General features: G+C 42.2%; 3 protein-coding genes across 3 annotated transcripts; 1 reads left to right on the top strand and 2 right to left on the bottom strand.

Annotated features, from left to right (window-relative positions):
- Positions 1-32,316: 32,316 nt before the first annotated feature.
- LOC118398747 (heparan sulfate glucosamine 3-O-sulfotransferase 5-like) lies at positions 32,317-119,612 on the top strand. Its single transcript, XM_035794403.2, has 3 exons — positions 32,317-32,894; positions 115,879-116,020; positions 116,222-119,612. Exons 2-3 carry the CDS (start codon positions 115,914-115,916, stop codon positions 117,153-117,155), a joined length of 1,041 nt encoding a protein of 346 aa, XP_035650296.1. The 5' UTR covers positions 32,317-32,894; positions 115,879-115,913; the 3' UTR covers positions 117,156-119,612.
- A 13,180-nt stretch (positions 119,613-132,792) lies between these two features.
- On the bottom strand, positions 132,793-136,192 carry LOC118398745 (myristoylated alanine-rich C-kinase substrate-like). The gene is made up of 2 exons (XM_035794402.2): positions 135,814-136,192; positions 132,793-134,648 (listed from the first exon to the last, which is right to left on the bottom strand). The coding sequence occupies exons 1-2, from the start codon at positions 135,907-135,909 to the stop codon at positions 133,959-133,961; spliced, it is 786 nt and encodes a 261-aa protein (XP_035650295.1). The 5' UTR covers positions 135,910-136,192; the 3' UTR covers positions 132,793-133,958.
- Positions 133,959-135,909, bottom strand: LOC127909064 (myristoylated alanine-rich C-kinase substrate-like). Its single transcript, XM_052468957.1, has 2 exons — positions 135,814-135,909; positions 133,959-134,648 (listed from the first exon to the last, which is right to left on the bottom strand). Exons 1-2 carry the CDS (start codon positions 135,907-135,909, stop codon positions 133,959-133,961), a joined length of 786 nt encoding a protein of 261 aa, XP_052324917.1.
- Positions 136,193-144,179: the final 7,987 nt, after the last annotated feature.

The following is a 144,179-nucleotide window of genomic DNA, read 5'->3' as shown; positions in this document are numbered from 1 at the left end:
AGTTAAAGTATTTCCTTTATAACATTTTTAATGACATCACAAAATTACAAACAAAATTCCCCAGGTTCTATGTTAGAAATATTGTTCCAGTATTGGCTTCAGAACATGTTAGAGTTTCGGTGGTAAAAGCCTCTTGAAACAAAGGTACATTCCTTTGGGGAATTTGGGGAGTAGAGGGCTGACCATAGAGGGCTGTTTATTCTCTATGGTGGTTGGGGCGTGACAATGACTTGGGTGGGTTATCTAGGTGATTTATGATTTATGTTGGCCTGGTATGGTCCCAATCAGAGGCAGCTGTTTATCATTGTCTCTGATTGGGGATCATATTTAGGGAGCCATTTCCCCATTGTGATTTGTGGGATCTTGACTATAGCATTATAGCATTATATTAGCATCACGTTTCGTTTGTTCGTTTTATTGCTTTTGTGCTTTGAGTTTTCTCTTCCTAATAAAAGAGATGGAAACATACCATGCTGCATCTTGGTCCAATCATTATGACGATCGTGACAGGGAGGGAGACCTGAATCTTCTCTCCTTGATTTACAACAGGGCGTGAGGTGTAAACCCCCACCAGTTCCCTCCTCCACCCCTCTGCGGGTGAGAGGGGGTCTGGTTGAAGTTATTCATTGCAAACCTGATCTGACCTATTTGGATCCTCACAGGACAGTCATGACAATGTCTAGGCTATGCTATGAAACCACTAACTATTGCAGAGACTTTTTTTTTTGCAGAGGCCGCAAGTGATGTGGTGAAAACAATGTGTGGGAAGGTGGAGGCACAGAAACTCACATCAGTACCTTTGTCAGATAACTGTTAACCTCTTTCTGCTATTTCTAGCAATCAAGAGGAAACTGACTGAATAACTCAAAAACTTCCCAACTTATTCTCTCCAAATGGACGTTAGCTGTGAGGGCCAAGATACCCATAAATGTACTTTTGTTCGCTATACATGTTTGGGGATGCTATTCACAAGGATATATTGCTCTGTCTCTCGATTCCCGAGCATGAAACAGCACAAGGGATGTTCAGTGTGCTCCGTGGCTAAATTGACGAAAAACAGATTCTATGGGAACGAATGGTGGGCTTTTTCACAGATAGGAGCTGCATATATGGCGGGACGGTGGGTAGGCCTCTGCACTTTAGTAATGAATGTCTCCCTATGCCATATGGACGCATTGTATGAAACACTAAGAGCAACCGGCAGTAAAAGAGCCGAGCACAGAACTCTGAGATATTCTGCAGCAGGTAATTTCGGCTGTAAACTACATCAAACCACATCCACTGTGCACGCCTGTTCACAAAACTACGTGGAGATATGAGATCAGAGCGTGAAAATATTTTATTTCATACCGAGGCTTGATGGGTATCGAGGGGGAAGATTTTTTGCATTGAGAGAGGAACTTCACAATGGATGTAAAACAAACCGACTTGGTTGACTTTCTGTGTAATGACAATAACATGTGTCTCCTTGTCTATGTAACAGCCATATTTTGGGAAACTGAATGCAGGCAAAACACAAAATCAATCAATCAAATGTATCTATAAAGCCCTTTTTACATCAGCCGATGTCACAAAGTGTTATACAGAAACCCAGCCTAAAACCCCAAACAGCAAGCAATGCAGCTGTAGAAGCACGGTGGCAGGTTCCTCCCTAGAAAGGCAGGAACCTAGGAAGAAACCTAGAGAGGAACCAGGCTCTGAGGGGTGGCCAGTCCTCTTCTGTCTGTGCCGGGTGGAGATTATAACAGTACATGGCCACGATGTTCAAATGTTACATGGGACAAGGTAGCACGTCTGATGATGAACAGGTCAGGGTTCCATAGCCACAGGCAGAACAGTTGAAACTGGAGCAGCAGCACAACCAGGTGGACTGGAGACAGCAAGAAGTCATCAGGCCAGGTAGTCCTGAGGCATGGTCCTAGGGCTCATGTTTTCAGAGAGAACTTACTTCCCAATCCTGTTGACTGTGATCCTGACTCAGTCGACATGCCGGTAAGTGAAATCGAACAGCTGATCGAGCTATCATGTGACAGAATGCATTCAGGTCACTACGGAGGAGTTTTGGTTTCTGACTTAAAGGGAATAACATGCCTCTGGACATCAATGTTGTGTTCAAAACCACGGTTTACTCGGAGCTGGGAATTCGGAAATCTCTGACTTCCTACTTTAGTGCGTTTACAACTAGCAACTCTGAAAAAAACAAGCTCTGACTGGGAAAAATCTTTTAAAACTGTCATACAACTCGGAATTTCAAACTTCTAGAGCTCCAACTTTCCGACCTGAAGGTCATTCACTCGTATTTTTCAGTGTTCCCAGTTGTCTTGAAAGCACCATAAAACTCATGGTACCCTTCGCCAGCTGTGTGAAGCTGAATTCAGTGCTCTTGTCTAAAACCAAAATATCGTTCCAGGTTGGATGTGACAGCAGAGATGAGGTGCTCACTGTTGACCACGCTCCCTGACTTTGAGAAGCTTCAATGAGACATGCATCAAGCACACCCATCTCATTAGTGGTGGTGAGATAAGATACATTACGTCTGACTAATTTGCTATTGACTGTCATAGCCCCAAATTAAAAGTATGTGATGGTGAGTTGAGAAGACCATCAGAAATACTGTGAGAATGTGTTTCAATTGCCTGCCATAGCCCCAAATAAAAAAGTCCATATTGACTGTTAAGAATTACATACTTTGCTTTCACATTGATGGGTTCCCGAGGATTTTCAGTTATCAAAATGAGGTTGTGGACCAAAAAAGTTTGGGAACCCCTTCCCTGTATGTTCAACCTCACCTGGGAAGTATTCTCTACTGCTGCTAAAAGGGTTTGACTGAGTTTGACCGAAATTAAACATTTAGTGACATGCCCTCTTTAAAATGTTTGGTTCCTAACCTTACTCCCTGAGCTTACTATATAATTCAGCATAAAGAAGTGGCATGCAGAGGGGAAAGAACTTGTTCTTTATAGTATTCTGTGTTGTCCTTGTTGTTGTTGAATCTCCCTGGCTCTTTCCTTCCACAGTACGTAGCACTTTTAAAGGTCTTAACAGCAGTGTCTGTTTGAACTCATTTCTGTGCTGGTGATTAAATGGACACACATGGCTAGCTGGGCCATGGTGAGGGGGAGGCCCATGGTTCACCTGGGCTGGATTAGGACCTGCTGAGCACAGCAAATATTGGAAATGTCAATCCATTTGATAATGTCACTAGGCCTCAAAGACCAGAGTCTGCACTAAAGGGAACATATGCTTCATGCTGCCCAAATGAGATTCAGCCCACCCCCCTCTTTCTATCCTCTCAGCCCACTTCAGGCTATCAGAGCGCAGGGTCTGAACAGGACTGAATGCCCATTCCCCCCATCCGTAGTCTAAGGGTTTAATAACCCAAAGAGGGACACGCAAATGACAGCGATAATATGTTAACAGATGGAGATGAGGAGAGGAGGCCTTCCATAGAAGCCATCCTCTCCATTTTCAAGAATCTCATTTATATCGACACAGCATGTCACTCCATCCTCATCAAAACCCACCTGCTACATTGCGGTCAGCTAGTCTCCCTGGAGTTCACCACAGGAGTCTGTGTAGCCAGACAACGCACAATGAACAATGTTTTATTTTCAGATATTATGTATTCTGTAAGTGTATGTTCGACACGTCGCCAGATGGCGAGACAACAGACAAACATGACAACAGTTTGTTTACAGAGGTTCTCTATCAAGGTGGACACTAAAAACCTGCAGGATGACACACTTCTAGAAAAGGGCCTATTCCAGGGTTGGGAAAGAGAGACGTACAGAGATGCTGACTGAAGCAACCTATAGAACAAATGGTTTTGTAATACTGGTTCGTGGTATGATTACATTTATGGACATAACGAAACAGGTTCTTAAAGAGCACCAATGTGTCTTTAAACAGCACCAATGTTAATGTAACCTATACCACCTCGTATTGAAATGGGGGGCAATCTATCATTTAGTGCGTGGCCTGGAAGAGCAGAGCAGGAATGTAAGCGAAGGTCTATTTTTTTCCTTATCCACTATAAATCCCAAATGGCACCCTATTCTATATATAGTGCATTATATGGAAAAGGGTGCAATTTGGGACACAGCCAGAGAAGGAAGCCCAGCTGTGGATAAATCACCTACAGCCGCTTTCATTTGTTCTGTGCACTGGGACATGGATGCTGTAATATACAAATGATCCGGTTTTCTTCTTCATTTTATCAGCATATAATAAATCTACATGACGTTTGGTGAAGAACTGTGCCTGTGAAGGGATGTGTTTATGATCCTGGACTAAAGTGGGGTTTGATTTACGTAAGAGCAACATTGCCTCCCGGTTCAACTGAATTTTTTACTCACTGTTGCAGAGGAAAAATAAATATTTTATTTGTGTCTTTACAAAGTCCAACATTATTGTGTAATATTCCCTTGGTGTTCACGAAGAAGGGAAAGGGGGGTGTCTGACGAGCTCCTGGGGTGTTTGTTTTACTGTTGTCATAAAAATGAATGTATACATTATGTGCAGAAAATAACTGGGATTTAATGAGCCATATCAATTTCTGTAGCACATGAATAATGAAGATAATGAACATATTCATCTCTCAAAATGTATGGACCAAAGGCATTCACAGATCACAGAAAAATATTGGCCATTTTTTTCATTGGTGCTGCTCATCTGCTCTCCTACAGAAAAAAAATGCAGATTGACGGAGGATGACTTTCCCTCAAGCTGATATCCCTGTTTCATTCATCACCTTATTACAGGCAATAACAGCATGACCAGATTGATGAAACAGAAGATAGAAGCTTAATTGATCATTCAGATGCATTTCCAACTGTACAGAACAAAATGAACTATACTTTATACATGTAGGCTATGTTGTAATTTCAAAATGGAGTCAAGACTCCTTGGCCCCACAATATGAGACTAGACCTCGGTACCTATTCTATGTATTGGTCTGCCAATCACTGAGAACAAGCTGATCACATCCATTAGAAAAAGCAGTACCCATACAACTCACACAGCATTTCTTACAGTTATCCTAAGTTGGAGGATGTCATATAATTCCAATCAGTCCCCTGGCCTATAAAAGCTCAGCCAGAAATCTAGCCTTCTCACCTTAGACACACAGAGGATTTGGAACCGTTTATAAGACACCTGTTTAAAAACGGTAACGACCATGATTTTAAAATGGTCACTGTGTTAAGTGTTCTCTTTTCTCTGTGGAAGAGAAGGGCCCTGTGCTGTTATTTTATTCCTCATGTATTTCCCATATTTGGACTCCTACCTATTCTATGTTTAAGGACAGGATGACTCTGTGGTCCTGACATCTCCTCAGGGATACTGCGTTAACCAGAGAGGTGACTCTAATGATAGGAGATTTCACCACCGAGACCTCTGCCTCCTCTGTCTGTTCTGCTCTGGCTGTGTATGCACACTCAGACGGTTGCCGGGAGAGATGGAGGTGCACGGTTACAGTCTCTGAGGAAGCCCCCCTCCCGCCGGTGGAGCCCAACCTCTCTCAGACACCTGATCTGAATCCAATCACGCCAGCCGTCTGTGTGTGCTCTCTACTAACTCTAGCTAGCCGCCCAGGAGACGGCTCCTTCTGTCCACATGCATCTCTAATGAAGATCCATTCTGGATATTGGATAGTGGATAAGCACCCTGGCCTCAATTCTCCACTTTGCCCTGCTCTTCCACCGAGAGAAGAGAATGCTTGACACAGTGGCCATTTTAAAATCATGGTCATTACTGTTTTTAAACAAGTCCTACTCTATAAATGGTTCCAAATCCTCTGTGTGTCTAAGATGAGAAGGCTAGATTGAGAAAGGTGGGGTTCCACCGGCGGGAGGGGGGCTTCCTCAGAGAGTAACCGTGCCCCTCCATCTCTCCCAGCAACCATCTGAGTGTGTATACACTGCCAGAGCAGAATGCACAGCGAAGACAGAAGTCTCGGTGGTGAGATCTCCTATCATTAGAGGATCCCTGAGGAGATGTCAGAACCAGAGTCATCCTGTCCTTAGAACATAGAATAGGCAAGTATAAAACAGCACAGGGAATTTAGTAGATATTATCGTCCTGCTCTGCAGTAATGATTTCATACATACAATACGTTCAGAGATTTTGGTCCAGTCATATACAGAATGCAATGGACACAAGGTCTTATACTTTGTGATTATTGACATTTTCTTTATTCATAGGCTAGTAGTTTGATTTCCTGAAATGCTTCAGCTTTGCTAGTGCTGTGCGTCTGTTTTAATGTATCTCCATAAAACCAAACAGGAATATAAGCAGTCTGCACAATGTCCAGAGAATCCTAATCCTGCAGCAGTCCAATTAGAAATCTACTTTTAAGGTAAATACCTTTTGGTTATTTTCCTTTGCCCTATGATTAATCCAACTTCCTGCAGATTGGACTCAATTAGCCTTTCCTGTTTTATCGTTATCATTGATTCTAGGGCCTCCCGAGTAACGCTGTGGTCTAAGGCACTGCATCGCAGTGCTGGGGGTGCCACTACAGACCCGGGTTCAATCCTGGGCTGTGTTGTGACTTGGAGACCCAAGAGGCAGTGCACAATTGGGTTAGGGGAGGGTTTGGCTTGCCGAGATGTCCTTGTCCCATCTTGATCTTGTGGTGGCCCAGGCGCATGCACGCTGACTGCGGTCGATAGTTGTGCAGTGTTTCCTCTGCCACTTTCCATTTTTGGGAACGTGCTTGTGTTTCCTTTTCCAGATGGGAATCTGTATTCCTTCACTGTGTGACACTTACAAACATAGCTTTCTCTCATTCCCTCTGTAAACTCTGTCATTCCAGTGGAACCTAGGAGATCAAACTGACTGACACATGGTCACTGTGGTGTTTTTAGAAGGGATACTCCGTGCTCACACATAGTGCCATTTCCATTAACCCCTTAAGAACTCTCACATCACTGTCAAAGCTGTCACAATAGATTCACATCATTTCTGAAGCCACATGATCATCATTCCTCACTTTAAACAGGAGCATACTTCCATGTATAACGGCTGTTTGAATTGAAATGGTGACATTCAGTTACGGCAATATTAATATACCTTTTATATTTAGAGGCAGAGCAAAGTATACCCTTGCAAAGTTCCCGTTGAGGATAATGAAAGTGACTGAGATGTCAGAGTTGGGGAGAGAAGAGTGGAGATGTGACAGCCAGGTCCAAGGGACTTCCTCCTCAAAAAAAATAACAGACAAGCATGGCAGTCTAGGGAAGACCAGAGGAGAAGAAATGTTTTCTTGAAAATGTATACTGTTCTATAATGTACCATCTTTTGTATTTGGAATATAATTTCTCTAAATTCAGGTACTTGTTTTTGATAATCATGGTGTCATAGTTATGGGCATATTACAATGAAAAGTTATATCTACTTTTCTATAATAAAAAAAAGAGCCTTGGCCTTCAGAAACTCAATGGTCCACTCTGTCTGCCAATAAAATCTCACATTATAATTTCTTAGCTAATCAGCATAAATAACTGATTTCCAATCATTATATCTGTTTTGGATAATGGTTAATAATATCTGCCTGCATTGGTTTATTAGCACTTTGGTTGATTGCCACATAGTTCCTCTCAATGAGTCATAATAATATTTAGACCAAAGTTTAAGACTCATCAGCAAGTTCCCTGGGAGAGGGTGCTTGTTAAGATTTACAGGCCATTTCCTGGTCCCATTTCCTTTAGTAGGTAATATGTGTCACTTTTTATAACATTGAGGAGTTGAAGTGTCGAGGTGAAATGTTAAGTGATGTTTCGGTGAAATGCAAAGGAAGGGAAGAGATTGGCTTAGCCTTAAGTGGATATTCCAACCCTCGCAGTCGTCGTCCTCGGATCATCAGGATCACAGCTCCTCGTCTTACTAGGACATAACACTTGGATGAGCATAATATTTGTCCTTGAGGTGTTTGGATGATGTACACATAGAATAACATCTAGAATCCCTAGGATCTCTAAGGATGTGCAGGTCAGAAAAGGCATGTACCGGTAACTTCAATACCATGGTATCTTGCTGGTTTACCATTTGTTCCCACTTGCCCTGTGTTGGTTTTTAATCTTGATTTGGTGATTTTCTTTGTATTGATTGGGATCCACGTGTGGTGAGATCTGAAGATCACTGTAGCTTATCAGTATCCTTTTTCTTTTTGCCATAAGAATAGGGAGCATATTAAAGGCCATTCATGTTAGCAGCAACGGCATCAAATCCTAATTTATAAATGGCCATAGCACACATCTACTACACATGGTGCAAGTTGGATGTTAATTATTTTTGATTGAAGCTGATAGCCTTGACGTTTTGATGAATGCACAATGGGGAACACTCTCTGTATTTTATTCTGCGTAATGATGCATTCTGACAATACTTAATGTGCGTGGGGTCATAAGATTCACTTGCAATTTTCTACCTAAATAATTACCATTTGGAAATTAATCATGCAACTTCCACTTCCACTGAGTGACAAAATTAAATCCATTAGTCTATTGTGCCATCACCTTGCAGGCCAGTGTGTGTGTGTGAATGTGAATACTAATGTCTCATCTTCAGCACTCTCCTTCCATTGATGTTTCAGTGTGTTGTTGTCTTCCTTAGAGGTACTATACTGTAATTCCACTGGTATGTGTGTTTTCTCAATGACATCATATACTTCAAATATACAGCACCAATGAAAAGTTTGGACACACCTCATTCCAGGGTTTTCCTTAATTTTGTACTATTTTCTACATTGTAGAATAATAGTGAAGACATCAAAAATAGGAAATAACACATATGGAATCATGTAGTAACCAAAGAAAGTGTTAAAAAAATCAAAATATATTTGAAATTCTTCAAAGTAGCCACCCTTTGCCTTGATGACAGCTTTGCACACTCTTGGCATTCTCTCAACCAGCTTCATGAGGTAGTCACCTGGAATGCATTTCCATTAACAGGTGTGCCTTGTTAAAGATTCATTTGTGGAAATGATTTCCTTCTTAACCTGTTGCGACGAGCAATCCCGTACCCGGGAGCGTAATTATAGCCTCAAGCTCATTACCATAACGCAACGTTAACTATTCATGAAAATCGCAAATTAAATGAAATAAATATATTGGCTCACAGGCTTATTAGCCTTTTGTTAACAACACTGTCACCTCAGATTTTCAAAAAATGCTTTTCAACCATAGCTACACAAGCATTTGTGTAAGAGTATTGATAGCTAGCATAGCATTAAGCCTAGCATTCAGCAGGCAACATTTTCACAAAAACAAGAAAAGCATTCAAATAAAATAATTTACCTTTGAAGAACTTTGGATGTTTTCAATGAGGAGACTCTCAGTTAGATAGCAAATGTTCAGTTTTTCCCAAAATATTATTTGTGTAGGAGAAATCGCTCCATTTTGTTCATCACGTTTGGCTAAGAAAAACCCCCAAAAATTCAGTCATTACAACGCAAACTTTTTTCCAAATTAACTCCATAATATCGACAGAAACAAACGTTGTTTAGAATCAATCCTCACGGTGTTTTTCACATATCTATTCGATGATAAGTCACTCGTGGCAGTTTGGTTTCTCCTCTGTTCAAAATGGAAAAATACACGCACCTGGAGATTACGCAATAGTTTCGACGGAGGACACCGAGCGGACACCTGGTAAATGTAGTCTCTTATGGTCAATTTTCCAATGATATGCCTACACATACGTCACAATGCTGCAAACACCTTGGGGAAACGACAGAAAGTGCAGGCTCATTCCTTGCGCATTCACAGCCATATAAGGAGACATTGGTTTCGCCTGTAGCATTAGTTCTGTGGCACTCACAGACAATATCTTTTCAGTTTTGGAAACGTCAGAGTGTTTTCTTTCCAAAGCTGTCAATTATATGCATAGTCGAGCATCTTTTCGTGACAAAATGTCTTGTTTAAAATGGGAACGTTTTTCATCCAAAAATGAAATACTGCCCCCAGAGGTTCAAGAGGTTAATGCGTTTGAGCCAAATAGTTGTGTTGTGACAAGGTAGGGGTGGTATACAGAAGATAGCCCTATTTGGTAAAAGACCAAATCCACATTATGCCAGGAACAGCTCAAATAAGAAAAGAGAAATGACAGTCCATCACTACTTTAAGACATAAAGTTCAGTCAATCCGGAAAATGTCAAGAACTTTGAAAGTTTCTTCAAGTGCAGTCGCAAAAACCATCAAGCGCTATGATGAAACTGGCTCTCATGAGGACCGCCACAGGAAAGGAAGACCCGGAGTTACCTCTGCTGCAGAGGATAAGTTCATTAGAGTTAACTGCACCTCAGAAATTGCAGCCCAAATAAATGCTTCACAGAGTTCAAGTAACAGAGACATCTCAACATCAACTGTTCAGAGGAGAATGCGTGAATTAGGCTTTCATGGTCGAATTGCTGCAAAGAAACCACTACTAAAGGACACCAATAAGAAGAAGAGACTTGCTTGGGCCAAGAAACATGAGCAATGGACATAAGACTGGTGGAAATCTGTCCTTGGGTCTGATTAGTGCAAATTTAAGATTTTTGGTTCCAACCGCTGTGTCTTTGTGAGACGCGGTGTAGGAGAACGGAGGATCTCCACGTGTGTTTTCTGGAATATTTTGAGGTTGCCTGAAGATTATGATCACTTGCATTTTGGTTGTTATGAGTTATTGTTTTTATCACCTGCCCATTGGGGCAACCACAGAGCTTGTGACTGCTTAGGCCACTTGCCCCGGGCCACATGGAAACCCTTGTTGTCAATCTCCAACATTTCAACATGTAGCTAGCTAGTGTTAGTGTTCAATTGCATTGTGTACGGGACACGTTGATTGGCGCCATGATAATGTTTTCTATGACACCACTCTCAGGTTGAGTTATTATTTCTTGGAGTTTTACAGTAAGATTAAACGTCGAGACTAGAAACTTAGTGGCAATTCAGCCATATGCTCTTCTCATTGGGAGTCAGCATTCACAGGTTCTTCCCTGAACTAACCTTTCCTCCTCAAAGCCAATTAAAAGCTGACATTTCTCTACCCCTTTGCTAATGAGAATGCACATAAACTCATAGAGATGGCTGATGATGAAGGTTAATTGGCCTAAAATTGGAGGAAATGTTGAAACAGGCAACACACCCAGGAAAATGAAAGTTACATTAACGCATTAATTAATGTGTTGATGTGTTCAAATCTGGGAATGCAACAACAGTATGTGGTGTTGAGGCTTTACACATGAACATTTTCAACACGTGTGTGCGTGTGTGTGCACTCGTGTATGTACATGTGTCATGTATGTCCGTCATCACCGGCCCTTAACTCATCTTTGTGGGGACTTTTCTACGCTGTGTGGAGTCATCAGATGAATTTATTGCGGCTGATCAAGGGCATCATTCAGGCTAATTGAACATCAAATCAGACATCCCACTCATTTGATTTATGGGGATGGCCAGTGCTATCTCTTTTTCATCTCTTTTTCATCTCACATGGGGAGCCTCTCACGTCCACGAACAAGAACTCTATGGACCTGAATGACTTTTATATTTTTATTTTTTATTTCACCTTTATTTAACCAGGTAGGCTAGTTGAGAACAAGTTCTCATTTGCAACTGCGACCTGGCCAAGATAAAGCATAGCAGTGTGAACAGACAACACAGAGTTACACATGGAGTAAACAATTAGCAAGTCAATAACACAGTAGAAAAAAATGGGCAGTCTATATACAATGTGTGCAAAAGGCATGAGGAGGTAGGCGAATAATACAATTTTGCAGATTAACACTGGAGTGATAAATGATCACTAAATGACTTACCCCTCCATCCATTACTTTATCATTTTAAAAGATGACCTGTTAAAATGTGGATATATTGTTTTAAAGATTTAATTGTGTCATTTCAGCCTGAGGCTGTTACTTTAAGTGTCTTCCAGAATTTGCCTGATAAATGACCTCTGAAGACATCCTAGCTCCCCAACAAGCTACCACATTCGCCAGTCTCAGAGTTAGATGTTCATCCATGTTTCTCAAACGTAAATTTTTCAAAATTGTTCCAAATTTCAGTGTTTTTAAGGTTAAGTTCAGGCATTAACTCAGAATTCTTACGGTTAGGCATTAACTCTGAATGGTTAAGATTTAGGGTTATCAAAAACAACTACAGTATCGCTAGAACATGCAAACTTTTGAACCAGAGGCAGATGCTTATGCCCATTCCCATCCACAAAACCCTACCAAAACCTAAACCTATTTGAAGGAAACAGGTGGCCGGTTTCCACATCATTTCCTGACGTCCTCAGACATGGATGGATGTCGAATACTGACTTGTATCACGGGTGACTTGTCTGAGCTCCCTGCTATCAGATTGACAAATGAGGGCACCATGAAAAATGGAGTGTACCTGCTTCTACACTCAGGTGTAGAAGGTGAAAAGACAGGCACAGGCCTTCTCTCTTATCATTAACACCTGTCATCAGTAGTTTCGTCTTGGATATTTCGACGGCACCTATGCATGTACTAAATGTACGTGTACCATTTGTCAAGTTTCTGATATTGGTTCTGTTCTTATGAAGGACATTGTGCTTTTTCTCTCTCACGTCCCCATCGGGTCAGTTAAAACAGAACATTGGCTATGACTGTTTGCACTCTCCTCCGGCCAGTGTTCTGAACATTTATTTATTTGCAGCAAGCTACACCACATCACCTCCAGCATCTAAAGCAGCCAGAGAGTCTACACATCCCCTAAAGGACCGGTCAAACAAGGTGTGAACTCAACCAAGTCTTTAAGATACCAATGCTTTGTCCTTGATACTATCAAATACGATTCAGTTTTATGCTTGTTTGAACTGTCCAGCCTAAAATGGAAAAGGATAAATTACCCATGTTGGAAGTGTTGGGAGGGAAGACCGACACAATGCTCCTGTTGTCATTTTTCACGAGGCCCACCAGGCTACACCAGAGTGGCTACTTGGTATACAAGGCCGCAGTAAAAGGAAATGGATCATGATTGTCACGCTCTGTCGCCTCACTACCAATTTCCTAAGCCGTATTTCTCTCTAATATTGTTAGGAGCCAATAACTCTTGAGGGACAAGTGACAGGGGGCGGCGGAACTTGAGGCACCAAACATGACAGCACACAATACTGAAACAACTCATGCCTGGAATTCATTTCTATCTTTAAATTCCCATCAGTTATATTCATATCGATTAGTGGTTCTCAATCCTGATACTGGGGACCCAAAGGGGTGCATGTTTTTAGTTTTGCCCTAGCTCTACACACCTGATTCAAATCACCAAAGCCTTTTGATGAGATGATCATTTGAATTAGCTGTGTAGTGCTAGCGCAAAAACAAAAATGTGTACCCGTTTGAGTCCACAGGACCAGGATTGAGAACCAGTGGATTAGAGTGACAATGCCGAAAAAACTGTGGTCATTGTCTTTACATAAGAGTACAACTCAAAGTGACAAGTTTAAATAAATAAAAAATGTATAAAAGAGACAAGTGCTCAAGGTCAATACTGGCATTCATTAGTGAACAGGTTTCTATAAGAATCATCATCATGATGTCAGGTAAGTGCCTAAATAAAGGAATACAAAGTATATTGAAAGCAGGTGCTTTCACAACAGGTGTGGTTCATATGTACTTTATGCTTTTGTCATACTCTTTTCATCTTTGACAACAGCGGATCAATTACAGTAGATATGAGGCTATGCTACCGACATCAACGAATAGCGGGATACGACGCAATCGCAACCACACATGACACATTCTCAGTATGCGAAGATAGAGTATGTGAATTTTCAAAAATAGAGTTTAAATGCCAGGATGTTATAGTCATTTCGGCTCTTCATCTAGTATAATTTAATGCACACTTTTCCACAATGCATTGGAAGAGGTGCGCTGCGAGTGATAGGCCCTAGTTCTCTTCAAGTAGCCAAACAACAAAACTAGGCTACTTAACTGGGAAGATCCAGAATAGTGAAGCTTCTGCTTTGGTGTTCAAATGTAGGCACAGATCTTTTGTATTTTTTTTGGTGGATTTCTGTTTTTTCATTGAAAAGTGTTTCTTATTCTCTTGGCCTTCGTCAGAGCTTTTAAACAAAATATTAAATCTTTTGATTTCTGAAAGTGTCGGCACCGGGGACTTGGGATGTGGCTGTGTTATTTACTGTATGTCTTGTTAATCAAGCCTTTTGATTTGAACATATGGATTGTTTGAGTTTAGGCTACCTATTCAATTATTTCATTTATGGATCAAGTCTTAGCAGTCATTCTGAACTCGTTCCTAATGATCAGGGGTTCAGTTTATTATGTTGCTGTCTAGCAATTCTGAATTTGCGATGCACCCAACTGTCCATATTTTTCAGTGCAATAGCCTTTTGATTTGAACACTAAAAAAATGTTGGAGTGTGTGCCAGGCTATTTCCTTTCATTTATACATGTTACAGCACTTTGGTTTCACTAATAAATATGTTGAAATGGAACCAAATGGTCAGTTTCTGTCTTCAGTCCTTTTAAAATAGGATATATGGGCCATAAGGTCCACTACAGTATAGGTCGAATGTGATCTTCCCTATAACCAACCTGAGTAGGCCTATAACTCCATTCCTGTTCTATTCAGAGTCTATGGAAATTAATCTAACAGGAAATTAGCTATTATCATGCTGTTTAATATGATGCATGTCAGTTGAATTTGGAAAAATCCCACCACACAAGGCCCTGTCCCACCTACTCAGCCAGTCAGGAGCCGCTCATGCATACCCCATACTTTTTACTAAACAGTACGTGCTAAATAGTATGCGTTGATTAGTACATTGTATGCAGTTTAAGTATGGGTATTCGGACACGGCCAGTGACTTTGAAAGAGGGGTCACAAAGGGACATATGAGGTTTGTGTGTGTGTGTGTGTGTGTATGTCACCATATCTCAATCCAATTGAAGACTTATGGGAGATTCTGGAGAGGAGCCTGAGTCAGCGTTTTCCACCACCATCGACAAAACACCAAATGATGGAATATCTCGTGAAAGAATGGCACATTGAAGCTGTTCTGGCAGCTCATGGTGACCCAACTCCCTATTAAGACTCTTTATGTTGGTGTTTCCTTTATTTTGGCAATTACCTGTATGTAGGATTTGTTTGGTCATAATGCTAATGAAATGTATCAACTGCACTCAACAGCCATTTTTACAATCTGAACAGGAGGTATACTTAGACTACTATCCTCTGGACACGGCTTAACATTCTAAGGAGGTGGAACTCTCATTGAAAATAGTTATAATATTTGTATAGGTTTTATAAGGTGTTTTATCATTCCATACTTTCAGAGAGTCTTTTATTATTTTTACCATGCATGAGCTCCTAAAACCTGTAAGTATGTGAACCGTGAGATCTTGGACCACACAAGCATGCGCTTGTTAACGCAATAGCTTCCTCGACTAGTGAAATCCTCTAAAGGTCCAATCATCTTTTAAGCTAATTCCCCTCCACCACCATGCATACGCTACTGAAATGAGATCAGATAACAGTCAGCCCACTTGAAAGATGGCTACATATAGATCGTCATATTAACTAGTGCTTGCATACCATTTCACCCGTTGAACATCAATGTCATGACTCAACTGAAACCCGATACATCCAGCCAATATGTTTCAATAGCATCAATCCATGTTACGACACCTAAATGTAATAATTAACCATGTCTAATTTGCTATCAAATGAACATGTGACACATATATTTAATTTAATGTAACTGATTTATTGACGACTTCGGAGACATTAAATTTAAATGATGCAAGTCGGCAAGTTGAAACGGCCTGCTGATTTGCAAATGGTATCCTGTTTTCTCTGGGGGCGTATCATGGTTCAAGTCTCTATTCCGGGGTTAATAGTTTAGTATCCAGCCTATTGCTCCACCAATGAACGAACTGTACGACGGCATTGGCCCAATGATTTACAGTGCATATCCTCTCTTTTCACCATTATTGCTCCTACGTCCTACCATATAAAGTCATGTTAACAGTCCTCCTGTATCACTTCAGAGGAAGTTTCAAACATAATATCAGCTACAGCACCATTGTACTTCCCAGAATGTGTTTGTCGACACAAGTTATTTTGCACTTGAACACTCAATGGCTGCACTACAGACTAGGAGTGCAGTATCAATAAATGCTCCTTGAAAGGGTATAGTTGTTATCCATATTCTAATTCAAATGGCATATGTTAATGCATTCATAAGCAACATAAAGCGGTCAGCAAAGGCTCTTCCTGTGTCAATTACAGTTTGAGATACTCTAAGCAGAAAGCAGCGTCGTTATATTTCGTTGCGAGGCATCATTCCTCAATGAAAGTAAACACGTGTCAGCACCTTCTCACAAACAGTTTTTTATCAACAAATGAGAAGTTGGTTGAAAGGAAATGAATGAGAAGTCATAAAAAATATAGGAGATGGCCAGAAAATGAAGGTAGTAGAAGGGGATGAGTTTGGAGAGGAAAGGGAAAGGGAATCTGTCACATCGGTACAAGGAGTCGGGAGACAGACGCAGAAATGCGTAATCGTTTTTCTATAACACCCAAAGAAGACCAAACAAACTCTATACAGGGTAGAAACCCAAACAAAAGAGCGAGGAGTTCCTCTAATAAATAACAGAAGCGCACAATGATTAACACACGGCACGAGACCCGTAATCATCTGCGCAATCCACAATGGCACGAATGCCAAAACACACAGCACACATACCAGCAGACATTCAAACAATAATCGACAGGACACTGGTAAACCAAGGACACACTTATACAAGTACTAATCACTGGGAATAGGGGCCAGGTGTGCGTAATGGAAGTTCAGGAGGGATCTGTGACAGACTCATTTGAAGTATGAGCACATTCTTCTAGTCTGGAAGCAGCAAAGCCCTCTAAGCTAAGGAGTGATGGGTTTCAGGGTTGCTGCGTGATGTGTGTTCCTCATGTAATCATAGAGGCAGTCATTCTCCCCACTGTCTGGTCCAGGGCAGGTGAGGACTGAACATCATTCCTATGTGTGAGCAGCTTGTCATTCCTGAGATCCCTCCTCTCCGGGTTTATCTGCTCCCAGACTATTGATTCACCACCAAACCCTAGCTCAGTAATAGAAACATAGGGTCATTCATCAAGATGTTGACTCAGGACAGGAGATGAAAACCACTGGCAAATTATCATGTCCCTCCTCTCATCCCCAATCAGTCAGAACTAGGGTCCATCCCTAAATATGCAGAGTTTCTACTCCAGCCCCAGCAGCAGCCCAAGGACAACAGCCAATCTCCAGCCTGATTCTCTCTACCTCTACCTGGCCATGTGAGGGATGACCCCAGGTGGCCCCAAATCAGTCCACATTAGTGCTCATCTGTCTTCATCACTCACTGGCAGAGGCCTTTGGGCTGAGGACTACATCTCGCCCACAAGACAAAAGAACCACACCATTAGTCTTGATTCCATTTCAGGTGCAATGGTGACTCAAAGTGTCCTGCCATGGCCAAGGACGGTGCCGCTTATACAGCCTTCTTTCTCCCAGAGGACCTCCTCTGAGGGATGGAGCCACTGGTCTGCCTTCAATCTCTCATCCTCATAGTCCACTCTACGGACGTTGGCTTGTCCATGATGAATGTGGCCTACCATTTGTCTTTATCCTATTAGAGGTGTGTGACACCAGGTGGACGGATCGAGCCTAAAGGAATACATTGAAATGCTACCTGTAGGAAAAAAGGTTTGAGCCATATAACCAGTTCATTGGGGTTTAATTAAGAGGTTGAACATAAGAGGTTTGAATGATGTGTTGATTTTGAAGGCCTAAAGTTATGCGTTGGAAACAACATATTTCAAGCCGATTGATTCATTAGTTAAGCAAATATCTGATTGCTCATTCCAGTGCAGACTGGGATGTAATAAGTCATTAAGACCTACAGCGCCTGAAGACCACTGTACTTTAGAGCCATCTTTTAATTTGTAACTGCTTTAACGCTTGGCTAACATTCATGTCCAAATAACGGTTTTAATTACACGATTAGGACAGATCTGCATTCCCTCAGGAAAAGAGCTGATCAGTCCCTTTTCTGGGAAGCTGTATACAGAGAGGCTTAAATCCATGTGATAACATAATGTAAATATGCTATGCAAATCTACATGAGATTTCCACATTTCCCCGTGGTCTCATTATGAAGACATGTTAATATGTATTCTAGTCCACTCTGGTAGCCTGATATTCTATGTTAGCAGCAGGAGGGGTAGGAGTGCAGACTCCATAGGGCTGTAATTAATGTACCAGTGCCTATACAGTACCTTAAAGGCAGATCTCAAATCAAATCAAAATGTATTTATCATATGCACCGAATACAACAGGGGCAGACCATACTGTGAAATGCTTAGTTACAAGCTCTTAACCAACAATGCAGTTCAAGAAATAGAGTTAAGAAAATATTGAATAAATAAACTAAAGTTAAAAAAATGTTTTTTATATATATAATAAAAATTAACACAATAAAATAACAATATTGAGGCTATATTCAGGGGGTACCGGTACCGGGTCAATGTGGGGGGTACAGGTTAGTCAAGGTAATTTGTACATGTAATAATCTCATGAATAAACCCATTTACATTACTTCATTACAAGCACAATGACAATAATAACAGAATTGCCGAGAACAAACTGGAAAAGGACAGCATTTTGGAACAATTGACCTTTAAATTGATTTTCCAATTGGAAACAACACAACTGGTTTGAGTAAGATTTAAGGTACAGTTCAAGTCGGAAGTTTACATACACTTAGGTCAGAGTCATTAAAACTCGTTCTTCAACCACTCTACAAATTTCTTATTAACAAATTATAATTTTGGCAAGTCGGTTAGGACACATACTTTGTGCATGACACAAGTAATTTTTCCAACAATTGTTTACAGACAGATTATTTCACTTATAATTCACTGCATCACAATTCCAGTGGGCCGAGGTTTACATACACTAAGTTAACTGTGCCTTTAAACAGCGTGTTCAAATTTTCATAAATGACCAGCATGGTCAAATAATAATAATCACAGTAGTTGTCGAGGGTGCCACTCAGGAGTAAATGTCAGTTGGCTTTTCATAGCCGATCATTATCTCTACCGCTCCTGCTGTCTCTAGAGAGTTGAGAACAGCAGGTCTGGGACAGGTAGCACGTCCGGTGAACAGGTCAGGGTTCAATAGCTGCAGGCAGAACAGTTGAAACTGGAGCAGCAGCACGGCCAGGTGGACTGGGGACAGCAAGGAGTCATCATGCCAGGTAGTCCTGAGGCATGGTCCTAGGGCTCAGGTCCTCCGAGAGAGAGAAAGAAAGAGAGAAAGAGAAAATTAGAGAGCTTACTTAAATTCACAAAGGACACCGGATAAGACAGGAGAGGTACTCGAGATATAACAAACTGACCCTAGCCCTCTGACACATAAACTACTGCAGCATAAATACTGGATACTGAGACAGAAGGGGTTAGGAGACACTTTGGACCCATCCGATGATACCCCCGGACAGGGCCAAACAGGAAGGATATAACCCCACCCACTTTGCCAAAGCACAGCCCCCACACCACTAGAGGGATATCTTCAACCACCAACCTACCATCCTGAGACAAGTATAGTATAGCCCACAAAGATCTCCGCCACGACACAACCCAAGGGGAGGCGCCAACCCAGACAGGAAGATCACATCAGTGACTCAACCCACTCAAGTGACGCACCCCTCTTAGGGATGGCATGAAAGAGCACCAGTAAGCCAGTGACTCAGCCCCTGTAATAGGGTTAGAGGCAGAGAATCCCATTGGAAAGAGGGGAACCGGCCAGGCAGAGACAGCAAGGGCGGTTCGTTGCTCCAGAGCCTTTCCGTTCACCTTCACACTCCTGAGCCAGACTACACTCAATCATATGACCCACTGAAGAGATGAGTCTTCAGTAAAGATCTAGGAGCACGAGGACAGATGAAGAGCCTCGGTCTGACGCCATTGAAAGGTAATTTACCACCTTCACAAGTGCCGTCTCAGTGCTATGATGGGGTCTAAAACCAGACTGAAGCATTTCGTATACATTGTTCGTCTTCAGGCAGGCAGTGAGTTTTTTTTTCATATTTTCTGGGTCAAGGTTTGGCTTTTTCAAGAGAGGCTTTATTACTGCCACTTTTAGTGAGTTTGGTACACATACGGTGGATAGAGAGCCGTTTATTATGTTCAACATAGGAGGGCCAAGCACAGGAAGCAGCTCTTTCAGTAGTTTAGTTGGAATAGGGTCCAGTATGCAGCTTGAAGGTTTCGAGGCCATGATTATTTTCATCAGTGTCAAGAGATTTTGTACTAAAACACTTGAGTGTCTCTCTTGATCCTAGGTCCTGGCAGAGTTGTGCAGACTCAGGACAACTGAGCTTTGAATGAATACACAGATTTAAAGAAGGGGTCCGTAATTTGCTTTCTAATGATCATGATCTTTTCCTCAAAGAAGTTAATGAATTTATTACTGCTGAAGTGAAAGCCATCCTCACTTGGGGAATGTTGCTATTTAGTTACCTTTGCTACAGTATCGAAAATAAATTTCAGATTGTTCTTATTTTCCTCAGTTAAGTTGTAAAAATAGGATGATCGAGCAGCAATGAGGGCTCTTCGACACTGCACTGTACTGTCTTTCCAAGCTAGTCATAAGACTTCCAGTTTGGTGTGGCGCCATTTCCGTTCCAATTTTCTGGAAGCTTGCTTCAGAGTTCGGGTATTTTCTGTATACCAGGGAGCTAGTTTCTTATGACAAATGTTTTTAGTTTTTAGGGGTGCAACTGCATCTAGGGTATTGCGCAATGTTAAATTGAGTTCCTCAGTTAGGTGGTTAACAAATGTTTGTCCTCTGACGTCCTTGGGTAGGCAGAGGGAGTCTGGAAGGGCATCAAGGAATCGTTGTGTTGTCTGAGAATTTATAGCATGACATGTGGTGCTCCTTGGTTGGGGTCTGAGCAGATTATTTGTTGCGATTGCAAACGTAATAAAATGGTGGTCCGATAGTCCAGGATTATGAGGAAAAACATTATACAACATTTATTCCTTGGGACAAAACTAGGTCCAGAGTATGACTGTGACAGTGAGTAGGTCTAGACACATGTTGGGTAAAACCCACTGAGTCGATGATGGCTCCGAAAGCCTTTTGGAGTGGGTCTGTGGACTTCTCCATGTGAATATTAAATTCACCAAAAATGTGAATATTATCTTCTATGACTACAAGGTCCGATAGGAATTCAGGGAACTCAGTGAAGAACGCTGTATATGGCCCAGGAGGCCTGTAAACAGTAGCTATAAAAAGTGATTGAGTAGGCTGCATAGATTTCATGACAAGATGCTCAAAAGATGAAAACGTCATATTTTTGGTTTGTTTGTAAATTGAAATTTGCTATTGTAAATGTTAGCAACACCTCCGCCTTTGCGGGATGCACGGGGGATATGGTCACTAATGTAACCAGGAGGTGAGGCCTCATTTAACACAGTAAATTCATCAGGCTTAAGCCATGTTTCAGTCAGGCCAATCACGTCAATATTATGATCAGTGATTAGTTCATTGACTATAAATGCCTTTGAAGTGAGGGATCTAACATTAAGTAGCCCTATTTTGAGATGTGAGGTATCACGATCTCTTTCAATAATGGCAGGAATGGAGGAGGTCTTTATCCTAGTGAGATTGCTAAGGCGAACACCTCCATGTTTAGTTTTGCCCAACCTAGGTCGAGGCACAGACACGGTCTTTATCAGGATAGATGAGCTGACTACACTGACTGTGCTAGTGGCAGACTCCACTAAGCTGGCAGGTTGGCTAACAATGGAATTTTGGAATTTGGAATTTTTACCAGGATTAAATGTCAGGAATTGTGAAAAACTGAGTTTAAATGTATTTGGCTAAGGTAAACGTCCGACTTCAACTGTAAATGGTTGAATTCATGAATCCATTTTTCAAGTTCTTCTTGTCCTAATAAAGACCAAAAGGGGACACATTTCCTGCACAAAGGGCCTTTCCAGTTGCTGCTCTTTTCCAATTAGATGAGAAGACAGAAAGGTTAATTTCATACTTGTTTATTCCACATCAGGACAAATTGATTTCACTCCTCAGATTGCTGAAATCCTCCAGTTTCCTCCACTCCAGGCTGAAATGAATCAGGGTAATGTTCCTTCTAAGTGAAAATAAAAGTAATTTTCAATGCTGTACTGGTCTAACTAATAATGAGGTATGAGTAAGGATAAGATGGGAAATTACTCAGCGAACATTGTCTTTATCACATGGAAAGACAAAATGGAGGGGCAACCAAGGAGGAAGTTTAGGGTGGATACCTTGAAATGTCTGACTTTCAACAGGATCCTGAAGAAAAGCATTAAAAAAAGCAATTGGACATTGATTTCTTGCTAATGCCATCGGAGAAAGAGGGAAGGAGGGGAAAAATCTTTGCAAAAAACTTTATGAGCCACTCATGCATGTTATTAAAATCGTTGAACTGAAATCCTCATTGAAAGATATGGGATATACTGTAGATAAGACCTAGGAAAGGAAACCACAACTTGCCAGAGACTATGAACTAATATACATCTTATCAATGCATTTATGGCAACCATAAATTTAAATGACAGGACACTAAAATCCCCACTAGTGATACGCAAATATCCCTGTAAGAGAATATTGAGCATCTCCAGTTCACTCATCAATTCCGTTAGCGCCAGTACTGTGTGCATGAGGATGTCTCTGCCTTCACAAACCATAGCTTGGCTTGTCCCTGTTCAGCAAAAAGTAATTAGTAGTAGTTAGTACAAGTTTGTGCTATCTATTTAACAATTGATCTTCAGCTCAACTCACATAACTTTTTGTCTAAGATCACAACGCCATTTGGGAAATCATCCTATAAGAATTACTCTGTGAAGAAAAAAATACCAACTGTTTTGTGTCTAGCGACCCATCACAGTTTGCCAGTGTTTCTGTTGGAATGGATTCTTGGGGCAATTAAGAGTTGGATCTTGTGGAACGTGGGAAGAATCAGCACGAGAGCATAATGACAAATAGTTCCATTTACATTTGAGTCATTCAGCAGACGCTCTTTTCCAGAGCGACTTACATCTAGAGTAGTGAGTGCATACATGTTCATACTGTTTTTCATGCATTTCTCATCTTCTCAGCAAACAGGCTTCAGCCCACATCTGCCAGCACATCACTGTCTGTGTTTTTTTTTCTCACTTATGTCTTTTAACCATTCAGATCAGCTCAGAAAAAGATCTGATGTGATTGGTCAAAAGACAAGAAAAAGGATTAGAATTGGGCTGACTGTCTAAAAATGGCCACTGAGGCACATCTCTGTACATCACAGAGTTCACAATGCATGACCAGTTTGAGGGCTGGTGGAATAGGATAGAAAGGAAACAACATGGAGAGGGGTTAGAGCTGTCCTTCATTTATACATGTTTTAGATACCATACATACAACTGATGTACAGTACGGTATGGTTGAGCCGTAATTAGTTAGGGCAGCATGTTGAATCTGTCCATTGTTTAAGATAGCAATTAATTGTGCAGCTCATTGTGCTTGCAAGCGGCAGTGTATAAAGACCAGGGACATACAGTACATACAGTATTTACAACAGTGTGTCGTTGTAGATTATTAAGGTACATCTATCACATGTATGGGGCAGAACATCAGTGCAATAAACCAATTCCACACCCCCTTAGGAGTTAAAGGGCCAATAGTGCGGTGTCGTGGTCTTGTTAAGAAGATAATCATTTATCTTGAGGGTTACTTTTGAATAGTAATGCTTTAAGGCAGTTTTGTGTTTGAATCAGATTTAAGTTTCCCTATGGCAATGATTACCCAGGGGGGCAACGCTATTGTTATATTTACAAGGTTAAAACAAATAACATAAATTGTGCACGGATGTTACGGCTCTCGTTGGTAGAATGACCGGACCAAGGTGCAGCGTGGTAGGCGTACATCGTCTTTTTTATTGATGACACCAAAAGCAAAATAACAACGACAAAAAATGAAAGCGCACAGTTCTGTAAGGCAAAGAAACTACACAGAAAACAAGATCACACAATCTAATGGTGGGAGAAAGTGCTGCCTATGTATGATCCCCAATCAGAGACAACGATAGTCAGCTACCTCTAATTGGGAACCACACGCGGCCAAAAACATAGAAAGAGAAAACATAGAATTTCCCACCCGAGTCACACCCTGACCTAACCAAACATAGAGAATAATAAGGATCTCTAAGGTCAGGGCGTGACAACGGAGGACTGAAATTAGACATCATGAGATGTGACTGTCGCTGCAGGTTATTGGAACCCCACATAAGAGTTCAGCTAATATTAAACATTATGCAAATAATTGAGATCTACTTTACAACTGGGTTAGTAGATTTGCTGACATTATATGGTGTGTTTAAAAAAAAAACAATACTAGGTCCAGCAGCTTGTCCACAGGGCAGGGCATAGATCAGATATAGAACATAATGGTTGTAGGTCACCAGTTTGAAGTTTCCCTAAACCACAGATCTAGAAAAAGCCTATTCTCAATCCTAAACATGACCATTAGAGTATATTAACATATCTGATCCTGTATTGTGGATAGGAGTAGCTTCTACCTTCTGTGGTTGTATTGGCCAGATAGTTGTGGTCTCTCAGAGCAGTGGTTCCAACTCCAGTCCTCCAGTACATCCAACAGTACACCTTTTTATTGTAGCTTTAGACAAGCACACCTGATTCAACATGTCAACTAATCATCAGGCCCTCAATTAGTTGAATCAGTTGAGTTTATCCACGGCCAAAACACAAATGCATGCTGTTGTGGGTACTGGAGGACTGGAGTTGGGAACCACTGTCTTAGACAAGCATATGGGAGTGAGGGCCCCTCTCCTCTCCTCACATGACTGAGATTAGAGCGGTGCCGGAGCGGTCAGTCAAAGTGATTGTCATGTGTGGGAGATCAATAGCCTGACAGGAGCTGGTGTAGAGAGATACAGAACTGACAGCTAGTCAGCTACACATGAATGCTTACAACCTGGTTGCCATTCTTTGTCTGTAGGTGTCTAAAAGATCTTGTCCTGGGGAATTTGACATGAAGCCTATGTGGATTTATATGCATGTGAGGAAGTCAATAAAGCTACAACCATAGTATTCACAACAAGTTGACATTTTACATCTGTTTTCAAGTGCAAGGAATAGACTTTTGAAATATTATCTGAAAAATCATGTTTTGTTATTTACTTTATTACAGTGCTTGTCAAATGTATCAATGAAAGGACAACTATGTCACACCGGAGTCCATATTGAATCATGATACATAGGCCATTCATTCTGAAGGGTATAACTACCTTGTTTCCTCCTTGAAATAAGAAGCACTCCTTTCTGGCACTTCAGATGATGGTCACACATGGAAATGGAGCACTTATTTGAAATAAACCTGATATTTCAGCGCCATGTACAGTGTGATTAGCCTCTTGATTCAAAATGCAATATTACCCCATTCACATAAGATCTCTCCATTTGAACGTCAAGTGAATTCAAAATGACTGGAGGTTGAGAGCCACTGAGTGAGAAGAGAGCACCACCCACAATTGGATTACTGTACCATTCTTTCAGAGTGATTACAGCAAAGGCGCAGGTTTATGTCCCAAATAGCACCCTGTCATGTAGTGCACTAGGAATAGGGTGCCATTTGGGACACGGACCGCATCTACACTGTGGCTTTCTTCATTCTGTTATAAAGGAAATTGCCAAGGACCTGAAGATATCTTACGACGCTGTGTACTACTCCCTTAACAGAACAGCGCAAACTGGCTCTAACCAGAATAGAAAGAGGAGTGGGAGGCCCCGGTGCACAAATAAGCAAGTGGATAAGTACATTAGAGTGTCTAGTTTGAGAAACAGACACCTCACAAGTCCTCAACTGACAACTTCATTAAATAGTACCCACATAACACCAGTCTCAACGCCAACAGTGAAGAGGCAACTCTGGGATACTGGCCTTCTAGGAGTTTTATGTCTTGGGGGTAGAAGCTGTTTTAGAAGCCTCTTGGACCTGTTTAGAAGCCTCTTGGACCTCTCTGAGGTAGCAGAGAGAACAGTCTATGACTAGGGTGGCTGGAGTCTTTGACAAATTTTAGGGCCTTCCTCTGACACAGCCTGGTTAAGAGGTCCTGGATGGCAGGACGCTTGGCCCCAGTGAGGAACTGGGTGGATCGCACCACCCTCTCTCTGTAAGTGCCTCGCGGTCGGAGGCCGAGCAGTTGCCATACCAGGCAGTGATGCAACCAGTCAGGATGCTCTCGATGGTGCAGCTGTAGAACCTTTTGAGGATCTGAGGACCCATGCCAAATCTTTTCAGTTTCCTGAAGGGAAATTGGTTTTGTCTTCATGACTGTCTTGGTGTGCATGGACCATGTAAGTTTGTTGGTGATGTGGACACCAATTAACTTGAAGCTCTCAACCTGGTCCACTGCAGCCCCGTCAATGAGAATGGGGGTGTACTATGTCCTCTTTTTCCTGTAGTCCACAATCATCTCCTTTGTCTTGATCACGTTGAGGGAGAGGTTGTTGTCCTGGCACCACATGGCCAGGTCTCTGACCTCCTCCCAATAGACTGTCTCGTCGTTGTCAGTGTTCAGGCCTACCACGGTTGTGTCATTGGAAAACTTAATGACGGTGTTGGAGTCGTGCCTGGCCGTGCAGTCATTAGTGAACAGGGAGTACAGGAGGGGACTGAGTACGCACCCCTGAGCGGCCCCTGTGTCGAGGATCAGCATGGTGGATGTGTTGTTATCTATCCTAACGACCTGGGGAAGGCCCATCAGGAAGTCCAGGGTCCAGTTGCAGAGGGAGGTGTTTAGTCCCAGAGTCCTTAGTTTATTGATGAGCTTTGAGGGCACTATGGTGTTGAATGCTGAGCTGCAGTCAGTGAGTAGCATTCTCACATAGGTGTTCCTTTTGTCCAGGTGGGAAAGGGCAGTGTGTAGTGCAATAGAGATTGCATCATCTGTGGATCTGTTGGGGAGGTATGCAAATTGGATTGGGTCTAGGGTTTCTGGGATAATGTTGTTGATGTGAGCCATGACCAGCCTTTCACAGCACTTCATGGCTACATACATGAGTGCTACAGGTCGGTAGTCATTTAGGCAGGTTACCTTGTTCTTGGGCACAGGCACTATGGCACTACTAAGGCACTACTAAGACACTTGCTAGTTGGTCAGCGCATGCTCGCAGTACACGTCCTGGTAATCTGTCTGGCCCTGCGGCCTTGTGAACATTGACCTGTTTAAAGGTCTTACTCACATCGGCTGCGGAGAGCGTGATCACACAGTCTTCCGGTACAGTTGGTGCTCTCATGCACTTTTCAGTGTTACTTGCCTCGAAGCGAGCATAGAAGTAGCTTGTCTGGTAGGCTTGTGTCACTGGGCAGCTCTCGGCTGTGATTCCTTTTGTAGTCTCCAATGGTTTGTAAGCCCCCCCACATCCGACAAGCATCGGAGCCGGTGTAGTATGATTCAATCTTAGTCCTGTATTGACGCTTTGCCTGTTTGATAGTGCGTAGAGTCCCACTCCTTGAAAGCGGCAGCTTAGTGCGGATGTTGCCTGTAATCCATGGCTTCTGGTTGGGGCTTGTACTTGGTCACTGTGGGGACAATGTTGTTGATGCACTTATTGATGAAGCCAATGACTGGTGTGGTGTACTCCTCAATGCCATCGGAGGAATCACAAAACATATTCCAGTCTGTGCCTGCAAAACAGTCCTGTAGCTTAGCAGGCAAAGGGTGGCTATTTGAAGAATCTCAAATATTGTCACGCCTTGGTCTTAGTATTTTGTGTTTTCGTTATTTATTTGGTCAGGCCAGGGTGTGATATGGGTTTATTTTGTTGTGTTTCGTATTGGGGTTTTAGTAGGCATTGGGATTGCGGCTGAGTAGGGGTGTCTAGCATAGGCTTGGCTGCCAGAGGCGGTTCTCAATCAGAGTCAGGTGATTCTCGTTGTCTCTGATTGGGAACCATATTTAGGTAGCCTAGGTTTCACTGTGTGTTTTGTGGGTGAATGTTCCTGTCTCTGTGTTTGTTTTCACTAGATAGGCTGTATAGGTTTTCGCGTTCCGTTTGTTGTTTTGTTACTTAGTTATTTTCATGTATCATTCTATTTTCATTAAAGAACATTAGTAACCACCACGCCGCATTTTGGTCCGACTCTCTTTCTACAGACGAACGCCGTTACAGAATCACCCACCACACCCGGACCGAGTGGCGTGGTAACAGGCAACAGCGAAAAGAGGAACGGACAAGGGAGGATGAATTGTTCGGAGAAGGACCCTGGGATCAGCCTGGAGAATATCGCCGCCCTAAAGAAGAACTGGAGGCGGCGAGAGCTGAGAGGCGCTGGTATGAGGAGAAGCAACAGCGGCAGCAGGAGCAACAATATCGGGACTACACTACTTGGGAGGAAATAGACAGGTGGGCGGTCGACCCAGGGAGAGTGCCGGAGCCCGCCTGGGATTCGCTGGAGCAGTGCGAAGAGGGTTATAGGAGAATGGAGTTGGAGAGACAAGCACGACGGCGCAGAAGAAAGCCCGAGAGTCAGCCCCAAAAATGTATTGGGGGGGGGGCTCAGGGAGAGTGTGGCAAAGTCAGGGTTCAGACCTGAGCCAACTCCCCCTGTTTATCGTGAGGAGCAGCGATCACAGGACAACTGGACATGGGAGGAGATATTGGACGGAAAAGGACCCTGGGCACAGCCTGGTGAATATCAACGCCCCAAAGAAGAACTGGAGGCGGCGAAAGCGGAGAGGCGCTGGTATGAAGAGGCAGCACTGCGACGCGGATGGAAGCCTGAGAGTCAGCCCCAAAAATGTATTGGGGGGGCTCACAGGGAGTATGGCTACGCCAGGTAGGAGACCTGCGCAAACTTCCTGTGCTTACCGGGGGACTAAAGAGACCGGGCAGGCACCGTGTTATGCTATGGAGCGCACGCTGTCTCCAGTGCGGGTGCATAGCCCGGTGCGGTACATACCAGCTCTTCGTATTGGCCGGGCTAGAGTGGGCTTCGAGCCAGGCAAGGTTGGGCAGGCTCGGTGCTCAAGAGCTCCAGTGCGCCTGCACGGTCCGGTCTATCCAGTGCCACCTCCACACACCAGTCCTCTGGTGGCAGCTCCCCGCACCAGGCTTCCTGTGCGTGTCCTCGGTCCAGTACCACCAGTTCCAGCACCACGCACCAGGCCTTCAGTGCGCCTCGCATGTTTAGCGCAGCCAGAGCTTTCCTCCTCTCCTGTGCTGCCAGAGTCTCCCGCCTGTTTAGCGCAGCCAGCGCTTTCCTCTTCTCCTGTGCTGCCGGAGTCTCCCGCCTGTTTAGCGCAGCCAGAGCTTTCCTCCTCTCCTGCGCTGCCGGAGACTCCCGCATGTTCAGCGCTGCCAGAGCCTTCCTCTTCTACAGCGCTGCTGAAGTCTCCTGCCTGTTCAGCGCAGCCAGAGCTGCCAGCCTGCATGGAGCAGCCTGAGCTGCCAGCCTGCATGGAGCAGCCTGAGCTGTCAGCCTGCATGGAGCAGCCAGAGCTGCCAGTCTGCATAGAGCTGCTAGTCTGCATGGAGCAGCCTGAGCTGTCAGTCTGCATGGAGCAGCCAGAGCTGCCAGTCTGCATGGAGCAGCCAGAGCTGCCAGTCTGCATAGAGCTGCCAGTCTGCATAGAGCAGCCAGAGCTGCCAGTCTGCATGGAGCAGCCAGAGCAGCTAGATCCGCCAGTCAGCCAGGATCCGCCAGTCAGTCAGGATCCACCAGTCAGCCATGATCTTCCAGATCTGCCAGTCAGCCAGACTCTTCCAGATCTGCTAGTCAACCAGACTCTTCCAGATCTGCCAGTCAACCAGACTCTTCCAGATCTGCTAGTCAACCAGACTCTTCCAGATCTGCCAGTCAACCAGACTCTTCCAGATCTGCCAGTCAACCAGACTCGTCCAGATCCGCCAGCCAGCCAGGATCTGCCGGAGCCAACTACCTGCCTGAGCTTCCTCTCAGTGCTGAGCTTCCTCTCAGTGCTGAGCTTCCTCTCAGTGCTGAGCTTCCCCTCAGTCCCGAGCTTCCCCTCAGTCCCGAACTTCCCCTCAGTCCCGAGCTGCCCCTCAGTCCAGTGGGGTCCTTGGTGAGGGTTATTAGGCCTAGGTCGGCGGCGAGGGTCGCCAATCAAAAGACGCGGGACAGGGGGACTAAGACTTGGTTGGAGTGGGGACCACGTCCCGAGCCGGAGCCGCCACCGTGGACAGACGCCCACCCGGACCCTCCCCTATGGGTTTAGGTGTGCGTCCGGGAGTCCACACCTTGGGGGTTCTGTCACGCCTTGGTCTTAGTATTTTGTGTTTTCGTTATTTATTTGGTCAGGCCAGGGTGTGACATGGGTTTATTTTGGTGTGTTTCGTATTGGGGTTTCAGTAGGCATTGGGATTGCGGCTGAGTAGGGGTGTCTAGCATAGGCTTGGCTGCCTGAGGCGGTTCTCAATCAGAGTCAGGTGATTCTCGTTGTCTTTGATTGGGAACCATATTTAGGTAGCCTAGGTTTCACTGTGTGTTTTGTGGGTGATTGTTCCTTTCTCTGTGTTTGTTTTCACTAGATAGGCTGTATAGGTTTTCACGTTCCGTTTGTTGTTTTGTTACTTAGTTATTTTCATGTATCATTCTATTTTCATTAAAGAACATTAGTAACCACCACGCCGCATTTTGGTCCGACTCTCTTTCTACAGACGAACGCCATTACAAATATAAAATATATTTTGATTTGTTTAACACTTTCTTGGTTACTACATGATTCCATATATGTTATTTCATAGTTTTGATGTCTTCACTATTATTCTACAATGTAGAAAATAGTACAAATAAAGAAAAACCCTTGAATGAGTAGATGTTCTAAGATTTTTGACCGGTAGTGTACAGTAGGCACACGGTAAGGGTTTAAAAATGTACATTTCTACAATTATCAACTTTTAATGTAGTGGGAGATACTGTATAATCCATGTGAAGTACGTTTTGGAGTTGTGTTTTTCTTAGCTAGGTTTACACCTGTTGTATACTGTGCACGTGATAAATAAACATTGATTTGATTTGGTTCTGTTAATGTGACAGGAGCGATCTTGTTAATATATTGGTATAATAATCATACATGCAATCATTAAAGCTTCAATCTAATATCACTAATGGCCAATATGGTAATTGTGGACCATTAAATGTCTTAACCTTCACATAATGTCTCTTTAGTGAATTTATGACCAGGTTTTGTTTTATTGCTTTTCACACATTCTTCTCCAACTTTTGGTCATTTCTATAATTGCATTTTATTTTATGTGATGCATTAGTGAACGGAGCAAACATTCAACATCTATTAAAAGGAATAACGTGTTTTTTTATGTGCAGATAAGTGCTGTGTGGTTAGTAAAAGTTGGAACAGGTAAATAAGGTTTTTTCACCTCTGCAATGAAAACGACACATTCTGCTCTCCAAAACAATTACGAAGGTTAACTACTGTACCTAAATATTGAGCAACAGCACCTGCATAAGCTTTATTAGTTACATTTGAATATGCAGGAATGTATATTCATTTATTGATGTAAAAAAATTGGTACCAACTCACTAGTACATATCCCATTGTTCCACTTGCAGCACAGGAAAAGACCAGCCAAGTTGTCTTACGCTTGACAGATTCAATCTGCTCTGGGATGACTGAATCATTTAAAAATCTAACATATGACCATCTGGCAGCTGTGAATGCTACACATCCAGACTAGTTCTTCAAATAGCTTTTGTGACCAAACTAGCCTAGTGACTGAGAAGCCTCGTTATCGATATTATATACAACTGTGTTAGGAGGTTGATCATCTTCTAATGTACTAATTGATATTTGTGGCACTGCTTCCAAAGTTATGCTTTGGATGCATCTTTATCAAATACCGACTTCAGTGCCAAATCATCTCGGGCATTGTCAGTAGAGCTGATGATATGGGTTATCTGCTAATTGTCCTATTATATAATGTCATGACAGTGGCAAGCATGAAGCTCCTGGAAAGTCTTTAAAATAGTAAGTGGTACTATTGGTTTTATGGATATTTAAGGACTTCTCCTTGTCAATAACACACACAATTTGCCCTGGTTATGAATTATTTACATTCTACATAGCTGAGGATTTTTATATAAAGGACCACATGTGTTTTTATGGTAGGCTAATTTGATTCACATTTGAACATGGATGTTGCAATAGCCTACTTCACAAGAAACCTATTGCACTAGCTCCGACCATCACCTTTCTTGTCTGAGCTGAACTGCATGTCTTTTCCGCATCCACCTTTCTTCTCCAAGAAACACGCCCAAACTCTCAACATCAGTCGTCCGTCAGAAGTCTGCTGCTACTGGTCGAGGTCTGTGGTGGGGGCGATCCTATTGTATTTGGAACTCAAAAGCTTGAACGCGCATATTCCAACAGCACAGTATTTGTTCAAGGTCCCCTAAAACCAGAGAGAACAGGAGTGGACGTACTTTAATGCAGATCTAACATTTCCGCGGGACAGCTCTGAGATTCACCAACACCATTAATATCCCACTAATTTAGCAGATTTACACCTGTCTTCTTATCGCCAAGACTGGTGACAGTCTGGAACCATCGAGATGATTGTTTAGAATACTTTGAGAGAATATGAAAACAGCCGACCGGAACATTTGCTAGACGACTCGCTCCGGGACAACTCTTCCGGCAGTGTGTGTTGGTGCTTGAGACGGAGAAGCACCTGCTCTAGCCTGCGGGAAGTTGATTATGTGTAGGCGCTTTCTGACCTCTACTGCGTCCGTTTTTGTGCATTTCGCTGCTGAGAGGATAGCCGTGTCCCGAGGAGGATGCCGAACAGGTACAGTAACATTTTGCAATGTCGGTACATTTCACAATGTCGGTACAGCGCTGGGTCCTGACTAGGCTGTTTTCTACCGACTAATTCGTCACTAAGGCATTTAGACAGGTAACTAGAAGGAAGCATAGGCTGTATTGACATATTTTACGTTTTCATCCCAAAGTAACTTAGGTTCATAGAAATAATAGGCCTTTGCATTTTCCTCCATAATTCCACCTGTCAGGGCAGAGCTCAAATTGACCTTCTAGACATCATTATTTTTGCCCATGATTTAATAATATAATATGGATAAACAAACAAACAAAGGTTTTCTTTTTGTCGGCCTTTCAGTTCACAGTTAAACTAACTTCTGTATTGGACACAAAGTATACTATATCTCCATCTAATAACCATGCAATAACCTCCATAATTTCAAACATATTTCCACTAAATTCATTTGTAACACTTTATCACCTGTTTATAGTTGATGTATTATAAACATGCACAGCCTCTACAGTATGTGTTTATGCTGTTATTTGCTGTAAATTGCTTTATGAATTCTTATAGCATATTTTAGTATATACCGTACTATGGGAGTGATAGAGATCACTAAATGCATTACACAGGCAGTTCATAAAAATTGTTGATGATAAAACAAAACATCATATAGAGATAGCTTTTGAGATACATTCACTTACAGATTGCTTTTTAGGATGTACTATAATACACTATGTGAAGAAAAGTATGTTGACACCCCTTAAAATGAGTGGATTTCAGCCACACCCATTGCTGACAGGTGTATAAAATCGAGCACACAGCCATGCAATCTCCATAGACAAACATTACCAGTAGAGTGGCCTAACTGAAGCGCTCATTGACTTTCAATGTGGCACCGTCATAGGATACAAGTCAGTTCATCAAATTTCTGCCCTGCTAAAGCTGCCCCGGTGAACTGTAAATGCTGTCATTGTGAAGTGGAAACATCTAGGAGCAACAACAGCTCAGCCGCGAAGTGGTAAGCTACACAAGCTCACAGAACGGGACTGTGCAGCGCGGAAAAATCACCTGTCTTCCGTTGCAACATTCACTACTGAGTTCCAAACTGACTCTGGAAGCAAAGTCAGCACAATAACTGTTTCGTCGGGAACTTCATGAAATGAGAGAGCCCGACCTCAATCCCATCGAACGCCCTTGGGATGAATTGGAATGCCAACTGCGAGCCAGGCCTAATCGCCCAACATCAGTGCCTGAACTCACTAATGCTCTTGTGGCTGAATGGAAGCATGTCCCCGCAGCAATGTTCCAACATCTAGTGAGTGGAAAGCCTTCCCAGAAGAGTGGAGGCTGTTATAGCGGCAAAGGGGGGACCAAATCCATATTGATGCCCATGATTTTCGAGTGAGATGTTCGAAGAACAGGTGTCCACATACTTTTGGTCATGTACTGTATTTTCTTAGACCTGTTCTCAAAGTTTTCACTTTCATCCAGCAAATTAAAATCAATAGAACCTGATTACTCTGATGTGCAAATAGAGCTCCCATGTCAGACATTTTCAGATCTTAAAACAGGTCTGGGCTTCTAGTGATTGGGTAGGTAGATTGAAGAGGGTCTTTGCTATATAAACACAAGAGTTAGTGTATTTTAATGTATCATTCACAGGTTTACTCTTGAGGTTTCTCTGTGTTCTCTTTTGAAGGATGGAGACCAAGGCATTATTTAGACAGGAAAGTGCTGGTTGTATTGCACCATACGTTTGCTATGTGCTATCCAGTCATATTTTTCCTATGCCAATGAAATTCATGAGTTTTAAGTGATACCAGACCAACCAACACAATGCAAACACATACATACATACATACATACATACATACATACATACAAACAACATACACACACACACACACACACACACACACACACACACACACACACACACACACACACACACACACACACACACACACACACACACACACACACACACACACACACACACACACACACACACACACACACACACACAGACACAGACATTATTATCTATCCTGGTGCCTAGTCACTTTGCCCTGCCTTCATGTACTGTAAATATCTGTTACCGGTACTCACTGTATATACTATAGCTCCATTCTTGTGTATTTTATTTTATTCCTCCTGCGTTAGTATTTTATTTTTTATCTTTAAACTCTGCATTGTTGGGAAGGGATCGTAAGCAAGCATTTCACAGTAAAGTGTACACAAGTTGTAAGCTGCGCATGTGACAAATACAATTGGATTTGATGTGTAACAATACCACCAAATAATGGATAACATCAACAGATTCTCTCAACAGATTCTCTCTCTCTCTCTCTCTCTCTCTCTCTCTCTCTCTCTCTCTCTCTCTCTCTCTCTCTCTCTCTCTCTCTCTCTCTCTGTGTCTCTCTGTGTCTCTCTCTCTCTCTGTGTCTCTCTGTCTCTCTCTCTCTCTCTCTCTCTCTCTCTCTGTGTCTCTCTGTGTCTCTCTGTGTCTCTCTCTCTCTCTCTCTCTCTCTCTCTCTCTCTCTCTCTCGCTCTCTGTCTGTCTCTCAGCCTCCACTCTCTTTCATTTCCTATGTGCAGGCTCTTTGTTCTGTGTGTTAGTTTTTATCTTTTTGTGTCTTTCCGCTCATTTCTTGTGGTGATTTAGTTTCATTACTGTCTACAGATGCTTTTTGCAGTGTAGATTGGGCTGTCATCATTATTCTGCATTTATAATAGGTATTTTGCAATTAGTTAAGTGTCCAACCTCATCTATAACAGTCTGTGTAAACAAAGACATAAACCACACAGACCAATACTGAATAATGTGCAATGGCAGAATGAACCACGTTAGTATCTACACATTGCAGTACCATGTTATTGGATGTTCAACATGGGTAAACAGACAACGGCATAACTACCTTAAGCCACCTGCCTCTGTGTTCTCCAGCTCAGTCTTGAACATGGGTGCACCTTAGCCACGCTCATGGTCCTAAACAATATCATAGCCGCCATTGATAAAAGACAGTGTAGCCGTCTTCATCGACCTGGCCAAGGCTTTCGACTCTGTCAATCACCGCATTCTTATTGGCAGACTCAATAGGCTTGGCTTCTAAAATGACTGCCTCGCCTGGTTCACCAACTACTTCTCAGATAGAGTTCAGTGTGTCAAATCGGAGGACCTATTGTCCGGACCGGTGGCAGTTTATATGGGGGTGCCACAGGGTTCAATTCTCGGGCCGCCTCTTTTCTCTGTATATATCAATGATGTCGCTCTTGTTGCTGGTGATTCTCTGATCCACCTCTACGCAGACGACACCATTCTGTATACTTCTGGCCCTTCTTTGGACACTGTGCTAACAAACCTCTTAAAGAGCTTCAACGCCATACAACACTGCTAGTAAAACTAAGTGCATGTTCTTCACCCAATCGCTGCCCGCACCCTCTCGCCCAACTAGCATCACTACTCCGGACGGTTCTGACTTAGAATATGTGGACAACAACAAATACCTAGGTGTCTGGTTAGACTGCAAACTCTCCTTCCAGACTCACATTAAGCATCTCTAATTCAAAATTACATCTAGAATCTGCTTCCTATTTCACAACAACGCCTCCTTCGCTAATACCGCCAAACATACCCTCATAAAACTGACTATCCTACCGATTCTTGACTTTGGCAATGTCATTTACAAAATAGCCCCCAACACTCTACTCAGCAAACTGGGTGTAGTCTATCACAGTGCCATCCGTTGTATCACCACAGCCTCATATACTACCCACCACTGCGATCTGTATGCTCTCGTTGGATGGCCCTCACTGCAAATCCGTTGCCAAACCCACTGGCTCCAGGTCATCTATAAGTCTTTGCTAGGTAAAGCCCCACCTTATCTCAGCTCACTGGTCACCATAGCAACACCCACCCATAGCACGCAATCCAGCAGGTATATTGCACTGGTCATCCCCAAAGCCAACACTTACTTTGGCCGCCTTTCCTTCAAGTTCTCTGCTGCCAATGACTGGAACAAAATGCAAAAATCACTGAAGCTGGAGTCTTATATCTCCCTCTCTAACTTGAAGCATCAGCTGTCAGAGCAGCTTACCGATCTCTGTATCTATACACAGCCAATCTGTAAATAGCACACCCGACTACCTCATCCCCATATTATTACTTACCCTCTTGCTCTTTTGCAACCCAGTATCTTTACTTGCACATCATCATCTGCACATCAATCACTCCAGTATTAATGCTAAATTGTAATTATTTTCACCTCTAGGGCCTATTTATTTCCTACCTCCCTACTCTTCTACATTTTCACACACTTTACATAGTTTTTTCTATAAAAAAATGGTGTTATTGATTGTACGTTTGTTCATGTGTAACTCTGTGTTGTGTTTTTTGTCGCACTGCTTTGCTTTATCTTGGCCAGGTCGCAGTTGTAAATGAGAACTTGTTCTCAACTGGCCTACCTGGTTAAATAAAGGTGAAATAAATCAAATTAAAATAAAACATGGGCACCAGTAGACTTCACTAGAGAGCTTGATATCCTTCTCCATCTCAGCAGAAACTGTAAGTAAAGGATGGATCTCATGAAAGGAGTGTCTTTCCCCTCTCCACTCACCTTCCACCCCACATAGGCAACAGTACACCACAGGGATGAACTAAGGGCTGCTGAATTGTCAAAAGCCTAATTTGAGATAATAAATGGCATAATGGCAAACAGTGGGAGGCAGCCAGGGCACCATATTGTTGTATTGATCTTAATGATTCCCAATGGGTAGGGCTGCAGCAGGGTTCCCAGGCAGGAAGCTGAAAGCTGAATACAGACCAGTCTCTGTTGACCGTCTGGAGGTAAAAAAATTAGGTGTCCTGCTACTGGCTGATGAAACAACAGGCCTGGCTGGAGAGCTTGCCAAGCACTGTAAAACTCCCAGGAAAGAAATATATATATAAATAAATAAAATATATATATATATATATATATATATATATATATATATATATATATATATATATAGAGAGAGAGAGAGAGAGAGAGAGAGAGAGAGAGAGAGAGAGAGAGAGAGAGAGAGAGAGAGACCTGTCACTCAGAGTTTACAGTGTCCTTTATGGTGAATACATTTTATCCATCTTTCAAAACACAAGCAAGTTACATTTTATTCACGTTTGGGAGCAGAAGCACTAATTTAATGTATTTAGTATACAAGATAAACCATTAAAAACATACACAGTGGAAGCATGCCCTTATGAAGCAGTGTCATCATTTCTGATCCATAATAATCCAATGTGTTTGCAGAACAACAACTGAGATGAATTGCTTGCTTGCCATGAATGCAATTAGAGAAAGAGAAGAGATGGGCAAAGGTGTTAAAAGCTGCTGCATATCCTGTAAGAAATGTGTCAGTCCTCTGTGCTGACACCCCTATCTAAGTCATCTACCTGTGGCTGGTGAGTTATAGCTAAGGTGACTGCGATCATTATTCACAGACCGATCTGCTCTTCCCTTGCATTCTGTTCCTCTTGGGTCTGATCAAGTGTGCTCTGTTATACCTCCCAGTAATGATTTGTGGAGGTCTGGCTGTGTAACGTCTGAAGGACAGCGGTGCGTACTAGCACCTTCCAAAACAATATCACAATCCACATCCTTTGGGCATATGGGTTTCATTCTCAGGATTCATCTGAAGCAATTTAGACGCCCTGGGTTTACCATTGGAATCCTTACATTAGAGTTTGTGCTTCTGATTCTCCTTGTCTTCTTTCCAATTGAGCTTCTCTTTCAAACACACATTTTTATTTCACATATGATATAAGCATGGTTTAATTAGAAATACAAAAATGCATGCCATAGTATTGGTGATATGTTGAGTGGCTTTTGCTACAGGTTTTCGAATCAGTCGCAGGGTAGATCAGGAATTGTATCTTTTTTCGTTTGTGTTTGGATGAACACTGAAAGTGATAGCTCTCCCTCTGCGGTGCTTGTGGTTTTAAAGCCGTTGAATGAAAACGCAGGGAATTACCCCTATCATGGATCCATATTTACTACCAGTGCTCTGTACTGTGTGTAAATGAGTTTGGAATGCATAAATAATGACGACGACTCCTTCTGTGAGTGATGCCTACGACCTCGCTCCCTCTCGTGTTCCTCACCGTCCCTGTTGCAAGCTCTCGCTGTTCATTACTTAACGTACCCCACCCAGTCTCTGTTGTAGGCTAAGCCATGATAGCGCACCTGTAGCAGGGCTTCTATTAGGAATAGTGAGTGACCTGAGTGGAGGAATGTGTGTACTGTTCTGCACTGTATGTTCAGTCCCATGGAAGACTCAATGCAGAAAGCTGCAGAGAGAAGGTCAACATTCCTAATAACAGGCATAATCTCCTCTATGCTTGTCAGTCATGCATCAGTGTGTCTCTGTCCAGCTCTTTCCACAGCTTTCAATCATATGACACAAGTGATTGACTGTTGACTGACCATATTGGCCACTGGCTGAATACAAACACAAGATCAGATCATTCAAGATCGTTCAAATGTTATACATAAAGTGTCTCTTATAAGATGTAGTTTTAAATGAATGTTTAATTCTGGCATAGATCTGGCAACACAAAAAAAGATTCTGGGGAAGATATTAAAATCTCCCCTTCCCCCTTCAAAGCTTCATAAAGTCTCACGCTTGTGAATCAATTGATAAACATCAAGTTTTATCTGATCTGCCTTCCTGTCCGGCTGTGTCCATTCTCTCCGGCTGTGTCCATTCTCTCCGGCTGTGTCCATTCTCTCCGGCTGTGTCCATTCTCTCCGGCTGTGTCCATTCTCTCCGGCTGTGTCCATTCTCTCCGGCTGTGTCCATTCTCTCCGGCTGTGTCCATTCTCTCCGGCTGTGTCCATTCTCTCTGGCTGAGTATCATTCTCCAGCCTGACCTCTCTGTTGACAAGAATGATGAGAGCAATATTTGTTTGTTGTCTGACTGCAGAGCACTCACTCATCACTTCACAGACAGACAGAGGTTGTGGTGTTTTTTTTCCTTCTCCTCTGTGGCGTGTCAAGTTGCGTCAGGGTTCAGCGTTTTCTTGTTTTCTTTTTGCATTCGTGCGTCGCTGCAGAAGTCTTGACCGTAAACAATATACACTGTTGAAGCTCGGTTGACTAATGGTATACATAACTAAATGAAAGTCAGGTTCATCAATTTCACAGAAAGCACCTTCCTGGCCCCCATGTCTGCCAGGAATGAGGGGGAAAAGGACAGAGAGAGAGAGAAGGGACCTAATTTCTCTTCTTCAATTCACTCTGCTGAGAACAAGATATGAAAACTAATATATTATGTAATGTCACCTTACAAGTGGCATCACAAAAAATACCACCAAGTCATATGTCTGGTTTAGTGTTTACTACAGTATATAGACTTGAGATTATTTTTGGTGATTTATGCTAGTGAAATAACATCCCATTCTTGGCGAAGATGATTTGATATTTCATAGGACGTCTAGACAAGTCTGTCAGTTTTTTTTATGCAGTGATAGAGTACTCTCCTAACTTGGGCCACACAGGAGCACAGAGTTACGGGGATACAGATTTGATCTGTCTGACAGTAGAATGCAACACAAAGTGATAGAGAAGCGTGATTCATTTTGAGCTGCTATTCACCGCTATCAATTACACGTTTTATAGGGAGGTGCTCTCAGAGTTGCCATGGCAACCCCGTGTCTTTGGGAGAGCTATGCATCCCCTGTAGGGCTTGTGGATGGAGTGCTACAAGTTTTACTGCCCTGTATCATTTTAAAGATTCAAAGTCTTCAGCGTCCAGGGACAGAAACAATAAGCATGAATACTTAGCAGTGTTTTGCAGAGCGAGCATAGTGTGTACCGTGGACCTAGTTTCTCCACTGGGTTCTTTCGGCTTAGCTAGGATTGCTGAGGCTATTTCTTGCAAAAAGATTGGCTTTGACAATTTTGTGCCGAGGCAAGAGTCTTTCAGAGGCAGTCATACAACGGCATCGGTTCCAAGCCCCGGAGTATGTTGGGTTTAATATTTCCACTTTTCAACAGGAAATTGCCTGCGATAGGACAGTTAGACAAGCCTCTTAGATGGATCCAGGCAAATGAAAATGGATGGGTTGACAACTTGATTCAAGTCAAATAGTATTGAGATACAAATTCCGTACACAGTCTACTCTGATTTAACCCTCAACCCTGAGTTTGCATCCACAGACTGAAACATCTAGGAATCTGCCATCTTGGACATACTGCTACTGGCGGCCAGGAGAGGTGAACCTGAAACATACAGAGATGAATGGAGAGACAGGGACATGGAGTCTGGAGTGCTTGATGTCAGTCAGATCTGGCTGAGCCACTGGAGAGTGATGCTGATGAGGAGTAATCTAACCGGCCCTCGGACAGAGAAAAATCTCTCTCTCTCTCTCTCTCTCTCTCTCTCTCTCTCTCTAGTCTACCCACTTTGAGTTATGGGCGGCATTTATCTGATGGAGTGCTTAGTTGCTGTTTGAGCCTTGTTTTCAAGTCCTTTTTTCACTTACGTTGTATCGATCTCTGTTGCCAGAGTGTTAATGATGAGTCATACTAATAAATGGGATGACCCACACCGTATTCAATTACCTCCCTTTCTTATAGAGATGGCCCCTTGTAATTGAGGTCTAAGCAGATGCACTTAGAAAAGAAGAACAGCAGGCAAAACACAATTACCCAGATAGCCTTCACACTGATACCAGTAGAGAAGAAATATGGAGCAGAGCAGATCTAAGGTTGTGTAAGTTTATAGTTCTCATTTTTTATTGTTTTTTCTCACTAAAAGAGATGAATGATTTGGTGAAACTAGTGAAATAAAATATTGGTGTGAAACTGACAGGATAATAATTTATTGGAATTAATAGGGAAGCACATGCTTTTTTAATTCTTACGGTGTGGTATTTTCCCCAAGTTGACTGTACTGTAGGTTGCGTTGGGAATGTGCAGTCACAGTTGTAGATGTAATGCCGAGGGCCTCCGGTCAGGCTAAGGGTTTATATACATGAATAATTGAATGTAACGAGGCTGTGTAGGACAGAACTGTGTAACCACAAGGCAAAGTGCTTCTGTTCAACCCGTCATCACTCGAGACATCTTTTGACTTCATGTAGGCCACATGGAATGTGAAGAGTCTTAAAGTTCTATGTTGAATTCTACTGACTTGCTGTATATTTTTAGAGAGGAGGAGGAAGAGGAGGAAGAGGAAAAGGGCTATGGGATATTCTTGTCAGTACTGGCCACCCTGTCTGGGTGTGTTATAAGCAGTGGAACTGGGGGGGAGCTGGAGGCTGCGTGACTTTCATCTAATAGCAAGCTGAATAATTCAAGAGAACCAACCAAGGAAGGTTTTAGGTAGAAATGGTCTGCATGTCTCCTGGGCACGTCTGACTTCTCATAGGAAACCAGTTAGGACACTCTGCTGCCCATTTAAACTATGTTCTGAGAAAGAAGTTGACCCAGGACTACTTTGATTCATGTGAACATGTTTTCCTAATGCATAAGAACGTTGATCACTTAAACCATGACAAAACCTTCATGTTTGATCTCCAGTGCTTATGTGGATCAACGATTACATTTGATTGATTTGTGTTTTGCTTGCAGGCAGCATAACAAACACGAGGATCAAGTTTACAAGGTTTCAGAATATCAGTCTACCAGCTCCTCTAAAATGGATTCATTTCATAGCCAGTTTACTCCCTGAATCTCTGAGAGGGCAGACTCCTCTCCTCATAACTTTATTATATTCTCAGGACAGTCTTGTGTCTGATTGCGTATTCAGGTCACCCTGTTGCAGCCCGAGGGGCGTTAATAAGAGACATGTCAGAGGCCAGAAAGGCTGTGAAACTGGAAAGTTTCTGCTGTCAAAACAGCAAAATCCCATTAATATTCAATTGGTCTCACATAGCAGAGCTAGGAGGCTACAGCATTCCTTTAGTCATCAATTAGCCCACGGAGTAGGGCACATAGGCTGAGTGACACCCAGTGCTCGCCCACGTCAAAGCCCTAAAATAGTCAGTCAGAACACCAGCATTGTCCTTTAGTTTGGCGGCCCTGACTCCAGTGCTACCCTACCACCAATAATAATTAGAGAACAATAAGAGAATGATGCTGTTGAGGACACTGTTTTGAATAGACAATGCAATCTGTTGCATGCATTTGAATAAGATATTCAACATTGGGTTAATGCAATAGACTGCAGGCCCTTTCTTAAGGCCGACGGGTGAAGGAAGAACTGCTAGATCATCTGAACTACAACTCTTACTGGCATCTGATTAACTATGTTAGAACAACTATGTTCTAACTATGTTATGGAGCATAATGGTTTAGCATAGACTAAACAAGTATCCTAGATTTTAGTGACGTGTTTGTAGAAGGTCAGGTCGTTCCACCAATTCAGAGCCTTTTGTTTAAAGAATGAAAAATAACCGATCCTCAAGACTAATGACTTGTTACTTCTGTGAACTGTCATTATCCTCCCCCCTCATGAGGGACAGAAATGAGAAAATATCTTAAAGATATGTGGGTTTTTGGTAATGGACTTACAAGGCAAAAGTTACTGCTTCTTACAGAAGGTAAATAATTGATCCAAAACTAAATATGTGTTGATATTAGTTGTCAGGGGTTTTTACGTCGGTGTTATTGTGTGTTGATGTACACAGTGTACAAAACATTAAGAATCCCTTCCACAAGGTGAAGAAAGCTTTCCACAGGGATCCTGGCCTATGTTGACTCCAATGCTTCTCACAGTTGTGTTGAGTAGACTGGAGGTCCTTTGGGTGGTGGACCATACACACGGAAACTGTTGAGCGTGAAAAACTCAGCAGCGTTGCAGTTCTTGACATAAACCGGTGCGCCTGGCACCTACTACCATACCCCATTCAAAGGCACTTCAATATTTTGTGTTGCCCATTCAAAATGGCACACATACACAATCCATGTCTCAATTGTCTCAAGGCTTAAAAATCCTTCTTTAACCTGTCTCCTCCCCTTAATCTACACTGATTGAAGTGGATTAAACAAGTGACATCAATAAGGGATCATAGCGTTCACCTGCATTCATCTGGTTTGTCTATGCCATGGAAACAGCAGATGTTCCTAATGTTTTGTACACTTAGTGTATTTCTGATACCTTTTAAGGCTTTTTCTGGTAGATGTTTTCTAAGATCCCTTTTCTATCTGTTTATCCAGAAAGCAAAGCCTTTACTTATGCCTAATTTGTAAGATGGAAAATGGTTGAAAATGTATATACTGTATGCCTTAATTTCCCCAAAATATGGACTCTTACTGTAACTTTCATTTGACACCCAATTTGATATGCTCCTATGAACTTCCCATGTTGGTGCTCAAGGGTCCTTTTTGATGGAAATGCCTTGCTACAGCAAACAATATTACTATCATAAGATCATTACCCTCAAGCAGAACTATCAGGGACCTCGACTTAAAGTACTCTGACACTGTTGGCTTTTTGAAATATTAAAATCATCCTGAAAGCAAAAACTGTCACTTTAGCTTAGAAACTCATGTTCTCACTCGGCCAAACGTAAAGTTTTGTGTCTGAACCCTCTCCAGGACTGAGACTGCCCTTGCCAGTTAAATAAAGGTTAAATAAAAAATGTAAATTAAAACAAGACTCACCTAATGCGTTTCAATGTCAGATTCCACAATTACAAATACTCCCCTTCCCTCTACTTTTTGGAGCATGTGCTCAAGTATTAATGTGCAGGGTTGTTTCATGACTAGCTTTATTTTTTGTATTTTTTGTTGTTGTTGTGTCTCCTAATAAAGTGTAAATAACCACACTCAAATGCAGTATTCAATTTGGGAATATTAGTGTGTAACATTTTCTGAAACTGTTCCAGTGCACCTCTTGCACTCCTCTGCTCTCTCAGATGCACACACAATCCATCATTACATTTTTTGTCATGGATAGAATGAGGTGCAAGTGGAGCTTGGCACAAGTCAAGGTACAGTACATCCTCCGGGATGTAACCTACAGGCTTTTATCCTCTCAGAGCTGCAGCCTTGCCTGCTGCATAACAGCCTCTTAAGCTTACTGAAAATAATTCAGCTTTTAGTCATTTTTGTTCCGAAATCTCTGTGTTTATACATTGTAAGCATGTTCCATGGTTGTATCCAGTCTCTCTCTCTCTCTCTCTCTCTCTCTCTCTCTCTCTCTCTCTCTCTCTCTCTCTCTCTCTCTCAAATGGCGTTTTCCTGAGCTGTGTAATATCTCAGAGGTCTCAATTGTAAGTGTTGATGGTCTTTTAGTCTTCAAATCGGTTCTGTTGACTTTCTGTTTCTCAGTTTACTCCACAACACTGCATCAGCCATCCAGTTTGGCCCTTTCAGCTGCATACAATTGTGTTTTTACACAACATCACATTTGCTGGGTTGTCTTTTAAATTTGCTGTACTAATTATATTATATGCAGAAATCTGAACTAATGCTTATGTACCAAAACACTGTAACCAACACAATAATGTTCCTACAGTAGAAGAAAAGTACACTGTTCCAGCTTTAGGTTCATTCAATTGCTTCACTACTTACCCTAGACTCTGCTACTTACACATGCAGTGTTGAGTTCATATGAACACAATACATGCATGAACTGGGATGTATTATTCATTCTCCCATGTTTCTCTCTGTGTTTTGGATGACATGGTAGGTGGTGGGGGGTAAAAGCTGACGCAGCAGAAAAAAAGGCCTTGAGAATAACAGTTTGCGTTGAGCACCGGAGCTGATGACCTCAGGGTCAACAAATGCATTTGCAGGTCATAGGTGCTCTCCATCTCCGACAGCCACTTCCATTAAGCAGCGGACAGCTGAGCGTCTTCCAAGATTAGGTGCAGCCTCTGCATCGCAAGGTGCAATGGAGATGAGGAGGATGGAGGGTGGGAGTAAGGGAGGGGGGTATGGATACGGACCTGGGGGAGATGGACTAGGGGGTTGCAGCGAGCGAGGTCATCCATTCTGGAGCTCTAGCTACTGTCTAGGTCAGTAGATGTACATATATACACTACCGGTCAAAAGTTTTAGAACACCTACTCATTCATGGATTTTTCTTTATTTGTACTATTTTCCTACATTGTAGAATAATAGTGAAGACATCAAAACTATGAAATAACACATATGGAATCATGTAGTAACCAAAAAAAGTGTTATAAAAATAAAAATGTTTTTTATTTGAGATTCTTCAAATAGCCATCCTTTGCCTTGATGACAGCTTTGCACACACTTTTACAATATAGAAAATAGTAAAAATAAGAGTGAGTAGATGTGATTTAGTGGTTCTCTCTAAATCAATACGCATGACTAATCCAGCTCCAGAACCAGCCGTTGAGCCAGCTGGCTAATCTTTTGAATACGGTGTAGTTAAAAAAAACCCAGCAATAACAGATAACATTAGCTAGTTAGATAGATAATGTCAGCATGCTAGCTAGCTACACTGACAGCTGTCAGTGCCTTATTTGTTGATGTTTATCAACTCCACGTGGAAATTCCCCAAACCCAATTTGTGAATATGTATCAGTAGCCTTCGTCATTCTTTAGAGGTGAAACCTAAACATGCATTTTCTCTATAGGACAGGAAATTGCATCTAAATAGTGGTGGCAACTTCCTCTGGGGTGTTCCTTTAAATACTATTGAATAAATATATTTACATTTAAGTGTTAGACATCGACAGCTAATGTGTTGGAACCATTACCAATGCAACCAGTGGCATAGACAGACCACAGAACTATAATGCGATTATATTTCTATGGGACAGACCTCCCTCCTAGACTGTGTAGGGCAGGCTACAGTATCCTCAGCCCCAGGGCTTCGTAGTACAGGATCTATAGATGAGAGCAGAGCAGGGCTGAGTGAAGGAGTCTGCAGGGTTGCTGTCCATGGTGCTGATTCAGCCCAAAGAGCAGGGAAAGCTATCACTCAGACTCAACTATGAACACTTTTACTAGAGTGAAGATACATATTTGCTTTTGGTCTGAATAATTCCATGACTGCGAGTCTGCGAGTGAATAGATCTGTGTAACAATTATCCCTCATGCTTGTCATTTTACAGATATTAGGTGTATTTATTAAATTCAAATATGTCCCTGAGCAGTTCCCAAGTAGTGCATAAGCAGTGCTACTCATTTGTGCAAATAGATTTATTTATTTCCAAGGTATGCCGTTGTTCTTATCAGTAAAACGGTGCATCATAGTATTGGTTCAGCAGAATTAAATTCAATAGACGTGGTTCTGTGTCTAAATGGATTTGCTGCTCTGTGATTTGTGGGATCGGTAGTGTCCCTTTAACACAATTTCACGGAACAATAGATTATTGATAACAAGCCATGAATATAATGGCCGGCTGTTGCGTGCGTGGTCAGTGAGGACGGAAGTGTCATACGTTGGGGAAGATTGATGCAGGCCACGCTGTGTGGGGTCAAACACATTTCCAGAGCTGTGGCTAGGAAGCCATGGCCAAGGTAAAACTCTACATCTACATACTATATGTGTAATATATCCTGTCAAACAGTTCTGCACTATGAGCCCAATGCAAGGGGGAAAAGTTGTAAATAAACCCATTGCGATGCGATATGCATTACACAGCTCTGTCTAGACATGATAAAGCCATGACAAGTTTAGAAATTATATTATTGTACAGTATCTGCAACTCAAAGAAAATAGATGACTATCAACAGTCGGGTTATGAGGCAGAGTTTATATGAGCTCTAATCATTGGAATGCATGTTTATACCCACTGTAAATAAACCATGGTAACAGTGGCCATGGTTAGACGAGCCTCTGTAAAAACCGCAGAATCCTATTAAAAAATATATTAAAGTGGCCATGTTTTATGAAGTCAACTCCACTCAATATTATTTCCAAGGTTCATAGCTTAGCATTGGGACTTGGGAGAGAGCAACTGACAGGATCTTATTACACACGATGTATCAATGGACAATAACAATCCATAGATCTCAGGGCCCTCCACATTGAAGTCCATGTCTCTTGTATTCCATTTTACCGGAAAAAGTATTCATATTGATGTCATCGGTTCCTATCAACAACCTCTCATGTGATAGCTGAAGAGTTATGTCTCTCTGTTGAGCATTGACAGGTCACTGTGCTGCTGTGCCTCAGAGAAACTATGTTCCAGCCATCACAATAACAACTGAAATAGAGCCGTCCGCACTTCTACAGTTCTAACCCACCTGAGCTTTCATTTTCTGCTGGGTTTCTTAACTAGTGATGCATCACAGCACACAGCATGCACAGAAAGGGCTGCTTCGTGGGAATAGCTGTTGCCTTGGCTGTTACATGACTTTTGGCTGAGTGTGTGATTTAATTTACTCTGTGGCCCCAGCTGATGCACTCTTCATTATTTGTCAACACAGCAGACCATGACTTATTAATGATTTCTTCATGGTTTATTAATCTCACAGTCAAGACACTTCACTGGGGACTTCTTTGGGGTAAAATTCCCTTTCTCTCCTCCCACTGACAAAACAATTTCATGCTGAAAGAAGTTTAAAAAGAACAGTTGTTTTTGCTTTACTCACAACACCTGAGTCACTGTACTCAACACTGTGTAAGGAAAACGATACTCCTGGGAACTTGATCATCACACGGGACTGGATTACTGCTTGTGTGCACTTTGCCTTGCGGCCATCTTGGAGCAGATTGTCCATGTTATTGCAGAGCTGTGTGTGCGGTATCAATCAGGCTTGCTTACCCTTAACCATTCATCCTTCAGCCTGTAGATGCCATTTAGAGGCCCTCCTGGTCAATGATTTCAGCAATCTACAATTATCACAGTTATAATTTAACATCTACAATTATCATCTACAATTATCACTCAACAGTGAGTGGCGGCCATGCCAAATGGAGCCACAGTTGGCCAGAAGAAGAAGCAGTAGTGTGGCTCCGCTCCCCGGCCACCTCAGATCAGGAAGCACTGCCATCAAGAAGGCTCTGCTTATTTTATGCATGGCTCCTTTCCTCTACCCTGTCTGCATTATGGATGTGACTTGCTCTTGGAGCACATGGCAGCCTTGGAGTGAGACTATAAATTTCCTTTAGAGGGGGTTCTCTCTACCCTCTACAGTCTACACCGAGCACTGAGGTCTGAGAGACAAATGTTCTTTTCCTGATTCTGTTTACTAGGTGGGCTCGGAGCCAGCGAAGCCAAGTTTACCACTGTGCTTGTTACTTTGCCTGTATCTATGTCTAGACCAACTCCAACTGTGTGATGTTCATGCAAAAAAAGCAGAAACATTTTAGAGAAATGTTCAGAATGACTCATTGTAAAACTAGATATTAAATCAGTGATCAAATAGTTCTCTGAGCAATTGTGTTAGTATAAAATAAAATAATTTCCCAAATTTCTTTTGCATTCAATATAGATCAGTATTTGTATTATTTATTTTCTATATCATTTTTTGCTCATCTTTATCAAGGGTGCCAATCATTTTGGACATATATGTGTGGAATTGTCATGGGTCTAGTTATACAATGACAACCCAGAGACTCTTCTGGTGTTTTTGCGCTTAGAGACAAATAAGATAACTCATCAGTTGGGAATGACTTCATGTTGCTACATCTCAGCTCAAGTGATCAAAGTGGAGAGGAAACAAGCTAATTGGATCTCCTCAGGGAAATCAGGCAGGAAGACAGATCTTGCTTGAAATGTAGTTCAAAACACTGAAAAGACAGTCGAAATATATACAGTACAGTGCAATATTATTTATGTCATTTCAAATCACGTACACAGAGATTAGCATATGTTAAAACAGGCGCAGCGAAATGCTTGTGTTTCTAGCACCAGCAGTGCAGTAAATGTCTAACAGTACAATACTAACACACAACTAATTTCTAAATATGAACAAAAAAGAAAAAGAACGGCGAATGTCGGAGTCCGGAATATAAATATGTGGTGTGTATAGACAGTATGGACAGTATATAAGTATGAAAATGTATGTATAACAGTCGGAAGTTCACATACACTTAGGTTGGAGTCATTAAAACTTGTTTTTCAACCACTCCACAAATGTCTTGTTAACAAACTATAGTTTTGGCAAGTTGGTTAGGACATCTACTTTGTGTAGGACACCAGTAATTTTCCCAACAATAGTTTACAGACAGATTATTTCACGTATAATTCACTGTATTACAATTCCAGTGGGTCAGAAGTTTACATACACTAAGTTGACTGTGCCTTTAAACAGCTTGGAAAAATCCAGAAAATAATGTCATGGCATTAGGAGCTTCTGATAGGCTAATTAACATAATTTGAGTCAATTGGAGGTGTATATGTGGATGTATTTCAAGGCCTACCTTCAAACTCAGTGCCTCTTTGCTTGACATCATGGGAAAACCAAAATAAATCAGCTAAGACCTCAGTAAAAAAAAATATAGACCTCCACAACTCTTGTTCATCCTTGGGAGCAATTTCCAAACGTCTGAAGGTACCACGTTCATCTGTACAAACAATAGTACTCAATTATAAACACCATGGGACCACGCAGCCGTCATACCGCTCAGAAAGGAGACAGGTTCTGTCTCCTAGAGATGAAAGTACTTTGGTGTGAAAAGTGCAAATCAATCCCAGAACAACAGCGAAGGACCTTGTGAAGGTGCTGGAGGAAACAGATACAAAAGTATCTATGACGTCAGTAAAACGAGTCCTATATCGACATAAGCGGAAAGGCCGCTCAGCAAGGAAGAAGCCACTGCTCCAAAACCGCCGTATAAAAGCCAGACTACGGTTTGCAACTGCACATGCGGACAAAGATCGTACTTTTTGGAGAAATGTCATCTGGTCTGAAAATTAGAACTGTTTGGCCATAATGACCATTTTTATGTTTGGAGGAAAAATGGGGAGGCTTGTAAGCTGAAGAACACCATCCCTACTGTGAAGCACAGGTTGGCAGCATCATGTTGTGGGGGTGCTTTGCTGCAGGAGGGACTGGTGCACTTCACAAAATAGATGGCATCATGAGGCCGGAACATTATGTGGATATATTGAAGCAACATCTCAAGATATCAGTTAGGAAGTTATGGGTCTTCCAAATTGACAATGACCCCAAGCATACTTCCAAAGTTGGGGCAAAATGGCTTAAGGACAACAAAATCAAGGTATTGGAGTGGACATCACAAAGCCCTGACCTCAATCCCATAGAAAATGTGTGGGCAGAACTGAAAAATCGTGTGCGAGTAAGGAGGCCTACAAACCTGACTCAGTTACACCAGCTCTGTCAGGAGGAATGGGCCAAAATTCACCCAACTTATTGTGGGAAGCTTGTGGAAGGCTACCAGAAACGTTTGACTCAAGTTAAACAATTTAATGGCAATGCTACCGAATACTAATTGAGTGTATGCAAACTTCTGACACACTGGGAGTGTGAAAGAAATCAAATATGAAAAAAAACATGTCTCTACTATTCGTCTGACATTTCACATTCTTAAAATAAAGTGGTGATCCCAACTGACCTAAGATGGGGAATTTTTACTAAAAAATCAGATCAAATCAAATCAAATCAAATTGTATTTGTCACATACACATGGTTAGCAGATGTTAATGCGAGTGTAGCGAAATGCTTGTGCTTCTAGTTCCGACAATGCAGTGATAACCAACAAGTAATCTAACTAACAATTCCAAAACTACTGTCTTATACACAGTGTAAGGGGATAAGGAATATGTACATAAGGATATATGAATGAGTGATGGTACAGAGCAGCATACAGTAGATGGTATCGAGTACAGTATATACATATGAGATGAGTATGTAGACAAAGTAAACAAAGTGGCATAGTTAAAGTGGCTAGTGATACATGTATTACATAAGGATGCAGTCGATGATGTAGAGTACAGTATATACGTATGCATATGAGATGAATAATGTAGGGTAAGTAACATTATATAAGGTAGCATTGTTTAAAGTGGCTAGTGATATATTTACATCATTTCCCATCAATTCCCATTATTAAAGTGGCTGGAGTTGGGTCATTGTCAATGACAGTGTGTTGGCAGCAGCCACTCAATGTTAGTGGTGGCTGTTTAACAGTCTGATGGCCTTGAGATAGAAGCTGTTTTTCAGTCTCTCTGTCCCAGCTTTGATGCACCTGTACTGACCTCGCCTTCTGGATGATAGCGGGGTGAACAGGCAGTGGTTCGGGTGGTTGATGTCCTTGATGATCTTTATGGCCTTCCTGTAACATCGGGTGGTGTAGGTGTCCTGGAGGGCAGGTAGTTTGCCCCCGGTGATGCGTTGTGCAGACCTCACTACCCTCTGGAGAGCCTTACGGTTGAGGGCGGAGCAGTTGCCGTACCAGGCGGTGATAAAGCCCGCCAGGATGCTCTCGATTGTGCATCTGTAGAAGTTTGTGAGTGCTTTTGGTGACAAGCCGAATTTCTTCAGCCTCCTGAGGTTGAAGAGGCGCTGCTGCGCCTTCTTCACGATGCTGTCAGTGTGAGTGGACCAATTCAGTTTGTCTGTGATGTGTATGCCGAGGAACTTAAAACTTGCTACCCTCTCCACTACTGTTCCATCGATGTGGATAGGGGGTGTTCCCTCTGCTGTTTCCTGAAGTCCACAATCATCTCCTTAGTTTTGTTGACGTTGAGTGTGAGGTTATTTTCCTGACACCACACTCCGAGGGCCCTCACCTCCTCCCTGTAGGCCGTCTCGTCGTTGTTGGTAATCAAGCCTACCACTGTTGTGTCGTCCGCAAACTTGATGATTGAGTTGGAGGCGTGCGTGGCCACGCAGTCGTGGGTGAACAGGGAGTACAGGAGAGGGCTCAGAACGCACCCTTGTGGGGCCCCCGTGTTGAGGATCAGCGGGGAGGAGATGTTGTTGCCTACCCTCACCACCTGGGGGCGGCCCGTCAGGGTCGGAAGAAGGATTAAATGTCAGGAATTGTGAAAAACAGAGTTTAAATGTAGTTGTCTGAGGTATATGTAAACTTCCGACTTCATATGTAAACTTCCGACTTCAACTGTACATATAAAGTGAGTAATCAATTAGCTTAATTTCTCAGAAATCAAATTACATTTCAACAAAATAATGTTGCAGGGATGCTAATCTTACATGCATGAAACGATTTCAGAGCAATAAACATTATGTAAATATTATTTAAGTGAACAGTGTTCAATGACTCATTTACATTATGGCAATTCATCTTATCATACACTACTTGACCAAAAGTATGTGGACACCTACTCGTCGAACATCTCATTCCAAAATCATGGGCATTAATATGGAGTTGGTCGGTCTCCCCTTTGCTGATATAACAGCCTCCACTAGAGGTCAACTGATTATGATTTTTCAACGCCGATACCGATTCCGATTATTGGAGGATGAAAAAAAGCCGATACCGAATAATCGGACGATTTTTGAAATGTATTTGTAATAATGACAATTACAACAATACTGAATGAACACGTATTATAACTTAATATAATACATCAATGAAATCAATTTAGCCTCAAATAAATAATGAAACATGTTCAATTTGGTTTAAATAATGCAAAAACAAAGTGTTGGAGAAGAAAGTGAAATTGCAATATGTGCCATATAAGAAAGCTAACGTTTAAGTTCCTTGCTCAGAACATGAGAACATATGAAAGCTGGTGGTTCCTTTTAACATGAGTCTTCAATATTCCCAGGTAAGAAGTTTTAGGTTGTAGTTATTATAGGAATTATAGGACAATTTCTCTCTATACGATTTGTACTTCATATACGTTTGACTATTGGATGTTCTTATAGGCACTTTAGTATTGCCAGTGTAACAGTATAGCTTCCATCCCTCTCCTCGCCGCTACCTGGGCTCGAACCAGGAACACTTCGACAACAGCCACCCTCGAAGCAGCGTTACCCATGCAGAGCAAGGGGAACAACTACTCCAAGTCTCAGAGTGAAAGACGTTTGAAACGCTATTAGCACGCATCCCGCTAACTAGCTAGCCATTTCACATCGGTCACACCAGCCTAATCTCGGGAGTTGATAGGCTTTAAGTCATAAACAGCTCAATGCTTGAAGCATTACGAAGAGCTGCTGGCAAAACGCACGAAAGTGCTGTTTGAATGAATGCTTACGAGCCTGCTGGTGGTGCCTACCATCGCTCAGTCAGACTGCTCTATCAAATCATAGACTTAATTATAACATAATAGCACACAGAAATACTAGTCTTAGGTCATTAATATGGTCGAATCCGGAAACTATAATTTCGAAAACAAAACGTTTATTCTTTCAGTGAAATACGGAACTGTTCAGTATTTTATCTAACGGGTGGCATCCCTAAGTCTAAATATTCCTGTTACATTGCACAACCTTTAATGTTATGTCATAATTACGTAAAATTCTGGCAAATTAGTTCGCAATGAGCCAGGCGGCCCAAACTGTTGCATATACCCTGACTCTGCGTGTAATGAACGCAAGAGAAGTGACACAATTTCACCTGGTTAATATTGCCTGCTAACCTGGATTTATTTTAGCTAAATATGCAGGTTTAAAATTATATACTTCTGTGTATTGATTTTAAGAAAGTGCAGGACACGCTAGATAAACTAGTAATATCATCAACCATGTGACCATAACTAGTGATTATGATTGATTGATTGTTTTTTATAAGATAAGTTTAATGCTAGCTAGCAACTTACCTTGGCTTCTTACTGCATTTGCTTAACAGGCAGACTCCTCGTGAGGCAGGTGGTCAGAGCGTTGGACTAGTTAACCGTAAGGTTGCAAGATTGAATCCCTGAGCTGACAAGGTAAAAATCTGTCGTTCTGCCCATGAACAAGGCAGTTAACCCACTGTTCCTAGGCCGTCATTGAAATTAAGAATGTGTTTTTAACTGACTTGCCTAGTTAAATAAATGTATAAAAGAAAAACATTTAACTGACAAAATCGGCGTCCCAAAAATATTTCAGATTGTTATGAAAACTTGAAATCGGCCCTAATTAATCGGCCATTCCGAATAATCGGTCGACCCCTAGCCTCCACTCTTCTGGGAAGGCTTTCCACTACATTTTGGAACATTGCTGCTGGGACTTCCTTCCATTCAGCCACACGTGCATTAGTGAGGTTGGGCACTGATGATGGGCGATTAGGTCTGGCTCAAAGTCGGCATTCAAATTCATCCCAAAGGTGTTCGATGGGGTTGAGGTCAGGGCTCTGTACAGGCCAGTCAAGTTCTTCCACACCAATCTCGTCAAACCATTTCTCTATGGACTTCGGTTTGTGCACAGGGGCATTGTCATTCTGGAAAGGGAAAGGGCCTTCCCCAAACTTGCCTCAAAGTTGGAAGCACATAATTGTCAAGAATGTCATGTATGCTGTAGCTTTAAGATTTCCCTTCACTGGACCTAAGGGGCCCAGCCCGAACCATGAAGCATCCGACCATTTCATGAAGCTTCCGACTAACAGTTTTTGTGCTGACATTGCTTCCAGAGGGCAGTTTGGACCTCGGTAGTGAGTGTTGCAACCGAGGACAGACGATTTTTACACGCTACACGCTTCAGCACTCGGCTGTCCCGTTCTGTGAGCTTGTGTGGCCTACCACTTTGCGGCTGAGCCATTGTTGCTTTTAAACATTTCCACTTCACAATAACAGCACTTACAGTTGACCTGAGAACTTTACCAGGACAGAAATTTGACGAACTGACTTGTTGGAAAGGTGGCAACCTATGACGGTGCCATATTGAAAGACACTGAGCTCTTCAGTAAGGCCATTCTACTGCAAATGTTTGTCTATTTTTTTTTAAATAATTGAATTGAATTTTTCAAATTTAACTAGAGAAGTCAGTTAAGAACAAATTCTTATTTACAATGACGGCCTATTCCGGCCAAATCCGGACAACGCTGGGCCAATTGTCCGCCGCCCTGTGGGGCTCCCAATCAAGGCCAGATGTGATACAGCCTGGATTCAACCAGGCACTACAGTGATGCCTCTTGCACTGAGATGCAGTGCCTTAGGCCGCTGCACCAGCATATGGAGATTGCATGGCTGTGTGCTCGATTTTGTACACCTGTCAGCAACGGGTGTGGCTGAAATAGCCGAATCAACTAATTTGAAGGGGTGTCGACATACTTTTGTATATATAGTGTATCATGCAACTCATGTAATGAAGCATCCAATAAAACTTCATTTTTAATAATTTCTCAAAATGCAATTTCCCTGAAACCATTCTAAACACCGCACCTGAGGCAAGCGGCATGCCAGTGACACTGATGGACTGGTTTGTGGTTAGGCTAGCTTTAACTAACAATAAATGGCACTTAAGTTTGACACTTTCTATAGACTGTAAGAGCAAAATTGGTTAAACGTCTTCAGGGTAGTGTACTATTTAGGAGAGGGGAGGATTGCTCAGGAGTTTCTTTTAATAATAATATATTATTTTGGGGGTTTTGTTCAATCTGATTGGGTGGGCCTGGCAGAGCCTGCTCGCTGCTGAGCCATAACTCTATTTTCTGGCTGGTAATAGTTGACTGGCACATGCAGTCTGTCTGAACTGGGTAATTACGTGGGCAGAGAAAACTACATTATCTCTCATGAACACCTGCAGGCAGCCGCTTTAAAAGCTTCCACGTCTGCCATGGGAAAGAAGAAGAAAAAGAAGTGCTGGTACTTACTTACCATCTAGCTTGCTGTGTGCCCTCGCCCCTCTGTGGAGTTACTCCCGCACTCTTGTATCTTCTCAGAGGCTGCACCTTCTCTATTGTGTCTATTGTGGGTAAACATTGGATTTGTGCCGTTGGTTTGTGTTGTGATGGTACATAACATTTGGATAATGTGCAGGGCTCGACACTTGCCCCGCTTGCCCGGGAAAAAAATTCCTGTCCTCTGTCGAGTTGATATAGCACTCTTGTATCTTCTCAGAGGCTGCTCCTTCTCTATTGTGGGTAAACATTGGATTTATGCTGTTGTGTTGTGATGGTGCATAAAGTTTGGATGATGTGCAATGCTTGACACTAATGCTTGTCCGCTTTCCCGGGGCCAGTTAAAACATTTTTTCTCACAACAAGAATATAGATTTCAGTTGTCCGAACGTACAAGTAGAAAATAAATCACAATATCAAACAAATACTCCAATCAGAATTGGATCAGAGAGGCCAACATGGGAATAATATTAAAATCTATTTTTCATAAATACAATGGCCTACATGTCAAATTGTAGGTGACATACATATTGGCTACAGCCTCATGTCCAAACCGATGCTGAAAAGAGGGTGGCGCCAGAAAATGTTGCCAGGAGTTAATGAGACTTTTAATTACATAAATATAGCCTAGGCTAAACGGCAGTCGTGTTTGACTAATATAATGAAGGATAATTAACATCTAAAGGCTTGATTCTGTCAACATACTCGAGGCACGGTTTATTCAGATCAAATGGTCACAAGACCAGTGAGTGAAGGACAGTGCCTGCCCTGTTGCCCACTGCATATCACTTATCTTGAATCTGAGTGGAGGTGGTCAGCATTTTTTTTACTATTTATGAAGCAGTGTATCTTTCTAACTATATGTAGAACATGTATATTTAGTCAAAGTTCCAGCTGAAATGCATCCAAAATGACTTCTTTTTTTAGAAGATTTAGAGTGTTTTCTATTCAATAATAATTATTATATGCATATATTAGCAATTTTGGACAGATTTTTTTTCAGTTTACTATGGGCACGCAATTCATCCTAAGGGGGCAGTATTGTCCCGAGCCTTAACTGGTTCCATAAACTTCATTGTTTAAAACCTGGACGTTTTATGTAATTTTATGAAGCATGTCTTACTTTGTTTCAAATTAGCTTAGTCCAGACAAAATACCACCATAGAAATGTTGAAGGAATTATTTTATAAACTCTTCATATGCCATTGAAACCAACATTTTCTCATGTTCTATTGGTTTACAAATCAACGTTATTTTATTGTCCAGCAACCAAGGGCATAATCCAACAGTGGCGAACAGTGCATATTGAACCTAGGTCTTCAGTTGGGGAAAACATTCCAATATAGCATATCAATTTTTTTTAAATCGAGAAATTAACAGAAACAGAGAATCACTTAATGCGCCCAACATTATATTGTGTAGGCCGACGGTAAGAAAGGCTAACCTGCTCCCCTCCTCTCTGCCTAACTTCCCTCACAGTCCCCTTAGTTCCCCCACAATCCCCCAGCTATCCATCTCAGCACATCGGATTCAGCCAATCAGCATGCCCAAATGCACATCTGGACTCTTCCCCCTCCTGCCCCAGGTCAGAGTGTTATAGTCCTCGGAAGAAGACATCGTTTTTGGCTGATGAACAAGTTGACGGTGTTTACTAGAAAGATTGTGCTTGCATCTAAGAAAGGGAGATGTGGGGCCTACAGTAAGGGATTTTAGGCTGCTAAACGATGCTTAGTTATTAATAGTACTTGTATTGTATTGTAATAGTACTATGTTATCTTGCAGCTAAGGTTTGTGAATATTTCAGATTGTGTATGTTGTTTTATTGTCTAAGTTGCAAGCATTGCCTTAATTGCATGAGTATTTGACAGTAGATGTTATTGTATAGAGATTGTTATTTGTATACACTGTATGCGTAGCGGTATTCTGAGCTTTCATGGTTCTTGCTACTGTTATGACATGGTGAGTTCTAGAACCTGCCAGAAGTCTCGGAAACATCTAAGCTCCCGCATGCACGATAAGATTTAAGACTCTGTGGCACCAGACACAGATCAGATAATATCTCCACCAGGCTGGCGCGAGAGGGCAATACATCTAGCCTATCAGAGTAATTAGTTTCTCTCGCAGAGATTTGTATATACTTACACTACATGACCAAAGGTATGTGGACACCTACTCATCGAACACCTCGTTCCCCCTTTGCTGCTATAACAGCCTCCTCTCTTCTGGGAAGGCTTTCCACTAATTGTCGGAACATTGCTGTGGGGACTTTCTTCCATTCAGAATCGTCTAGAATGTCATTGTATGCTGTAGCATTAAGGTTTCTCTTCACTGGACCTAAGGGGACTAGCCCGAACCATGAACAACAGCCTCAGACCATTATTCTTCCTCCACCAAACTTTACAGTTGCCACAATGCATTGGGGTAGGTAGCGTTCTCCTGGTCTCTGCCAAACCCAGATTAGTTTGTTGGACTGCCAGATGGTGAAGCATGATTCATCACTACAAAGAACGCATTTCCACTGCTCCAGAGTCCAATGGCGGCAAGCTTTACATCAATTCCAGCCGACACTTGGCATTGCGCATGGTGATTTCAGGCTTGTGTGTGGCTGCTCGACCATGAAAACGCATTTCATGAAGCTTCCCGACTAACAGTTATTGTGCTGACGTTGCTTCCAGAGGCTGTTTGGAACTCGGTAGTGAGTGTTGCAGACTATTTTTACGCGCTACGCGCTTCAGAACTCGGCGGTCCCGTTCTGTGAGCTTGTGTGGCCTACCTCTTCTTGGCTGAGCCGTTGTTGCTCTTAGAAATGTCTATTTTACAATAACAGCACATACAGTTGACCGGGGCAGCTCTAGCATGGCAGACATTTGACGAATTGACTTGTTGGAAAGGTGGCAATCTATGACATTGGCACGTTGAAAGTCACTGAGCTTTTCAGTAAGGCCATTCTACTGCCAATGTTTGTCTATGGAGATTGTATTGCTGTGTGCTCGATTTTATATACCTGTCAGCAACAGGTGTGGCTGAAATAGCCAAATCTACAAATTTAAAGGGGAGCCCACATGCTGTTGGTGATGTCGTGTATTTTGATGTGTGTATGTGTGTAACGGTCGTTGGTGGAAGAAGGTGAGGACCAAAGCGCATGGTGGTTCGTGTTCATCATTATTTAAATAGAACTGAACGCTAAATACAAAGTAACAAAAATAACAACCGAAACAGCTCCGTCAGGTGCAAAACACAAAACAGAAAGCAACTACCCACAAAACCCATGTGGGCAAGAGCTACCTAACTATGGTCAATCAGAGGCAATGATAGAGAGCTGTCCCTGATTGAGAACCATACCTGGCCAAAAACAAAGAAATACAAAAACTTAGAAAAAGGAACATAGAATGCCCAACCTAGTCACACCCTGGCCTAACCAAAATAGAGAATAAAAGCCTCTCTATGGCCAGGGCGTGACAGTACCCCCTCCCAAAGGTGCGGACTCCGGCCGCAAAACCTGACTCTAAAGGGGAGGGACCGGATGGGCCTTCCTTACGGCGGTGGCTCGGGTGCGGGACGTGGACCCCGCTCCACCTCAGGCTTGGCCCACTTAGGTGTCGCCTCTGGAATGGGGACCCTCGCAGCGGGCCCCGGGCTGAAGACGCTCGTAGATGGCGCCACTGGACTGAGGGGTGCCTCTGGACTGAGGGGCGCCTCTGGACCAAGGGGCTGCGATTCTGGCAGCTCCGGAGTGAAGGACGACTCTGGCAGCTCCGGAGTGAAGGGCGACTCTGGCAGCTCCGGACTGACGGGCGGATCTGGCGCCTCTGGACAGGAGGGCGGCCCTGGCAGCTCCGGACAGGAGGGCGACTCTGGCAGCTCCGGACAGGAGGGCGGCTCTGGAAGCTCTGGACAGGAGGGCGGCTCTGGCGGCTCCAGACAGGAGGGCGGCTCTGGCGGCTCCGGACAGGAGGGCGGCTCCGGACAGGAGAGCGGCTGTGGCGGCTCCGGACTGACGGGCGGCTCTGGTGGTTCCGGACAGGAGGAAGACTCTGGAGGGTCTGGACTGGAGGGAGACTCTGAAAGGAGAAGACGCAGAGACAGCCTGGTGCGTGGGGCTGCCACAAGGGAGAGGCCTGGTGCATAGAGGAGGCACCGGATAAACCGGGCTGTGGGGGAGCACTGGAGCTCTGGTGCGCAGCTTTGGCACCACTCCTCCAGGCTGAATGCCCACTTTAGCCCGGCCCCTCCAGAGTGCAGGCACAGGTCGAACCGGGCTGTGGGGGAGCACTGGAGATCTGGTGCTTACCCCTCGCCCATCTCCATTAGGCTCAATGCCCACTTTCGCTCGGCACGGGTGGAGCACAGGCATAGGGCGAACAGCACCCTCCCAGCGCCCCAGAGACACGGTACGCAGAGCCGGCGCAGGATACCCTGGGCCGAAACGGCTCACCGGAGACCAAACACGCTGGGCTGGCACAACCCACCCTGGCTGGATGCCTACTCTCACATGGCACTTGCGGGGGGCTGGCCTATAGCGCTCCGGGCTATGAGCTCGCTCCGGGCTATGAGCACGCTTCACTGTATAACACGGTGCCTGACCAGTACTACGCTGCTTCCGGTAAGCACGGGGAGTTGGCTCAGGTCTATCGCCTGACTCCGCCAATCTCCCCGTGTGCCCCCCTCCAAAAGGGCTGCCTCTCATGCCTGTTGCGCTGCCTTACCTCATATCACCGCCGCTCAGCTTTAGCTGCCTCCAGTTCTTCTTTGGGGCAACGGTATTCCCCAGCCTGTGCCCAGGGTCCCTTGCCGTCCAATATCTCCACCCAAGTCCAGGAGTCCTGAACCCTCTGTGTTTTGGAGTGGGTCTGTGGACTTTTTCATGTGAATATTGAAGTCACCCCAAAAAAATATACTATCTGCCATGACTACAAGGTCCGATCGGAATTCAGAGAACTCAGTGAGGAACTCTGTATACGGCCCAGGAGGCCTATACACATTAGCTTTGCAAAGTGATTGAGTAGGCTGTAAATGTTACCAACACCTTCGCCTTTGAGGGATGCACAGCTCAGAAGATGAAAGCAGTCATTTTTCCCCCATTTTTTTCTGTTGTATATTTTATAGCAAAGTACATGCTCCTGAATGTTCATGACAATAAACAGATGTGTGGAATGGGTCTCTTCGATAGGAGACTCTCGAACAGCTCATCCAACTTATTCTCGAGTGACTGGACAGTTGCCAATAGAACGGAGGTGAGCGCTTCTACACCTGCTGCTTTTTGGTAGCCCATGATCAAAGGAATAGGGTTCAGTATGTACATTGGAACAGCTGAGATGGAGTTGAAGTCTTAATCGAGGTTAGTAACTGTCAATCTGATGTCCACTAATGCTTGGTGGTCACGTGATAATCTTTACTTCTTTTGTACAGAAAGTTCATACTATTAACACTATAAAAGTCACTAAATAGTTGGGTTGGAACAAGATTTCATCATTGTGAGAAAGATTCTCTCTGCATTGCTACTTGTTAAGCAGAAGGTCCACTTTGGTGTCCCCAAATGTCCCCCTAGCTCGCAGGTGAGCGCTGACTTTGTAAAACTGTAAAACGGGCTAGATCTCTTTGAAACCAACCAGTACTGGCCCTGGTTGATGTGCTTGTCGGTGCTGAAGAGCAGACAATCCCAGCAGAACAGCTTATTGGTTTGCTCACACCCAGTCATCCATGGATAGCACTCATACTTAGCTTGAAATGCCTTTCAAAGCTCTTTCTTCGTTGCACCACTCCTGGCTGTGCTGGTGTTGGTCTCCCCCATTTCATTTCTTGTTGAAAGTTAGTCTTGAAAAGGGTGATCTTAAATTAAACACCACATACTTCTCAACAACACCTGCTACAGCCACTACCATTGTCAGTTACATTGTGACACACGCTACAACAAAAGCTTGGGAAGGCTATTGCTCACTATTGGCTCTCAATCAGAAGGCCTAGACACGTCACATTTTTTTCCCGAACAGTCCCACCCATTGCAAGTCAAAATGTGAGTGGTTAATTCCACTGTCACTCCAAAATTCTGCCCTGATACAGTTCAATTGCTGAGGCCTTCTGTCCAGCGTTTGAAGGCCTAACCAATGGCTGGCTGAGCTACCTAGATTTTTCTACTCAGATACCTCCAAAGAAAAATCCTGATTTGTATGTATTTTTTCTGTTCAGTATTAACCCTTTTCTTTCCAACACAAAATGAAAAACAGGTCATTCAAATTATTTTACATATTAAATAGAAATTAAAACAACATTTAATTTGAAAAAATATTAGAAGGCCATGAGGGTTCCCCACTGAATCCTATTCATATTAGTAACCCATGCTAGTTGATGCATCTTTAGATCTCCCTTTCTTAATTTCGAACTGATATTTTCATCTCCGTCACATGAAACCACTAGCAGGTATGGTGCGCTTTTGAGTCTTTTTTAAAATCATATACATATTCTTTTGCCCAAGGGATGACATACATGGTTGGAATTATTTTATAAAGACAAAGTATTTGGTTGTAATTGTAATATTGCAATATTTTATAGGGTACCAAAGGTGGCCAACCATCCTCCAAGAAAGCCTTAAAGGGGCAGTTTAGTGATTTGAGACAGGCTTGAATTTGCAAAGAAGCCAATAGGCAGAGTGTAGTTTACAGTTTTGCCTGATTCTCTATGTTGAAAAAGATAGCTTTTGAACTAGTAAAAAATCAGTCCGTCTTGTACAAAGGAAAAATGGCTAAAAAAGTGCATGTCAAGCCTTGATGCGAGGTAGCCACACAGCTAGTGACTCACTTCTGATGGGTTTGCTATGTTTTTGCTGTCTATTAAATGCCCAAATATGTTAAAAAATAACCTCACTATGTATAAAAAGACCACAATGTCTTCACAAGACATACAACGCACAAAAACAATGACATAGTAGCACCTATGCAGTTAGATTTATCGTGCTGGTTGTGAACATTGCATTTGCCCTAAATGACTGTATTGTTTCACTGATTACTGACTCGATCACACAACGATCTCCCTGATCAACTCTATCGGAGTAATTGACACGTAGACACTGAGGACTTGGGCCTGACAGTTTTATCAGTCACATCTCACACATGATTCAAACTTTAGTGTTTGCCCTTTCAGTCTTTGTCTTCATTTAATTTCCCCTTCAATCATCCTGAAATTTCAACTAGATACAGTGACTTTTTCCACATTTTGTTGTGTTACAGCCTGAATTTAAAATTTATTAAATTGAGATTTTGTGTCACTGATCTACACACAATAGCCCATAATGTCAAAGTGGAGTTATGTTTTTAGAACTTTTTACAAAAAGATTTCAATTAGTCAATAAGTATTCAACCCAAGTAAAAATGTGCTTAACACATCACATGATAAATTGCATGGACTCACTCTGTGTGTTTAACATGATTTTTGAACAACTACCTCGCCTCTGTACCCCACACATACAATTATCTGTATGGTCCATCAGCCGAGCAGTGAATTTCAAGCACAGATTCAACCACAAAGAGCAGGGAGGTTTTCCAATGGTTCCCAAATGAGGGCACCTATTGGTAGCAGACATTGAATATCCCTTTCAGTATGGTGCTCTAATTAATTACACTTTGGATGGTGTAACTCAGTTGCTTGAGAGGAAGGACACCGCTCAGGGATTTCACCATGATGCCAGTGGTGATTTTAAAACAGTTACAGAGTTTAATGGCTGTGAAGGGAGATAACTGAGGGTAGATCAACAACATTGTAGTTACTCCACAATACTAACATAAATTACAAAAAATATTCCACATATGCATCCTGTTTGAAATATGGCACTAAAGTAATACTCCAAAGAAATTGTACTTTTTGTCCTGAATACAAAGCATTATGTTTGGGGCAAATTCAACATACCACTGAGTACCATTTTTCATATTCTCAAACATGGTGGTGGCTGCATCATGTTATGGTATGCTTGTCATCGGCAAGGACTAGGTTTTTGGGGGGAGATACAAATAAATGGAATAGAGCTAAGCATAGGCAAAATCTTAGAGGAAAAGTTGGTTCAGTCTGCTTTCCAACAGACACGGTGTCACGCATGCTCCCGCTCCTCCTCTCTGGCAGTCCAGGGCGCCAGGCTGCCCATCATTGCGCACACCTGTCATCATCATTACCCTTATCAGCACTCGCTGGACTCTGTTACCTTGTTGATTACCCCTCCTATATGTGTCTGTTCCTCAGTAAGATCCCCGTTTCATCATTATTGTCGTTTTGCATTCCCCTGTCCAGACTCTGTCCGTATTCTGTTCATGTCCGTGTTTCATTAAATGTTCACTCCCTGCATTTGCTTCTCGTCTCCAGAACAAATATACACTGGAGTTGCTTACCAAGACAACATTGAATGTTCCTGAGTGACCTAGTTACAGTTTTGATCTAAATCGGCTTGAAAATCAAGTGCAAGACTTGAAAATGATTGACAGAGATTGAAGAATATTTAAAAGAATGATGGGCAAATATTGTACTATCCAGGTGTGCAAAGCTCTTAGAGACTTACCTGGAAAGACTCACAGCTGTAATTGCTGCCAAAGGTGATTCTAACGTATTGACTCGGCGGGTTGAATACTTATGTAATCGAAATGTATGAGTGTTATATTTTAATAAAATAATATTCTAATAATTCTAACACTTTGACATTACAGAGTATTTTGTGCAGATAGTTGACAAAAAAATGACAATTAAATCCATTTTAATCCCACTTTGTAACACAACAAAATGTGGAAAAAGTCAAGGGGTTTGAATACTTTCTGAAGGCACTGTAAGCTCTGCCTTGGGTGTTGACAATAGAGATGCTTTTTATTTATTTATTTAAACACAAGTTCCAGCTTTAAGTTTTACCTGAAAACCAAGCACTTGAACATAATCGACAAACAAACACAGAAGGCAGAAGGCATTTGCATAACTTGGCTTTGATTGGCCACTTTTATATGTCAGTGAAATACCATTAGCTCAGTTGATTCACATAAATCACTCACAAAGCCTGATGCAGCAGAAATAAAAGTGAAAATGAATGATGAAAATTGAGTGATTATGGGTTTCTCAGAGTGATGCGGTCTCTGCTATACTTCCGGGTGTGAGTGCTGCTGTCACAGATATGTTGCTACCAGCCAACTGAAGAACAAGTAGAGAGAGTTTATTATGCACCCAGTAAAATAAAACGGGTACAGTATTTCCTGTTCCCATGGAGATTGTTCATAAAGTACAGCATGCTACTGGAGGTAGACCAACCAAAGGTGAAGTTCAAAGCCACTTAAATCTTTATGGTTCACTGTTCACACCAGCTAATTGGCTGTCCTTATGGGTCTGTACTCTGGCCACATACAGAACTGTCCTGTGTTTTACTGACCAAGCTTTAAAGGCCTCAGCATGATACTATGTAGCCACAAAGTGCTATTATTTAAGCTGGTCAGTGATCATGTGGCACTGGCAACAGCTGATAAACTGGGAGATGAGGAGGAGATGAAGCCTTGGCTAGTAGTGGGCTGCTGCCACTGTTGTTTGAAGGCTGTCACTTTTACAGCTGACCTTGAGCAGAGTTCCAGTAATTTATGGGAAATAATGTTTTAAGGAGACCCATTTCCATGATTCACTGTCATTTTCCACTAAAGATCACTCTGCCTCTAAAGACAAATCTACACTCCTGACAAGGCAATCCTATAAAAATATTGCCCGGCACCTAGGTGTCCTATACAATAAGGTGGAGTGGAAATTAATACTTTTAAAAGTTGCCAGTTTTTGAAAGGTAATTGCAATTGATTCTAGCCGGTTCCCTAGCGTTATTATCTATTGTCTTATGGCATCATTAGATTCTAGTGTGAGCCCCTTGCCTTGCAAGAGTGAACTGCATTGCGAATTCATTGATGAATACTTAATCTGAATATTGAAGTCCGAAGGCAATCTATGTCGCGAGCAGCTTGGTAATGGGTGACATTAGACCACTATATTTGAAGAATCTCTGGCCTGAACTTTGGTTTAAGAAAGGTTTTTACCATAATAAAGGATCAATTCATGTTAATGTATTGGTTATATATTCAAATATTGGTTATCAATTTGCAATGCGTTAATACTAAATAACCACATTTCCCAGCTGTATGTGTCATTAGATTCTTGTTACAGTGCCTTCGGAAAGTATTCAGACCCCTTGACTTTCCACATTTTGTTAGGTATTAGCCTTATTATGAAACTGACTACATAGTTTCCCCCCTCATCAATCTACACACAGTAGCCATAATGACAAAGCAAAAAAGGCCTGATTAGTGAAGTGCTGCAGAGATGGTTGTCCTTATGGAAGGTTCTCCCATCGCTACAGAAGAACTCTATAGCTCCGTCAGAGTGACCATTGTGTTCTTAGACACCTCCCCGACCAAGACCCTTCTCCCCCTATTGCTCAGTTTGGTGGTTCCAAACTTCTTCCATTTAAGAATGATGGAGGCCATTGTGTTCTTGGGGACCTTCAATGCCGCAGAAATGTTTTGGCACCCTTTCCCAGTTCTGTACCTCGACACAATCCTGTCTCGGAGCTCTACGGACAATTCCTTTGACCTCATGGCTTGATCTTTGTTTTGACACTCATTGTCTACTGTGCGACCTTACATAGACAGGTGTGTGCCTTTCCAAATCATGTCCAATCAATTTAATTTACCACAGGTGGACTCTAATCAAGTTGTAGAAACATCTCAAGGATGATCAATGGAAACAGGATGCACCTGAGCTCAGTTTCGAGTCCCATAGCAAATGGTCTGAATATTTATGTGAATAAGGTATTTCTGTTTTTTTAAAAACATGTTTTCGAGTTGTCATTATGGGGTATTGATTGTAGATTGCCAAATATTTTAATTTCTTTAATCCATTTTAGAATAAGGCTGTCATGTAACAAAATGTTTAAAAAGTAAATACTTTCCTAAGGCACTGTACTGTATGTAGCATGCTACATTGTACTGCCATATTTATATACTCAAAGTGGAGTTGATTTATGACTTGTGTTGCTGTGTAGATGTCCCTGGATCCTGCTCTGGCACAGGGTGACCAAGGCCCTGGCCAAGGTTGCATCCCACATTTTTGGGGTGCCAAATGGGAGCCTATTCCCACTACTTTTGACCAGGGCCCTATGGGGACGCATCCCCAGAGTGTGCCTCTAAGCAGGTCTGACTGGGATAATAATAATAATTAGCGTCCGGCACTCATATATTTCCCCAGGCTGGATCAGCACATAAATACAGTAACTTGATGCAGGAGGGCTAAAAGTGAACTTACTGGGTGACACTGCAGTTTCTCACCAACCTTTCTTTGTCTTCATCTTGGTCCAATGCCAGATCATGTTATAAATTAGTGGATTAGCATTTGGTCTCCTTTCCCTTTCCCTACCCTGATAAAAACAACAGCCCATATTAGAGCAAGTGGAAAACCCCTGCCTCACAGCTGTAAAGAATGGATAAGACCTGAGTGGATGCTAAAGCCATTTGTTATATCATAAAAAAATTGACTGCTGGGTCAAAAGGCATTCAATAAATAGAGGGGGGATCCTGGCGAGATTAACCTCTTCCCTCTGTTCTACTGGTCACTTGATAATAAGATGGGTGACCTTCGATCATGGATTTGCTACCAATGGGACTCCCGAAACTGCAATATTCTCTGCTTTTCTCAACAACATACGCCCAATAGCCTATCCAACTCGATGGGTTCTCCATTCACTGTGCGGACAGGACAGTGGAGTCAGAGAAATCGACAACAACTGGTGTGCTGATTCGAGCGTGGTGGAGGTGTCGACCCATTGTTCACCCGTCTTGGAATACCTGATGATCAAATACCGACCCTACTACCTCCCAAAGGAGTTTTCAGCTGTTGTCTTGACTATTGTATACATTCCACCTCAGTACAATAAAAATAACAAGCTGGCCCTTAATGAACTGTACAAGGCTATAAACAAGCAGGAAGATGTACATCCAGTGGCTGCTTTTCTGGTTGTCGGCTTTTCTGGTTGTCTCGCGTCATCAAGACACTTGATACATGAAGTCCCTCTATGACCTCTGCAGAGTCATCAACCGAGCAAAAGGACGAATATAGGAATACGGTGGAATCCTATTACACAGGCTCTGACACTCCATTACGGATTACAAAGGAAGATCCAGCCATGACCTGCCCACGATGCCTCTCTACCAGACAAGTTCCATGCATTTTATGGACTCTTCGACAATAATAACATCGTGCTTGGTGTGTGGGCCGCCACCGACTTAGAGGATTGGGTGATCTTGCTCTCTGAGGCCGACGTGAGTAAGCGAGTGAGTAAGCAAGGCCGCAGGGCCCGGTGGTATTCCAGGGTGCATTCTCAGAGCATGTGCAGAACAGCTGGCAGGCATATTCACAGTCATTTTCAACCTCTCCTTGTCCCAGTCTGTAATACTCAATTGTTTTAAGATGGCCGCCACCACCATTCCTGTTCCCAAGAACTCTAAGGCTTCATGCCACATTGACTACCGCCTTGTAGTTCTCACATCTGTAATCATGAAGTGCTTTGAGAGGCTGGGTATGCCACACATCAACTCCATCATCCCAGACACTCTAGACCCACTCCAATTTGCATAGACAACGTATAGACGACGCAATCTAAGTTGCACCCCAATGAAACTCTCTTGCCCATGTTCATTCCAATCCAATGCTTTTTAAACTTTAGTAGTAGATGTAAGAAGAGGAAAAAACTATAAGTCATGGCACATTTCACAATGTGCATACTCCAAGCTGTGTTATGTTTATACAATATTAAACATGTATCACTGACTAACCCCTTCAAATAGGGTTAATAAAAACATAAGCAAAAACATAAGCAATTCAACACTTTTTACAAATCTATCAGTTCACGGCCTGTGTGTGTGTGTGCATGTGCGTTCCGCAGATTACACGTGGCACTTAATGCCCTGCCAGGTTACCCCTCCGGCTGGACAGTGACCGCAGACACAAACTTTGATGTGAGAAAGCTATATTTCTGAAGCACTGTGGTCAAGATGCTTGCTGGGTTCATCATGCTGGCATCTTCCCGAGCACGCCCCTATCCATATCGACGGGACCGCAGTGGAGCAGGTGGAAAGCTTCAAGTTCCTCGCCATAAACATCACTGACGATCTGAAATAGTCCACCCGCACAGACAGTGTGGTGAAAAAGGTGCAACAGGGGATGGTGCGGTCTGCCCAACACATCACCGGGGGGAAACTACCTGCCCTCCAGGACACCTACAGCAGCCGATGTCACAGGAAGGCCACAAAGATCATCAAGGAGAACAACCACCCGAGCCATTGCATGTTCACCCTGCCATCAGAAGGTGAGGTCAGTATAGGTGGATCAAAGCTGGGACTGAGAGACTGGAAAACAGCTTCTATCTCAAGGCCATCAGACTGTTAAACAGCCATCACTAGGTGGCTCCCACCTGGATACGTAACCCTGCACCTTAGAGCCTGCTTGCTTCCCCATATACATAGACTTGAAATCACTGGCCACTTTAATAATGGAACACTAGTCACTCTAATAATGTTTACATATTTATGCTTTACTCATCTCATATGTATATACTGTATTCTATTCTACTGTATTTTTGGCCATGCCACTCTAACATTGCTCATCCTTATATTTGTATATTCCTTAATTCCATTATTTTACTTGTAGGTTGTGTGTTGTGTGTATTGTTGTGACTTGTTAGATATTACTGCATTGTTGGAGCTAGAAACACAAGCATTTCGCTACACCCGCAATAACATCTGCTAAACATGTGTATGTGACAAATTTGATTTGATTCCTGGTGTCCTGCTGACCCACGGCTGTACGATCAGATTTTCTGAAGTACAAAACACTGTTTCCCTCATAAGTGGCATAATCTCTGATGAGTGAAGTGTCAGAGACACACTCAGGTCCATCAGGCAAGCTGCTGTAGGGGTTGGATCGAAGTTGGCTGCCGGAGGATTTAGTATGCATGCGAATTGCTCATGCAGTGACTGTAGTGCTATTTATATTGGGAAAATTACAGGAGATGTTGTTCCACTTGAAACCAATAGGTTGCTCAACCATATTCATTGTTTCATCACACATAAAGGTGGTGGAATTATGAGGGAATTAAGTCAAGGTCAGAATATGGAGTGTCTTAGACACATCTTCGCCATACCTTAATTTCTTTGATCTTCACCCAAAACTAATAGCGTGTGTATAGCATGTGTCGTGGAAGTTCTTACACAGGGACACTCAAAGTCAATGTTAAATGAATCATTGTTTATTATCAGAGTGCTAGAGAGGTTCCAACAAACTTGACACACCATAGTGCATGATTTAGCTTATTCATCATTCATAATTGATTAACGTTTGCTTCATTCGTGTGACCGACCAATACTGGTTCATGCATGTGGCAGACCAATACCTCACGAGGCTTCTTCTCTCTAAGCTGAGACCTTGAAACTCAGATATCATTCTCAAAACAAGGGTCTTGGCATACTACCAAATTGCAGATAATACAGTGAGGATTTCTCCCAGGAGTTCAATTAGTCACTTGCATGAACACAGAAATTTGTTTATAGAAAAGCACAAACAGAATGCTGAAATTAGTTATTTAGAAAAGCATAAACATTTCCATCACATTCCATCCTTTTTTCCCTTGTAAGCATTTCATGTTTAGCTTCTATATAATATTTCAATTAAAGTAAGGGAAATCAAAACATAAAACCAGACACTTCATATTTTCAAACCCTTTGTTCTGGGTTATACAATCTAATTAGTATGGTAATACTATCATCATGATAAAGGTTATCTTCTTACGGCTGAAATCCCGTTAACGGGATCGATTTGACAACAGCCAGTGAAAGTGCAGGGAGCCAAATTCAAACAACAGAAATCTCATAATTAAAATTCCTCAAACATACAAGTATTATACACCATTTTAAGATAAACGTTTGTTAATCCCACCACAGTGTCCGATTTCAAAAAAGGCTTTACGACGAAAGCATACCATGCGATTATATCAGGTCATCACCAAGTCACAGAAAAACACAGCCATTTTTTCAGCCAAAGAGAGGAGTCACAAAAAGCAGAAATAGAGATAAAATTAATCACTAAACTTTGATGATCTTCATCAGATGACACTCATAGGACTTAATGTCACACAATACATGTATGTTTTGTTCAATAAATTTCATATTTATATAAAAAAAATCTCAGTTTACATGGGCGCATTATGTTCAGTAATGTTTTGCTTCCAAAACATCCGGTGATTTTGCATAGAACAACATTAACTTACAGAAATACTCATCATAAATGTTGATGAAAATACAAGTGTTATGCATGGAAATAAAGATATACTAATGCAACCACTGTGTCAGATTTCAAAAAAGCTTTACGGAAAAAGCACACCATGCAATAATCTGAGTACAGCGCTCAGGCACCAAAACAAGCCATACAGATACCCGCCATGTTGTGGAGTCAACGTAAGTCAGAAATAGCATTATACATATTCACTTACCTTTGATGATCCTCATTGGAATGCACTCCTAGGAATCCCAGTTCCACAATAAATGTTTGTTTTGTTCGATAAAGTCCATAATTTATGTCCAAATACCTCCTTTTTGTTTGCGCGTTTAGTTTATCATAAATATTCAATAATATTGCAAAAGGACAATTCCTTTGTCTTTAGAAATGAAAGGGAACGCAGCTCAATTTCATGGCCGCGCGCATGACTTAGCTCATTACATTCTGCCAGACCTCTTAGTCAAACAGCTCTTATTCGCTCCCCCTTCACAGTAGATGCCTGAAACAAGTTTCTAAAGACTGTTGACATCTAGTGGAAGACTTAGGAATAATAATAATTGGAAATGGTCAAAAACGTGTTATTCAATTATTCATAACTCTGTCCCAAATTCCCACACTGTCCTTACCCCTTCACTGTGTCCTGTACAACCAGTTTGAGTGTGTACTGGCGTGTACTGGTGTACTGGCGTCTATCTATTTTTCCACAGGAAGCTTATCTCTAACACAAAGACCAGATGGCTGCCTCTAATTTCATATCAGTCCCAATGCTCAATCCCTGTTTGTCATGTAACCTTGTGTTGAAACATTTACCTCTTCACATTACTAAAAATTGCATTATTAGAATGCTTTCTGAAAGCCAATTACTGTTCACTTTGTTACTTTCACTGGTCTCCATATCTGTTTCCTTCAACTAGGACTCCCTTCCCAATAGGAAGACCTCAATCACTACTGCTAATAGACACAGATCACTCTCAAACACATTCTGCTTTTCCACCTATTGCAAGGTTTAAAATTAAACAAAACAAACATGATAACTTTCTCTATATTGTAAGGCATTGTTTTAATTTGAGTCTACCTTCTATTTGAGTCTACTCTATATTTGTATTGCCAGTCTCTGTTGGATATTTGCTTTCTGCTTCAATATTCATTATTTTAAGATTCATATTTAATGCTTTGAAGGGGTCATTATGTATTAAACTGTTGCAACGAGCAATCCCGTATCCGGGATCGTAATTATAGCCTCAAGCTCATTACCATAACGCAACGTTAACTATTTATGAAAATCGCAAATGAAATTAAATAAATATATTGGCTCTCAAGCTTAGCCTTTTGTTAACAACACTGTCATCTCAGATTTTCAAAATATGCTTTTCAACCATAGCAAAACAAGCATTTGTGTAAGAGTATTGATAGCGAGCATAGCATTAAGCCTAGCGTTCAGCAGGCAACATTTTCACAAAAACAAGAAAAGCATTCAAATAAAATCATTTACCTTTGAAGAACTTCGGATGTTTTCAATGAGGAGACTCAGTTAGATAGCAAATGTTCAGTTTTTCCAAAAATATTATTTGTGTCGGAGAAATCGCTCCGTTTTGTTCATCACGTTTGGCTGAGAAAAAAAACGAAAATTCAGTCATCAAAACGCCAAACTTTTTTCCAAATTAACTCCATAATATCGACAGAAACATGGCAAACGTTGTTTAGAATCAATCCTCAAGGTGTTTTTCACATATCTATTCGATGATAAGTCATTCGTGGCAGTTTTGTTTCTCCTCTGAATCACATGGGAAAATACATGCAGCTGGAGATTACGCACCAATTTCGACGGAGGACACCAGGCGGACACCTGGTAAATGTAGTCTCTTATGGTCAATCTTCCAATATGCCTACAAATACGTCACAATGCTGCAGACACCTTGGGGAAACGACAGAAAGTTGTTCCTGGCGCATTTACAGCCATATAAGGAGACATTGGAACACAGCGCCTCAAAAATCTGGCTCACTTCCTGTTTGAAGTTTCATCTTGGTTTCGCCTGTAGCATTAGTTCTGTGGCTGTCAATTATATGCATAGTCGAGCATCTTTTCGTGACAAAATATCTTGTTTAAAATGGGAACGTTTTTTTATCCATAAATTAAAAGAGCGCCCCCTATATCCAAGAAGTTAACTGAGCTGGCACTGTCTATCAGTCTCCTGTAGATACTACAACCCTACTGATGGAAAACTGCTCCAAGGAACACTACTACTAAGGGCCTCTCAGATGAAGGGGGGGATAGGTTGACTTGTTTATCACCTCAGGATAAAGCCTTGAGGTGATATGTAGTGGTGTAATAATGTTATATGATGTACTGTTTTATCTTTTGTTTTATATTGTAGCAGGCTCAAGGGTGTGGGGTTTCCATGTCACCAAGTTCAATAACAAAACATACACCAGTAGCACAACAAGAATGCAAATGAGGAGTTTATTATGGATTTTTGTACACTGGGGAAGAAGGTGGAATTCACCAATTACTTCACAGTCCACAAGCCATTCTTGTAGTCCGTTACGTTCTCCAGGGGTAATCCTAAAACTAGGGTCCTCAGCCAATCCAGTTCAGTACAAAAGGGGGGTAATCCGATAGTCCAGGTCACAACGGGTAATCTCACAGATTTTATTCTCTCTTCTCCCACTCTTCATAATGCACATTGGTCTCTCCTTACTCTGCCCCTTTATGCAGGGTGCTTCCTCCTTTATCCCCAAGCACTCCCTGGCTTAACGAACATCAGCATCGCCTTGTTGGGGCAGGAAGTCCATATAAGGCTCGGGGGTGGAGCCAGCGGGCTGCAAGATATCTCCCCTCAATAACCACTCCCCTCACCATTCCCTGCCGCCTACCACAATATGTAATGTAAGTGCTTTAATATGTTTGGACCCAAGGAAGAGTAGTAATAAATACAAATACAAAGGCTGCCCGTGCACATGTTTTTGTTCTCTACATTCAATTGCATATAATGGTATTGTATATGTAGATACAGTGTGGAGATAGAGAGGTAAGAAGAAAGGAGAGGTCATGAAAATACAGTGCATTCAAATCAAATCCAATTATATTTCTCACATACATGTGTTTAGCAGATGTTATTGTGGGTCGGGTTTTGCGAAATGCTTGTGTTTCTAGCTCCAACAGTTCAGTAATATCTAACAAGTAATATCTAACAATTTCACAACAATATACACATTACACACAAATCCAAAGTAAAGGAATGGAATTAATAATGAATATATATATTTGGATGAGCAATGTCGGAGCGGCATAGACTAAGCTACTGTAGAATATGATATAATACAGGATATACATATGAGATGAGTAATGCAAAATATGTAAACATTATGAACCTTTCTGGCGCAAACCCACCTCGACAACATCCGTTGAAACTGCAGAGCGCGAAATTCAAATTACAGAAATAGTCATATTTAACATTCATGAAAATACATGTGTCATACATCAGAAAAAAACTTAACTTCTTGTTAATCCAGTCGCTGTGTCAGATTTCAAAAAGGCTTTACGGTGAAAGCACACCATGCGATTATCTGAGGACAGCGCCCCGCACACAAAATCATTAAAAACATTTTTCAACCAGGCAGGTGCGCCACAAAAGTCAGAAATAGCGATAAAATAAATTCCTTACCTTTGAAGATCTTCTTCTGTTGGCACTCCAAAAGGTCACAGCCACATCACAAATGGCCCTTTTGTTTGATGAAGTCCTTCTTTATGTCCCCAAAAACTCAGTTTAGCTGGCGCACTTCATTCAATAATCCACCGGTTTCCCTTCTTCAAAATGCATACAAAATGAATCCCAAACGTTACCAATAAACTTCTCCAAACTAGTCAAACAACATTTATAATCAAACCTCAGGTACCCTAATACGTAAATAAACGATAACATTTAAGACAGAGAATCTTTGTCTTTCCTGGATATAAACAACAAAGAGCACACTCTCATCCACGAGCATGAAAACACGACAGCCAAAATGGGAATAACTGCAAATTCTAGCTAATATTTCCAAAAACAAGCCTGAAACTCTTTCTAAAGACTGTTGATATCTAGTAGAAGCCCTAGGAACTGCAATCTGGGAGGTTTTCCCTTCATATTAAACATGACAGTCATTGGAAACAGTGGTAGGCTGAAATATTTATTTTTCTGGATGATATCAGTTCTGTTATACTCACAGACATTATTTTAAACTTTAGAGTGTTTTCTATCCAAATCTATATGCATATCCTAGCTTCTGGGCCTGAGTTTAACAGGCAGTTTACTTGGGGCACGCTTTTCATTCAGACGTCAAAATACTGCCCCCTAGCACAAAGAGGTTTTAAAGTGACCAGTGTTCCATTATTATTTTTTAAATATTTGTTTTATTTTACCCCTTTTTTCTCCCCAATTTTGTGGTATCCAATTGTTATTTAGTAGCTACTATCTTGTCTCATCGCTACAACTCCCGTACGGGCTCGGGAGAGACGAAGGTTGAAAGTCATGCGTCCTCCGATACACAACCCAACCAAGCCGCACTGCTTCTTAACACAGCATGCATCCAACCCGGAAGCCAGCTGCACCAATGTGTCTGAGGAAACATCGTAGCGCACTGCGCCCGGCCCGCCACAGGCGTCACTGGTGCGTGATGAGACATTTCCCTGCCGGCCAAACCCTCCCTAACCCGGACGACGCTAGGCCAATTGTGCGTCGCTCCACAGAACTCCCGGTCGCGGACGGTTACGACAGAGCCTGGGCGCGAACCCAGAGTCTCTGGTGGCACAGCACCCTTAACCACTGCCCCACCTGGGAGGCCAGTGTTCCATTATTAAAGTGGTCAGTGATTTCAGGTCTATGTATATAGGGCAGCAACCTCTAAGGTGCTTCTGATTGCTATTTAACAGTATGACGGCCTTGAGATAGAAGCTGTTTTTCAGTCTCTCGGTCCCAGCTTTGATGCACCTGTACTGACCTCGTCTTCTTTTTGGCCTTCCTGTGACATTGGGTGCTGTATGTGTCATGGAGGGCAGGTAGTTTGCCCCCGGTGATGCGTTGGGCAGACCGCACCACCCTTTGGAGAGCCCTGCGGTTGAGGGCGATGGAGTTGCCGTACCAGGTTGTGATAGAGCCTGACAGAATGCTCTGAATTGTGCATCTGTAAAATTTTGTGAGAGTTATAGGTGCCAAGCCAAATTGCTTCAGCCTCCTGAGATTGAAGAGGCTCTGTAGCACCTTCTTCACCACACTGTCTGTGTGGGTGGACAACACAGTTTGTCAGTGATGTGTACTCAGAGGAACTTGAAGCGTTCCACCTTCTCCACTGCGGTCCCATCGACGTGAATAGGGGGGTGCTCCCTCTGCTGTTTCCTGAAGTCCACGATCACCATTCAGGCCAAAGAGTTCAATCTTGGTTTCATCAGACAAGATAATCTTGTTTCTCATGGTCTGAGAGTCCTTTAGGTGCCTTTTGGCAAACTCCAAGCGGGCTGTCATTTGCCTTTTACTGAGGAGCGGCCTCCGTCTGGCCACTCTACCATAACTGCCTGATTGGTGGAATGCCCTTCTCCCCTGATTGCTCATTTTGGCTTGGCAGCCAGCTCTAGGAAGAGTGTAAGTGGTTCCAAACTTTTTTCAATTAAAAAATGATGGAGGCCTTTGTGTTCTTGGGGACCTTCAATGCTGCAGAAATGTTTTGGTACCCTTCCCTAGATCTGTACCTTGACACAATCCTGTCTCGGAGCTCTACGGATAATTCCTTCGACCTCATGGCTTGGTTTTTGTTCTGACATGCACTGTCAACTGTGGGACCTTATATAGACAGGTGTGTGCCTTTCCAAATCATGTCCAATTCATTGAATTTACCACAGTTGGACTCCAATCAGGTTGAAGAAACATCTCAAGGATGATCAATGGAAACAGGATGCACCTGAGCTCAATTTCGAGTCTCATAGCAAAGGGTTTGAATATTTATTTTCGCTTTGTCAATATGGGGTTTTGTGTGTATATTGATGAAGAATACGTTTTATTTAATACATTTTAGTATAAGGCTGTAACGTAACAAAATGTGGAAAAGGGGAAGGGGTCTGAATACTTTCAGAATGCGCTGTAGTTTACTGCAGAAATCAACACTGCACCTGCGAGTAGTGTGAAGATGGTTATCATCTCTACGGGCAAATGTTGGGATATATCCTGTATTCCTGTGCCTGCTTCACAGGTTGTATTCTACCTCATCAAAACACAGGGCTGTGGTTCATAATTAGGTAGGTGTAAGACACGGCAATCTGTTGCATGGAGAGCTGTCTCTTTTTTAATTATTAAAATGAATATACTCTTATCCCTATTTGCATAAGTTAAATTAATATTTGTTCTGCACCGCTAGGCAAACACATTCCCGTTCCTAACAGTGTACAAGCTTTCTTACTTGCAATGTGTGCGTTTTTGTGGATCCTACAGGTGCAATATTCTCCATAGCTCCACTGATAGCAGAGAGAGGACACAGTTCAATGGCCTTAAATATGACCCTATCATATATGATTAATCTCCTTTCAATGCTGTCATGACACTAACTATTTTAAGTGATTCAAGTACTGTGCATTCCTTGAGGTCAGACCAACAACACCCGTTCCTTTTGACCTTTTGACCCTGTGACCTTTGGGGTCATTATAGAGCTCTGTAATCGCAATATTGCCTGCCTTCCTCCTATCTCCATCTCTGCCTTCTGCTACTAGTCCATAAGGATCAAGGAAATAGAGCCCAGCATATGAGTCTTATTGATTGTCATGAGCCCCCTACTCCAAACTGATGTTATAATATTATTGTGATGGAGCATAGTCCCATTGCATCAGTCTGCATGGAATACATTTTGAAGAGGCTTAAAGCCAGTTCAAATCAATACATTATGTAAAGAGAAAGGTCTGTGAATAATTTTGGGGGGGATTTTGTGCTTTCGTGTCTGTATTGCATTCCTCCCTGAGCCTCAGAGTTCTAAGCTCAGAGACTTCCTATTGTCTGGGAGAATGTAGCTAGCAGTCCAGCCTGCCTGGGCAGGTTACATTTACAGCTTGATACTTTTGTGATGGTCAAAGTGGTTGAAGGTGAAGGCAAAAGTAATTACAAGGTAGTAGACTTGCTGTGTAACTAACCACTGTGGCCCATCTGTTTACATAATGTTGTCTGAAAGTCAAATTGAATCATACTTAAAACCCCTTGTTTCCAGGGTGTCCAGGCGCTTGGCGGGCCAAGATTGTTTCAGCGGAGAGAGAAACAGCATTAAAAGCATAATAATTAAGTCTTATAAGTACAAGCAGTGCGGTTGTAAATACATTATTTCCAGAAGCTTCCCGGATAAAACTGCTTGTGTTTATGCTAATGTTTTGTTATAGCAATGAGTTCTGTGTTATTCTCGTCTGCTTGGAAGCTTTTAACACAGCACAGAATCCCCCTGGTGTATGCCAGTCTATTTATCATACCTGCTGGAGGTGAATGAGCTTCTTCCTGCGTGTGAGGTAAAGAGATGTATTAATAATTTAATTTACAGATGTTTACTCTGATTTATACCACAGTATTGTTGAATACTTGTTTCTGATTGGTTAGAAGGGCATTCTAGAATGGACAAGGTTCCTTTATTAAAGTGTTTTAATTACATACCATTATAATTAGATGTAGTCCTGAAACAATTATGACTCCATGTATTTTTGTCTCAAGGTGACATAGATGTATGTAGGTGAGTTTTTTATGTTCATGTATTGTTGTGCGGTACTTGAGTACTGCACGTGTTTATATGGTCGTAGTAAGTGTTGCCTAACAGATGCAGTGAAAATTATGGCGCAGGATTAGCTGACCTTGTTGTCTGGCCTTGACTGTTTATGTTGCTGCAGGTTACCTGTCCTTGGTGGTGACTTTGTCCTGTTCAGTGTTCACTTGTCAACAGTTGAGCTGAGAGGGGAGATGGCTGGCGAGCCCTGCTGCCTGCCTTTGTACACACTGTGAGGGGTGGTTGGGTGCCAGCTTCGTCTGGGCTGGGGGGTGGCAGGCCACTAAATCTCCCCCACACTCATCCATCAATCTTCCCATATTTCTGCTCTCTTCTCGCTCTCTCTCTTCCCTATCTCGCTCTCTTTCTCTCTGTCTCTTTCTCGCTCTCTTTTTCTCACCTCCCCTCCCCTTCTCTCTTTTAGCAGAGGCTGAGAAACCTCTCTGTCTACACAATTCCTGGGCTGCATGATTAATCCCACCTCTCATATCTCTGCTGATGTGTCAGCACTGTCACTGGTTTATAGGATTATTTTCAGATCAAGTGACAGTTCCACACTAAAATATCACCAAATTAAGATCACTGGCATGTGGAAACAACACAAATATAATTATATATCGTAAATAAATCTTTGAATCTGGTTGTTTTAACACTTCATTGGCCAGTAGTGCTGCTGTTATTCACTGGATATCAAATAGATGTAGTGTGTGTATAATCAGTTTACTATTAGCCAGTGGGGACATGTTTATTGCCTATACAAGTACATTCAGAAAGTATTTAGACCCCATGACTTTACCCATATTTTGTTACGTTACAGCCTTATTCTAAAATTGATTAAATAAAAAATGTTCCTCATCATTCAACCAACACACAATACCCCATAATGGCAAAGCAAAAACAGAAATACCTTATTTACATAGGAATTCCAACCCTTTGCTATGAACCTCGAAATTCAGCTCAGGTGCATTTTTTAATTAAATGTTTTATTTTACCTTTATTTAACTAGGCAAGTCAGTTAAGAACAAATTCTTATTTTCAATGACGGCCTAGGAAGAGTGGGTTAACTGCCTGTTCAGGGGTAGAACGACAGATTTGTACCTTGTCAGCTCAGGGGTTTGAACTTGCAACCTTCCGGTTTCTAGTCCAACGCTCTAACCACTAGGCTACCCTGCCGCATCCTGTGTCCATTAGAAGCCACTCCTCAGCAAAAGGCACATGACAGCTCTTGAGATGTTTTGACAACTTGATTGGATTCCACCTGTGGTAAATTCAATTGATTGGACATGATTTGGAAAGGCACACACCTGTCTATATAAGGTCTCACAGTTGACAGTGCATGTCAGAACAAAAACCAAGCTATGAGGTCAAAGGAATTGTTTGTAGAACTCCGAGACAGGATTGTGTCAAGGCACAGAGCTAGGGAAGGGTACCAAAACATTTCTGCAGCATTGAAGGTACCCAAGAATGCAGTGGCCTCCATAATTTTTACTTGGACGAAGTTTGGTACCACCAACACTCTTCCTAGTGCTGGCTGCCCAGCCAAACTGAGCAATCAGGGGAGAAGGGCCTTGGTCAGGGAGGTGAAGAAGAACCCAATGGTCACTCTGACAGAGCTCCAGAGTTCCTCTGTGGAGATGGGAGAACCTTCCAGAAGGACAACCATCTCTGCATCACTCCACCAATTAGGCCTTTGTGGTAGAGTGGCCAGATAGAAGCCACTCCTCAGCAAAAGGCACATGACAGCTCTGTTGGAGTTTACCAAAAGGCACCTAAAGGACTCTGACCTTGAGAAACCAGATTAAAAACCTGTTTTTGCTTTGTTATTGTAGGGTATTATGTGTAGATTGATGAAGAAAAAAATATTTAATTCATTTTAGAATAAGGTTGTAAAGAAACAAAATGTGGAAAAAGTGAATGGGTCTGAAAACTTTCCGAATGCACTGTATAAGAACATGTTATACAGATGAGCTCTACAAAGTTTGTTTTGAGGTTTTGAGAGAAACTTTTCTGATCAGAGTTTATTTATTTATCTTTCTTGTCAGTTTTCCATAAACCTTTTACTTCTAAGTATTTCTCTATAACCTCAAGTAATATTTTCAACCCACATCTGTATCCAGAGCATGTTTACTTTGAGCTTGTATCAAGTCACAGGGAGCATTCTGTTGTGTAACTACTTGAAAGTTTGTCAGGGTAAGTTTGTCAACTTGGTGGAAGTGTGAAGCACTTTGACGGGAGGGAAGGAAGGGAGCTTCTCTCACTGGAGTCTAATCCAAGGCAAGGCCCTGCAGTAGTCCCGCTGTGTAGCAGACAGGTGGGGAAGGATTTTTACTGTGCAAGTTTTAGAGAAACGCTTACAGTCTGAGATCTGACTTACCTGCATATGCATGAAGTGAATTTGCTAAGTGTGTTGAATCTGCCAGAAAAAAAACGTGAAATAAGCTCCATCTCAAACACATTGTTTTGGCACAGCTCTGTAACCACATTTCAGACTGTTCAAGCATGTTTGAGTTATCACCCATCAGGACGGATTTAGCCCTGCTACTGAAGGGGGCTGGAATTTCATTTCTCAGATCTACCAGAGAAATAATTTTCTCCTTTCCATCCGCTATAAAATACAGGCATCTGTGAGACAGAGGCCTACCTATCAATATTCTTAATTTCTCTTTGGAACTGGAGGGATTTATCTCACGTTTACCCAGAATGCTTTGCACAACGATTAAGAAGCAGGAAGGGAAGGATATAAATTTAGTTCTGTAAGCTGTCCTAAGCATGTTGACAGATGACAGCAATTATGGAAAAAAATCAAATACACAGAATTATTCAAGAATATGAGAAAAAAGAATATGATTATTCCATCTTTCAGATATTTTCTTCCCCTCAGTCAGGGTTTTTTTCATACACAGAGTATCTGTGCTAGGCCTACTAAACTGGGCTGAAATGTGACAACAGCTTGCGGCTAATTGTATTGACAGAGAAACATACATCATTTAGGCCATTTACATTTTCATCAGCTGAATCATTATCACTTTGACAAGACCAGCTGAAGGAGAATGGCATTATGAAGTCTGCATTTTCTGCTTTGTTTATGATCAGCTGGCTGTTGAATCACGATGGAGGGATAACAGTGTTAGCTCACCTTTTGGAGCATTGTTTTGTATGCAAGTAACTGGCCACAAGCAAATGGCACTAAAAGTAATGATGCAATGACCTTTAATTCTATGCAAATGGGATGCTTAGGTCCCAGACCTGAAACGTTCAATCAATGTGATAAAAGGCGGCCATCGGCCATCCTGTGTGCTCTAAATGTTCCAGCAGAAATATCAAAGTTCTGCACTACTTACTGCCCCTCTCTCACCTTCAGGTGCTGCAATATTTCATCAACTCAATAGAATATATTGTTGGGCTGGCTTATTTATGGATCGACGGTGTTCCCTTTTAGTTTGCAGGGCAGAGCTCGGCCACGCTCTAATGAGGCAGAACACGAGCTGAAATCAATAGCTGCTCCAAGTGCAATGCAACGAGTTCTAAGCCAAGGCAACACAGCTAAGACACCAATAATTAAATGTATTTCACCATGTATAACAGCAGACTGGTTAAAGGTTGTAGGACCAGAGAATTACTCTGTAGATGCTGCCTGGCTGTCAGAATGGAGGTTATTCTTCTGTTGGAGGGAAACCATTTCACACTGCCCTGGTACTGAAGAACGTTTGCTTCTAGGGTTATTGTACGTTGAAGGCCTGTTAGTTTTCACTGGCACCGATGTTAAAGCTTGATGTAGCACAAATGACTAACATAGGATCCGTCGTACAGATCTGCTTGGTTGCTATCTCGGTGTGCTGTACAGCATGGAAATGTCAGATGATTCCCTCAAGAAGAATAGAGTGTTGGTTTGGAACTGCCCTTGCATCTCCCAATCGCTCCACACTTCAGGGTGAATCAAGGAGTATCCATCAGTCTCTGCTAATAAGGAAATGGAGTCAATCCCACCTTACTGGACTAGTCATGGGTATCAGGAATCAAGGTAAGACCCAAGTGCAGACTGTGTGAAGTAACAATGTTTATTGTAACCTCAGGAGCAGGCAAACGACAGGTCAAGGCAGGCAGGGGTCGATAATCCAGAGCAGGACGGCAGGCAGGCTCAGGGTCGGGTCAGGCAGAGGTCGGTAATCCAGGGCAGGAGCAAATGTACAGGAGGGCAGGCAGGCTCAGGGTCAGAGACAGGCAGTGGACAGGTGGGTGGGTGGGTGGGTGGGTGGGGGTACAGGGTCAGGACAGGAAAAGGTCAAAAACCAGGAGGATGAGGAAAAAGAGAGACTATGGAAAAACAGGAGCTCAGACAAAACTTTGGTAGGCTTGAACAAACAAGACGAACTGGCAACAGACAGACAGAAAACACAGGTATAAATACACAGGGGATAATGGGGAAGATGGGTGACACCTGGAGGGGGGTGGAGACAAGCACAAGGACAGGTGAAACAAATCAGGGCCTGACAAGGTGGTGTAATACAGATGTTCAAATCTAAACTATATGTAACGTCTGAAGAAGAGGACCAAAGCGCAATGTGTTCATGATTATTTATTCAAACTGAACACTGAAACAAAATAACAAAGTGGAACAAAGCGAAACAGTTCTGTCTGGTGCAAACACAAAACAACTACCCACAAAACACAGGTGGAAAAAGCTGCCTCAGTATGATTCTCAATCAGAGAACGATAGACAGCTGCCTCTGATTGAGACCACACCTGGCCAAACACACAGAAATAGAAAACATAGAAATAAAGAAACTAGAATTCCCACCCTAGTCACTCCCTGGCCTAACCAAAATAGAGAATAAAATCCTCTCTGTGGCCAGGGCGTGACGCTATAAGAGATTTACAGCTTGTTTTAGGTTTTGGTAATACAGTATGTAGTTTTAAATAATACACATTGCACTCAGTTCTTGGAAATAACAGATATTAACATCAGGGTCTGCAAGAGAACACAGCAAGCTTTTGCATCATAACCTCAGTAATGTCTTCTATTGACACAAATAATCGAAAAATACCACTTCCCTGTTTTATAATCAGCCTGTTATAATTTCCATATTTCCTATTATTCAGGAGTTTCATAAAACAAAGGAATATTCAGGGCCATTGCTCCAGGCACTGTGGCTTTATATTGCTGTATCCCCGTGCTAGGCAACCTTCCTGTGGAGGGCCATAATTGAAATTGATATCATGAGAGGAACAGGACGAGGTCATCGGTGGAATACATCCAGCACGTGGCCAGATGACACGCTGGTGTAACCGAGCAGTCTACTGCCACCAGGGCGAGGGTACACAGTGGCGAAATGGATGCATAAACCACAGCCTTTCAAACAGGCCTTTGCCTTAGATACTTAGATACTGTACAGTGCTGTATTAGCTATAAGAGAATGTAGTTTGAAGGACAACACATATTTTTTAAAGAGAGTTGAATGACTGTGTTCTTCTGACGTACTGCATATGTATGACAGTGCTCTTCACATGCAATAGACTTGATCTTTTAGGAGACTACAACAGTGAGAGGTTTTTATGGAAGGTTTTGTCTGATTAGCTTTGGCAGAAATAAAGTTTGAGTTGAAATAGATTTGTTCGAGTTTGAGAGTAAATAGCAACATGTGTTAACAGTTGAATTCCACAGGTGATTAATGAACAGTCTAAATGGCTTGCAGGTTCTGTAGCCCAGATGGGGAAAACACAATATATTATATTCTGGAGTTCCAATTCACACTATCACACATTGCATGTTGTTTTTTCTGTGTTTTTTTTCACCCCCCAAATATTCAACGGATTCTAATCATATGCTTGTCTAGTTTCTACTGACAGGATTATACTGTGCATCCTCTCACTGAAGTAGGAAATTGGATACATACTATATTTCATTACCCTCCAATACATGGACAGCTAATAGAGTTGATCTCTGCCTACATTGGTAGAATGTATAGACTGTAGTATCTCCTAATGGGCCACTAGTGACATCTTCTAGACAGAGCCTGTAAATTACAGTGCGACGGTATGTAAGAGCGTATGTATGAATTCTTTATCCTACCCCAGAGTGCTTGGACTCTATGAGATATTCAATGCTTGGCTTAGATATGAGATATGTTTAGCAAGCACTGGGTTCACCAGGCACGTACACAAAATGAGAGAGAGAGAGAGGAGAGGGAGGAATGGTGTTATTTAGCAACACAGCAACACACTGAATCCATTATTCATGAGCCGTGTACTCACTGCAGTCTTCATTTCGTGTAACAAGGCTTTTCGATTCCATCCACCCGGCTTTGGAGGCAGAGCACCCTTCTATATGAAATGGTGGGTTTTGCCTACCTAATGTGGCCTTATAAATAATGAATTGTAATAAGTGGAGCGTCCAAGCTTCTATGTTGTATTGCCTCCCTCCCTCTGCATTGCCCTGGCATTTCAGAACTGGCAAATATGTCTGGAAATGGCCAGAGCACATTAATAATAGAGAAGGCTTTAGTTCTTTTGAGACTCGACTTCTCTCTCTAGCATGGCTTCAGAGCTGCACTTCTACTCCACATAGCAGGGTTTTCACCTCCGCATTAATGCCCTTTCCCTTTATCTCTTCCATTGTGAAAATGTTATGATGGATATAATATGGGGCGTAAATACATGTTTTTATACAAAGCTTTATAAGTTGTTCATTAAGTCACCAGAGCCACGTGCTGTGGAACTGAAGGGAAGTTTTGGAAGCAGGACAAATGTCAGAACCTATTTGAGCAAAGCTATACTATGCAGAGCAATATCCGTACCTCTTCTTCTCTTTCTTCTCTTTCTCTCTCTTCCTTCCCTTTCAGTCTTCCACTGAGCTCCAAATTCTCAGCTAGGACAAATGCGTGGCCCATCAGTGCTGTCTCTCTGCAGAGAATTGTTTTTTTTTCATTATTGTTCTCCATGCATTAGATAAATCCACCTCTCCACACTGTGACACATGGATTGACTATAGACTTGACTACTTTGAGATTTTAGGTAATACTTCTCCGTGTGGCTTTGAGCAATGATTGTTCTAACAGATGGCTGAAAAGAAGGTATAGGACAGGAGCTGCTACTGCCCATGTTGTCGTCCCTGATGAAGGAGTAGGGATGGACACAGAGGTTAAGAACATGGATTGTAACTTATTCCTTGCTGCTTTATTCTGTTTCATATGCAGCTAGTGAGCTGGTTTTAATCATACTGCCAAAAGATTTGAGAGAATAAGAGCCTGCAACAAATTCACAAATACCCCCAAAATATGATAACACATTGGGATATGATTTACAAAAGAAGCACGCAAACAATGTTCTCACATGGGGTTTTGTAGATGGACATCATGTTTATTTCAGTTTGATTGTGTCTGACAAAAAAATAAAACAGAGCCTCTTTCTAAAAGTGAATCTGTTTCAAAGTCTGTATTAGATGACATCGACAGGAGCACAAACAGGCCAGAATAAATATTTAATTCCCAGTTGAGAGGTATTCCACAAACAGAAAAACATGGCTACATATATTTGGAATACATTATTAATAGCACATCAGCTATTTAATGCGTTAGTATTCTCCGAAGACTCAATTTGATTTGACTGTTTTGCTGTATGAGATGGATCTTATGAGCCAGTTCAGTGACACCATTAGTCGGGAGTGAGGGGTGATCCATTAGAACTTGTTTTCTGTTTCGCTCACCCAGGTGATTCTGTTTTACCTTTCGTAGTGATGGACAAATCCTCTAAGAGTATGACATATACTTTGGTGATGAAGCTAATGCATAATGACACCAGGATGGACTTTGTTTGGCAACATGGTGAAACAGGCACTTAAGGAAAGAATCCGAATGTGCCGCCAATTAGTTTAGAGTGTGGCAAACCACCAGAAGCTGCCCGCCCGGGGCGACAGCACACTAGGCACACTTATTGGCCTAGATGGTGTGAATCTCCCCAGTGTTCAGTGGTAGAGAGAGGGTCTTCCTCCCACAGTGGGGTCTAACATTGTGTGACAGTTCCACTAATCAGCCGATCCGCCGCGGCAATCTCCATGCTGTGGTTGGTTCAGTACGATCAATCGCCTGATTGACCGGAGGCATTGACTGGGCTTGATGGAGTGTGATGGAGGAGGACGAGAGTCTAGAGACAATGAATTGTTAAAGGAGTGGATACATGATGTAAACAGAACTGACCAGCATTGGGACGACAGTAGCTATGTACTCTATGTGAGTTTAGCTATTGTCAGCTGACATTTTAATCCAAAAAGGAAGCATGTTGTCAGTGGTGGAAAGTACTTAAGTTAAAATACTTTAAAGTACTACTTTTACTTCACTACATTCCTAAAGAAAATACTGTACCTTTTACTCCATACATTTTCCCTGACACCCAAAAGTACTCGTTACATTTTGACAGGAAAATGTTCCAATTCACACACTTATCAAGAGAACATCCCTGGTCATCCCTTACTGCCTCTGATCTGGAGGACTCGCTAAACACAAATGCTTTGTTTGTAAATTATGTCTGATTGTTGGAGTGTGCCCATGGCTATCCGTCAATAAAAAAATAAATGCTTAATATAAGGAATTTGAAATGGTTATACTTTTACTTTTGATACTTAAGTACATTTGAGCAATTCAATTTACTTCTGATACTTAAGTATATTTAAAACCAAATACTTTTAGACTTTTACTCAAGTATTATTTACTGGGTGAATTTCACTTTTACTTGACTCATTTTCTGTTAATGGTAATGGTGGTGAGACTTTAATGAAAGTTCCTAGTTTCACATTTGGTCATGATTATTAAGTTATAACAGTGATGATTCAACTCAACAGGGTTAAAGTTAGCTGGACAGCGGACACCACTGAGGCAATTGCCCTGGAGCCCATTTTGTCTTCTCCACCTTGTTCACATCTCCCATTTTTCACTCTCGTAGACCAGACGAGGCCTTGAGCGGTGCACACTAACAAGGAACCAATTACAGAGAGAACATGGTGCTCAGGATCAGCTCATTACAGGGACTGAAGGAGTGCTTGCTTCGCTTCAGTCCGTTACAGCAGGGGATAAGTATCTACAACCATTCAAGTGCAGGGAACAGCGATGGGGATCTCACTCACTCACTCCAGTTCTCCACTGTGAATTTCCATTTAGATTCCCTGCGAGAACAAACTGCTTGTGTGATTGAAACATGAAATTGAATCTATCGATCCGGCGCTTGATTCAATATCATTGTTTTCCACCCCAAATGAAAAAAGTGTCAAATGCTAATATTGATTTGATTGTACGTGGCTGGTCTACTATTAAAGACATAGGAGATAAGACTATACCAGCATTAATAGGGATGTCCTGCTGTGCTGAGATGGGCTGTTTGCTGACAACCTGATAGAGCAATGAAATCCTGGGCACCAATAGGTCTCTGCGGATCGGAATGGATGAAATGTTAAACAGCTTGGTGGGGTAGATTCTTTATGCAAGGCAGAGCAGCAGACCTGTCACTGAGAATCAGAAGGATCTTGATGGCTGTACACAGAATGTTCTGGGTAAGAAGAGCCTGCTGCATATATGGGTTAAAAGGTCCATGTGCCTTTTGTTGTCTCTTGCCAGGGGGTCCCCCCACCCAGAACCCCTTCTCCCCCACACCTCTCCCCCACCAAATCGACCCTGGGCCCATTACCCATGAGCACCCAGGCAGACACCAATAAGCCTCATCTTCACCACTGCTGGATGACAATTGAGAGCTGTGTGCACATGCATTACCACAGTAGTAATAATAGTAGTAGTTACATTACTCCATTTTCATACCAATATCTTGTGATACATTATCGTGTGCAATATGTCCGAAATTGATATCTTTATATAGTGTACTGATGCTTCAGCACTAGGATATAAAACCTTCTTAAATGCAGATACCCTTGGATGTTGCATTGCATTGCACATGAAACCTTCAGAGAGGAAGAAGCAGCCAGTATGAGGAAATGCTGACCCAAAAGGCTGGGATATGTTTCACATGACTCACAGGGTTGCATCTCAAATGTCACCCTATTCCTTATATAGTGCACAACTTTTACCAGAGCTCTGACAAGAGCCTCAGAGTCTGATAACTTACACATTAGTCAGCTTTTAACTTCCACGTGCACCTGCCTTGATCTGCTGTCCCTCAGACCCTTCATAGACCAGCTTTAAAATCATGTATGTGTCCCAAATCCCAAATGGCCCCTTATTCCTCATATAGTGCACTAATTTTGACCAGCTCTATGTGCACTAGTCAAAAGCAGTGCTTTTTAGGGAATAGGGTGCCATTTGGGATTCACACCATGTGAGACTGATGACCCTGTTAGGATAGGCCCTCTCACTCTGAGCTGTGTGTGGATGGCAGTTTATTTACCCAAGTGTGTGCATGCATAAGCCCTTGATAAGATCTGGTCTTGTTATCACTGGGCTAATGGCGAATGTGCTTTCATCTTTTGATAAAACACCTGCTTGTTTCTCTCTCGAGCCATATCATGGGAAAAGCATTGTTGCTGATCTGCAAGATGATCCAGTGTTTGCTGACTGGAACAAATATGAAAATACCGTAGTGATCTTGCAGTCTTGGGCGATGGTCTTCCATAGCTTTAGGCAATAGGCAGTTCAGAAAGGTAGTGGCCGCGTTCCAGAGCCTAGGCGTTGCTGATGCCTGACAGATCTGACAGCGCCCAGTATCTTGAGAGGGGGAAGCATAGATGGTACAGCCAGACAGGGAGGAAGAGATATCTGACAGAGGCCATAAAGCTTTTCATCAAGCACCTCGTTGTCTTTAATAGCCACAGCTTCTTGTCTGTAGGTAGGCTGGATCGTCTACTACTGAAATTTAGCAGCCTCCTGGGTGATGCTTCGGCAACTGTAAAGCACCAGTAACATCACCACACCTCAGCAGTGGTCCAGAAAAACCCTCTACGAAGCGAGCCTTTGCATCCCCTCACACCGCAGTCTACTTCCCTCTAGTTACTGGGGCAGGGAGCCAAAAAGCTGATGCTGTTGATCTGGTTTTGCTGCATCATTCAAATGGCTAGCTAGCTAGACTTGCCGTAATCAGTCCTGCAATTCAGTGGGTCACCACCAGATATTTCAGTTCATATATCAACAAAAAAACTCTCTGCCTAGGTTACCTCACGGCGCCATGGCAACCCCGGAACCTCCGCGTACCTCAAAACACACACACAGTCCACACAGACACACATTAATGCACGCTCATGCAAGCATGTCTCCTTTTAGATCCTGCCAACAAAAAAAGCCCTCTAGTCAGCGTGCTATGCACGACACTGTTCTACAGAACTAAGCTTGTCTCCCCTGGATATCTGGATTAAGTTGTTTCCACTTGACAACCTCTGTTTTAGCCGTGCCTGCCCAGTCTCCTAGCTAGCTGTAATAGTGGGGGGCAGAGCAGTGCCCAGTACAGCCAGGGAACAAGGTTCATGTAGCAGTAATGGAGTTGAAGCAGCAGCAGTGGCTCTGCCTCTCGGGAGGTTGTGATTGTACAGCACTGCTCCTCTGGTGGAGTACCAGACAGACAGACAGACATACCGACATCAGCCTGCCCATGGCCGAGCCGGGCTGAGCACAGCCAGCCAGCCAACATGGCCCAGCCGGCCTTCAGAGGAGAGTCTGCTGATAGGGAAGGGGGGTTGGGGGGCACAACTGTTAGGGGATCCAGCTGCTCCAGAACAGAGCCCATCTGTCAGATGTGGCCCAGGTTCTCCCCAGAGAGGAGAAAGGCATCCAGAGGCGCCCCATAACCCCCTCGTACACCCCCACCCTATTGCATTCCCACACAACTAAAGTACATCACGTGCCCCCCTCTCACAAGTAACATTTGCATATTTAACTATAAAAGTAAAAAAGGCCTTTCTTCTATTAGCTTACTTATCTACAATGGTAAAAAAAACTTCCCTGATACACGTGTAAATATTGGACTATAAATTGTGCCTTTCTATGTTATACTGATGCTAAAATGTCTATTCTATTCTACTGAGTCATTATGTTATGTTCGTATTCTTTTATTATTTCTTATTGTTGTTGCATTGCTGAGAAGGAACCTGCAAGTAAGCATTTAGTTGGACAAGTGTATACCATGTGGTACCTGTACATATACTTTATATACAAAAGTATTTGGACAGCCCTTCAAATTAGTGGATTCTGCTATTTCAGCCACAAACAGGTGTATAAAATCGAGCACAAAGCCATGCAATCTCCACAGAAACATTGGCGGTAGAATGGCCTTACTGAAGAGCTCAGGGACTTTCAACGTGCCAATGTCATAGGATGCCACCTTTCCAACAAGTCAGTTCATCAAATTTATGCCGTGCTAGAGCTACCCCGGTCAAGTGCGGGTATTGTGAAGTGGAAACGTCTAGGCGCAACAACGGCACAGAACGGGACCCCGAGTGCTGAGGCGTGTAGCGAGTAAAAATGGTCTGTCCTCAGTTGCAACACTCACTATCGAGTTCCAAACTGCCTCTGGAAGCAACATCAGCACAAGAACCCATAGATTTCTCGGCCAATGAGTTTCCATGGACGAACAGCCAAACACAAGCCTAAGATCACCATGCACAATGCCAAACGTCGGTTGGACTGGTGTAAATCTCTCCGTCATTGGACTCTGGAGTGTGGAAACGTGTTTCCTGGAGTGATGAATCACTCTTCACCATCTGGCAGTTCGACGGACAAATCTGGGTTTGGCGGATGCCATGAGAATGGTACCTGCCCCAATGCACAGTGCCAACAGTAAAGTTTGGTGGAGGAGGAATAATGGTCTGGGGCTGCTTTTCATGTTTCGGGCTAGGCCCCTTAGTTGACAATGCAGGGTATCTCGTTAGTCGTCAGTGTCCATGCCGATGCAGGGTATCTCGTTAGTCGTCAGTGGCGGTGATGATGCAGGGTATCTCGTTAGTCGTCAGTGTCTGTGATGATGCAGGGTATCACATTAGTCGTCAGTGTCTGTGATGATGCAGGGTATCTCGTTAGTTGTCAGTGTCCGTGACGATGCAGGGTATCTCGTTAGTCGTCAGTATCTGTGATGATGCAGGGTATCTAATCTAACACCTCCAGTTACAGATGTCTGTTTGCATTAACAAACCTAAGCAAACCACAGGCACATGGAGATCATGGTTGCTCCGAATGCAGTTAGCTGTGGTTTTGCTGAGGTTTTTTAATGCAAACAGACGTCTTTAATTGGAGGTGTGGTGCTCTCCTGTGCCTCATTTGTAAATGATTGAGGGCCGAGCGTCCATAGGAGTTACGCCACCTATCGGAAGACAATGTGATAGAATCAGGGTGACTGCAAGTGTTATCAAGCAATTGACTTCAAGGGATATCTCCAGTTTACATAGACAAAATGAGGTTGTGAATATTGTTTGTTTGCGCACATATGATTCGTATTTTATCAGTGTCTGGGATCTATGGCGTCATTCGTATCATCTTCAGAAGGGGTGGGGAAATTAGATGTAGAGTAAATGCCACCCTAGAGACTTTGTCTTGAGGGGTTGAAGCATAAACCTTGTATCTCTCCCTCTCTATCTCCAGGCTGTGAGTTTATTGCATCAAGGTCGCAGCATAGTCAGCAATAAAGCAGATATTGTCTTTTGAGTTAATTGCAGTGATGCTGTTTATTATTTCACCCCACTAGTTAACTTCCTCCGACCATGTCTGCATGACCTTTGTATGGATATTCTAAAGACCTCTCAAAGGGACTCCTACCAATTAGTGTCTTTATATTTGACGTTGTGTCTGATAGCAGCTTGCCTGGAGTTAAAAGGGAAAGCTGGCATTTATGAAGAGCTGAAGCACTTTCAGGTCTAATTGAGCCTGACATTAGTAAAGTCGCTTGACATTAGTCATGTCCTGGGAGGATCAAGCCTTCACAAGACATGAACGGCTTAGTTGACCTGAAGAGATAGCGCTTTTTCTGCACAATGATGTGATTATACCCCCCCACTTACCCTCACAAAAGCCTCAATTCATCAGGGCATGGACACTACAAGGTGTCGAAAGGCTTCCACAGGGTTGCTGGCCCATGTTGACTCCAATGCTTCCAACAGTTGTGTCAAGTCAGCTGGGTGGTCCTTTGGGTGGTGCACCATTCTTGATACACACCGGAAACTGTTGAGCGTGAAAAACCCAGCAGCGTTGCAGTTCTTGACACAAACCAGTGTCAAGGGTTTGTGGTACTACCATACCCCGCTCACTTACATTTCTCAATTGTCTCAAGGCTTAACCTGTTAAGTCGACCCTCTACTTTTTCGAACATTCTGTTAAAAATCGCGCAACATTTCAGCGCCCTGCTACTCAGGCCAGGAATATAGTATATGCATATGATTAGTACGTGTGGATAGAAAACACTCAGACATTTATAAAACTGGTTAAATCACGGCTGTGACTATAACAGAACGTGCGTTTCATCGAAAAAGCGCAGGAAAATCTGATCACTGAAAATGGAAATAAATATCCTTGCGCTACTTCCAGGAATTGTTCAAAGTTAACCGAATTAAATGAGGCCGAGGTTGCAATGCCTACAGCTTCCACACGATGTCTAGAGTCTTGTCATTTGATTCAGCTTTGATTCTTGGTCAAACCGAATCAAGGGAACCGATTCCCTCCGGTCTCCGACCGGATGTTTTGGTCGAGCTCTCTCCAGACATTTTTTCGAGACGGACACCTATAGAATTTACATCGCCTCCTGATGAATTTTATCGCTTATTAACGTGTACTAATACCTAAAGTTGCATTACAAAAGTATTTCGAAGTGTTTTGTGAAAGTTTATCGTCGACTTTTTGAATTTTAAAAAATGACGTTACGTTATTATAATGACGTTATATTATTTAAACGCTATTTTTTTCCGTTTATCACACAGTCTTCATAGATCGATATCTAGGCTATATATGGACCGATTTAATCGAAAAAAAGACCCAATAGTGATTATGGGACATCTAGGAGTGCCAACAAAGAAGATGGTCAAAGGTAATGAATGTTTTATATTTTATTGTGCGGTTTGTGTAGCGCCGAATATGCTAATTATTTTGTTTACGTCCCCTGCGGGTCTTTTGGGGTGTTACATGCTATCAGATAATAGCTTCTCATGCTTTCGCCGAAAAGCATTTTAAAAATCTGACTTGTTGCCTGGATTCACAACGAGTGTAGCTTTAATTCAATACCCTGCATGTGTATTTTAATGAACGTTTGAGTTTTAACTAATACTATTAGCATTTAGCGTAGCGCATTTGCATTTCCAGAGCTCTAGATGGGACGCCTGTGTGCCAGGTAGGAGCAAGAGGTTAAAAACCCTTCTTTAACTTGTCTCCTCCCCTTCATCGACCCGGATTGATATGGATTTAATAAGTGAATCAGTAAGGGATCATAGCTTTCACCTGGTCAGTCAATGTCATGGAAAGAGCAGGTGTTCTTAATGTTTTGTATACTCAGTGTATCATTTTGATATTAGCTTATTATGTTCCGTTGTGTACTGTGTTTGTCTTTACTGTGGAGCCAAAGCAGCCACCAACTGCTTCTTTTGATATGTAAATCATAACATTATCCCAATGTTCATGGCTTCTCTGCTGTTATTTCCCCCAAATCACATGTTGATAATTCTCTCACTGTTGTGTCACATACAGCTGGAGTGTGAGGAGTGGGATCCTCTCCACGGAAATGAACAGCTCTTTTGAAATGTATTTTGAAATAACAGAATGCAGCACAGCGTAGACTTATTGAGTATAGGGTCATTCACTGTCCATGTCAGTGTGGTATAGAGCTTCAAAGCTGACTCACTGGATGGACAAAAGCAGGGGTGTGCGTGCAAGCAAGCGTGTGTGTGAGTGTGTGCATGTGTGTGAGGGGGTGTGTCTGTGGACAATGAGGGGTGGCGGCTGGGCTGGCTGCAGCCAGGAGCGGACTGAGGCACGCAGACACGTTGGTGCCAGAGGAGAGTTCAGGACAAAGCCAATGCAGTGTGCTGGTGATAAATAATGTAGGTGTAATATCACAAAATGAAGGCTTGGCGAGACTGGTGGAAGGGCTTGGGTAGAGGCTAGATGCAAACAGAACAGTAAAATCATTCCCCAGTGCATAAGCATACAGATCAATAATAATAATAAACCTCACACACACTGGTGAATTATTCATAACCATTCTGTATTTTTTCATCTCTTTCATCCCTCCATGTTGTCCTCAGATGGCATTACTGGGCATTAGATGGAATAATGGCGCCAAAGTCTGTCTCCGTTAAACTTCATTGGGATTTTCTTCATTAACAAAGAGCCACTTCGAAATGTGAGAGATCAAATAAAGTTGGTATATGAATATGTTCAGATGAATGGGATGGAATGTTGTTTGGCCTACATCAATAGTCTGTATCCTTCCTTGTGTACCGTCTACTGCCCAATCCCAGTCTTCTGTCAACTATGGAGAATGAGATTCCTATTAATCCCAGTCCTGTCAGCTATGGAGAATGAGATTCCTATTAATCTCAGTCTTCTGTCAGCTATGGAGAATGGGATTCCTATTAATCCCAGTCTTCTGTCAGCTATGGAGAATGGGATTCCTATTAATCCCAGTCTTCTGTCAGCTATGGAGAATGGGATTCCTATTAATCCCAGTCTTCTGTCAGCTATGGAGAATGGGATTCCTATTAATCCCAGTCTTCTGTCAGCTATGGAGAATGAGATTCCTTTTAATCCCAGTCTTCTGTCAACTATGGAGAATGAGATTCCTATTAATCCCAGTCTTCTGTCAACTATGGAGAATGAGATTCCTATTAATCCCAGTCTTCTGTCAGCTATGGAGAATGAGATTCCTTTTAATCCCAGTCTTCTGTCAACTATGGAGAATGAGATTCCTATTAATCCCAGTCTTCTGTCAGCTATGGAGAATGAGATTCATTTTAATCCCAGTCTTCTGTCAACTATGGAGAATGAGATTCCTATTAATCGCAGTCTTCTGTCAACTATGGAGAATGGGATTCCTATTAATCCCAGTCTTCTGTCAGCTATGGAGAATGAGATTCCTATTAATCCCAGTCTTCTGTCAGCTATGGAGAATGAGATTCCTTTTAATCCCAGTCTTCTGTCAGCTATGGAGAATGAGATTCCTTTTAATCCCAGTCTTCTGTCAACTATGGAGAATGAGATTCCTATTAATCCCAGTATTCTGTCAACTATGGCGAATGAGATTCCTATTAATCCCAGTCTTCTGTCAACTATGGAGAATGAGATTCCTTTTAATCCCAGTCTTCTGTCAACTATGGAGAATGAGATTCCTATTAATCCCAGTCTTCTGTCAACTATGGAGAATGAGATTCCTATTAATCCCAGTCTTCTGTCAGCTATGGAGAATGAGATTCCTTTTAATCCCAGTCTTCTGTCAACTATGGAGAATGAGATTCCTTTTAATCCCAGTCTTCTGTCAACTATGGAGAATGAGATTCCTATTAATCCCAGTCTTCTGTCAACTATGGAGAATGAGATTCCTATTAATCCCAGTCTTCTGTCAGCTATGGAGAATGAGATTCCTTTTAATCCCAGTCTTCTGTCAACTATGGAGAATGAGATTCATTTTAATCCCAGTATTCTGTCAACTATGGAGAATGAGATTCCTATTAATCCCAGTCTTCTGTCAGCTATGGAGAATGAGAATCCTATTAATCCCAGTCTTCTGTCAGCTATGGAGAATGAGAATCCTATTAATCCCAGTCTTCTGTCAGCTATGGAGAATGAGATTCCTATTCCTGTGTCAAGTAGACTGTCAATTCTAGTGTTAGTTTCTCTGCTGCTGGCCTCTTGCCAGCAGCAGTGTTACAAATAAATGGTATGAGGTAAATCACTCAACTCAATGTACTTGCCCCAAAAGTAAGTGAATTTCACCTCTAATATTCAGCAGTCACATTACATGAGCATAACTCAAGATGGGAGATGATTCAGAATAAAATATAGTAATTTGCTGTGAACAATGACTCGTTTGCGAAAAAATGTTCCTCCTGGAAATAGTTCCTCATATCACTTCTTTGTGTGGATCATTACCATTTCTTAATGTTCCGCTCAATCCCATAGACATTCTGTTTCCCCAATGGTTTATTTGAAGTGGAGAAAATGGTATTGATCTGACATGATAGTTTAGATCAGAGACAATGTGTTTCTCTAGACAGTTCTTACGGTATCCATGTGATGTGACACTCCACAGCTTCTGACTGTTGCTGTTGCTGCTACTGCAGGTGTCCCTGTGCCCTAGCCGCCTGTCTGTCCTCACGGTCCTTGTGACAAACAGGGAGTAGCCTAGCAGCCAGTAGCCCGGAGACCCTACTCTGTGAGGCTCTTGGGGGGCAGGCAGGACCAGAGACTAGGGTGGGTTGGGGTGGGGATAGGGGGTGCTGGGGGTCTTCCCTGGCTTGTCTATCAACACTGGCCCACTCAGGTGTTCTACTATGAGCTCAGACGACCATGGACTCCACTGAGACCAACTGCAGCACTGATCTATTCTTACCACCCGACCACAGCATGATGTCCTGAGAATTAGAACAGCAGCATAGCGGTGTACACATAATTAGCAGAACACAGCAGGCACCTTAATAAGTCAACAAGATTTTATGCAGTATCACTGTCTATAAGCACATGTTACAGTACACTAATATGAGTGCTTTATTATAGGGTGCAATAGTCTATATTGAAATGACTGTCATTATGTAGCCTGTGGATATTAAACATTTACTCGATGTAGCATATAATGATCTCCATGCTATTTGCAATTGCAGAGGACGCATTGTGGTAAAAAATACAACATTGTATTTTGAAGCCTATGCTGCACTTCAGAACTCATGTCAGTCAAAATAAATGTGGGAAACAAATAGTCTGCCCTCTAGCTCTGATTTGCATACAATAACTATTTGAGAGGTAAGAATGCTCTGAGACAGTTACAGACAGGCTCTGGAACTTTTTCGACTAGTAAGTCATTTTTAAACCTCCCGCTTTGAGTTGGATGTGTCAATGTGTAGTTCAGACATGCATAATCTATGAGCAATTTTCGGGGACCACTTTTGGCTTGTGAACGTTACTTTCTGAACTACTGGCTAAAAAGTATACAAAAGGTCAGGAACATAGATGAGAAAAAATAGAAAATTACTGAATAAAAGGTTATTTATCCGAGAACTGAAATATCAGAGTGCCTTATTATGGATATCCATGCTTTGATGTAAAAAAAAATCTACACAAAAGACTACCAGATTTAAGACTAGAATCCCATACATTAATGTAAATTCCTTGTGTTGTCTGTTAAACTGTATATTTGCTCAGAGTTGGACAAGAGCAAGACTTTTTGTAAAACTGAGAAACTAAAAATAAATGCATCTTGTCATAAACTTGCTTCCAGAATCTAGTAAAATTGTCAAGGTGAAAGTGATTCCTTCTCAAAATGTGTATTGATGCTGCTGTTCAATTTATTTGTATACAATTCCATTTCTCTCTCTCAAAGGACCTGCCTGCTTACAAATGCATCAAAAAATATGTCAGTCTTCATTTCCCTCTGTCACTAGTAGCTGTACACTCTCTACTCTGATTGTTCAAACTTTTCTCTTTGCCAAGTCCATCAAAGGGAATATCTCAGAGGCTCATCTCGGTTTATTTAGGTCACATTGTGTGAGTCTGCTGCTCGATTGCCTTCTGAGACTATTGTGCTCCTAACTTAGTTTTTGCGGCTATAGACTACATATACAGTGCCTTCAGAAAGTATTCATACCCCTTGACATAATCCACATTTTATTGTGTTACAGCCTGAACTCAAAATGGATGAAAAAAATAATGTCACGCATCTACACACAATACTCCATAATGACAGTGAAAACATGTTTTTAGACATTCTCACACATTTATTGAAAATGTAAGACAGAAATATCAAATTTATATAAGTATTCACACTCGAGTCAATACTTTGTAGAAGCCCCTTTGGCAGCGACTACAGCTTTGAGTAGTCTTGGGTATGTCTGTATCAGCTTTTGGGATTATCTCCCATTCTTCCTTGCAGATTTTCTCAAGCTGTGTTACGTTAGATAGGGAGCAACGGTGAACAGTAATCTTCAAGTCTGAGTTGTCATTATGTTAGGCCCTGATTTGGCTATGCCGTATTGGTGTGGGCTACACCAGTTCATTTAGCAGACAAGATTTGTTTAGAATTCTGTGGCATTATTGGTATTATTTAAAGTATGAAGAATACAATTGAACATAGCTAAATCAAATAGAAAGGATGTTTTCTCCAAGCGATTTGAAGAAGTGTGCACATGCGGCTATTCTGTGCTGAGCGGTTAACAAAGAAACAGGTACTACTCTATGTTTCATTTAGAGTTATTTATGTCACTTTATTTGTGAAACAAATGTTAGGCTATATGTTTAGATGTTTTATACATTCTAAGGCTGCATGATGCGACTCTAGTGATGTTTTTTAAAAATTTGAATGAAAGGCATAAGCTCTGCATTGTTTTTTTTTTAGCAGGCTGTACACACGTCATCAGTCTTTCATTCACAATTTGACAAGCACTTGATAATGCCTCAAATTCCCTTTGTGTGGCCGTAATGCCCCCTAAAAAATGCATGCCTTTTTTGGCCAGTTTTGTGCCCTTGAGCTGAATATAATAATTATAATTCCCAGTAGTGTAAGTACTTTAAGAATACTTTAAAGTACTACTTAAGTATTTTTGGGGAGTATCTGTACTCTACTATTTATATTTTTGACTACTTTTACTTTTACTCCACTACATTACATTACATTTACATTTAAGTCATTTAGCAGACGCTCTTATCCAGAGCGACTTACAAATTGTTGCATTCACCTTATGACATCCAGTGGAACAGCCACTTTACAATAGTGCATCTAAATCTTTTAGGGGGGGGGGGTGAGAAGGATTACTTATCCTATCCTAGGTATTCCTTAAAGAGGTGGGGTTTCAGGTGTCTCCGGAAGGTGGTGATTGACTCCGCTGTCCTGGCGTCGTGAGGGAGTTTGTTCCACCATTGGGGGCCAGAGCAGCGAACAGTTTTGACTGGACTGAGCGGGAACTGTACTTCCTCAGTGGTAGGGAGGCGAGCAGGCCAGAGGTGGATGAACGCAGTGCCCTTGTTTGGGTGTAGGGCCTGATCAGAGCCTGGAGGTACTGAGGTGCCGTTCCCCTCACAGCTCCGTAGGCAAGCACCATGGTCTTGTAGCGGATGCGAGCTTCAACTGGAAGCCAGTGGAGAGAGCGGAGGAGCGGGGTGACGTGAGAGAACTTGGGAAGGTTGAACACCAGACGGGCTGCGGCGTTCTGGATGAGCTGTAGGGGTTTAATGGCACAGGCAGGGAGCCCAGCCAACAGCGAGTTGCAGTAATCCAGACGGGAGATGACAAGTGCCTGGATTAGGACCTGCGCCGCTTCCTGTGTGAGGCAGGGTCGTACTCTGCGGATATTGTAGAGCATGAACCTACAGGAACGGGCCACCGTCTTGATGTTAGTTGAGAACGACAGGGTGTTGTCCAGGATCACGCCAAGGTTCTTAGAGCTCTGGGAGGAGGACACAATGGAGTTGTCAACCGTGATGGCGAGATCATGGAACGGGCAGTCCTTCCCCGGGAGGAAGAGCAGCTCCGTCTTGCCGAGGTTCAGCTTGAGGTGGTGATCCGTCATCCACACTGATATGTCTGCCAGACATGCAGAGATGCGATTCGCCACCTGGTCATCAGAAGGGGGAAAGGAGAAGATTAATTGTGTGTCGTCTGCATAGCAATGATAGGAGAGACCATGTGAGGTTATGACAGAGCCAAGTGACTTGGTGTATAGCGAGAATAGGAGAGGGCCTAGAACAGAGCCCTGGGGGACACCAGTGGTGAGAGCGCGTGGTGAGGAGACAGATTCTCGCCACGCCACCTGGTAGGAGCGACCTGTCAGGTAGGACGCAATCCAAGCGTGGGCCGCGCCGGAGATGCCCAACTCGGAGAGGGTGGAGAGGAGGATCTGATGGTTCACAGTATCGAAGGCAGCCGATAGGTCTAGAAGGATGAGAGCAGAGGAGAGAGAGTTAGCTTTAGCAGTGCGTAGCGCCTCCGTGATGCAGAGAAGAGCAGTCTCAGTTGAATGACTAGTCTTGAAACCTGACTGATTTGGATCAAGAAGGTCATTCTGAGAGAGATAGCGGTAGAGCTGGCCAAGGACGGCACGTTCAAGAGTTTTGGAGAGAAAAGAAAGAAGGGATACTGGTCTGTAGTTGTTGACATCCAAAAGAAAATATTGTACTTTATACTCCATACATTTTCCCTGACAACCAAAAGTACTCGTTACATTTCTAATGCTTAGCAGGGCAGGAAAATGGTTAAATTCACACACTTATCAAGAGAACATTTGGTCATCCCTGCAGCCTCTGGCCTGGCAGACTCACTAAACACAAATGCATCTTCAGTTGGAGTGTGCCCCTGGCAATCCGTACATTTTACAAACAAGAAAATGTTGCCGTCTGCTTTGTTTAATATAAGGAATTTAAAAAGATTTACACTTTTACTTTTTATTTTTTCAATTACATTTAGACTTTTAGTCAAGTAGTATTTTACTGGTTGACTTTCACTTTTACTTGAGTAACTTTATATTAATTACTTAAAAATCATACAATATGATTTTCTGGATTTTTGTTTTAGATTCCGTCTCTCACAGTTGAAGTGTACCTATGATACAAATTACAGACCTCTACATGCTTTGTAAGTAGGAAAACCTGAAAAATCGGCAGTGTATCAAGTACTTGTTCTCCCCACTGTACATTGGCAGACAATGAATATCTGAATGATTCAGAGGACAACAGGGGGAAAGTGTTTTGGTCAGATGAGACCAAAATGGAGGTCTTTGGCATCAACTCAACTCGCCGTGTTTGGAGGAGGAGGAATGCTGCCTATGACCCCAAGAACACCATCCCCACCGTCAAACATGGAGGTGGAAACATTATGCTTTGGGGGTGTTTTTCTGCTAAGGGGACAAGGACAACTTCACCGCATCAAAGGGACGATGGACGGGGCCATGTACCGTCAAATCTTGGGTGAGAACCTCCTTCCCTCAGCCAGGCCATTGAAAATTGGTCGTGGATGGGTATTCCAGCATGACAATGACCCAAAACACACGGCCAAGGCAACAAAGGAGTGGCTCAAAAAGAAGCACATCAAAGTCCTGGAGTGGCCTAGCCAGTCTCCACACCTTAATCCCAGAGCAAATCTGTGGGGGTGCTGAAGGTTTGAGTTGCCAAACGTCAGTCTCGAAATCTTAATGAGAAGTTCTGCAAAGAGGAGTGGGACAAAATCCCTCACGAGATGTGTGTAAACCTGGTGGCCAACTACAAGACACATCTGACCTCTGTGATTGGCAACATGGGTTTTTCCACCAAGTACTAAATCATGTTTTGCAGAGGGGTCAAGTACTTATTTCCCTCATTAAAATGCAAATCAATTCATAACATTTCTGACATGCTTTTTACTGGATTTTTGTTGTTGTTAATCTGTCTCTTACTGTTCAAATAAACCCACCATGAAAATTATAGACTGATCATTTACATTACATTTACATTACATTTAAGTCATTTAGCAGACGCTCTTATCCAGAGCGACTTACAAATTGGTGCATTCACCTTATGGCATCCAGTAGAATAGTCACTTTACAATAGTGCATCTAAATCTTAAAGGGGGGGAGGGGGTGAGGAGGATTACTTATCCTATCCTAGGTATTCCTTAAAGAGGTGGGGTTTCAGGTGTCTCCGGAAGGTGGTGATTGACTCCGCTGTCCTGGCGTCGTGAGGGAGTTTGTTCCACCATTGGGGGGCCAGAGCAGCGAACAGTTTTGACTGGGCTGATCATTTCTTTGTCAGTGGGCAAATGTACAAAATCAGCAGGGGATCAAATACTTTTTTCCCTAACTGTATGTAAATTAGATATTTTTGCATTTCATTTTCAATACATTTGAAAACATGTTTGCGCTGTCGTTATGGGGTATTTTGTGTAAAGGAGTAGTACAAAAATATATTTAATCCATTTTGAATTCAGGCTGTAACACAACAAAATGTACAATAAGTCAAGGGGTATGAATACTTTCTGATGGCAATGTAATACTAAAGTACAGTTAGAAGAAGACTGGCCACCCCTTTGGAGCGTGGTTCCTCAAAGTTTCTTCCTAGGTTCCTGCCTTCTAGGGAATGTTGCTAGTGTTACAACCTGGCTCAAGATTGTAACAAACAATGGGATACCACACACTGAGTAAAGGAATAACAAAATGAATTTATTCCATAAATAAAGTAAACACTTACAAAAATAATCAGATGAGGCATGGTCAGTAAATTAAGTGTCACAACCAAAGGAGTGCATGGAGAGAGGGATTCTCTTGCTGAATATGGGGAGAAGACTTTATGCCACAGCTGAGTTTTCACAGGTGTTCCCCATCAGCACTGACGACACTGATGACCACCAATCTCTTGCAGGAAGTAAGCACAGCAAAACCCAGAAGTGTCACGTTCACTATCTTCAAATTCCCTGTCATAAATGAGCAAAGCCGCAGCGCGCATGTAATTCCACATTTTATATCCTCAGTGGTGCTCCGGTTCGGGGTGTATCCCCCGCTCTGCACGCTTATCCCTCCTTATCCTTCCGTGGAACCGGACCGCGGATCGTTGCCGGAGGAATCGGACCGTGGATCGTCGCCGGAGGCTCCGGACTGCAGACCGCCGCTGGAGGCTCCGGACTGGTGAACGCCGCTGCAGGCTCCGGACTTGGGACAGTGGCTGCAGGACCCAGACTGGGGAACGTCAATGCAGGCTCCGGACTGGAGACCGTCATTGGAGGCGCCGGACTGGGGACTGTCGCTGGAGGCTCTGGACTGGGGACCATCGCTGGAGGCTCTGTGCCATGGATCATCACTACAGGCTCTGGGCCATGGATCATCACTGGAGGCTTCGTGCCATGGATCATCACTACAGGCTCTGGGCCATGGATCATCACTGGAGGCTTCGTGCCATGGATTATCACTGGAGGCTCCGGGCCATGGATTATCACTGGAGGCTTCTTGCCATGGATCATCACTAGAGGCTTCGTACGTGGAGCCGGAACATGTCTCACCGGACTGAGGAGACGTACTGCAAGCCTGGTGCGTGGAGCTGCCACAGGGCTTACCAGGCTGAGGAGACATAGTGGAGGCCTAGTACGTGGAACCGGAACAGGTCTCACCGGACTGGGGAGATGCACTGGAAGCCTGGTGCATGGAGCAAGCACCGGATACACTGGGCCGTGGAGGCGCACTGGAGGTTTCGAGCGTAGAGCTGGCACTACCCGTCCTGGCTGGATACCCACTTCTGCGCTGGCACAGAGCGCACCAGCCTGTGAATGCTCACTGGATACACAGTGCGCATCACCGCATAACACGTGCCTGACCGGTCACATGCTCCCCACGGTAAGCACGGGGAGTTGGCTCAGGTCTAAACCCTGACTCCGCCAATCTCCCCGTGTGCCGCCCCAAAAAATGTTTTTGGAGCTGCCTCTCAGGCTTCCCTGACCGGGTCTTGTCCCCTGACATAATCTTCTCCCTGGTCCAGCTCGTCCTCCAAGTTGGCGCACGCTGCTTGGTCTTTTTGTGGTCGATAATTCTGTCACGTTCACTATCTTCAAACTCCCTGTCATAAATGAGCCAAGGCGCAGCATGCATGCATGTAAGTCCATTTTTCAATTGTAGTGAAACCTTCACAAAAAAACAGGAAACCAGTAACCGAACGAGACGCAACTGTGGCGCACACAAACACACACAGAAAATAAATTATTACCCACAACATTAGGTGGGAAAAAGGCTGCTTGATGACCAAAATGTAAATTTAACATGTCCTGATAAGCGCAAACACGATCATGTTGCAGAGGTTCACAACATGGGTCAAGAAAACTGGTCTGAAAGGCAATTTACGATACATTACTCTACTCTAAAACTAATTGGACCACAAGTCTCTCAGACATCTTTGCAGTGCTAAAATAAGTCAGGGTTCATCATGTGAAAGAGGCAATTAATTCAGACACGATTAGACTAACCTAACACTGTGGATTCAACAGTCTGAGTGAATAGAAGGAATTGAAATACATCAGTATTTGGTAAGACTACTAAAGATATGGGGGTAGCAGGGCAATATGTTTCCCACAGATTTCCTACAATTGAGTCAAATGTAGGTCATCTGTCCCTGACCATAGCGTAGTAGAGGATAGGAAAGAATGGACACCCTGGAATTCTAAGGGTGTACATTAAGTGTACTCTAAAGTAGGTTGGGACTTCAAAAAACAGTACATTGATTTTGAGAGTCAACTTCAGCATTGTAAGTAGGAGCATTGTTCTGCAAATGACACCCTCTATAAACCAAAGAGCCATTAAAATGAAAGCTCCCCCCAGGAGATCTGTGAATCGCTCCCCAGCCCTCTCAATGATATCACCTGTAATGAAAAACATTTCATTTCCAAATGGGAATCCACAAACAAGGGGACTGAACTGGCCCTCTGGCTAAATGGGTTTATTCTCCTATATTGTTAGACTGATAAAATAGCAATTGCTTGGCTAGAGTCCCTTTAGAGGCCAGGCAAGGCAATATGACTTATTTTGTAGTTACAGCGAGAGTCAAAAGCCCACTCGACATGCCTGTTATGTGTTAAATTAAATCAAAAGAAATGCTATTCGTCACATGCTGTGTAAACAGCAAGTGTAGACTAACAGTGAAATGCTTCTTACAATGCAGAGCACGACATGGGGCACGACAACACCTCTTACCTACAATGGAGTGAGTAAAAAAGAAATAGAGAAATAATAGGAAAGTAATAACACATAATAATATAAGTAATAATAAATACACAATGAGGAACGATAACTTGGTTATATACATGGGGTACCAGTACCGAGTTGATGTGCAGGGGCACGGGGCAATTGAGGTAGATATGTACATATTACTAGGAATAAACTGACTAGGCGACAGAATAGATAATAAACAGTAGCAGCAGCATATGTGATGAGTTCAATAAAGTTCAATCAAAACAGGTCAATGATAGTCCGGGTAGCTATTTGGTTAAATATTTAAATAACTATTTAGCAGTCTTATGGCTTGGAGGTAGGATCTGTTCAGGGTCCTGTTGGTTCCAGACTTGGCACATCAATACCGCTTGACATGCGGTAGCAGAGAGAACAGTCTAGGACTTGGGTGACTGAACTATTTGAAAACATTTTGGGCCTTTTACTGACACCGCCTGGTATTGAAGTCCTGTATGGCAGGGAGCTCGGCCCCAGTGATGTACTGGGCCGTACCCACTACCCTCTGTAGGTCCTTGCAGTCGGATACCAAGCAGTTGCCATACCAAGCGGTGATACAGCCAGTCAAGATGCTCTCAATGGTGCAGCTGTAGAGGATTTGAGGGCCCATGCCAAATCTTTTCAGCGTCCTGAGGTGGAAGAGGTGTTGTCGTGCCCCACGACTGTGTTGGTGTGTGTGGACCATGATAGATCATTAGTGATGTAGACACAGAGGAACTTGAAGCTCTCGACCCACTTTGCACGGTCCTCCATTTCCTGTAGTCCACGATAGGCTCCTTTGTCTTGCAGAGGGAGAGGTTGAAGTCCTGGCACCACACTGCCAGGTCTCTGACCTCCCTATAGACTGTCTCATCAATGTCAGTGATCAGGCCTGTCGTCAGCAAACTTAATGATGGTGTTGGAGTGATGAGCGGCAATGTAGTCGTGGGTGAACAGAGAGTACAGGAGGGGACTAAGCATGCACCGCTGAGGGGCGCCTGTGTTGAGGGTTAGAGTGGCGGATGTGTTGTTGCCTACCCTCACCACCTGGGGGTGGCCTGTCAGGAAGTCCAGGATCCAGTTGCAGAGGGAGGATTTCAGTCACAGGGTCCTTAGCTTTGTGAGGAGCTTGATGGGAGAGGGCAGTGTGGAGTGCAATAGAGGAGTGCAATGGAGATTGCGTCATCTGTGGATCTGTTGGAGTGGTATGCGGATTTGAGTGGGTCCAGGGTGGGTCCAGGGATGATGGTGTTGATGTGAGCCATGACCAGCCTTTCAAAGCAACAGATGTGAGTGCTATAGGGCGATGTAATCACGCTCTCCGTAGCCGATGTGAGTAAGACCTTTAAGATGGTAATCTGGCCCGGTGGCCTTGTGAATGTTAACCTGTTTAAAGTTCTTGCTCACATTGGCTACGGAGAGCATGATTACACAGTCGTCCGGATCATCTGCTGCTCTCGTGCATGGTTCAGTGTTGATTGCCTCGAAGCAAGCGTAGAAGGCATTTAGCTCATCTGGTAGGAACCCTTCACTGGGCAGCTCACGGATGGTTTTCCTTTGGTAATCCGTGATGGTTTGCAAGCCCTGCTACATCCAACGGGCTACCTCGTATTGTATTTGGAAGATCTAAGCCGGATATTTCCAACCTGGGGTACGCACAATGCCGCCGGAGGTACGCCAAATAAAAATAGATTTTCCAATGGGGCTATACATTTGGGTGTATATTTTTTTTCTCACCTGAGTAGCCTCGTTTCACTGTCAAAATTAAAATTAAACCATCTAGTGTTGAGCGAAATAACAACACAATGTAAAATACAGGTAGCCTAGTCAAATAATTAACATCCAATCACATTAACCGATACTCTCTCGCGGGAAACCTTCACTCTTGCGCAGATATTTAATAACGAAACATGCCAATTTGAAAAATAAGCCACAGCAGTGTTTGGAGCGAGAATTAAGATGACTTTTGAGTAGTAAGACCTGTACAAAAGAAAAAGGTACCATTAATAAGAAGGAGCTAGAAGCTACCGAGTGGCTAGGACAGGCAAGCCCCATACTATTGTGGAGAAAATTATTATTCCTGCTGCCGTTGAAATGGCTGGGACAATGCTGGGGAAAGGCCAAAAAATATATACAGACAATGCCTTCATCAAACATCACTGTTTCTTTTTTCTTTTCCCCCCTTTTCGTGGTAAACAAATTTTAGTAGTTACTATCTTGTCTCATCGCTACAACTCCCGTACGGGCTCGGGAGAAACGAAGATCGAAAGCCATGCGTCCTCCGAAACACAACCCATCCAAGCCGCACTGCTTCTTAACACAGCGCGCATCCAACCCGGAAGCCAGCCGCACCAATGTGTCGGAGGAAACACCGTGCACCTGCCGACCTGGTTAGCGCGCACTGCGCCCGGCCCGCCACAGGAGTCGCTAGTGCGCGATGAGACAAGGATATCCCTACCGGCCAAACCCTCCCTAACCCGGACGATGCTCGGTCAATTGTGCGTCGCCCCAGAGCCTGGGCGCAAACCCAGAGTCTCTGGTGGCACAGCTAGCACTGCGGGAGGCCCTAAACAACACTGTTTCATGACACATCAGTGACATGGCAGGAGATGTTTTGAAACAATTACACTTGTCTGACCACTTACATGATGATGTTTTTTCTCACCTGAATGATCTGAATCTAGCATTACAGGGACTCTCCACAACTATATTCAATGTGCTGGACAAAATTGAGGCTATGATTACGAAGTTGGAGCTCTTCTCTGTCTGCATTAACCTGTTGCGACTAGTAATCCCGTATCCGGGATCCTATTTATAGCCTCAAGCTCATTACCATAACGCAACGTTAACTATTCATGAAAATCACAAATGAAATGAAATAAATACATTTGCTCTCAAGCTTAGCCTTTTATGCCATCAGACTGTTAAACAGCCACCACTAACATTGAGTGGCTGCTGCCAACACACTGACTCAATTCCAGCCACTTTAATAATGGGAATTGATGGGAAATTATGTAAAATATATCACTAGCCACTTTAAACAATGCTACCTAATATAATGTTTACATACCCTACATTATTCATCTCATATGTATACATATATAATGTACTCTATATCATCTACTGCATCTTTATGGAATACATGTATCACTAGCCTCTTTAACTATGCCACTTTGTTTACATACTCATCTTATATGTATATACTGTACTCAATACCATCTACTGTATCTTGCCTATGCCGCTCTGTACCATCACTCATTCATATATCTTTATGTACATATTCTTTATCCCCTTACACTTGTCTATAAGGTAGTACTTTTGGAATTGTTAGCTAGATTACTTGGTGGTTATTACTGCATTGTCGGAACTAGAAGCACAAGCATTTCGCTACACTCGCATTAACATCTGCTAACCATGTGACAAATAAAATAAAATAGGATTTAAAAAATGTTTTTTATCTTTATTTAACCAGGCAAGTCAGTTAAGAACACATTCTTATTTTCAATGATGGCCTGGGAACAGTGGGTTAACTGCCTGTTCAGGGGCAGAGCGACAGATTTGTACCTTGTCAGCTCGGGAGTTTGAACTCGCAACCTTCCGGTTACTAGTCCAACGCTCTAACCACTAGGCTACGCTGATTTGACTTTTCCGAAACAGACGACTCAAACAACTCCCACTGTTAAAAAACTGATGCCTTTTGCAACCACGTACCTATGTGAGAGTGGATTCTCAGTCCTCATTAGCATGAAAACTAAATACTGACACAGACTGTGGAAAATTATTTAAGACTGAGACTCTCTCCAATACAACCCAACATTGCACAGTTATGTGCATCCTTTAAAGCACACCCTTCTCATTAACCTGTGGTGAGTTATTCACAATTTTTTATGAACAAATAAGGTTTTATATGTAAGATGGCTAAATAAAGAGCAAAAAGATTGATTATTATTCTATTATTATTTGTGCCCTGGTCCTATAAGAGCTCTTTGTCACTTCCCACGAGCCGGGTTGTGATAAAAACTCACAAATTCTTGTGTTAATAAATGTATTGTATTGTGTGTGCGTGCGTGCGTGCGTGCGTGCGTGCGTGCGTGCGTGCGTGCGTGCGTGCGTGTGTGCGTGTGTGTGTGTGTGTGTGTGTGACGGGCTTACAATTATGGCAAAAAAACGACATTTGAGAGTGAGCTGACCCTGGTGCTAGAGGGGGTATGCAGCTTGAGGTTGAATGTTTGAACGGGTACAGCACTATTAAAGGTTTATCAACCACTGATCTAAGCCATCTGCTAATTGGTTTTGGAGACTGATCTCTCTGGGTCCACAGGGGTAAACAGTCAAGGCTGTGTAATTTGTCAGTTGGTGGTTATTCTTTGGGGAGGAAGTGGGCTTCCATTTGCTGATCATAACAGCAGTTACTTTCTATTGTAAAGCCTACAAACATCAGTAGGTTGCAGACCTGCAAAAATGATCTATCTAGACTCAAATGTCAATATCCTAAGTCTACATAACTTTGCAAATCAGAGTGTTCTACTGCTCCCTCTTATAATTGTTGTAAAATATTAAACATCTGCAACTACTAAAAACCACTATTATGTCTCAACCTGGAGCCCGATAAAAGACTTTAAAAAAACGGCGATGTCTGTGAGAGTCACAGTACTTTGATGTCATTCTTAGTTAATGAAATACTGCCCCCGCTTGGTTTAACAGGGGAACTTTTTTACTTTTACATCATTGAAGGTCAAACGAGTCATGCTGTACACGATAAAGACACAGCAGTTTTATTTTGTATGCTAATCACAACAAGGGAGATGTGCTGAGGCAGATGGTTATTGATGATCTTACACTATTAGCACCAACAGTAGTCTCTGGGCGCAGTTTTTCAAAAATGATCAATCTGGGTTTCGTCTACCGGATAGGAATAGAATAATTAGAGTCCCAATTCAGAATGAATACAATGAGTCCCAGTTCAAGTAAATGATTTGTATAATGGGAGTCCACATTCAAGTAAATGATTTGTATAATGGGAGTCCACATTCAAGTAAATGATTTGTATAATGGGAGTCCACATTCAAGTAAATGATTTGTATAATGGGAGTCCACATTCAAGTAAATGATTTGTATAATGGGAGTCCACATTCAAGTAAATGATTTGTATAATGGGAGTCCACATTCAAGTAAATGATTTGTATAATGGGAGTCCACATTCAAGTAAATGATTTGTATAATGGGAGTCCACATTCAAGTAAATGATTTGTATAATGGGAGTCCACATTCAAGTAAATGATTTGTATAATTTGGGAGTCCACATTCAAGTAAATGATTTGTATAATGGGAGTCCACATTCAAGTAAATGATTTGTATAATGGGAGTCCACATTCAAGTAAATGATTTGTATAATGGGAGTCCACATTCAAGTAAATGATTTGTATAATGGGAGTCCACATTCAAGTAAATGATTTGTATAATGGGAGTCCACATTCAAGTAAATGATTTGTATAATGGGAGTCCACATTCAAGTAAATGATTTGTATAATGGGAGTCCACATTCAAGTAAATGATTTGTATAATGGGAGTCCACATTCAAGTAAATGATTTGTATAATGGGAGTCCACATTCAAGTAAATGATTTGTATAATGGGAGTCCACATTCAAGTAAATGATTTGTATAATGGGAGTCCACATTCAAGTAAATGATTTGTATAATGGGAGTCCACATTCAAGTAAATGATTTGTATAATGGGAGTCCACATTCAAGTAAATGATTTGTATAATGGGAGTCCACATTCAATTAAATTATTTGTATAATGGGAGTCCACATTCAAGTAAATTATTTGTATAATGGGAGTCCACATTCAAGTAAATTATTTGTATAATGGGAGTCCACATTCAAGTAAATTATTTGTATAATGGGAGTCCCCATTAAAGTAAATTATTTGTACATTCTATTCATTCTATTTCTATGCATGTACTCCTGTTCGATAGCCGTAATTAAGAAAAAAAATTACTCGGCCCTGGGGATTAATCCCGTTCCGCTCTAAAATGTAAAAAAACACACATATAATGTTGTGAATACTAGGACCTGTTCTAGATTACAACAGTAGATTAAGTGTAGCCTACAATGAATTGAGGTCAGGTTTTTCTGTTTCTTTTGATCATTTTTGTTTTGTTCCCAAGCAGCAGCTTCTCACAGTGATGCTTTCTTTTCATAGAACATGATAGTGCGTGTGTGTGTGTGTATGTGTGTGTGTGTGTGACAAAATGGGTTGAACATCTAGTTAACAACATCCAAAAATACCATTTCTATCCTGTTTCCAGACTTTGGAGGTGAAATATTTTCACGTGGCACCAATTTACAGTATGTATTCTAGACTGCTGGTTGTTCTTTAGCTCCTCAATCCTCTGAAACGTTATAATTGAATGGAAGTCACAGTAATCTAGAAAGTTAAATATATATATTTATATATATATAGTTTAATTAGCTAGAATAAGATCAAGTTTAACTTTCTAGATATATATATATATATATATATACAGTACCAGTCAAAAGTTTGGACTTTCCAGGGGTTTTCATTATTTGTACTATTTTCTACATTGTAGAATAATAGTGAAGACATAAAAACTATGAAATCATGTAGTAACCAAAAGAGTGTTATACAAATCAAAATATATTTTATATTTGAGATTCTTCAAAGGAGCCACCCTTTGCCTTGATGACTGCTTTGCACACTCTTGGCATTGTTTCATTCAGCTTCATGAGGTAGTCACCTGGAATGCATTTCAATTAACAGGTGTGCCTTGTTATAAGCTAATTTGTGGAATTTATTTCCTTCTTAATGCGTTTGAGCCAATCAGTCGTGTTGTTCCGCTAGCGGAACCCCTCACCAACAGCCAATGAAATTGCAGGGCGCCAAATACAAATCAAAAGAAATCTCATCAATCAAATTTCTCAAACATACAAGTATTAGCCACCATTTTAAAGATAACATTCTTGTTAATCCAGCCACAGTGTCTGATTTCAAAAATGCTTTACAGCAAAAGTTCCACAAACGATTATGTTAGGTCACCACCAAGTCACAGAAAAACCCAGCCATTTTTCCAGCCAAAGAGAGAAGTCACAAAAAGCATAAATAGAGATAACATTAATCACTAACATTTGATGATCTTCATCAGATGACACTCATAGGACTTCAGGTTACACAATGCATGTATGTTTTGTTTGATAAAGTGAATATTAATATCCCAAAATCTCATTTTACATTGGTGTGTTATGTTCAGTAGTTCCAAAACATCAGATTAAATGCAATAATCTGAGTACGGAGCTCAGAGCCCAAACCAGCCAAAATAAATATCTGCCATGTTGCGCAGTCAACATTAGTCAGAAATAGCATTATAAATATTAACTTACCTTTGATGATCTTCATCAGAATGCACTCCCAGGAATCCCAGTTCCACAATAAATGTTTGATTTGTTCGATAAAGTTCATAATTTATGTCCATATACCTCCTTTTGTTAGGGCGTTTGGTAAACAAATCTAAACGCGCGTGCAACTTCCAGCGGAAAGGTCGGACAAAAATTCCAAAAAGTTAGATTACTGGTCGTAGAAACATATTGTTGTATAGAATCAATCTTTAGGATGTTTTTATCATAAATGTTCAATAATGTTCCAATCTGAGAATTCCATTGTCTGTAGAAAAGCCATGGAATGAGAGCTAACCCTCTCGTGAGAGACTGACTGCTTTCTTGGCCCAAGCAAGTCTCTTCATCTTATTGGTGCCTTTTATTAGAGGTTTCGATCAAGGCCTGATTCACGCAGTCTCCTCTGAACAGTTGATGTTGAGATGTGGCTGTAACTTGAACTCTGTGAAGCATATATTTGGGCTGCCATCTGAGGTCCTGTTAACTTTAATTAATTTATCCTCTGCAGCAGATGTAACTCTGAGTCTTCCTTTCCTGTGGTGGTCCTCTTGAAAGCCATTTTCACCATAATGCTTGATGGCTTTTGCGATTGCACTTGAAGAAACTTTCAAAGTTCTTGAAATGTTATGGACTGACTGACTTTCATGTCTTAAAACATCTTTGGGATAGGGGGCAGCATTTTCACTTTTGAATGAAAAGCGTGCCCAGAGTAAACTGCCTCCTACTCAGTCCCAGATGCTAATGTATGTATATTATTAGTAGATATGGATAGAAAACACTCAAAAGTTTCTAAAACTGTTTGAATGATGTCTGTGAGTATAACAGAACTCATATGGCAGGTGAAAACCTGAGACAAATCCAACCAGGAAGTGTGAAATCTGAAGTTTGTAGTTTTTCAAAGCTTGGCCTATCGAATACACAGTGTCTATGGGTCAAATTGCACTTCCTAATGCTTCCACTAGATGTCAACCGTCTTTAGAAACTTGTTTGAGGCTTCGACTATAAAGGAGGGGGTATGAGGGCTGTTTGAGTCAGTGGTCTGGCAGATTGTCACAGGCTCAGTGGTCTCAGTCTGACTGGTGGAAATCTGTCCTTTGGTCTGATGAGTCCGAATTTGAGATTTTTTCTTCCAACCGCGGTGTTTTTGTGAGATGTAGAGTAGGTGAACGGATGATCTCCTCATGTGTGGTTCCCACCCTGAAGCATGGAGGAGGAGGTGTGATGGTGTGGGTGTGCTTTGCTGGTGACACCGTCTGTGATGTATTTAGAATTCAAGGCACACTTAACCAGCATGGCTACCACAGCATTCTGCAGCGATATGCCATCCCATCTGGTTTGCAGTTAGTGGGACTATCATTTGTTTTTTAACAGGACAATGACCCAAAACACACCTCCAGGCTGTGTAAGGGCTATTTGACCAAGGCGAGTGATGGAGTGCTGCCTCCACAATTACCCGACCTCAACCCAATTGAGATGGTTTGGGATGAGTTGGACCACAGAGTGAAGGAAAAAAGCCAGCAAGTGCTCAGCATATGTGGGAACTCCTTCAAGACCGTTGGAAAAGCGTTCCTCATGAAGCTGGTTGAGAGAATGCCAATAGTGTGCAAACCTGTCATCATGGTAAAGGTTGGCTAATTTGAAGAATCTAAAATATATTTAGATTTGTTTAACACTTTTTTGGTTATTACATGATTTGATATGTGTTTTTCCTAGTTTTGATGTCTGCACAATTATTCTACAATGTAGAAAATAGTAAAAATAAAGAAAAATCCTTGAATGAGTGGGTGTGTCCAAACTTTTGGCTGCTACTGTATATATATATATATTCTCAGTCGGTTTTGCAACGGACAAAACGTTTTACAACGGAACCCAACTAACCCCAGCCGTCTGCTCTAATGGCACTGCAGCACTTTGCAGGCTCCTGTGAGTTTGGCTTAATCACTTGTAAGACTTGATTTAGTGTGTGTTAATAAACATTAGTCTGTCTCTCTCCTCGCCAGTGATTAGTGGTTTATGTGCTCTGCTCTCCCGTTCCCAGGCTGAAGACGCAGTCCTGAAGATTGATGGAGGGCCATGCTATTCAAACAGCAGGCGTTGCTGAGACAGAAGCTCTTCTTGTTGGGCAGCCTTGCTATTGGGAGTCTCCTCTATCTAGTGGCCAGGGTTGGGAGCTTGGATAGGTACGTTGTTTGCTGAAAGCACTGCCTGTTGAATGTCAAGTATAGAATGATTTTAGTTTATATAAATAATCTAATATTTTTTTCAAATATCAAAATCTTGATCATATATGATTAGATTATGATAAGACTTCAAATGCTCTAAAGTTTATGAAATTATTATATAGAACGAAATGTCTCTTTCTGTGTTTTCCCCTCCTCCAGGCTGCAGCCTATTTGCCCCATAGAGAGCAGACTGGGCCCTCCTCACCTGCCGGAGCAGTTCCCTCTCCGGACCCTGCAGTATAAGCGTGGTCTGCTCCACGAGATCCGCAAGGGCAATGCCACCAAAGAGCAGATCCGCCTGCACAACCTGGTGCAGCAGCTGCCCCGGGCCATCATCATCGGAGTGCGCAAGGGCGGCACGCGCGCCCTGCTGGAGATGCTCAACTTGCACCCAGCTGTGGTCAAGGCCTCGCAGGAGATCCACTTCTTTGACAACGAACAGAACTACGCCCGGGGCATCGACTGGTACCGGGAGAAGATGCCCTTCTCCTTCCTCCACCAGATCACCATTGAGAAGAGCCCCGCCTACTTCATCACAGAGGAGGTCCCCGAACGCATCTTCAAGATGAACTCCTCCATCAAGCTGTTGATTATTGTGCGTGAGCCCACCACCAGAGCTGTGTCCGACTATACACAGGTGCTGGAGGGCAAGGAGCGTAAGAATAAGACCTACCACAAGTTTGAGAAGCTGGCCATCGACGGCAACACGTGTGATGTGAACACAAAGTATAAGGCGGTACGGACCAGCATTTACACCAAGCACTTGGAGCGCTGGCTGAAGTTCTTCCCCGTGGAACATTTTCACATTGTGGACGGCGACCGTCTGATCACAGACCCGCTGCCTGAGCTGCAGCTCGTCGAGCGCTTCCTCAACCTCCCCTCCAGGATCAGCCGGTATAACCTGTATTTCAATGCCACCAGGGGATTCTACTGCCTGCGATTTAACAATGTCTTCAACAAGTGCCTGGCAGGCAGCAAGGGGCGCATCCACCCTGAGGTGGACCCCTCAGTGGTGGCCAAACTGAGGAAGTTCTTCCACCCCTTCAATCAGAAGTTTTATCAGATTACTGGGAGGACGTTCAACTGGCCCTGAGAAACTAAGGGAAGGTCATGGCCTATTTGAACTTCTGAACTGAAGTTGTTCTGTTGACATTTTCAAGATGTCAACCACAACAATATTAAAGGATATTAAAAGCACTTTGGTTGAATTTAATACGTCGAGGAGAGTGGGGTAAGTCGAGCCGAAGGGTTAGTTGAGCTACTCCTTGTTTCTAGGAAACCATATACAAAATGTACCATGTGACCAAATATTAAGGAAGAGGTCGTCATTTCATGGAGTCTATGAAGAAAAAAACACATGGACAAAGTGGTAAGCAAATTAGGGCAAATGAATGTATTGTGTTATAGGTTTCATGCGGCTTGTATCTAAACCAAGGTGGATTGTTTTGTATATCAGTTGGGGTCTCTATAAGCTACAATATGAGGTCCTAAACCTAGCATGAAAGCGCATACTTGTACCTGTGTGGGCTAATATAGTATAAATGTTTGCCTTGGGGTAAATTGAGCCAATGGCCACCATACCCCATACAGATTATGATTACATTTAGTCAGGTTTATGCATAATATGCATAGTTTTTTTGCAATGTGTCATGCATATGAACTCAATATACTGCATTTGTATTGTTATAGAGCAAACCTAATCATTCCCTGTGTATACAAATGTAAAACATGCAGGGATCTAGCCCCCCTTTAGGTTCTTGAGAGAGCAGCCAAGGAAGTGAGAGAAGGGAAAAAGCCCATTCCAGAAGCACCAAGGGATGAAAAAATGTACTGAATGATGCTGAGGTACATTGCCAAAAATGAAAACAAACATGTACCTGTGTGAAAGAGAGGCTGTGACAGAGTAACAGAGACACACAAGGTCTTATCTGATGACATGGAGTCTGAGTTGTATAAAGAGAGGCTATGATAGAGTAGCAGAGTCACACAAGGTCTTATCTGATGACATGGAGTCTGAGCTAAACATATCCAGAATATCGCAGACCAGCTTCATGGGCTTAGTAGCCTCAAATGCAGTGAACTTGCCTACGAATTGGCACATCGAAACAAAATCACTGTCCCAGACAACTTGTCAAGAAATGCAAGGGTAAGTCATATTTAACAGATCCATCTATATCTGAATATAGGCATACATTTTAAAATTACAGTACAATATACCTCACCCCCATTCCATGAATTAAACTTTGACCAACCAACACCATCACCCACTGTCACAGGGCACCTCCACCGATTTACTCCAAGGTGGCTCAACTTTTTCCCTATGCTCAATTTACTCTGGGATAAGTTGTGCAAAGAGACCAATTTTGTTTTTGACAAACTATGTTTTTAAAACTGTTATGTTTACATGAATTGTGATTATTTCCAGGGATACACAACATCCTGAAATATATGTAGATATCTTTGTTAAAAAGAATACTATATTGCCGTAGTGAGGCTGAATGTAAAAATGGCTCAACATACCCCACTCTCCCCTGTGAGAATGACAATGTGACCAAAATCTGTAATGGAATCAATGTATGTTTGTTTCTTAATATGTAAGGGGGCATAAGACGATAAAGGGTTTGTGAGTTGTGTGATTACAAAACAATTCAGTTTAATGCACCTGATCTTTCTTCATAATAATTCACCTGTCTGACACTTGTGCCCATTATAAACTCTGCATTTTGCCATCATCTCAGCCAATATTGAATGAAGGGTATACTACAATGAGCGATAAACATGAGATTATGTTAAGTGAACATGTGGATTTTAAAAGACGAATTGTCAGTCAACAACACATACATTTAACATATTTAAAGGCTATATCATGAAGCTATATATGTGCCAATGTTTCATATAAAAACAACCTTGACAAAGACGTAGGCTTACATGTTCTTGCAGTTCTAAGTGTGATAGTCTTGCATTTATTACAGTCCTCTTATTTTGGTTTTGCTTTTCTCCTGCATGTGTATTGAACATACAATTGACAAAGCATGGGCTCTCTAACGTAGTTTTGTGTTATTTCATTTATTCCAGTATCATTCTTTAAACATGTGCTACTTTTATTTGTTTCTATGTTGTTTTTAGGTAGTTTAACTTTTCTCAAACTACCATGACGTACTTGTATCCGTAATATAACCCATAAATCTGTAGAAGGGTAGGAGATTCTCATGAGGGAATGGGAACATAGATTTCTCATAAAATTCTGACTCCGATGATGTCCTCATACATCAAGCATTTAAATGTTGAATAAGAGATTTAAGTGGTAACTTTGTTCTCGTTCTTTTTATCCAGTATTAATAACATGTTTGTCATTCCCCTTGGTGAAAAGCCACAGTAAAAAAAAGTAATTTGTTAGTTACTGTCAAACCATCTAATGCTTATTCTACTACAATTAACATATTTGTCTTATGTGCAAATAGCCATCCTGTATCATAAGTGTATTGTTCTGTAACAAAAAATTATTGAATTAAAATTACATTTAAACACGTGTCAACTGAGTCATTCATTATTTCTGTTTTGTCTCGTAATCTATTGTGTGGTTCAAAGACTGAGACTCTTCCTTGATCAAATCAAATCAAATGTATTTATATAGCCCTTCTTACATCAGCTGATATATCAAAGTGCTGTACAGAAACCCAGCCTAAAACCCCAAACAGCAAGCAATGCAGGTGTAGAAGCACGGTGGCTAGGAAAAACTCCCTAGAAAGGCCAAAACCTAGGAAGAAACCTAGAGAGGAACCAGGCTATGAGGGGTGGCCAGTCCTCTTCTGGCTGTGCCGGGTGGAGATTATAACAGAACATGGCCAAGATGTTCAAATGTTCATAAATGACCAGTATGGTCAAATAATAATAATCGCAGTAGTTGTCGAGGGTGCAACAAGTCAGCAAATCAGGAGTAAATGTCAGTTTGCTTTTCATAGCCAATCATTAAGAGTATCTCTACCACTCCTGCTGTCTCTAGAGAGTTGAAAACAGCAGATCTGGGACAGGTAGCACGTCCGGTGAACAGGTAAGGGTTCCATAGCCGCAGGCAGAACAGTTGAAAGTGGAGCAGCAGCACGGCCAGGTGGACTGGGGACAGCAAGGAGTCATCATGCCAGGTAGTCCTGAGGCATGGTCCTAGGGCTCAGGTCCTCCGAGAGAGAGAAAGAAAGAGAGAATTAGAGAGAGCACACTTAAATTCACACAGGACACCGAATAGGACAGGAGAAGTACTCCAGATATAACAAACTGACCCTAGCACCCCGACACATAAACTACTGCAGGATAAATACTGGAGGCTGAGACAGGAGGGGTCAGGAGACACTGTGGCCCCATCCGAGGACACCCCCGGATGGGGCCACAGGGCCAAACAGGAAGGATATAACCCCACCCACTTTGCCAAAGCACAGCCCCCACACCACTAGAGGGATATCTTCAACCACCAGCTTACCATCCTGAGACAAGGCCGAGTATAGCCCACAAAGATCTCCGCCACGGCACAACCCAAGGGGGGCGCCAACCCAGACAGGAAGATCACATCAGTGACTCAACCCACTCAGGTGACGCACCCCTCCCAGGTACGGTATGAGAGAGCCCCAGTAAGCCAGTGACTCAGCCCCTGTAATAGGGTTAGAGGCAGAGAATCCCAATGGAAAGAGGGGAACCGGCCAGGCAGAGACAGCAAGGGCGGTTTGTTGCTCCAGAGCCTTTCCGTTCACCTTCCCACTCCTGGGCCAGACGACACTCAATCATATGACCCACTGAAGAGATGAGTCTTCAGTAAAGACTTAAAGGTTGAGACCGAGTTTGCGTCTCTGACATGGGTAGGCAGACCGTTCCATAAAAATGGAGCTCTATAGGAGACAAGGCCGAGTATAGCCCACAAAGATCTCCGCCACGGCACAACCCAAATTAGAACTAGAAACTCCTGGTACCTTCATTAATTGCCCACATCTCAGCAAATACATAATTCCACATATACAGGGGGGTAAAAAAGTATTTAGTCAGCCACCAATTGTGCAAGTTCTCCCACTTAAAAAGATGAGAGGCCTGTAATTTCCATCATAGATACATTTAAACTATGACAGACAAAATGAGAAAAGAAAATCCAGAAAATCACATTGTAGGATTATTAATGAATTTATTTGCAAATTATGGTGGAAAATAAGTATTTGCTCAATAACAAAAGTGTATCTCAATACTTTGTTATATACCCATTGTTGGCAATGACAGAGGTCAAACGTTTTCTGTAAGTCTTCACTGAACACTTTTATTTTATCTTAAATAAATAAAAAATTCTTAAATATTAAAAAAAAATCTTAATATAAACATAAATAAAATATATTTAGTCTCAAATAAATAATGAAACATGCTCAATTTGGTTTAAATAATTCAAAAACACAGTGTTGGAGAAGAAAGTAAAAGTGCAATATGTGCCATGTAAAAAAGCTAACGTTTAAGTCCCTTGCTCAGAACATGAGAACATATGAAATCTGGTGGTTCAATATTCCCAGTCCGTCAATATTCCCAGTTAAGAAGTTTTAGGTTGTAATTATTATAGGAATTATGACGTGTCGTCTATTTCTCTCTATACCATTTGTATTTGACCATTGGATGTTCTAATAGGCACTTTAGTATTGCCAGCTTTATCTCAGGAGTTGACAGGCTTGAAATCATAAACAGAGCTGTGAAGCAAGCATTGCGAAGAGCTGCTGGCAAACGCAGTAAAGTTTGAATGAATGCTTACGAGCTTCCTGCCACCTACCACTGCTCAGTCAGACTGCTCTATCAAATCATAGACTTAATTATAATATAATAAACACAGAAATACAAGCCATTGGTCATTAATATGGTCAAATCCGGAAACTATAATTTCGAAAACAAAACGTTTATTCTTTCAGTGAAATACATAATCGTTCCATATTTCATCGAACGGGCAGCAACCCTAAGTCTAAATATTGCTGTTAAATTACAACCTTCAATGTTATGTCATAATTATTTAAAATTCTGTCAAATTAGTTCTCAACGAGCCAGGCGGCCCAAACTGTTGCATATACCCTGACTCTGCGTGCAATGAACGCAAAAGATGTGACACAATTTCCCTTAATATTGCATGCTAACATGAATTTATTTTAGCTAAATATGCAGGTTTAAAAAATATACTTCTGTGTATTAATTTTAAGAACGGCATTAATGTATATGGTTAGGTACATTGGTGCAACGATTTTGCATTTTTCGCGAATGCTAGCAACTGACCTTGGCTCCTTGTTGCACTCTCGTAACAGGTGGTGAGCCTGCCATGCAGTTTCCTCGTGGAATGCAATGTAATCGGCCATAATCAGCGTCCAAAAATGCAGATTACCGATTGTTATGAAAACTTGAAATTGGCCCTAATTAATCGGCCATGCCGGTCTACCTCTAGAGTTGTTCAACCTTTTCAAAATACCCCATATCCCTGCCTCTTTAAGGTGCTTTCCTCATTTCAGTGCCTAGACCTGTATCCTGGAAGGAAATTTTCAGGCCACTGAGACCGGTGTACTTTCATGGTTTACTTAATACAATTGAAAAATAAAAAGAGAGCCTCACACCCTAGGAGCTCAGATGCAATAATTGTATTACAATTTATCTTACAATTTATCTTACCATTTCTACCGATGTGCATGTCAGTTATGGTTTTCATATTCGCATCTTCATTTAATTTAATAATGTCTTCATATCTCAATCATTGTCATGTGGTTATTGAAAATTCTATCCAAATCTAAAATGATACAAACCTTAAAAGTGGCTTCTATTGCCCACTATGTTAAAATATACGACATAAAGCCAACAAATAAAAACATTGCAGCCGCAAGGTAGAAATATAACCTATTTCAGTCCAAGTCAAGCACTGATAAGAAGTAATCAGGTAGGCCTATTTTATGACGTTTCCACTGGATCAGAGCATAACATTTTCCCCTTTCAGGCAGAGTGGTTATGGAGAAGGAGAGAGCTGGAACAAGTTTTCAAATACATTGAGGAACTATTGTAACTCTTAATGGACTTTGTTTGCTTGAAGTTTGAGGTGAAGAAAACCTTACTTTGAGAAGCTCTACATGTCATTTATTGGGGTGTGTTAAGCCAATCAGAAATACTATCAGATCCCCAAATGGGCACATTTATACGCCTACATTTACAGGCAGGCCAGGTAGCCTATAACAGGCAGGCCAGGAAGGCCTACTTCTCTGTGTGCGCGTCCTAGCTCAACATTGACAGGAGTTCTCCAAAAAAAAGACAATGACTAAATTGACTAACTCGTAAATGGAATGAAATAAACCAAAACTTGTTCCTCACAATTGAAGCATAGGTTTTGCTCTCTGCAAACAATGTGCCCACTCTGACAATGATAACGGGAAGACTGGAATAATAATATTGAATGCATTAACAGAAATGACCATAACCAAGGTAACATTGTAGATTAGAAATTATAGGCATTAACATTAAATGTACTACTGGTGATATATGTCATGGGGAATTGATCTACACTAACAATCAAATGCAAACAATTCACATGGATTAGTTCACTGAGATGGGTGCCACTTTTCCCGTCCCTTCCTTATGTTTTCTTCTTCTTTTCAGAATTGCAATACAACAATTACTTTGAGTAGTTTGGGCCTGACTTCAAGCTGCACATCAGCCCATCTAACATGACCAACCAGAAAATATCATAGTACATGGATAAGATCAAGTAAGGACCGAGTCTGTCAGATGTATCATATCGTATGTACTTCAGTAACTCCAGTTGGACATGTCATATTCATCAATTTTGCATTGTGAGGTTGTTGCATCTGCATTGCCAGTACTGTATGAAACAGGTATTCTGGTGGGGGTGTTGTAGTCTACTTACTTTTTCCTTATTGTCACATTATCCACATTTCTTAGAGCCTTCTCGTGGGCTTTTGGGCTGATGGTGGTTACTGCACCGATATTCGTTGCATTAAAAGCAGTGTCCTTTGTTTGAGAACGCGTCTGTTTAAGAACCGGATGCTACCCAACGCCCCGGGAGTGGTGCAGATGCAGGCTATCCCTGAGGATGCCATCCCTGATGACACAGTGGACGAGGATACAGAGGACCCTGACAAACGCATGGCCAGTAAGACACGCTTCCTCTAACCCATCACAACCTCTGAACCATCTCACTGACCTTCCCTGTAAATACTCTCTGTTGCAGTTATATCACTCAGGGGGTTCCATTTAATTTGTATTTATTTTGCCAGGATAGTAAACTCTACTGTTTTCCAGTGAGTCCTCGGTTCCATTCGTATTGTATCAGCGGCTGTATTTTCCATATTCAATCCTATTAAATCCCATTTTGGATCCCATTTTGGATCCTATTGCCAGCAGCAGCATCTGAATGATGACTTCCTGTCTCATTTCAAACATTGCTTCAAACAAGAGGATAGCCTGCGATAAGGAGTTCTCTGACTCGGAGGACAAGGGACAGGGAGGAATGAGGAACGTGGCCGATAACAAAAAAAGAACAAAGCAGCCCCGGGTAGAGGAAGACAAAGCGAGAGGAGAAGAAAGAGTAAGTTGGTGAGTATTCAGAACGTGGTTATCCTGAGTACAAACCTGGCAAGAGCACTGAGTTCAATGTGATAATAGAAAAGCAATATTTAATCCAAGTGGTGATCCTTGATGTAATGCCGCTTGTGATGTAGCTTCCTGATATATGTGTATATTTGTGCTGTTAGAGGTGAAAGAGGAGAAAGCAAAAGAAACAAGCACTGATAAAACTGACAGAAAGGTAAGAGTGACTGTGGTCTCTGCTATATTCAGTTGTCAGGACTACGCTTACAGTTGGACCATGCATTTATGATTTATTAGAGGTAGTCAAATGTATTCAGACCTGACAGTGTCTTATTGGAGGTGAAATGGCACTCTCATTTTTCCATCTGTTCTTTCTAGTGTGAAGACTGAGCAGACTAGTAGTGCCTGATTCAGCCACATAGTGGTACTGTGATCTCTCCATGGACAGTACCGAGTGTGGCAGTAAGGGCAGCTCATCTCGGCTGATTCTACTCCCTCGTTTCAGAATCCATAACTGAAGCATTATATTTATTGTCATTGATCTGTATCAAAGATCATTTCTTATATTGACAAGGTGGTCGAGGGACCACTCTAGCAATGGAAATGCATGCCCTCAAAGATGGAAGGCAGGCGAGAACAGGTGGGACCATTCTAGCAATTTTATGAGAGGGCACATATGTATGTGAACAACAGACAACTCTGATATAAAGTTGTTTTTTAAAAGTTGCCGAAATGCCACGTGCATCCACTTATGTCAGTGCATTCGTAACAACCTAACCATTACACACCTTCTATATCAGGGATCATCGACTAGATTTAGCTGGGGGCCAATTAGTTTTTTCTTGAGCAGATGGTCATAGAGCCAGAACATAATTATAAATCATTTGTAGGCTACAAATTGACAGCAAGAAGCACAAAGATATATATTTTTACTAAAACATAATCATTTATAATCTTGATTACATTTGTACATGATCATGTGTCTATCTATTATCTATAGGAATTATTGGGAAAATATTTTTATCAGAGCTTTTATCCGTAAACTGCAATTGTGCAAGTTCTCCCACTTAAAAAGATGAGAGAGGCGTGTAATTTTCATCATAGGTACACTTCAACTATGACAGACAGAATGAAATAAGAAAATCCAGAAAATCACATTGTAGGATTTTTAATGAATTTATTAGCAAATTATGGTGGAAAATAAGTATTTGGCCAATAACAAAAGTTTATCTCAATACTTTGTTATATACCCTTTGTTGGCAATGACAGAGGTCAAATGTTTTCTGTAAGTCTTCACAAGGTTTTCACACACTGTTGCTGGTATTTTGGCCCATTCCTCCATGCAGATCTCCTCTAGAGCAGTGATGTTTTGGGGCTGTTGCTGGGCAACACAGACTTTCAACTCCCTCCAAAGATTTTCTATGGGGTTGAGATCTGGAGACTGGCTAGGCCACTCCAGGACCTTGAAATGCTTCTTACAAAACCACCCCTTCGTTGCCCGGGTGGTGTGTTTGAGATCATTGTCATGCTGAAAGACCAAGCCACGTTTCATCTTCAATGCCCTTGCTGATGGAAGGAGGTTTTCACTCAAAATCTCACGATACATGGCCCCATTCATTCTTTCCTTTACACGGGGCGGGGGGGGATAAAACCCGCTGGCCGCCAGTTGGGGAACCCTGTACTATTTGATCAAATAAATCTCACTTAGCAAATTAGAAATTACATTTTTTGTTCACCGATTTCTACACTTTCTCATTGACCTCCATACAATAACGCCTAAATTTGTGGTTTTATTTTGGTGGACAGATTTTAGGCAAAAAAAAAACTATCTTCTCCTCGTCCTCTCTGTATGTTCTAGTTGTTGTGAAGATTTAGTTTCCTTTATGTACTGTAACAGTTGATTTCTAGGATTCACAAAAACAACCTGGATTTACCATGCTTCCCTTTGGTACTCCTTGAATGCACTTATAGTGTGACATGATTTATCTTCTGAATGAAATATCCACCGTTTAATTAATGAAATGTTTTTAGAGAAGATGATGTGGGTGTTCCCGTAATTGAACCTACTATCATTTCATATTTGTTGAAAATGTGATATTTTGCATTTGCCAATTAAAACCTTTGTATACTAATTCTTAGTGTGAATGTATGAATTGGAGTAGTTAGAAATCAGTTAAAGTATGGGCTAAATATGTTAAATCCACCATGATCATTCAAATGATTTATACCCATTGACTCCTGAAGAATATACATTTTAAATGCCATGAGTTTAGGTCAAATGTAACCAACCCTATCATAATCCAATATATAAGGTTGTTTTACTCTGTTTACAAATAATAATGTACTGTATTTTCAAATATGCATAATGTACTACGTCAGATTTTTGTGGTTGATGCATTACATGGCAGCCACACGATGGCGTTATAACACCTACAATACACAGACCATTATTTTCATCAACACACATCTACAATTTAGGCCTATTTATTTCAACCGCCATGATTGCTGGCTAATACAACCTTGATCTTCAAGTTGTGTGGACTTTACACCTGAAGAACAGACAAAGTATATTTAGATTTGCAGTCCAGCAACTTACTAGTATTAGTGATTACATGCACCTGCAAGAGGGAAACGAGCATGTGTGGATTTGAAAAATTGGAGTAGCATGTGCACATGTTTATTTTTGGCCTAGCCATAGCTGTGGGAATATATTTTGGGTTGCGCCTTCCACCCTCGCTTATATGGGGCTCCCACCAGGAATAATAAAGGCGTAGTTCACTGATTTGATTGAAAAAAACACGACGACCGGAGTAATAAAGGCCTGTGTCCCCAAAAGTTTTGGGGTAAAAAACAAAACAAATAAATGGGTATGCTGCAGCACCCTCAGCACCCCTACTTCCTGCAACTATGGGCAACTAGAATTGGTTCTTAATTGACAATTTATGAGGCATGTATAACATGCTCTTTAGTTTTGTTGCAATTATTGCAATGTAGTATAACATAACTTGATACAGAATGATATATGCTACAATGTTGCAGCTCCCCAACTGCTCATTGAGTCATTTGCCAATTTCACTTTACTTGGAACCTGTTGCACAGGCCACTGCCACAGTTTTGACCAAGAAGCCACAATCTTCATTAGGTAGTAGCTGTAGGATTCATTGTAGCTGGGAGTTTTAACAAGGACAATCTGAAAACAAGACTCCCTAAATTTTATCAGCATATCGATTGCACAACCAGGGGTGGAAAAACCTTGGATCATTGTTATTCTAACTTCCGCGACGCATATAAGGCCCTGCCCCGCCCTCCTTTCGGAAAAGCTGACCACGACTCCATTTTGTAGATCCCTGCCTACAAACAGAAACTAAAAAAAGAAGCTCCCACGCTGAGGTCTATCCAACGCTAGTCCGACCAAGCTGACTCCACACTCCAAGACTGCTTCCATCACGTCGACTGGGATATGTTTCGTATTGCGTCAGATAACAACATTGACGAATACGCTGATTCGGTGTGCGAGTTCATTAGAATGTGCATTGAAGATGTCGTTCCTGTAACGGCTTTCTTCCGTTGAAGGAGAGTAGGACCAAAATGCAGCGTGGTTAGTTCGATACATCTTTAATAAAGAAAAAACACGAACAATACAAAAACAACAAACGGAATGTGAAATCCTATACAGCCTATCTGGTGAACACTAACACAGAGACAGGAACAATCACCCACGACATACTCAAAGAATATGGCTGCCTAAATATGGTTCCCAATCAGAGACAACGATAATCACCTGACTCTGATTGATAACCTGCCTCAGGCAGCCATAGACTATGCTAGACACCCCACAAAAACCCCATGACAAAAACGCACCACAATAATCCATGTCACACCCTGACCTGACCAAATAAATGAAGACAAACATACATTACTTCAACCAGGGCGTGACAGTTCCCATAGCAACGATTAAAACATTCCCTAACCAGAAACCGTGGATTGATGGCAGCATTCGCGTCAAACTGAAAGCGTGAACCCATGCTTTTAATCAGGGCAAGGTGAATGGTAACATGACCGAAAACAAACAGTGCAGCTATTCCCTCCGCAAGGCTATCAAACAAGCTAAGCGTCAGTACAGAGACAAAGTAGAATCTCAATTCAACGGCTCAGACACAAGAGGCATGTGGCAGGGTCTACAGTCAATCACGGACTACAAGAAGAAAACCAGCCCAGTCACGGACCAGGATGTCTTCCTCCCAGGCAGACTAAATAACTTTTTTGCCCGATTTGAGGACAATACAGTGCCACTGACACGGCCTGCAACGAAAACATGCAGACTCTCCTTCACTGCAGCCGAGGTGAGTAAGACATTTAAACGTGTTAACCCTCGCAAGGCTGCAGGCCCAGACGGCATCCCCAGCCGCGCCCTCAGAACATGCGCAGACCAGCTGGCCGGTGTGTTTACGGACATATTCAATCAATCCCTATACCAGTCTGCTGTTCCCACATGCTTCAAGAGGGACACCATTGTTCCTGTTCCCAAGTAAGCTAAGGTAACTGAGCTAAACGACTACCACCCCGTAGCACTCACTTCCGTCATCATGAAGTGCTTTGAGAGACTAGTCAAGGAACATATCACCTCCACCCTACCTGACACCCTAGACCCACTCCAATTTGCTTACCGCCCAAATAGGTCCACAGACGATGCAATCTCAACCACACTGCACACTGCCCTAACCCATCTGGACAAGAGGAATACCTATGTGAGAATGCTGTTCATCGACTACAGCTCGGCATTCAACACCATAGTACCCTCCAAGCTCGTCATCAAGCTCGAGAACCTGGGTCTCGACCCCGCCCTGTGCAACTGGGTACTGGACTTCCTGACGGGCCATCCCCAGGTGGTGAGGGTAGGCAACAACATCTCCACCCCGCTGATCCTCAACACTGGGGCCCCACAAGGGTGTGTTCTGAGCCCTCTCCTGTACTCCCTGTTCACCCACGACTCCGTGGCCACGCACGCCTCCAACTCAATCATCAAGTTTGCGGACGACACAACAGTGGTAGGCTTGATTACCAACAACGACGAGACGGCCTACAGGGAGGAGGTGAGGGCCCTCGGAGTGTGGTGTCAGGAAAATAACCTCACACTCAACGTCAACAGAACTAAGGAGATGATTGTGGACTTCAGGAGGGTAGTGAGGAGGGTAGTGAGGTCTGCACAACGCATCACCGGGGGCAAACTACCTGCCCTCCAGGACACCTACAGCCACTGCCTGTTCACCCCGCTATCATCCAGAAGGCGAGGTCAGTACAGGTGCATCAAAGCTGGGACCGAGAGACTGAAAAACAGCTTCTATCTCAAGGCCATCAGACTGTTAAACAGCCACCACTAACATTGAGTGGCTGCTGCCAACACACTGACACTGACTCAACTCCAGCCACTTTAATAATGGGAATTGATGAGAAATAATGTAAAATACATCACTAGCCACTTTAAACAATGCTACCTAATATAATGTTACATACCCTACATTATTCATCTTATATGCATACGTATATACTGTACTCTATATCATCTACTGCATCCTTATGTAATACATGTATCACTAGCCACTTTAACTATGCCACTTTGTTTACATACTCATCTCATATGTATATACTGTACTCGATACCATCTACTGTATCTTGCCTATGCTGCTCTGTAACATCACTCATTCATATATCTTTATGTACATATTCTTTATCCCCTTACACTGTGTATAAGACAGTAGTTTTGGAATTGTTAGTTAGATTACTTGTTGGTTATTACTGCATTGTCAGAACTTGAAGCACAAGCATTTCGCTACACTCACATTAACATCTGCTAACCATGTGTATGTGACAAATAAAATGTGATTTGATTTGTAGTAGGTAAACTGGGCTAATATGAAATCTTTCCTATTTCTGCAACAAATGAACAGGAACAGATGCCAAATGACTAGTGTGTTGTGAAATAGGCCTTTCCTTGAAAAGGTTTGTACCCAATGCATCTGACATCAAAATATGTTGTGTCTGCAACACCATTCATTGAGTCTCTGAAGCTGAAGAGCATGGTATCTAGTTAATGAACACCTCCTTATAGAATATATGGCCCATATAGGCCCTAAGCCACAATAGAAACTAACGTATAACATGTAAACACTGTAGCCGGGCCTTCCACTGCCAGGTGTTAGCCCAGCTACTGTAAAATAGGTACATTTTAGTCTCTAAACATGGGCACCTTGCCGAACTTTGACTAGGTTACTTGTGAGCTAAACTGGCTGGGAGGGACCCCTGGCCCTGAAACAAAATCTGTGATAAGCATATTGCATTGTCCATGTGTAGCTTCAAACCACCGTATTGATGGTTTCTTTTAATGTCTTGGGTGGGTCTGTGATCGATTCATTGTTCAACGTCATTGCAAAGTATTGAGTCTGCAGTGACGGTCTCTTGCTACAGCAATGAGCTGCTCAATAGATCTGCACTGACTTTTTACAAATATTTTCAGTTAAAATTGTACCAGTCACAGAATAACTATTGTTCTACAATCTCACACCAGTCAAAATATAATTAGCAAACGTGAACATGGTTAATGTCAGTGATGTAGACAGCATCTGATGTTGAGGTGGAATAGCACTCTAATAGTGGAACTTGCAATGAAAAAAAACCTGATCCCTGTGACAAACGCATGTACAGTGCATTGTGAAAGTATTCAGACCTCTTGTTACATTACAGCCACTTTGTTATTCTAAAATGGATTCAATTGTTTTTTACCTCTTCAAATCTACAGACAATACCCCATAATGACAACGCAAAAACAGGTTTAGACATTTACATAAGTATTCAAACCCTTTACTCAGTACTTTGCTGAAGCATCTTCGGCAACGATTACAGCCATGAGTCTTCTTGGGTATGAAGTTAATAAGTTTGCACACGTATTTTGGGAGTTTCTCCCATTCTTCTCTGCAGAGCCTCTCAAGCTGTCAGGTTGGATGGGGAGCGTCGCTGCACAGCTATTTTCAGGTTTCTCCAGAGATGTTTGATCGGTTTCAAGTCCAGTGCCACATTTCCTCCAGACGTGGCGCTTGGCATTCAGGCCAAAGAGTTTAATCTTGGTTTCATCAGACCAGAGAATCTTGTATGATTGGTGGAGTCCTGCAGAGATGGTTGTCCTTCTGGAAGGTTCTCCCATCTCTACAGAGGAACTCTGGAGCTCAAGGCCCTTCACCCCCAATTGCTCAGTTTGGCCGGGTGGACAGCTCTAGGTAAAGTCTTGGTGGTTCCAAACTTCTTCCATTTAAGAATGTTAGAGGCCACTGTGTTCTTCAATGCTACATAATTTTTTTTGCTAGCCTTCCCCAGATCTGTGCCTCGACACAATCCTGTTTCTGAGCTCTATGGACGATTCCTTCAACGTTATTTCTTGGTTTTTACTTTGGCATGCAGTGTCAACTGTGGGAACTTACATAGACAGGTGTCTGCCTTTCCAAATCATGTTCAATCAATTGTATTTACCACAGGTGGACTCCAATCGTTGTAGAAACAGTTCAAGGATGATCAATGGAAACAGGATGCACATGAGCTCAATTTCAAGTCTCATAGCAAAGTGTCTGTAAGTTGTATTTTTTATAAATAAGCTAAAACCCTGTTTTTGGGGGGTGTAGATTAATGAGGAAAACAATTAATTTAATCAATGTTAGAATAAGGCTGTAACAATCAAGTGTGGAGAAAGTCAAGGGGTCTGAATACTTTCCAAAGGCACTGTATTCAGGTCCATACTTGATTTTAAAAGGCTTAGACCAAGACAAGTTAGACCTAGTTTATGTTAGTTGTAATAATGTGAGATTAAATAGATTTGGCCAAACCATTGAGGAGTCCATGTTGGACTTTTGTATATGACTGAGGGGCATTGACACTGGCTTTGATCAGCAAAACCATCTCGGTGTTGTTGCTTAAGGCAAGGTGCTTTTGCAAACATACCTAAACGTTTGAGTATGTAGAAAAGGCATTTAGCCTGAATACACTACTGTTAACACACTTGTATCCAATGATGACAAGTCTTCACTTAGCTGTTGAACCTCCATCTTTACAGTTAACTGAACAGAAATTGGTTAAATGAAAACACAGATGCTGCACAAATTTTATTCACATTTATTTTTGCTTTTAGTGTGCTCACAGAAAATTAGAACACCTTAAGCAGGAGTTTAATAGCAATTTTTGTAAGCAAAGTTACATTCCATCTCTAAGTCAAATTGGTAAAACCTTCTCCAGTATTTACAAAAGAAAAGAAAGAGACAAGATGCTACACAAACATTGCATCTGATAGAGATTCCTTAATCCGTCAAAGACCACTGAAAAGCATTGTCTGCTGTAATCAAAACATACCACAGTATATAAACAGTAACCATTCCACTTATCACAGCTTGGTTGAGTTCAAAATTGCTTAAAAGGTCTTCCAGGATGAATTTGTTTTCGTTATCTTACAAAAATGAGCGGGTGGAAAAAGAGCTGCAAACTTCATGTGCTTCTTGAGATCAAGATTTCATTTGTACAATAATCACAGTTAAAAACACCCCGCCTATACATACTTACACTTTATTAAGGTCATAAAACCAGCAATAAACAATAAAGCCTATACAACTTGTATTTCTACTGAATCACTGACTGGTACAGCTAATGAGAAGTGAAAAGCTCCTATGATTTGTTTTAAATGACTTCCTAAACCTAGCTCTGGGAATTTAATATTTTGTCTCATAGTAAAAATGACTTAGTGTTGTAAATCGCATGGTACTCTCATGGTACACAGGTGTTGGTCATTTCTTTCAATTTTTTAAAGATTACTCTTTACATCAGTCTGTGGCACAATAGTGTCACCTTCTATTCCATCCCCTGCCCACCCCAAAATCCCCTTCATTTACAACTCAACTTTCCCCCACCTCCTTCATACCATGGGGATGTCCATACATTTTGACAAGTTTACATTTTGTATAAAAATGCAAAAACAAAACATTTAATACTGATGCAAAAAATATATGGCAGAGCGTGGATGTATTTTTCTGTAGTTTTACATTTAAGCCACCCACCTCTGCCCGTTGGAATGGTAGTAACAATGGACCGAGATAGGTTTTGTGGAGGGGGAAGGGAAAACCAAAAAAAGGAAAGCTTTAAAATATCCCTGGTTGTAGACAAGTTCTCCAAAGCCATCAACTGGCACCACTCCAACATACAAACAGGGAAATGTTCTTTGATTATCTTTTTTTCTCCTTTTTAATTTATTCTGTTTTGCTCTGAGTTTCCAGCTTTACTCAAGAGCGGCCTCTGCAGTAATGGGGGCTTCTGGACTGGATGCAGCAGCCTCTGTTGCAGGTGCAGCCTCCTCCGAGATGGGTGCTTCCTCTGCAGCAGCAGGCTCAGCTGGCTTTTCTTCTGCCTTTGGCTCCTCAGTGGCTTGGGCTACCCTGGCCTCCTCAGCAGGGGCTGCTGTTTCCTCAGGCTTGGCCTCTGCAGGGCTAGCTGCTTCCTTGGTCTCCTCCTCAGCAGCAGCAGGTGCAGCCTCTCCCTCAGCAGGCTTGGCCTCCTCAACCTCTGCCGTGACCTCTGAGGCCTCGGCTGTCTCAGCCTTTGCCTCCTCAGTGGACGCAGCAGCCTCCTCACCCTCTGCCCCATCGCCAGTCTCCTTTTTGGTTTTCTTGAAGGAGAAGCCACTGAGCTTGAAGGACTTTTTGAATGAGAAGCGCTTCTTCTTCTTTTTGGGGGTCTCGTTGCTGGTTGAAGCCGTGGCTCCCTCCGGCTTGGTGGCCTCACCCTCGGCTGCTGGAGACACAGTCTCTGCATTCTCTGTCTTCACCCCATCTACTGCCGCCACTTCTGCAGGCGCAGCCTCCTCTTTTGGAGCCTCCTCAGCTGTGGTGCTGCCATTGGCCTGCACCTCCTTGCCTGCCTCGGCAGCTGCAGGAGAGGCATCCCCATTCACTTTCACATGGCCATTTTCCTAAAGAGAAATTAAAGTCTTATCATACCAGTAACAAACGTGGAAATATAGTGTGTGGCGTGGACCACTGCCACAGTTACACAAGGGGCAGTAGACACCACAAATTCAACTGAGACAAACATATAGCCTCATCTCAAGTTTTTACCTGTTTAGTATCACTGGGATTTTAGGCACGTACGGCGGTAATTACTTTGAGTTAAAATTCAACATTTTTTTTGTGATTCGTGATTGAAACATTTCCCCACTAATCACAAGCGAGAATGAGCTGATTCTAGCAATGACGGAGGCAATGTTTCGGGTGTTTCACTAGGGGGCGATGCGCCTCTGCCAGTCTCTCCAATACCGAAGCACCAACGCAAAGCAGCTGCTCATTAAAACAGCAGATGCTCATTAATACACCCGACTACGCAGAGCAACGTCTGGATGGATATCTCAAAAACTACACAGAACCTTCAAACAATCATTTTTTTGTTGCAATATCGCGTTCATAAACACCACCCTTTCCAACACTTATTATAAGACCTACAGGACGGGCGCATTATTCGAATGTGGCTCCGCTGCCTTCAGTGTCATAGTAACCATCCCTGTTCTCTACACGAGCATCTGTAACAAAAGGCGAGGTGATGTTAGCTAGACCGTGGCAAGCCATTGTTGGCGTCGTGCATCTCCCCCATTCACTTACCGATAGCATCAAGTTACTACATGTGTGTTCAGTTTTAAATATGATTTTGATTCCAGATATTATCGATCCAATTGCCATTTAACAATTCATGGCCACCTATGGACCGACCCTACAATGTGATAACAATTCCCAATGTCTCACAATCAGACATTTCAAACAAAGGCTGTGGATTTCAACGGTGTGGAAATCCCCACATCGTAAATGAATCAATGAAAACGAGTTTAATTTACAGCATTATTTGTATGCACATAATTATCCAAATCATTTTGACTTAATATATTTTTTTGAAATTACATTTCAACTCAATGATCAAATAGTACTGATTTATATAGAACATGTAATCTTGTGAATCAATGTTTTCCCATCGTGGTCGTTTGCTCCAACAGCCCGGCGTGCGTCTCCGTAAGTGCCCACAATAACGCAGAGAAAACTTTTACGCAAACCAACCGTATATATATTATTTAATTTAACAAACGCAATTACCTGTCCATTGGTCTTGGTTGGTGAAGCGGCAGCCTCTCCAGGCTTTTCAACCGCGGTTTCGCCATTTGCAGCTGTCTTGGAGAATTGCGCTCCCATGCTTTCGCTCCAACAAAGAAACTCAACAGATCCAAAAAACGAACAAAGACCACTAGCCTCTTTTTTAAATGCAAGCTCTTTGCGAAGGTTCCTCTTTGAAAAGTTTACTGGAGAAGCAATCAAAGTCCAGTCGCAGTGAAGAAAATGTCAGAAAACCTGCCAACTGAAGAGAAGTAATAAAAAAATCCCAGATTTGTGGCTTTCGCTGGAGACAGGGTGGAAAATGGAGAAATTTCCCTTGTTGCTAATAAGATGCGGAGTCCAACGCCCAAGTACACAGATGAATGAGCATTCCGAGCGATGACGGCATCCGCGCTCAGATACAGCCAATCAGAATCCCCACACAGAAAGTGGGCAAGGCTTAAAAACGAGTGAAACAATGGATTTTTTTCAGATTGTAACAAATATGAAAAAAATAATCTTGTCGCGGCAACAAATTTTACTTTCAAAATCACACAATTAAAAAAAAGTCGACCGAGAAGGTAATTTGGGCAATTATGGTGCATACAGAGGTTTGAAATACGTTTTAATCACTCATAACAAAGTCATACCTAATTATTGATTAATAATGATCCATTTGTTAGGGTGACATTATTGTTTGTAACAATTTAATCTCAATTATGTAATGTGAATATGAGGAATCGGCATTTGCATTAGGCAGAAATTGGTGTTTGGCTTTTTGGCTCGGTGAGCTCGAGCAGCCACCACTTTCAGAACGTGCTCTGAATTACAGCCAGATTCACTTGAAACAGACAGTTTTCATAGAAGGTATATTTAGTGGCGGCTGTTTTTCATATTGAAAAAATACTGCTTATTTGAGACAATCAAATATTGATAAAATGCACATTTAAACCCTTTACCATCTTGTAAGAAATTAATCTCAAATCACAATATGCACCACATTTAAGTTACGTTCATATATTTTTTGTAATTTAAGATGTTTATTTTTAATAAAGATACCGTCGAATGGATTGCATCATTCTATGTATTCTACAGTATACCAAACGTCAGTTAGGATATTAACAATGAGCAATTATGGTGCAGTTTTCCCCTCAATGCACACGGTGTGTATACACAATAAATTGACTGAACGAATAATATTTTAGTGTCCCGTTATGCCTACCAAACGAAACGAGAGGGAGGGGCGACAGGCTTAAATTAAAGCTATATAAAATGCAATAGCCTTGGCTATTGAATACATGTTTAAAGTCAGAGGTTTCAAAAACGTTGCTGTGGAAATTCTCAAATGTCTTGACAACATGGTCTAACTGTACTTTTCCCTCATTGATTGCAATACTTATTGCATGGCAGTGATATATGTGTATGTAGTCTATGGAAAGAATCGTATTTGGATTTATTGAACACGTTTTTTTTTCTCAACTCAAACATTCAGTGTTCTCCTATTGTCTTGTCGCTCGGAATCATCATGTTTCCATGATAATCTGAACGATTTAACTGAGGTCAAAGCTTCAAGGAGAGGCGAGTAGTAGACTTGCACAAAGCTTTCAGCACACCGTCAGCGTCTCAGCAGAGTAGTGTCATTCGAACGCGGTATGCAAAACTCCACGGAATCTTGAGGAGGGTGAATGAGAGAACTCGTTATTGAGCGTACTAGCGCACAAATGCTGGGTGGTGACTTGTATTTTCGTAAAGTTAGGTCTTCGGATATTCTATTACAGTCAGCGGCCGTTTTCGAGATCATCAAAACGTAATGCATCATGGGTAAATTGTGACTGACTGATGTACAAGTAATAATGAGTAGTTATTTATGTCGCAATGTTCTTTGTAGATCTGTCAGTCGGCTGTCGCCTGCACAGTCGGCTGCAATGTCGAACAAGCCCAATGAGAAGGACATAACGCTGCGATTCAATTGTCAAAAGTGGAGAGACTGACTGTAATGTAAGGCTAAATCATTCAGGGTATCTACTTTGCTGAGGACACCCCTAGTTGACTGATTGCGGAAGTTGCGTACTTTTGGCATTATGCACAACTTTTTGGAGACTAATTTGGAACCCAAGTGGTCACCATTCTGCTTTTCTTCTCTGCTTTTCCAAGACACATTAGCTGGACTGAAATAATACTTTTACTGTATTGAAAACCTAGTTAAATATATGTTCTCTTGAAGTATGTTAGAGATGATTATTAAGTGAACTTAGAATATAAAGTTAAACCTTGATGTGTTTTTGCCTTACTTTGCAAGCCATATTGGTTTGTGTAAGCATCCAGAAATATTATGCATGATATGATTTATCACTAGTGTGTATGTATGTCTGTCTTTCTGTCTTGCATTCATTTAGCAAGTTGCCATATTTCCATTGTGAAGATGTGTGGTAACAAAAGCACAGTAAAGATGACCATCTCCTATTCACACTTCCCTGTCTGGCCATGGTTCTGCAAAATAGTTTGTCCACAGTTTCATAGTTGTGGTGTTACACAAACACACACACACACACACACACATTCCCCAAGTTGGACAAATAGCTTATGGCACTTTGCTTATTTCACTTATCTGAGAGATAGGAATGGTGACAAATGATGGGTGAAGACTTTCTCCTCTCAGGTGACAGGTCAGGGGCAAAGAGCCTTTCAGGGTCAGTGATAAAACTGATAGCCATTCTCTCTCCCTGCACATTCCTTTCTCAACAGCTCACCTTGGAAGAATTCTGATCAAATATCCTCTGTGTACAACATAGAACACCAAATAATGCATACCTGCTAATGATCAAAATCCAGAAAAGAGCCGTTAAATTCTACAACCACCTAAAAGAAAGTGATTCCCAAACCTTCCATAACAACGCCATCACCTACAGAGAGATGAGCCTGGAGAAGAGTCCCCTAAGCAAGCTGGTCCTGGGGCTCTGTTCACAAACACAAACACACCCCTCAGAGCCCCAGGACAGCAACACAATTAGACCCAACCAAATCATGAGAAAACAAAAAGATAATTACTTGACACATTAGGAAAAAAAAAAAATTCCTGACCACATTGACAGACCCAAACCTAAGGAAAGCTTTGACTATGTACAGACTCAGTGAGTATAGCCTTGCTATTGAGAAAGGCCACTGTAGGCAGACCTGGCTCTCAAGAGCAGGCAGGCTATGTGCACACTGCCCACAAAATGAGGTGTAAACAGAGCTGCACTTCCTATCCTCCTGCCCAATGTATGCCCATATTAGAGACACATATTTCCCTCAGATTACACAGATCCACAAAGAAACTCCCATATCTACTGGGTGAAATACCACAGTGTGACATCACAGCAGCAATATTTTTGACCTGTTGCCACAAGAAAAGGTCAACCAGTGAAGAACAAACACCATTGTAAATACAACCCATATTTATGCTAAAATATTTTCCCTTTTGTACTTTAATTTGTAAATCGTTACAACACTGTTTAAATATCTAATATGACATTTGTAATGTCTTTATTATTTTGGGTCTTCTGTGAGTGTAATGTTTACTGTTCATATGTATTGTTTATTTCACTTTTGTATATTATCTACTTCACTTGCTTTGGCAATGTTAACATATGTTTTCTATGCCAATAAAGCCCCTTGAATTGAATTGAAAGAGCAGTGTGTTGGGTGAGATGACATATCACAGTAAACACTGTGGCAGCCAATCAGGAGCTACAGCCACTTAGAGTAGTCACTCAGCTACACTCTTGAGCTCTGAGTCTCCCCCTTGTCACTCTCTCAGCTAAATGATGGTTTAACAAGCTCCAGTCATTTTGGCAGTGTTGGAGAGGGGAGGAGGAGGGAGGGGGGTTCTGCAGAAGGGAGGAAGTGGTCTCCCGAAAGTTTCAGTTACTCACAGCACAGGCTTGTTGACATCTAGTGATTGGCCCTAGGGGGAAGTGAGTGTTCAAAAAGGTACACGGTTTGCAGTGCAATTGCAGCACCAAAATACAGTCAACTGTACTCTCTTGTATGAGCCTGATAAAGAAATAAAATCAAATTGCATTGGTCACATGCACATGGTTAGCAGATGTTATTGCGAGTGTAGCGAAATGCTTATGCTTCTAGATCCGACAGCTTAGCAATATCTAACAGGTAATATCTAACAATTCCACAACAAAACCTAATATCTAACAAATTCCACAACAAAACCTAATACACACAATCAAGTATAGGAATGTGATGAGAATATATAAATATAAAGTATATGGATGAGCAGTGACAGAGCGGCTAAAATGCAATAGATACTAAGATAATATAGTGAAGGATACAGTATACAGTATATACACTACCGTTCAAAATGTTGGGGTCACTTAAAAATATCCTTGTTTTTGAAAGGAAAGCATATTTTTTGTCCATTAAAATAACATCAAATTGATCAGAAATACAGTGTAGACATTGTTAATGTTGTAAATGACTATTGTAGCGAGAAAACTGCAGATCTTTAATGGAATATCTACATAGGCTTAAAGAGGCCCATCATCAGCAACCATCACTCCTGTGTTCCAATGGCACGTTGAGTTAGCTAATCCAAGTTTATACTTTTAAAAGGCTAATTGATCATTAGAAAACCCTTTTGCAAGTATGTTAGCACAGCTGAAAACTGTTGTTCTGATTAAAGAAGCATCAAAACTGGTCTTCTTTAGACTAGTTGAGTATCAGGAGCATCAGCACTTGTGGTTTCGATTACAGGCTCAAAATGGCCAGAAACAAATAACGTTCTTCTGAAACTCAGCAATTTAGCAATTGCACTAACTTTAGTTTGTAACTTCCTTCAAACTACACACAGAGACATAAAAATGATATCCACAAGTTCATCTGGCTCTGGAAAAGTAGATAAAGGGATTCATTGCCAAAATCCCGAAGTATACCTTTAATATATAGTGATAACAATATCTAGCTTTCTGTTAACAACAGCACCAAAGTATGACCAGAATCACTGAAATCCTCTGAATACAGATCCACACTCTCTTTGTTTTCTTTTTTTAATTCCCTGTTTCTTATTGGTTCTGTCAATGTTGACTTTTTTCTATTGCGTCATAGGAAAACATTCAATAGCCTTGCTCTGAGCATTTCTTCAGCATTTAGGAATGCAATAATTCATTTGTTTAGGGTCAATGTTGTGTAACGGCACTGAGGGCAGGAGGAAGCAGAGAGATGAAGGCACTGGGCGATGGAGGGAGAGCTGTGAATAGCTGCACACAAAACACTAGGGAGGAGCCTGGTGACCTGGCTGAATAGGACAGGGACATGAGGTGAAAGGAACCTCTTTAAAACTCAATCTGCCCAACCGTAAATGTTAGTCCACACAGCTTGTCCACCACCATTACAGGAATCCTATTAGTTGTGCCCATTGTGTCCTCCACTCAACCTCAATGGCTAAACTAATATTTGTCCATGTAGTTGTACCAACAAAAGGTACAGGAACCAGACACCCCAGTCTGCACAAAAGATGTGGAAATATAATACTCTGTTTCATAAGCCTGAGTTTTTTTGTGTGAGGTAGAGGAGGAACAGGTTCTGCTGGGCTAATAATTGCAGGTCTCCACTCCCCTCTGTGGATCTGGCCTTGATTCCTGCTCCCGTTGCTTTGTTTCTTCCTCTGCACCACTACCCCACCCCCCTGGGTGCATTGGGGGAATATCTCCTTCTGTTTTGGGTGTGCCTCTGTGCTGACACAGATGGCGATTCAAGCCCCTGCATTTCAAACACCACAGTGTGCTAGCCTAGCTTATCTCTCACAGCGACTTCACTCTCCACATGGATGGCTTTTATTTATCCACCAGATCACATTCTGAAACAGAAGTAGTAAGATATGTGACATTTTTAAAGCCCTGGTTTCTGCCATCTTGTTGAAGCGTTTAAGCAGCGGGACTGGGTGTGCATGCAACATGGTTTTACCCTCCCTCTCCACTCCCCTATCCCCTAGGACCCATCCCATGCAGGGCCTGTTAACTATCCCCTCAGCCTCTTCACATCTGTGAGTGGGAGCAGCGCAACACCGGAAGGAACACCATTCAATTGTTGTTATGGAAATGCTTCTATTATGCAAGTGAATTACATTTGTGTTTTACTGCAAAGTGTTTTTGGAATTGTGATCATGTTTTATATTCCCCACAGTACCACATTGTAGGAAATTCACTGGAAAGTCAAAGTCCCAGTGCTCCCAAGTGTGACTTAAATGCATCATTGTATTTGGGTGTTTACATATTAATGATCTTGGTAAACATTCAAGTACTCCACAGATATGGCTTTTTTGCAACTTGTGGATAAAATCTTTCAAGCCCTGAACTACAATGAATACGCTCATGGCATTTTGATTTATTTATCCAAAGAGTTTGACACGGATGATCATGAAATATTACTTTCTAAATGGCATTGTTACAATTTTCATGATTATATATAGTTATGTTTATGGTAGAGAACAATGTGTTTATGCAAACGGCTGTGCATCTACCCGAGCCAAGATATCCTGTGGCGTGCCACAGGGTTGGATAATTGGACCATTGTTATTCCTAATCTATATCAATGACCTTACTACTGTCTTCTACCGTACTTCCCATTTTTCTTTGCTGATGACACCAATTAGATTTTATCACACAATCATTTTGATTCACTAATTAATGAAGCCAAAACACAGGCATTGCCAAATGTTATGAATGGTTCAATATATTGTTCATTGTCATCAATTTGTCATCTCTTAATCTCTGGTTAAATTACTGAAAATAGTGAGTGTGTGTATGTGGGGGCATGGTCAGATGGAAGTAATAGTTACACAATCCCAAGGTGATGTAAAATGTTTCTCATTAGTACAGGAGGAAACAGACGCTCCCATTCAACCTTAAAGCATGAAAGCATTCCATCCACACATCCTTGAAAGAGACCTCATTATTATTCACCTTGAATGTTGAAGCATCTATCATCGGTATCTTTCACAAGCAGCCAGATAGCAGAAGGGATCAGGCTCAATCAGATCAATTGTGCTTCTCTGATCAGTGACACTAAGATGGCCCTCTCCTATGACTGATGGAGAGTACACCGCCACCCCTTATGGAGAGATACAATTGATTAAAAGCAGGCCCTGGGGTTTGGAGTGGAGAGTGGTTGTGGAGTTGGAAGGGGCAGACTGTTGTTTGTGTAGCGGTTCGATAAGACTTTTTGTCTGCACACATCGCTGCCTCAGCACAGGCTGCAGCTGCAGGAATGCCACCGTCTGACAGATGCACCAGAACAGAACCGTCATGTGTCTGTCTCCCAGAGTAACTGTTCAGCCCGACAGCCGCGGTGGGTGACAAGCTCACTGTTTCAATCTGACCACCGTCCTGTCCGTACCCCCTCTTAGGCCACAGGGCGAAAAGCCACGGCATTGTGTAAGCTTATGATCCCGGTATCTTTGGTATGCCAGTTAGTGTCGATGCCACCCCAACCAGTGTTATTTGTAGATATAATGAACGAATGGTGGGCATAGAGCTATGTGCACTGAATGTTTACAGTCATATCGTTAGTCTATCTGACTGACTTCTTTCCCAGGATAATCACTGCTCCTCCTAGCTAGAATCAGGAAGTAAGGACATGATAATGGCCAGTGGCCATGCTTCAAAAGAACATGTGGTGCACAAATTGGAGTAGCATTTCTGCCCAATGTGTGACAGTACAGAGTTGTCACAACATGATGGCTGGCTGGTTAAAACTTGATCACAGTAAATTATCATGATATACACAATACAGCCTAGACATATCTGCTTCCCAAATGGCACCCTATCCCCTACATAGTGCAATACTTTTCAGCCCAATGGGCCTGATCAAAGTAGTCCACAATAAAGGAAATAAGGTGTCATTTGGGGGACACATATTGTTATTCTTGACCATGGTACTGGCTGAGCTGGGCTCCTCCTTCCTGGGTGTGGTGCTCTCCACTCCCCTCAGTCTCCACTCACTGCCCCCCAGCAACCAACGGTCCCCCTATGGCCTGAGGAGTAAACACCCCTGCCCCCCTCTCCTTTGATCCCTTGCCACCTCTCCTTTGATTGTCCCATTGGCCAAATTTGGTATTTGGTATTTTATTAGGATCCCCATTAGCTGTTGCAAAATCAGAAACTACTCTTCCTGGGGTCAACACAAAATATGAAACATAATACAGAATGACATAATACAGAACATCATTAGACAAGAACAGTTCAAGGACAGAACTACATACATTTTTAAAAAGGCACACGAAGCCTACATATCAATGCATACACACAAACTGTCTAGGACAAATAGGGGAGAGGCGTTGTGCCACGAGGTGTTGCTTTATCTGTTTTTTGAAACCA

The sequence above is a fragment of the Oncorhynchus keta genome, chromosome 19 (assembly GCF_023373465.1).
Source record: "Oncorhynchus keta strain PuntledgeMale-10-30-2019 chromosome 19, Oket_V2, whole genome shotgun sequence".
NCBI lineage: Eukaryota > Metazoa > Chordata > Actinopteri > Salmoniformes > Salmonidae > Oncorhynchus > Oncorhynchus keta.
Note: the sequence above shows the minus strand (reverse complement) of the source record. Positions and strands in the feature narration are given on the sequence as shown.

What these genes read in the sequence shown, in the direction of transcription:
- LOC118398747 (XM_035794403.2), top strand. Translation starts at nt 115,914, where the DNA reads ATGCTATTCAAACAGCAGGCGTTGCTGAGACAGAAGCTCTTCTTGTTG. An exon ending in AGGGTTGGGAGCTTGGATAG is followed by an intron (nt 116,021 to 116,221) that starts GTACGTTGTTTG and finishes CCCCTCCTCCAG; the next exon opens with GCTGCAGCCTATTTGCCCCA.
- LOC118398745 (XM_035794402.2), bottom strand. Translation starts at nt 135,909, where the DNA reads ATGGGAGCGCAATTCTCCAAGACAGCTGCAAATGGCGAAACCGCGGTT. An exon ending in CAACCAAGACCAATGGACAG is followed by an intron (nt 134,649 to 135,813) that starts GTAATTGCGTTT and finishes ATTTCTCTTTAG; the next exon opens with GAAAATGGCCATGTGAAAGT.
- LOC127909064 (XM_052468957.1), bottom strand. Translation starts at nt 135,909, where the DNA reads ATGGGAGCGCAATTCTCCAAGACAGCTGCAAATGGCGAAACCGCGGTT. An exon ending in CAACCAAGACCAATGGACAG is followed by an intron (nt 134,649 to 135,813) that starts GTAATTGCGTTT and finishes ATTTCTCTTTAG; the next exon opens with GAAAATGGCCATGTGAAAGT.